This window comes from Telmatherina bonti, assembly GCF_933228915.1.
Source record: "Telmatherina bonti genome assembly, chromosome: 21".
In the NCBI taxonomy this organism is placed as follows: domain Eukaryota; kingdom Metazoa; phylum Chordata; class Actinopteri; order Atheriniformes; family Telmatherinidae; genus Telmatherina; species Telmatherina bonti.
Window position 1 is genome coordinate 20,635,122 of NC_136630.1, and position 144,179 is coordinate 20,779,300.

The 144,179-nt window shown below is 39.1% G+C and overlaps 5 protein-coding genes across 5 annotated transcripts; 3 read left to right on the plus strand and 2 right to left on the minus strand.

Annotated features, from left to right (window-relative positions):
• Positions 1–10,988: 10,988 nt before the first annotated feature.
• On the plus strand, positions 10,989–63,988 carry fam20cb (FAM20C golgi associated secretory pathway kinase b; the record flags this gene model as incomplete). The annotated part of the gene is made up of 11 exons (XM_079260395.1): positions 10,989–11,509; positions 11,702–11,877; positions 16,054–16,132; positions 54,335–54,427; positions 58,580–58,695; positions 59,282–59,462; positions 59,571–59,680; positions 59,808–59,889; positions 62,455–62,514; positions 62,651–62,801; positions 63,872–63,988. The coding sequence occupies exons 1-11, from the start codon at positions 11,004–11,006 to the stop codon at positions 63,986–63,988; spliced, it is 1,671 nt and encodes a 556-aa protein (XP_079116521.1). The 5' UTR covers positions 10,989–11,003.
• Positions 63,989–73,335: 9,347 nt separating this feature from the next.
• On the plus strand, positions 73,336–75,121 carry foxl3 (forkhead box L3; the record flags this gene model as incomplete). The annotated part of the gene is made up of 3 exons (XM_079261064.1): positions 73,336–73,490; positions 74,226–74,394; positions 74,648–75,121. 3 exons carry the CDS (start codon positions 73,336–73,338, stop codon positions 75,119–75,121), a joined length of 798 nt encoding a protein of 265 aa, XP_079117190.1.
• Positions 75,122–82,020: 6,899 nt separating this feature from the next.
• Positions 82,021–99,790, minus strand: tom1l2b (target of myb1 like 2 membrane trafficking protein b). Its single transcript, XM_079261010.1, has 15 exons — positions 99,664–99,790; positions 99,157–99,241; positions 97,619–97,697; positions 97,177–97,326; positions 96,025–96,159; positions 95,744–95,890; positions 91,501–91,617; positions 91,236–91,369; positions 90,682–90,733; positions 88,323–88,491; positions 86,375–86,501; positions 86,166–86,241; positions 85,483–85,542; positions 84,527–84,563; positions 82,021–84,428 (listed from the first exon to the last, which is right to left on the minus strand). Exons 1-15 carry the CDS (start codon positions 99,713–99,715, stop codon positions 84,280–84,282), a joined length of 1,569 nt encoding a protein of 522 aa, XP_079117136.1. The 5' UTR covers positions 99,716–99,790; the 3' UTR covers positions 82,021–84,279.
• A 208-nt stretch (positions 99,791–99,998) lies between these two features.
• atpaf2 (ATP synthase mitochondrial F1 complex assembly factor 2) lies at positions 99,999–107,102 on the minus strand. The gene is made up of 8 exons (XM_079260513.1): positions 106,756–107,102; positions 106,623–106,667; positions 106,311–106,459; positions 105,840–105,937; positions 101,808–101,888; positions 101,566–101,678; positions 101,256–101,371; positions 99,999–100,951 (listed from the first exon to the last, which is right to left on the minus strand). Exons 1-8 carry the CDS (start codon positions 106,868–106,870, stop codon positions 100,814–100,816), a joined length of 855 nt encoding a protein of 284 aa, XP_079116639.1. The 5' UTR covers positions 106,871–107,102; the 3' UTR covers positions 99,999–100,813.
• Positions 107,103–107,312: 210 nt separating this feature from the next.
• LOC306771214 (glucose-induced degradation protein 4 homolog) lies at positions 107,313–112,848 on the plus strand. Its single transcript, XM_079260326.1, has 6 exons — positions 107,313–107,682; positions 108,244–108,303; positions 109,144–109,251; positions 109,339–109,440; positions 109,522–109,652; positions 111,465–112,848. Exons 1-6 carry the CDS (start codon positions 107,491–107,493, stop codon positions 111,526–111,528), a joined length of 657 nt encoding a protein of 218 aa, XP_079116452.1. The 5' UTR covers positions 107,313–107,490; the 3' UTR covers positions 111,529–112,848.
• Positions 112,849–144,179: the final 31,331 nt, after the last annotated feature.

Here is a 144,179-nt window from a genome sequence, read left to right on the forward strand (position 1 = left end):
TGTGCCTTGCTCACAATCCACCACAAGAAAAGATCCTATATGGGATAGGTTCATATATCATGCTCCTAATGGAGTTGGCCCTGAGTCAAATCTTTAAGCTATCTCTTTCTTTCTCATTTTGACCTAATGACGACAGGATCCGTCTCCATTTAGCACTATTTTAGCTCCGCTGTCATAACTGTTTAAATTTCCTGCAGAGCTCTTGTGCTCCCGCCGCATTTAGCAACCCAATCATGTCTCCACTGGGCAGACGGTCGGATTAATAGTGAGATTTTAGTCTTTCCAAGCCATCAGATTGTTTATATCCTTCTCAGGTCCCAACATAAGGCTTTGCACTTGGAGCACACCTTTGTCTGAAGAAGCCCATCTGCATTCAACTGAAAATGCTCCCATGTGATGTGAGATGGTATCTGTAAAGGAGGTCATGTAAAAGCATGCAGGGAGCAAAAGATTTGTTTACCAAAAAGAATGCACCCTAAGATAAAAATGTTTTTGTTTCACTAAACACCATTTAGTGGTTAGAGTCATGTTTGCATGAACTGAATTGCATATGTGACCATGTGGGGAAATAACAGTGACAGGTACAGACATGGAAGTGAGGAGAGTATTAAGTGGGTCATAAAAAGTACTGAAGCTGAGAAAATATTGTAGCACTATCTGCTGAAACTTTAAATTGAATTCGACATTAAAAATAAGCTGAACATGGGGCAGATCCAGAGCCAGTATAAGTAAAGAAAGCAAGAAAGAAAGCAAAACCATTTTTACATCAAATTTACTATAAATATGTGTAAAAAGGTTGTGAAATGTGGTGTCAAAAATGCTTGTAACAGTGGAGTCTCTCTTTAAATTCCCTTTATCAGCAGAAATTTTATCTTTACGAAGGTTAGATAAAGATGATTTCACTTATAATAAATCATAATATTTTAAATATTTACAATTTAAACAACTCAAGATGACAGTCAATATAAAATTTGCTACAGATAAATTGCTACTATATTTTAACTAAAAATGAGACGAATAAGATTTAAATGAAATTGCATGTGAATTCTGCTATATCTGGACCTGAGCAGTGAACTCATGCTGGGGAGGGTGGCAGTCAAAAGAGCCACACTCTAAAATAAACACGCGGTTTTACTGAAATGATCCAAAAAGGAACACTAATCCATCCGAGCCAGCGTTCATTAAAGTGGTCCACCCAAGCTCTAATTATAGGATTAGAGGGCAGCCAGCAGGACTCAACAAGGGCCTCTGGTTGGCTGCAGCAGCCCCAAAACACACTGATCACTGTACCTTATGACCCAGGTATCCACCCACCAGCACACACACACTCCTGCCTTAACCTCAAACATTCATTTGCACAGTGGCCATTTTTGTCTCCAACTTCACTGGATGCTGTACACAGTTCCCAGTGTGCACTCACACAAACTAAACACGATACACACCTGGGTAAGTATAGTGCTGACCGTGAGCCTCTGCAGCAGACTTAAAAATAATCCTTAGGTGGAGCACAAGGGAGAGTCAAGCCCAGTGCGTGATAGCAGAGGGAGTGCAGGGTCAGGAGAACTCCTCTCACTAACATCTTATTATAGGCACAGACAGTCTGGGCTTTTAAGATGTTTTAAGTGATGACCCTGGAGAGGCTGGATACCACCACTCAAGGGAGGAAAACATCCTTCCTTTTTTTTTCCCCTTCCAGGCTTTCCATGTAATTGGCTGAAGGAGCTCAGTTATGTCTTGTTTTTCTGGTCATTCATTCATCCCTCAGGGGTTGGATAAGTAAACGAGCTTGATAGTGGTTATTATGACTCAAGCTGAGCTCAAGATGTTGCAGAAGACGCAAAAAATCTCTTGAAATTAGGAAAAAGATCCATTAGCAGTTTTTTTTTTTTTTTAGACCCACTGGTTTTATTGGTCAAGAGTGTGGCTGCAATAACCAATCCAACATCCAAACGGTGATCATTTACATGATGTGTTTGATAAAAATCATGAGGAATTGTCTCCATTTGCTTTCTTCTAACAAGCAAAATGTTTTATTTAGCTTGAAGAAAAAAAGTTCATTTCAAACTGTTAAAGTCAGATTTTAGCAGCTTCGTTATGATACCTAAAGTCTAAAAACTATTCAGTTTGAGAATCTAAATAGGAGCTCAGTTGACAGCCAGTAAGTAGGATACAGTTAAAACTGCATCCTACTTACTGGCTGCTGAATTTGATTAAATTAAAATCATATTGTGGCAGAATTCACAATATCAGCAGCCGCTGAATCATCATTCAATGAATCAATATAAGAGATTACTGCAATCATTATACTAGTGAAAAGATGGTAGGTTAGTCAGTGGTCATACACACCTAACCCATTTAATAAGTAATATTTACGTTTTAAGCACAGATGATCCATTCCTTTATTCTTTACTGTGATACAAAATACTGTTGATTATTACAACAGAAAATAATAGTAATAGTAATAACAATAATAGTAATAATAATAATAATAATAATAATAATAATAATAATAATAATTATTATTATTATTATTATTATTATTATTATTATTATTATTATTATTATTATTATTATTATTATTATAACAATTATAATTTCTATCTATAAAGTTTTTTCCATCCAAGTGCTGTTTCCAAGCAAAAAGGAAAAAAAGTATTAATCAGGAAAAAAGTTCATGATCAGAAATCCCCTCAACCCAACCTCCGTTTATGAAATGTCATCAGATGCACTTCTTTTAGTTTTACTCATTTTTAAATTTATTGTAAAAATCTACACTAAACTGTTAGTAAACCTGAGATGAAAGCCTTACAAAACTTTGTTTTTTTGTTTTTTTTTTAAGATGTTTCCCACAGCTATGTCATATCTACAGTATCAGAAAGTAAATATTATCTAAGTTGAATAAGTTTGTGTTGAGAGGCGTTTTTATGTGTGGAGTGAACAATGTTTACATGGTGCAATGCTGTTCAGAAGTCTCACGCCACCTTTGATTTCTTCATATCGCAAAAGAAAAACATTTCGATTTGCTGCCATCTATTAAAACATGCCAACATAAATGGAAATACAGTCAGAAAAAAATGATGGTTTGTCAAATTCAAGTATTCAGGAAGAGTTTTTCTCCTCAACACAATCTAATCCACAGACAAGCTGTTTTGTCATTTCTACTTCTTCTGGAACAGTTCTGTTTCGAGTCTACACGACCCACACTGCTTCAGTAATGTTCAGTCCAGCTCTCGTGTCACTTGGCACACAGTACCTCAGCTTTTTCTCTCTGTATCTCTTCTCTATGAATGGCTTCTCGACATCTTTCCTTCTATAAAGGCACCACTTTTGGATTCTGATCTGCTCTTTTAGATCATTTTCATTCCTGCCACTTCTGTTTTTCTCCCCTTTTCCAGTTTCTTCAGGCTTTTAGAGACACATGACAAATAATAATGAGATATGGAAGGTTTTTGGCGAACTCCTCTTTGGAATCACCCTGTTGGGAGGAAAAAAAAATCAGATGTTATGTGAGTCAGACTGGGTTGTCTTTCAAAGCTGCAACATCAGATATGGACCAATTATACTCCAATTTCTTAGTTTCTAAATGACAGAGTATTGAAAGCAAATTTCCTCAAGATTAATTTTATAATGAGTTCTTTACTATGTTGTCAGTCATGTGTAAAACCCAACACTGGTTCAGTCTTTGTAGAAGATGTCTTTTTCATGCCTGAATAAATCATAGGTTAATGTAAAGTGACTTAAGAAATAATAATAATAATAATTTAAAAAAGCACATCCCTCTGAAGGTGCAGGTAAAAGGAATAAAAATGAGTTCAAAAGCAGCCAAAGCCCAAAGAAAAACCAACAAAGATCTTCAGAAAGCCAGGTGAACTATTGTTGGAGACCACTCTAAAAGATGAGAGGAAAGTTGCTGCAAGCAAAATGAAAAGAAATGAGGGGTGGCTTTAGACTTTTTTATGGTGGTATAGCTGCTTAAAATATAATGTACCAGTACTTTTGGCCTCACTTTACCTATTTGTACAAGAAAAAAAATAAATGAAACACTTGACTTGAATTTGTCATAATTATTCATTCTGCGGAATTTCTTTTATATTTGCAGATACTTTAATACCCATGTGGAGCTTCAGATTAGTCGAACGCTGCCAAGATGTGCTTTCTTAAGCCCTCAGGCATCATCTTAAGGAACAATGAGTTGCTTCTGCATATTTCATTTCTTCCAAATGAGATGCCAATTCCTTTTTATCAGCAACTTCCATCCCTCCGTATGTAAGTACAAAGTGTTCACAAAGAGAGCGCACGTCTTTCTCATCCATGCCTAATATGCAATCAAACAGAATGTCAAGCTTGATTTGTGCTGACACACACACACAAGTGCTCGTTGCGTAAACAAAAGGCACAATTTTCATTCGAATATCATAAGGAAACAGATGAAAAGGGATAACGAAAGAAAACAAGCAGTAACAATCACCGTGGTGAATTAATACTGAAAGAAACGAGCCATCTCTGAAGACAACTCACAAATCAGTCTGGTGGGGGGCCTCTTGTGGGGCTGCTTAAAACCTGTTTGCATTCACACATCTGGTTCCTAAACTGTACAGCTGTGAGCAGAGGTGAGGAGGAGCTGTGAGGAGGAGGGATGAGGAGACAGAGGAGTGGGAAGAATGCCACGAGGCTTATTGGGGGCAACGGAGGCCATTGTTATCTGTAATATCCATTCAAATGCGCCGTATCAGATGCAGTGAGTGCGGTGCTGTTCAGGGATGGAAATTAGTCTTGTTCTCCCACTCAGGCCCGGTCACACCGAGGGCAGATTCAGACAAATGAATTTACGCCGACAATGCATATGGAAACCTCATGAACAAGGAGATGTATGAATGGCAGAAAGAAAGCAGAGAGCGTGTAAGGATGCCTTCCGACCGGCTCTCAGTACAATAAACCACTGTCAGCATTTTATTTCCATGCAGCTTCAGGGTGACTTTCACATTTTATTTTAACATGGCTCATTTAAAGCCCTTTACGGTGTGTACGATGCTGCCATGGTTCCACCTGACACTAAAACAACCAGTAACCATCGATCTAACAGCTGAAACTAATGTGATAACAGAACTGACCCACTACAAACTGTTTAAACACACAAAAGCTCTGATGCTGCTCTGACAATACTTTGGTTTGTTGCTGGACAGTGGTGAGTCATAATCTAACAGGTTTATTCAGGACATCTTTCCAGTACCAGTTTGGAGCCACTTTTCCCTTCAGAATGCCTTTAATTCTTCATGGCATGAATTCAACAAGGTGTTGGGAAATTTCCTCAAAGATTTTTAGTTATATTTAGGTGAAAGCGTGCTACAGTTGCTGCAGATTTGTCCGCTGAACATCCACGATGAGAATCTCTCATTGCACCACGTCTCAAAGCTGCTCTGTTGGATCGAGATCTGCTGACTGTGGAGGGCTCTGGAGTACACTGATTTCATTGTCATGTTCACAAAACCAGTTGGAGATGATTTGAGCTTTGTGATGTGGTGCATTATCCTGCTGGAAGTAGCTGTCAGAAGATGTTACACTGTGGTGATAAAGGGGATGGACATGGTCAGCAACAACACTCTGGTAGGTTGTGGTGGTTTTTTTTTCTGTCTGCCCAAATCCCTTCTCTTTTTTAAACTACACTACATCTCTCTATAGAGCTACCTGCAGAAATACCGACTAAATATGACATATAAATAAATTACTGTTTAAAGGAGGAGTATGTAAGATTTTCAATATTTTCAAATTAAATGAACTAATAAAATAACTACAATCATAATTAGAAAGGTTTTTGAACATGTAGGTTCCAGTCTGTTCATATTTGATGCGTGATGACAAATGACAAAAAGCACATTTTTTTTTTACTGGTAGGCAAACATTTAAGAAGGGTCTTTGTCATTAAATAAACTTGTAATTCAATAACACATCAAATATGGACAGACTGGAACCTGCATGTTTAAAAAAAAAAAAAACTATCTAATAATGATTTTAGTTATTTTTTAGTTAATTTTTTTTTTTTTAAATATTGAAAATCTTACATACTCCACCTTTAAAGATGGTATTCTCTTTATCTTGTAACCATTGTAACCAGTGTAACCAGTGTTTATTTGAGTTACTGTTGCATTTCTATCATCTCCAACCAGTCTGCTCCTTCTTGTCTGACCTTTGACATCAATACAACATTTTGGTCCAGACAACTGCTGCTCATTGGATATTCTTTCTTTTTCAGACCATTCCCTCTAAGCCCTGGAGATGGTTGTAAAGTGAAAATCCCAGTAGCTCAGCAGTGTCTGAAACACTCAGACCAACCCATCTGGTACCATCAACTCTGAATCTCCTTTCTCCCTTCATTCTGACTCCCAGTTTGAACTACAGCGAGTCATGCTGGCCACGTCTACATGGCTATATGCATTTAGTTGCTGCCATGTGATTGGCTGATTAGGTATTTGAACGTGTGTACCTAATAAAGTGGCCGGTGAACACCTACTTCACTGTTAGATGAAGGTAACATCACAGTATCAGCAAACAGAATCAAAATGTAATTTCAACTCGAATCTCCTTTCACCCTAATCTCTTTGGCAGACTTTGTACAGTAGCTGACCCCACCCTTCACTGTCACAGTGCAGATAGGAACCCTGCGCTCGCTATCATCTGTCCTATCTCACTGTAAAAGGAGAGGACATAAATCTTGTGTATGTATGACCTGAGCTTAACTCAGCTATCTGTTAGGATCCGCTGCCCTGTTGCTCCTCCTCCTCTCGTCTGTGTAAAGTCCAGGTGCTTCTGATACTGTTGCTCAATCACTCTTTCTATTGCAAAAGCTTGGAAAGTGTGACTGTTCAGGACAAAGGCTGAAATTTGACACTGGAAATCCCAGAGCTGGGCTCCTTTGTCCGTGGATTTCATGTTTTTCTCCAGTTGTGCTTCGCAGCCATCGCTATCACTTCATCCCTGCGGCGCGATTTACTGTTGGAAAACAGTGCAATAATTTAGTGTTGCAAATTGTCACCTCAAAACAGTCCACTTCTATTAGCACAGCTGACCCGCTCATGTCATTTGACGGCATGAGAAAGAAGTAAAACGATATATTGGCATATCAGCACAACAGCGAAACAGGGAGAATCAAGCGCTCCTCTTGAAAAGCTCAGCTACAATTGCACAAGACAGGCCTTGTGGGGAGGCACTGACCCATCGACTGCTGTGATCCATGTCTGACTGACATCAATACACATTCATCTCAGCTTGTTTCACCTCAGGCTAGTAGGCCACAGGCTACAGTAGTTGGCATGAAATCTGGAGAGACAACAAGCATCGCTGTGTCTTCCACCCTTACGCTATCGCTGATATCAAACACCAGAGGTGGTGATCCGATGGACCTTTTTGCTTTGTTGTGAATTAGTCACTGTTAAAAAGCCCCAATATGTCAATGTTCAGAATGTGATGTATGAAAACTCTCCATCACACACTCGTTTAGAGGAATCCTTCCTCCACTGGAAATACTGTAAAGCTCTACTCTGCCTTTATGCTTCTTTTTAATTCATCTTTGAAAAATCCATTACTGAACACCAATTTCCTCTCTTACCTTTGTGGTGTATACACACAGAATTTAGAAACTTAGATATACAAAGACCACCATGCTGATGTTTTCATTTTAGCCTCCATGGGAGCTTCATTAATGGATTTGTGGCTAATGTTTTGTTCCACTGGGTAAATCCCAGCACAGCATCTGAAACCAGCTTCACTTTTCTTTCTTATAAATCTGTGTTTGTACAACAGCAACCGCCATCTCTCTCCTCCTTTTTCTCTCTTTAATTACAAACTAATCTGGAGAGGTAATCACAGACAGTTTTATCAGCTCCTCACAGACATTTATAGCCCACAAAGCAATGTGAAAATAAATTAAAACTTTATGTATCTGGACCTTAAAAAAAAACAAACAAAAAAACAAAAAACAAAAAACAACACACCTAGTCATTACCAGGTCTTATGCTTTGGTAAACATAGCCTTGGGTAAACAACATTACATGGCATTTTACAGGTGTTTTATTTATTCTACTAAATCTATAGTGAAAGCAGCAACTAGCATTATTGCACAGAGAGGTGTAGGACCATATTCAACAGGAATAACTTAAAGTAAATATTTTCTGCATGAGTTATCTGACATTTTGTGAATGAATGCTGCAGCTGCTAAAACAGCCAGAATCATCCACTTTCCACCACCATGCTTGACAGTTAGTGTGACAAAGTGGAGATGTTCAGTCCTGAGACACTCATGAAAACCAGACATATCCTATTAGCACTAATACTTCCGACTTACTGTCAAGCATGGTGGTGGAGGGCTGATAATTTGGGCTTGTTTGCAAACATAACTGTGCTGCTTGGCTGCACTTGTTCAGTTTTTTTCTAATCATGAACTTGAACATTTAATCAGCTGAGACCTGCAGTCTGAGAAGTTGCTCTGTTGTATGTATGTATATGTATATATATATATATATATATATATATATATATATATATTATATATATATATATATATATATATATATATATATATATATATATATATATATATATATATACATATATATATATATATATATATATATATATATATATATATATATATATATATATATATATATATATATATATATATATATATATATATATATATATATATATATATATATTTGTGATAGTTGTTGACTTTCGCAGGAGTGCTCTTCACCTCAAGATCTGGCCATGCCATGAATATATATATAAATGTATTTATATATATATATATATATATATACATATATATATATATATATATATATATATATATATATATATATATATATATATATATATATATATATATATATATATATATATATATATATATATATGTATATATATATATATATATATATATATATATATATATATATATATATATATATATATATATATATATATATATATATATATATATATATATATATATATATATATATAAATGGCATGGCCAGATCTTGAGGTGAAGATCACTCCTGCGAAAGTCAACAACTATCACAAAATATTTTTTACTTTAGGAACATGTTCTCACTTTGTATTGATGAACTCCAGAAATACCCATAAACCCCATCTCAGGTTGAGGAGCAGCAACAGTCAATTCCTGAAGATCAATGCTGATGTCTGTCCTCCTAGGCATTGTATTAACACACACCGAAATGCTTCACATGAACAAACTTCCAAAACCCCTGTTTTTATGGAGATGCTCACACTCGTTAGCATTCCTTACCCTCTTTGTTCTCTCATACACTGTAGCAGCACCTCCGCTTAGTTTTGCTAAATAAATAATGACAGTGTAATATTTAATGCACTTTTCATCTGGGGCTGCATTAAGATGTTTGGGTTTTTGTTTTTTTTTTTTTTATATATATATCTTTATATTGAACAACTTAGACCTAAAAGAGGTTTCAGCTGTTCTTTCACTGTATATGAAATATAAAAAGATTTCTTTTATGACATATTCTTATTTACAGCCTCTAGGAAACCTGAATGAGGCCATGATACTTTAGGCAAAAGAAACATTCGTCCACTAAGTGGAGTTTTTTATGTGGCTCCTTCTGCAGCTTCTGTTGTGATGTGCTGTACTGAAAGTCCGAAGTCCGATTATTTCTCCATCCAGCTGAAGTCACGTCTGCTTTCAGAAAGCAGCGCTGAAAGGTGCTTTGTGGTTTTCATTTCATGCAGCCTTTGAACATTATTGAAGATGCAATTGCTGCTGAGTGGCAGCAGCGCAGGATGGAACTGGATCCTCAGACTGATGAGCGCTCTAATAGGCCTGTCTAATGTATCATCGATGGATTGACTGCCAACTCGGAGGAGACATTTCAGAGGGATTCCAGCAGATGGATTTCAGGGGGGTAGAAAACCCGCTTAGCTGCTGCGTGTGAGCCAGACTGGATATTGGCCAGGAGAAAGACGCCCTCTTCTTGCGCCGCCCGGATGTGCAAGAATGATTTATTCCAAGAGGAACACAGACATGCAGTTGTGCGCTTCACATGCTCACTGTGTCTCACTATCTCTCTCTCTCTCTCTCTCTCTCTCTCTCTCTCTCTCTCTCTCTCTCTCTCCTCTCAGCCAATCTGCGCACGGTGACGCTGTGCAAAGGCAGGATCCAGTCTTGACTTCATCATCATATTTAACACACCCACCCAGTTTCCACATGCTACAAGGGGCTCATTCTCTTCTCTAGCAGTACTCCTAGAGGCTGGCTGTCCCCTTTTTACCTGTGCAGATTACTCCTGTTGGCACGCCTAGGGTGATTTATCCGGACTCGGTGTGACGGAACAACTCGCTCTGGATCCTGCTGTGAACGAGAACACACACTTCCTGGGGATTTTCCCTAGAAAACACTGAAATGTGACGCGCTGCACTTCTCGTGTGTGTGTCTGTTTTGTTTTTTGTTTTTTGTTTTTGTCAGGCCAACTCGGGCTGATCTTCCCCGCACAGGATCCAGGCTGGACGCTGAGACCGATGCGCGCGGACAGACCTCCTGGGAACGCATTCTCCCACATCTGTCCTCTGGATCCACTTCTCTGCTCAGCTTATAGTTTGCGCTCTGTCACAGATACTTCCACCAGGAAGGGTAAAGGTGCCAATGTGAAGAGGATGAGGCTTGCGCATTTCGCCCGCTGGTCCGAACCGACTCGACCCGGTCTACCTGGACTCTTGCGGATGATTTTGCGCCTCTGAAAATCTCGCCTGAAAACACTTCGCGAGCCACGCAGGACTCTTGATGTTGAAAACACACCGTTTGAACGCTGAATCCTTTACTCAAGACGGCAAGCGAGGATGGCTCCTACTTGTTTAATGTTTATTTCATTAGATTGGCGTCCAGTCTAATAAACATCATCAGTGATGTAGTCAGCCTGTTCATCTGCGTGCTCATCATTTGCAGTAAATACTCACATCTGCTTAAAAGGGAGACCATGAAGATGATCCTCCTGCGCAAATTCCGGGTTCTGATCCTCATGGTGTTCCTTATTGCATGCTCCATGCACATAATGATAGACTTGCTCCCCAAGCTGGAGAGGCACGGCAGCAGCGGCTGCTCCTGCTCCCACACACCGAGCGAGCAGCCTCAGAGCTGGGGGAAGCAGGGCTGGCCTAACAAGCACACTCTGCGGATCCTCCAGGACTTCAGCAACGAGCCCAGCTCGAATGTTTCCTCCCACTCCCTGGAAAGGATCCCAGTTCCAGGCGACAAAGCGCAGGTTCTGGGTAGGCTTGGTCAGCAAAGCGCTGACAGGAAGAGACAGTTCATCCAGGACGCTGCTTTGACTAAACACATGCCTGTGAGGGGTTCAAGGTTGGCGGCTCTCTTTGACGAACCTTTATATAAAAGATCCCTGCCACCTCTGACAGATGAGGATACCTTGTTCAACGTCAACACAGACATCAGATTTGACCCCAAAGCAGCAGAGGATCAGGCATGGTAAAGTGTTTTTGCTCCTTGAAAGCAAACCTAAATGAATTCAGTGTCCAGTTCAGTGCATCAGAAGAACGGTTTTGTCTTTTGCCATCATATTTAATGTCAGCCTTCATCTGCTGTCATGTTATGTCCCTGCAAAACCTGAAATCCCCCCTCTCTTTTTGTTCTTCTCTCCTACTTCCTCCTCTCATCCAGGAACGGGGAGGGCAACGTGGAGGAGTTCAGTCCCACAGGGGAGCTGACGGCCGATTCCTACCCCAACTGGCTCCGCTTTCACATTGGGATTAATCGATATGAGCTGTACTCTAGACACAACCCAGTCATTGATGCTCTGCTGAAGGACCTGCTGACCCAGAGGATCACCAGCGTCGGTGAGTCAGAAGTCAACAGGAGAGGTGGTCTAGATGGTAACTTATGGCAACCTGGTAGGAGGGTTACATTTAAGGTTATACACATGTATGTATAAGTTTTATTGGTCACAGTGATGAATAGTGAATGTAAACTTCCAGGAAGCTTTTATAACTGACTGCAACTAATGGAAATCCTTTAAAAACAAAGCAAAAAAAAACAACAAAAAACCCTGATTTGACATTAGTTTTCAGTATTTGTTGCTGGGTCCATTCACTGCAAGGTAAACGGCTGGTTTGATTCTGTCTGAAAATATTTCAGCAGCTGAAACATCAAATAATGCAATAATAATACAAATTTGACCTAAATGCTCAGATAAATAGCTCAATCTGGCAACGGTGAGCAGTAAGCCAAAGGGGAATCTGTCCGCCAACATTCATTCTGTTGGTTAGAGGTGAGAGGAGAGGAAGAGCTGTAAAATGTGCAAACAAGTTGGAGCTGAAACACCACCATAAACAAACACACGAGTATGCTGGAGGATGTGAGCAAGCTGCAGGCCGTCATACAACCTAATCTGATCAGCCTGCACACTCCTGCCTTTACAAGGCTGACTGAATAATGAAAACACCCCGGCTCTTTGTCATGCATTTCCTCAAAAGCGTCACAGAAGGATACATCAAGCTGGAGAGAACACCTGGTCCCGATGCAAATCACACTGCGGTTTGAATCAAATCAAACGCTGGGGCTCTGGATCTGATAGACAGCCACTGTAAATCTGGCTCTCAACGATGTATGCTAAAGAGTCAAACACCAGACTGAGGTGATGGTCCATGCAAGCTGGGGTTGTATTGAACCTATTTCTGCTTCTTTTTAATCTGGAGGGGATTGTATTCCCTGTCCAGCTCACACATTCCAAGAGTGCCTGTCGACTCAAGGTCGCTCATCTTTGGCTTGCTGTATGAAAGTATTTCAGACTTCAGGTTTATCCTCCTACGACAAAAATGTAGCTGCCCTATAGCAGAGATTAAATGCTTACCAAGGAGAAGGATTAGCTGTTCATAAGCTTGCTGCCTTGCTTGGTTAGATGGGAGGGATATGTTTCTTTCTTTTCTGTCTGCTTGGTCAAGAAGTTGGATTTTCTCCATCTTGCTTTTTAGCCTGGGTGGATAGGAGTTTGTAGTTCTCAGCATCTCTTTCCAGCTAAATACATAGTGGCTGAGTAATTACAGAGTCTTAACACAGGCCCGAGGCAGAATACCAATAGAAGCCAACAGCAGTTGTCTATTATCTTTAGGATAGGAATGCTTGGACACGTTATAGACTATAACCTCGTGTCAGCAACCTTCATGAAAGCAGACACAGCGTGCATAAGCAGCTGATCGGAACAGTCCGTCACTTTGATGGTCAGAGAGCGTGAACGGAGTGGAGGTAGGAGGAGAACACTTCTGCAACAACAGATCTTGAAAACTAACTGTGGTTCACTGTATGTGGGTTAAAACGAGACATTATATCCATGCCCCCCCTGCATGCATGAGTTCCTAGCAATTACAGTTACAGTTGCCTTTATTTAAAACCTCCTCATGAACATGCAAAACTTTACCCAGCCGCATCTGAGGCCAGATATTGATTTTTTTTTTGCACGATTTTTTTTTTTTCTCTGTACACGGTTTGCTTGTTTGTATTATTCCCATATGTAAAAATAAATGAAAACATTGACTGAGAGGCTGTTCCATGTCAAAATGCCTCCAAAACACAGCAGCCAATCGATCAGTGTAGAAATAACTGGTGCAAAGGCTGCTTTGCTTTCTCTGTGAAATTCAGCATTTTAGTCTCTGTACCAGGCCTTGTCCCAGGAGTACCTTTAGACTACATTATCATGTTCAAAAAGGGAGAAAATATGGGTGGTAGAAGGATGAATAAAAACACAATGAGATGGAAGGGGAGAAAGAGAGATAGACCCTCCAGAGAGCAGACAGAGAGAGTAAACGACAGTGTGTTAGACGAGTGACGACTGTCCTTCACTGAACCCTCACTATCATTTCTCATCAAACAAACACTGTGACATTAGATCTCAGACTTTTCAGAGCTCAAGCAAACACACACACACACACACACTGGTGTACAAAGACGCTTAGGCTACATGAGCAAACTGACTTCAACAATGTGTAGCTCTAATACAATGAGGAAACTGATGTTTGGCTGCGTCATGAAACTTTAGTCACATTGAAATCAAATTAGCAGATGAAAGATGAGTAATATAAGCTAAATATACTGTTTGTATTTTGTAAAAAGAGCATTTATAGATAAATACTATCCATGTTTCTGTTGACACATGTTAACAGTAAAAGCAAAATATGAAAATAACTTTTGATACAGATCCATGTGCATGAATTTGATTAAATAAGCTAAATATTGTAATCAACTTGGTCGTATTTAAAATGCAATTAAAAACATTAAGATTAATGGTGAAATAATTGCCCTGTGAGTGTCCTTGCTATTCCATTTTTTCATAAATTAATGAGAATAAAAATGTTGTTGTGATGTTAAATCCACTTCATGGCAGTTAACTTATGATAATAAAGTAAGAGTTTCTGCTCATTTGGACAAATTTAATGATGGTAAAAATCCTGTCAGACATTTTTCTATTCTATTCTATTCTATTCTATTCTATTCTATTCTATTCTATTCTATTCTATTCTATTCTGCAGTCATTTAGCAGATATCTTCTCCAAAGCAACTTACTTCTGAGAGTCAGAACAACACAAGCAAGAAATCAATCATGTGTTCAAACTGCAATCTTGGGTTAAAAAGTAGGAAACATGTTTTATTTTTTAATTCAGCGTTGCAGCCTTCTTAGTTTAGGAAGAAAATGAAATTTTTGGTGGTGTTAATTGAGGTGTTAATTCATGGCTAATTATGTGTGAAAGAAACAATAAGAACAGAAGTTTTTCCTAATCTGGAAATCTAAAGAATCACTCAACTCAATATCCAAGGTGGTGCTGACTTGTCAGAGCTGGGCAGTGGGAACAAGGTTTATCTAACAGTATCATTTAGCAGAATCTTATTATCCGTGTAATAATGTCAATTCAAAGGCTCATCTGTTTGAAATGGTTTATTAAATTTCGGTGCAAGAACATCTATTGCTGCTTTGCAGCTCCCTTTTGCCTCTATTTGTTATACGTTGGCCATTTCTTTTACACACTCTGCAAAGCTCTCTTGTGAGATGTGTGTGCATGTTTTTCCCAGTGACACATGCAGTGTGTGTCACAGAATTGAACACAGCAGAAGAAAGGAAGCGAAGTGAAAACATTTCCTAATGATAACTCATAATTTAAATAAATTCCCAAAAAAAGCTTCCACACAAATGTCATCTGGAAACCAGTCCTCTCTCTGCATTTCACACGGATTCTTCCAAATGCTGGAAAACCAAGTGGCACTTTATGTCACTGTGTTGTTTTGAAACTTATATTAAGGCCGAAGCCATTTAGTCTCAGTTCGTAATCACACGTATGAACAGACAAACAGGTCCAGCAGAGTTCCACAGGGTTTTGATCTGGTGTCTCCTCTTTTTAACAAAGACATGCCTCCACTCAAATTATGCAGAACTACATACTGTCAGAGTGACACACACATTACACAAACATATCAGGAACATATTCCTTTGCACTCATTAACATTTTGACAGTTTGGCTGGGAGAATGCATACAAAACTGTCTGTTGAAGCCACAAAGACAAAAAAGTGGGTGTCGCTGTCACTGTGGACTCAGCCTTAACTTTAAACCCCCACGTCAAGAATTGTAAGAACATTTCAGGGACTGAAAGAATGATGTCTCAGACTGAAACAGCTGCTCTATGTTTGTGTTTCTGAACTACATTGCAGTGTTTTACTTTTCTAAAAGACTGAACAGATAGCTGCCGTGAATTCATGTCAGTTCAGTTCTGCAATGGTTATTCTCACTTCACGTGTTTTACAAATTGTTTTTTTTTTTTTAACTGCTGCTAGCTTTTGCTGTCTGTAAAAATACATCACAGATCTTTTGTCACAGGTTATGAATCTTCCAGACAGCCTGTAGCAACCACGACAATTGTGCTTCGAGTTCAAACTAAACCCTTCAGTTTTTGTTCATTGTACAGTACAACAATAACCTCTGTCAGCTTATATAAAGGTAATTATTGTGGTCTCTGTTTAACCCCAACAGCAATGAAGTCTGGAGGCACTCAGCTGAAGCTCATCATGACTTTCCAGAACTACGGCCAGGCGCTGTTCAAACCCATGAAGTAAGCTGTTCTGCTTTTCAACACAACTGCGTAATGTGTGGCGTCTGTGGGAAAAATATTTCTTCCAGATTTCACTTTTCTTGTGACAAAATACACATTTTCTCCTGCTCCACCATATAGAAAGTTAAGTTTCGTCTCCATTCTGTTTAAGAAAAAGCCATCATTGTGTGCCGTCTCATCATGAAACACCAGCTTTGGGTCTTGACCGACTTCCTTTTTGCATCCCACCGCCTACTTATTCTCCTCACAACATCAATCTCATTTCCTCATTCGCCTCTATGGCGATATCAAATTGCTTTCATTTCAGCACAACCTTGGTTGGATTGAAGGCCAGCATCGTTCTGCTGTGTCAGAGCCAAATGTTGAATAGGCATTTCACCTCATGTGGCTTTCAGGTGACACGTCGCATTTTTTAGTGGCTGCGCTGGAGGTCCTCTGCCTTCAGGCGTCGCTTATCCAGACAGATTTATCCAGGCAGATATTTGATTTGATCTTCTTATTCTAGTTAAGAGATTTTTCCTGAAGCTGATTTGAGTTGTTGTTAGTATTTGTTTATAAAATTGATTAAATGCTAACTGCTTGTCGGTGCTGTTTTTTCTTTATTTTTTTACTTTAAGGTGGGCTTACAGCATGGCTTTGCTATCTCTTTTGGTGCAGGGGAAGAAAAAGGCAAGGAGTAAGGGAACTTTAAGGATATCTACTGTACCCAGGGGTTTAGTTCTAATGACTGAAGTGATCTGTGGACTTATCATATTGAGCCAAGTGGATGTCAGAAATGTTCATTTAGTCACTGAAATTTCTCAACATATAATAAATGAATTGGAACATTCAGAAGGCCCAGAGGTGAAATCTTGATCACTCTGATGATTACACGACTTTCCCTCTTGGATCACATTGACTGTTAAATATTAGATGAACTGCAATGAATTTGCCACAGATATTTGTGTCTTTTAAAGATGAGCTGAAACCACTTTGGACATTTGAGTGCCTTCTTTAGATAAAAAATGTATTTGCCCCTAAGGTTTGTTCACAATCAATATCAGCAAAACTGATATCCTTCCAAGTTTACTTCTGTTAATGCTCTGACTTTTCTCTCTGAGTTCTCGCCAGCCAGTAAAAACCAGTCCAATGTCGACTCGTTTCCCAGTTCTGCCACTTCCTCTTTATTTTTCCACTGAATGACACTTGGTGGACGTCATAGAACGTTGATATCCAGTCGATGACAGTTGCAAAACGCAGCCGTCACGTGATGCTCTGCGGTGGAAGCATAAAGGTTGTAGGAGTTTTTGGCATATTCAGCCAGCAAACAGCTCTGTGAATCTGCATGCTGAAGGTCTCTATGCCGTTAAAATGAGTCTGAAGCACAAATTCTTATGGCTGGAAACTTGTGTAGCCTTCTTTTACGTAATCTCTGTTTTGAGTAATTTCTGCCTCCTAGAGAAACAGTTCGTAACCTAATCATACTTATAACCTCTTGCTGTTCAGTGTCGATGCAGACCATTGATTTGACTCTTCCAAAACACAGTTACATCTTTTCCACTTCCATAAGACACATCCTCTGGCTTGTTTGTTTTAGGAGTGGTTAAATAACCATCGGAAAAGGATAAATCACTGCAACGCTTTTCTGTAAGAGGCTCTTACCTGGATGATTGCTCAAATCAAGGTGGTAACATTTCTTTTACTCAGGCAGTCTACTCTGCCATTATTTTTTATTAGCAATCATCTACCGTGCTGCAATACATGATTATAGAAGGCTTCAGAATTTTAACTGCAAAGCTCCCAAGAATCAATTAACTATGATGCACATATCATCTATGACATGCACAGAAAGGTAGACTTACAAAGGTCAACAAGTGTGTGTCCTTTTCAACTAATGTCTATAATGCAGCCTTGGCTTGAGGATATACGTCTATCCAGCAGTGAACACACCCCACCGCTGGATTCCGTGAAGTATTTGATTAATTCACATTTCCTTTGTGCATGCTGTCATATTTAGACGATAACGCACCCCCAGAGAAGTGCTCTTTGCTCCTAATCCCACCTCGATTGGTGGATTTAAATGTCAGCCATCTTTTGTTATGGTGATTGTAATTTAATTGTGGGTTAATGGTTCTTTACACGGGCTGTTTTCCATCCTCTGCATGTCAGCTCGGAGAGAGAGGTTAAGCCTGTGGATGATAGGTAGGAGGCAGGGCAGAGAAGCTATTCACAGACTTTGTAATTACTGTTTCAGTTGTACCACACTAAGTCAGGCCATATGCAACAAGCCTAAAATCATCCTGACAGGCTGGGAAGAGCTGAGATGAGGATGAGGTGAGAGGAGGGAAGAAATGGCAGAGAGAAGTCAGGAGAGGCGAGGGGGAAGGATTGGGAAGGACACGGGGTAAGGAGTGGAGATAGTTGTAAATGCACATTCAGTGTGCGAGTCCACAGATTATCACAGCTTCAGACGTTGAACCAGGGCAGAGATGAGAAACGACATTTTCCGAGAAACGCACTGAACAGTAGTGTTGGATGTAAATCTGCTATTTGACAGTTGTAGTTGTCAGAGCTGTAGTGATGCTTGATAATCCTGAAACAAATGTCAAAAGCTAGAATACACTTGGACTTTAACAAAATAGGACAAGCATCGCTCACATGTGCGAGTGTTGACAGCAGTTAAAAGTTTTGACAGATTTGCACAGCCAGTTCCGCTACTTGTCTCTTTTACCCCTTGCATGACACACACATGCCAGCATTCACACAAACTCTGCATTCATTTAACGCACAACATCATCTCTTTCCTCGAATCTGCTGGTGTCTTTCCACATGGTGCATCAAAGAGACGGAGGCTGGGAGATCAAAGACTTCTCTGCCTGTGCTCCCATGTTCAGCTCCACTCAGCGCTAATGCAAATGCGCGCTGGGCAATCAGGACACGGCATGCATGCCTGCCCCGCCGTGTCTCGGTAACGATCGACCCTCCAGCCATCAACATTCGTAGAAACCTACATTTGGTTATCAGCTTCTCTGTCTCTTTCTCATTCTTAGTCTTCCCTATCATTTTGACGCTGCAGGCATTCAGTATTGATCCTTGGAGTATACTTGCCTTTCATTTTTGCTCAGAGAGGGAAAAAAAAAAAGATCAGATACCATAGTCAGTAAGTTCTTTTTGCGTAGGCACCCTTCTTCTTTATGTGTTGCACAAACAAACTGCAACTGAGATGCCACAAAATAGCCTATGGTGCCTGCCCACTGTGATGCAACAGAGATGAATCACGTTGACTTGTTCCATCCTTCCAGACATGGAGGTTTGTCTTGGAATATTTGTTAAGACTGCAAGCTTTGCAGGATTGGAAAGACTTTAAGGGATGAAAATGAAAATCCCAAATGATGCCCACCCGGGTGTTACTTAAGCTCACTGATGACTAAGCTCAGTTATTTTCTTCACCATTTTCTACACCCAGTTGTGATGTGGTCGTGACATAAAAAAAGCATGAAATACAGTGTTTTCATACTGTCTGCCTTTTTGCATGCATTTACCTATCTAGCAGGATAGGGATGTATATCGATAAACATAAGGTCTCAAGCATGTAGACCTTTTGTTTGTTGAAGAAGAACTGTACACACTTCCTTAAATGACTCAAGTGTCTTTTATACAATGAGAACAAGAGAAAAATGGTCCCAAATGCCACAAACTTACATGTTGTGTTAAATTACATCAGAACTAAACAATATTGTGGGATAAATTGTTCTTGTGATTTAACATAAGGACTATTGCAAATAAATGAAAAAAAAAAGCACTGCCTCTGGACCACATGGCAGCTCCTGTGTCCGACTCGCAGCAGTCTGACTAGCACTTAAATATGATTTCTTGCTTGTGTTGCTCTCACTCTCAAATGTAAGTCGCTTTGTAAAAAAGCATCTGCTAAATGACTGTAGAATAGAATAGAATAGAATAGAACTAGGATTTTACTGCACGAAACTTGGGGGATGTGCTTTCTGACCAAGTTTTTATTAGTTGTATGCTCACATGGTGTTTGGGTGGATTTGTGTGTATGATTTCTACAAATGACACTACAGTAAAAGAAACTAGTCTACACCTTTTTTCTGCACAAGGCAGTTAAGTTGTATATGATGTGGGGTGGGACTGAACTTCCCAGTCAATCCCCCCGCCCCTCCGATGCATCCCTTCTGAACGGACTAAAAGTTTTATAGAGTGGCTATGATGCCAAATCAGGTGGATGGCAGAAACAAATACAAACAAAATAATTCTTTCCCCTTTGTCAAATTTGCTACTCATCTCCAGACTGCAGCGATTTCTTCAATTAGTTTATTGACAGCCAAACTGATAGTAGCGTTCCAGAAACGCTACTATCATTTTACTGTAGTAAAATATTTGAAAGAGCACGAAAGAATGAAACAAACATCCTCGGACAAACACACTTTAACAGTTGTAATGATTTTAATTTATTATAATCTATAATAAAACTTTTACTATATAATAAAGCTTTTATAAAAGTGGCAAATCTTATAAAGCAACCAGATGTGGCCCTCATTTCAGTATTAACAATTATGACAAACAGTTATTCATCAAAATTCAATATTTAAAGTGTTGAACTTCTTGCAGCCTCTGTTTGTTTTCCTATTAAACTTCAAAGTAAAGTACTTTTTTTGTTGTTCTTAAAAAAAATAAGACCAATCTGCTTATCTTCCTTTGTGAAAGTAGTCAAGTGTTGCCTTCTGTCTTTGGTGTGAGGGGGAAATTGAACTGGCATCTGTATGACCCCCCCTCTATAAAAGTAGCCCGTTGCTTTACATAAAACAGCAGAAAAACACAAGAAGACATTGAATTATGAATAACATAAAGACTACAGGAAAGCATAAAATATACACAAAAGCATGCATTGAATATAAGAGAAACCTCAAAGAAGCATGAAAAAACACTTGACTGTGAAGGAAATACTCAAAGAGCATTGCACCGTGCTGTTTACGCACTGATCTTTAGCAGCGAGGTTCAGCAGCTTAATGGAGATTGAAACAAACAATAGCTTCAAGTGGTTTATTTCGCACTTTGGCAGACTCAGTGTTTTTCCTGGTGGAGGTTCATATTCAGTCTTTGTTGCTTTTTTTTTGTGGCTTCATAATTACACCCTAGGTAGGGGTTCAGACTGTCATGACTAAGCTAACAATTCATTTCCATGTAAAATGAGGTTTCTTTAAGTGTTTGTTTGATAAAACTTCAGCGTGAGATGATTACTCACTGCATGCAGCCTGAGCCGTCTCTCAGTGACTGATGTCCAGTAATGAAGGTTGTCTATATGGACAGCTAAGTACATATACAAGGACAACTGAGTCATTATCCAGTTATGATGACCACTGGCTCATGGTCAATCACTTTCAGAGGGTCAAAGACTATGGCATTCAATGTGGGATGGGTAATGTCACAGTACTTGATGGAGGTGTCAGTCACAGACAGGCTCAGTGTCCGTATGTAGTGTCCTCAGATTCACAGTAGCAAGGGTCACCAGTTACATTTGTTCTGGTCAGAAGCTGACAATGGCTGCTGTCTGAGGCCGTACTGGTAGTCCACAGCAGCAAAATGTTAAAAATGGCTCAGTAAAAAGTAGGGGTGGGAAAATCGAATAAAAAATCTAGATTTTTTTTTGCAATATTTTATTCTAAAATCATTTTTTTGGTTTTTTTTTTCCAAACAAATAAAAATAATCTATTATAAAATGTAGACGCTAAAGCTAAGCGTTAAAAAGGGGAGGAGCTCATTTGTCTTTTTCTGGTAGAAATCTCCATTTTCCTGGCAGTGAAATAAAAATGTATGCAAGTAATATAACAAGAACTACAAATACCTGCATATATAAGTAAATGTGTCCTTTGTGATGTGTTTGTGTTGTACCTCATAGTGTTTTATACCTGACCATCAGTATGTTGAAAACAGCCCTGTTCTCTCCTTCCCCCTGTGTTTTTTTTTCCTCCTTCTGTCATCCTGACTTTGTGCTGGTCTAGATATCAGTCTGAAAGCACACAAAACCAATTAGATGATGAGCAGAAATGATCAACGAAGGGAGGCGTGGGAAGGCCTGGTGATTGATATAATGATGGTTGTCGGTTCCTTCTTGCTTCAGCTTAATTGTATCGCTTGTCAATCAGTCGACAGTTAGCTCAGTGACAAGCAAATCAATTTGAGCATTCCTAGAAGAGATCTCTGCTCCATTTTCCTCCGCCTCTCCTCACCGCGTGATCTATATCAGCGTTGATCCGGTCCATGAGAAATTTTTGACTGGCGTGCCATGCAGACAAGAGACACAAGCCTCATAATGTCACCTTGTTTGAGTCAATAACATATTGACAGCGGGACAAACAACAGCCTGGAGGAAATGTCTGTGTTAGATATGAAATATTAGTGGGAAATTGGCAAGATGTGAGAGCTGATGTTCGCTCATCAAGCCGTGGGAGGTGAAAGAATAAGATGGGAAGAGCTTCATCTGAAGTATTCTGATGGCATGGCTGAAGTAAGAAGACATTATTATCCAACCTCAGATGTGGCCAGATTTAAACTTCATTGAGACAAAAGATTAATAATAATAAATAATAATAAAAATAATAAAAAAAATCAGGCCAGTTTAAAACTTGTTCTTGCATATCCAAGCTGTCAAACGAAACACCAATACGCTCTTTTGCCAACCTCCTTTTTTTTTTTTTTTTTTTTTACAACACAGTTAGCTTTGCTTGTTTATTTGCAAATGTGTGTATTTGATTTTGTTTCGTGTCACACTCCATTCAAAGGTCTCTTGTATCTCTGCATTGACTTTGAGTCAGGAAATACAGGGATGAACCGCCTCAGGACAAGTCATTCAGAGCACAGATGATGTGCTGCAGCTCTGTTTGGAAATAGAGGAAATTCAGAGCAGCGATGTCAGAGCTGGGGAGGGGTCAGAAAGTACCACATTAACCCAAAAACTGCTGACCTACTTATCTTATATGGTACAAAAGACACTTTGTATGCAGCGAACCAAGACATAAAGCATTTAAACTCCATCAGGAGAATAATTGGATCTATGCAGGATATAATTGAACTCAAATCTGTCCGTGCTTGAGGCATACGGCATATCAAACCAGTAAAGGCTACTATGGAAGTACTATGTTTATACAATCATCTCTAAAGGCTTAAACAAACAATAACAATAATAATAATAATAATAATAATGATAATGATAATAATAATAATAATAATAATAATAATAATAATAATAATAATAATAATAATAATGAAAAGCATGAAAGCAAGTTGGCACAGACTGAAGAAATGATTTAAGTCATTGCATCTTAGTGATGATCAAACTGAAATCAGGGCAAGCCTTCCTGGTGTTTAAATGCAACACAGCATGCACATCATAAACAGTGAATCATAATTGTTTGTAAATGTGCTGATTAATACTCACAAAATATCTGAATTGTCTTCTTTTGTGCTGTACTGCCTGTTCTGCTTAGTGGCGGAATAATTAATCTGAAATTAAAGCCACTGTGAGATGTGTGATTTAGCAGCACTTAAGGCCTCGCGCTGCTCTCCGACTAATGTTTTCTTTGCGTTATAATTGTTTTGCCGGGATATTGTTGTTCGCTCTGCAATTTTGGCCGAAGCAGAAAACGAAAGTGGGGAACAGAAAAACGTGTGTATACGCGCTCCATTCAGAGAAATAATCACAGCAGCAGATTAAGTGCAACACACACAAACCAATCTTCATATGTGCTGTAGGTAGAATTAGCAGTAGCTGAGCACATTTTCTCTGAGTGCAGCCGAGCGATACATATGATCAAATGGAGCCCGCAGGCTTAGTAATCTGACCCCCTTACTGCCTTCCCTGCAAAGACTGTGACACACTGACGGCGGTTGGTGCACCAGGATCATGCAGAGCACAGCTTCACAGCATTTTTCTCTGTATGCGTTAGCTTGTCTGTTGCCACATGTAGCGAGATGATGGTGGGAGGAAGAATGACTGCATCCCCCTCATGATTCCTGACCCCGTTTATCTGGTAAACACATACATATTCGTCACAGTATTCACCCCTGATTAATGAATGAATGGCAGAAAAACTTGAGTTAAGTATAGATAGATTTTCCAGGTTTAGATGATTGTAAATGTGCTGTAAAATGTGAAACATTGTCTTTTTTTTTTTTCTTTCTTTTTAAACTCAATTGACTTACTACAGAAAGTTGCACAACTTAAGCAATCCGTATCAGGCCAGGTAGAGCTTTGTTCCAGCATTGCTCTGTTTTTCCAGCTATAACACTAAAAAAAAAAAAAAAAAAACATGTAGAATTTCCTTTAATAGTGTTTTTATTTTAGTGCAAACATAAATTTTATGGCTTAAAGTGCACAACGGCGAAGCAGCAGCTTTCATAGAAGAACTGCAAGATTACCACGGTGTGTTTATTACCAAACTCTGTGGCGTGGTACCTGTTAACCAAGCGGATGCAGCTGTGAAAAACCCTGTAATTAAAACTAAAGAGTAAGCTGACCCTGTCAGATATTTATCTCTACATGTGGGGCAGGCGTTGTCATGGGCAGTAATGTAATGGACAACAAGCAGAGCAGACTTATGGTCTGCTGCACTATAGAAAATCATGCCATGAGCATTCAGTAAAAGAAGCTTACGCAACTAATCTATGGTCTAGTAGGGATGGTTGAGGGGTGGGGGGGTTGGGGGGGCTGCCCATATCCCACTGTAATAATCTGTTAATGTACCGCTGGCATGCTGCCATCTACAGTTATCAGCCATCATGATTTATGTAGAATGTAGTTATTAGTAAGCCAGGGATGTTTTCCTCTGTAATGTATTCTCGCACGGGGTGTCGCTTTTAATTAGTGTGGCTGATTAACATATTTGTTAAGTTTGACATGTCTGGCTGATGTAAGCATACACTTTTTTTTTTTTTTTTTTTTTTTGGCTTTTTCAAGCACTTTTTAAAAAAAAATTTTTTTATTGAATCATCCCCGTTCATTCATTCTTCTCATGACTTCCTCACCATGTCGCTGCAGCTGAAATCACAATGTGCGCGCGTGTCATCGGGTGACCGCCACCTCTAATGACTTTGGACAAGCAGTGTCCTAGCTGTCGCAGTACTCACAGTATAGTTGCCCAGGAGATGAGGAAGAAGAGGAGGAGTACAGAGTAGTCACATTTCTTTGGGGGTTTTTTTTTTCTCCACTTTGTGTGTTTTTGTGTGTGCCAACAACACAAGTGTCACTCTGCAGTCATACAGTTGCAACAAATTCCACACAGCTCTTGCTGATGCCTTGCAGAAGTACGAATGTCTTGATGATATGATCAGTCACTTGCCCCCTTCAGGTTAATGTTATCAGCTCTAATGTTGTGCTGAAGGAACGATAACACAGTGTTACAGCCAGCAGAAATGACAAGCCAGCATCCTATCTGCATATCAAAGCCTCGGCCAAATTCCTCCGCCATCTGTGTGCCTGCATGTGTGTGTGTGTGTGTGTCTTCACATGCTCCACAGAGCTGCCCACGTTCATACACAGACATACTTGCATGCATTTTAATGCGCTACCGTCTCCCTGCAGTTTCAGAGGCAAACATGTTCGTGGTCTGTCACTGACACAGTTCATCCCCGACAGGTTTGTTGTTTCTTAGAAATTCTGAGGAGAAGCTTAATTACTGATCCGGAATCATTTCAGAAAAACCTGATCCAGGTCTACATTTCGGTGGGAAGGCGGGCTTTGATGCCATCTGTCAGCTTGTCCCTTGGCTTTGAAGGAGCTGTCAGTCAAAGCCAGGCTCCTCTCCGTCCCTCTGTGGCCGCAGAACACCTCCAGCAGCTGATGTTACAACAGCAGCTGACACTGATTCATCTGGTCTGAGACCGACCCACCGCAGCGGAGTCCTCTCTGAGGACCAGATGCTGAAATGAGAGGTGCAGGGTGTGTTTCATGACTGGAAATGAGCCTTTAATGTCTTCCCAGAGTCACCGAACGAAAGGAAATGTGTGTGACAGTGCCGTATGCCCGGAATGTGAGCTCAGATTGCAAAGAGACTAGAAACGAGGCTTTAACAAAACATGTTAAAGCCAGAGTGGTTCTTTTGCTCTCGTCATTTCAGATGGTGTTGTAGGAGTTGTAAAGAAATGTCGCATTGACTCAACTGTGAAGTTGGATCTTTTTTCTTTTTTTTTTTTTTTGTTGCAGGGTGAATATAAATAAATCTAACTTGAGTTTCTTTATCTTGAGTCAGGAATCATGTACCGTACTCGTCAGTTCTCTTTGCTCACGTAGCATGTTTGGAGCGTGTGAAAGAAGTTGCCGAGTTTGACCATCAACTCTGATCATGGGTTGTTCTTCTGCGGCTGCCAGAGATCTCCTGTTCACGTTTATCCATGTGTGTTCCTCAAAACTTGCAGATTTGGGCTGATGTCAGTTGTTGTTCTGAATATTTGATCACTTCTTTAGGGAGCAGCTCCGTGTTTTTCCTCTCATGAAGACTTTTTAACTGTTGGCTCTGTTGTGTGTGTCCAGACTGGCTGGTGTGTGTGTGTGATGCTAGTGCTTCCAAAAGAGTTGTTAGTGATAATGAGGTGTGAAACAGCAACACCGGACAGTATGCAGCAGTGAAACCCAAAGCACAAGAAAAAAATAAGGTTTTATTAGAAAAAGAAGAAGAAGAAAAATTCCCCCCAAAAAATTCCCAATAGAAAATTTTTAATACATTCAGTTTTGTTGTGTTTACTGGATGTAGTTGTGATGATTTTTGCTGACATTGTGTAAAACGTTGCATCTTCTGTTTTTTTAAATCAGTAAAATATGTTTTGTTTTGTGTTGAACTGCTGTTTTCCTTTTTGTATTTTTGTTATTTCTGAAATAATGATGAGGGTTTTTTTTAATGCTTTTCAAAACCAAAAACGACAGCATTAAAAATACCAATGGTCAATGACTCTTCAGAAAAACATCATTTGTTTAATAGGAATACTTATGAAAAACAAAAAACAACGACGTTTTCATTTTCATGGTTGCTGTGTTTGTGCTCATGTGCTTGACATAAATATCTTTTTTTCTTGTTTTGTCATTTTGTTAAAGAAATTTCCTAAAAGGTTTTTGTGTTTCATTGTATTTTCAGTCCCATCATGCTTTTTGTTTTCATATTTCTCTTCAGCTTTTACTTATTTTGTGTTTTGCAGCAAAGTGGGCCATTAGACATTTCAAAACTCAGTGTCACACTGCTCCTTAAAACCAATAAAAACAACAAGAGACAGTGAGGAATTAATTGAATAATTAAAAAAAAAAACTGAAAGTGATAGAAAGGAGTAAATTGAGGTGCATAATCAAATAAAAATAAAATGAATAAAGAGTTTGAAGGCTACAGGAAGGAATGATTTCCTGTATCTTCTGTATGACAGTGTTTTGCCTTCAGGCTGAGCTTGTCCAGCACCTCGCTGAGGGTATGATGGGTGGTCTATAGTCCTTAACCTGGACGTCACCTTCCTCTCTGAGATCACTGTCAAAGTCCAGCTCCACACCTACAAAAAGACTGGCTTCACAGATCCGTTTGTTGAGGCTGTTGGTGTCAGCCACCTTCAGCCTGCTGCTGCAGCACACAGCAGCATGAAGAAAAACACACACACTCATAAAACACCTCAACCTTCTCAGAAAAAAGAGATGGCTGTAGCCCTTCTTGTAGATGGACAATTCCAGCTTACTGTCAATAAACCAATATAAACAACAAAATATACATTCTAATGAGTGAGAAAAATAAGAATTACAACATGTTATGAATGTGACCCGGGACTTTTCAGCACTTTGGAGTCTTTCAGGGCCCCAGTCTGCCTTCCAGCAGAGCTTGAGGTTTCTCCTCTAATCTTCTCTCCTCCATGATTTCACCTTCACTGACTAATGAAGCAGCTTTTTTTCTTCGTATTGTCCCGGCAGCAGAAAGCGTTTCTCTCCTATAAGCTGCAGTTTGCATCAGGGAAAACACCTGAGGGCGATCATTAGGCTGTAACGAAGCAGGAGGTAAAATACCACCTTCACCCATCACTCTCCAACATTCCTGATTGTCAGGTGTAATTATAGCACTGCAAAGTCTTCCTCTATTTCTTTGTTTCTTTTACTGCATTTATTTCATTTCTTTAACTCAGCCTCTTCGTTTTAGCACAGGAGCGCTTAGGGTAATGAGGCTTTTCCAATTCTTTTCTGAGCGAGGCGTCCAGGAACATGGCGTTATGATGACATGTTGTGGTATCTAATTAGCACATGGCATAGTGGCGACTAAGGTCAAAGAGGGACCAAGGTTGTCTGAACCACATCTGTCAGCGGCCTGCCGATGGTATAGATGCAGATTAAACATCTGTTCCGCTCTGCTGAACGCATCAGGCTGATTAAAGTAGAAAGCTGAAACTCCTGCAGTTCTTCTTCTGCATCCCCCAATCTAGTCGTGTCACTGATGTCTTTTTTAAAGGAAAAGAAGGAGTCTAAACAAGTGAGGCAACCATCCACTGATGGGAAGATTAAAGAAAAAAGGAAAAAAAAACACACACATAACACCCAAGTCTCAACATGAATTGTTCGCACATGAAACAGGACGACAGAACTGTTGGACGTACTTCGCTGTGTGTTTGTTGACTCAAACAGCACCGGTTGCTTTAGAAATGAACATAATTTAAAAGTCACGACAGCGTGTAATTTGTTTCACCCGAGATGTACAGATGAAGCGGCAGAATAACACACACTGTCAGGTTGCTGGTGTTTTTATATGTTGTGTTATGGATTACCTGGCTAATACACGTTCAGTCAGTTGGGAAGTTTTTGGGTCTTTAGCTGCTAATTGCTCGACTATTTTCTACATCTGTGTTTGCAAGGAGCAGGCTGTGTATGTATGAAAGGTCTTTACAACAGCCTGCCAGCAATATTGTTGATAAACACAGAGCTGAAAAATGCTGTTAAGTTAAACAGTTCAAAACCTTTTGAATTGAAATTTTTCCATTATTTTTTTTATAAAAAAAAAAAACAACAAAAAAAAACCCTCTGGATTCAAAGTCAGATACTGCTCCCCAACATTATCGTTTACATTAACAGTTACATCAATCCATCTGTGTTAACCGGCATGTCGGCTTCAGCCGAAAGAAAACAAAAAAAGAGCGATTATTTGAATGTTAGGAATGCTTCTGGGCATTTCCCATCTTCCCCGTCCAGCAGATTATTAATGCCAGTGGGGTGTGGATCAAGAAAGGATAAAGAAAAGACCATATGCTAGGACTCAACAAAGGATTATGATTTGATGTTGTTTTGCTGAAAAAAAAAATGAAAAAGAAAAAGAACAGAAGGGAGGAAAAGTGACTTCAGCATTGTTAGGCGCTGCGAGGAGAAAGCAGCTTGGCAAAATGGCATGGATTAGTGTGTTGTGTGAGAGTGTGTTTCCTTCCAACTGTGATGCTGTGTGTTCAGTCAACTCAACACAGAACTGGGGAGGAGGGGGGGAGGGGAGGGAGGTGGCTAGTGGGTAAGTGCATGGAAGGGAGGGTAGGGCAACCGGGGGGGCATTTATCTTGTTTGCACAGCGCTTACTCAAATATGAGCTTTGGAGTCTCAGTTCATGACAAAGCCTGAGTCGGCTGCATGAAGGGGGGGGGGCGTGGTTGACTCATCATTCAGAGTAACGATCCGTTAAAATCTCAGCCTGAAGTGTAACACAGGGCTTTTACCGTTAAATCCACGTGTACTCCCCCAAATTCACAGCTCAAACACGCCGCATACTCTGCCCCAAACACTCCATGTGCGAAACAGCAGAGTGAAACTCATAATTTATCCATCTAAAACACAAGATTTCACATCTGCCCTACCATGAAAGAAAACGGTAAAAGCAGTTTGCTGGAGACCTCAGCCAGTGGTCAGGATTCGAAAAGCTGCTATCAAGTTTAACAGACGCAGGAACAGGCTATGCATATTTAACATCCCCTCCTTTTTTTTTGCGATATATTTTTTCTTTAAATTAAATGTGCATTAGGTGCTGAAGTGAACTGCGGTTCAAGCCGTTTTTTTCTCCCTTTCTCTCATGTTAGGCGAGAAATTGGCATGTTATTTGAAGATTTCCTGCTTGAGTTTCTTGTTAGAAAAAGTGTGACGGCACAGAAGTAACTAAACTGCAGTTTATGTTTCTGCATTTCCAGTTGGCTGCTGCATTTCTCTCCCTCTTGTACTTGCACAGTCTTCACTAATGTTTGCATCCAGCCGACTGCACGCCGCTGCTGACAAAGCTGGTAAACATTTTCCCTCTGAAGAACGTCCAGGGTGTCTTTTTTTTTTTTTTTCTCTGATCGGATCACTTTTTTTTTTTTTTTTTTAGGTCTGTTTCAATCCACTACTCATGTTCACATGTTTCATTTCTAGCTGCCGTGCTTCTAACTCCTGTCCATACTGCCCATGAGTTGATCCTTTACTAATAGGATTCCAGTGTGAGAAATGGTGGATGAAATCCACATCCCTGCCTCTGTGTAGGATGCCTTCTGAGGTTCAACCGAAGCTAATATGAGGCTTGAGTTTAAGTCCTTTAAGTTACAGCCTTGGACCTATGCCAGTGGCTTCTCTTAAGGGATGGCAAAGTCAAGAACTGTGGGTAACTCCTGCCACTACCTGTGGTTCCAGCTGTTTTCGGACATTTTTAGCTTATAGCCATAAGTAAGCAGTCGTACAGAGATTTACTAAACATGCACATGTGGTTTAATCTATGATTTAATGTAGTTTGTGTGGGTAATTTGTCCATATGATGTACATCTCCAGCAGACACTGAAGTCTAATCAGCACCTTTTAGGCTCTTCTCTTTTGTATCCCCCCCCTTTTTTTTCTTCCAGCTTTTTACCATTTTATTTCCTCATTCACCTCTCTGCCTCTTTTGTAACTCTCTCTAGGCTATTTCCTGTTTTTGTCAGTCCCTTCTCTCCCCCCGTCACTTCTTTTAACCCTCACTCCGTTTTTCTCCAGCCCCACCCATCAATCTCTGGTCTGGGGAGAAATGAAAGCAAGAGGAGAGCCGTGCGCTTCCTCCCCGCAACAACACCTTCGTCCTCTCATTTTCTCCCCGATACAATGCAAGCAATTCAGCAGAGAGAAGGAGGTGCACATGTGCACTCTGCTTTTGTCCTCCTCTCCTCCTGCTATATTCTTGCCTCTGGTTGCTTTAACAGTGCTGGAAAATCTGAATCGGCCGGTTATTGTTCCACATCTTGCAAAACTTGTTTTTCTTTGCTCGTAAAGCCTCCCAGACACTTCTTATAAATGCCTTACAAGGTCGGTTTTGTACTGTTCATTCCAGCAGCTTCCGTCCTATCACTTTCCTCTTTGTTTTTTAGAGGGTTATAATGCTAATAAAACCTGTTTGGTTATTTGGAGACCAAAAGCACAAGATTCACCCTTCCCCTTTGGTTTGAAGTCTTATTACATATTATATTACTTAGACCCCGATACAGCTTTTTCTGGTTAATGTAAAAGTTAAATTGCCAGGAAAATGTTCTAATTGAAGCTTACCTGTACTTTTTCCAACTCTTAGACATGCTCGTTTTTTTCAAAATCTTTATTCTTGTTTTTCACTGAATATTTTTGCAGTGCTGTGGCTTTTCTTCTGTATGCATTTAATTTGCATTTATCAGCTCTGAGTACTATTTTCTGTGTGCTTATCAACAGTTACCACATACCCCACCCACCAATTTACCAAACACACATCCCTCAGACTTCATGACACCATGAGGCCCCACGTACAGTCAGAAACGCTCCTTCTTTCATTTAACCGTGCCCACATCTAGATATATTTTTCCTCCTTGTCATTCATCGTTTTTTCTCTTTTCTTCTTCTGTTCTGTTAGTCTCAGCATCCTCACCATGTGCTACTGCAGCTTGGACATGTGCGCTGCCATCTTGTAGACAAGTGTGAAAGAAATCTAGATTTTTTTTTTTTTTTTTTTTTGGTCGCTCAATTGCCAGGTCGCCCCCGTTGTGTTTTTTTTTCCTTTCTTTTTTTTTATGATTTTGTAACAGCATATCAGTCAAAACATGGTGAAACACACCGGCACAAGTTGGATCCTGTCAAAAGAGGCATGTAAACCACTAATTCTCAACCAGGCAGCAGCAGATGTAATTAGACTAATTGTCTGAGCAATAAATTTCAATCCAGACATGAAAGAATTCGAATGGGGTTGCATTACTAATTACTCACACAGTTTGTAGCCCATGCTCCGAGTGGCAGGACAAAAGACATAGGTTTAAATGCCGGGGAGTGGCACAGTGGTGGATGGTGGGTAATTTTAAGCTAGAATTGATTAAAGCAACTCACAAGTTGAGGCACAGTTAAATTAAATTGCACACAGCAGGCAGAAGATAAAAAAAAAAATAAAATCCTTGGTTGTTTGTAGTGCACCGTTTGACTTGCAAATAGAAAACGTTAGAGGGAGGGGAAATAGCTTAGGGGTCAGACAGGGTGAATGTTTTGTCTTTGCATGTTGAATTCAGTTCCTCTCTGTCCTGACTGTCAGTCATTTAGAACGAGGAGAGGCGCCACAGGTGAGTAAGAGGGGGGATCATAACACCCTTATGACATATAAGTTCAATATAGTCACAGGCTAATGGAGGAATTTGCATTCAAGCTTTGTGGCGGTATTTTCATAAAGAAGCTTTCATAACAGTAAAAAGTTAAAAAAAAAAAATCTCAGTCCAGAGTTATGTAAATAGTGTTATAGCTGTTATTCTAAAAGTGTTACACAGAAACTTAACATAATTATTCCCTTTGCAAGGAGTTATATAAGAATATTCAAGCATTTCTTGTGTGAAGGCTCAATATGAGGCGAGATCCAGGAGCTCTGAGACTAAACAGTGTGTGTGTGTGTGTGTGTGTGCAGTAAACCAAAATGTGATCTCAATAACTGTGGTTTTGCAGGCAATAGTGTGGTGTAACTTTGACTTTATTTTCTCATAATAACCGATTCCCAGATCTTGATCATGATGGTTGACAACAAAACAAAGCCCCACAAATACAGGTAAGGTATGCAAGTAGCTGCCTCCCGTATCACGTGCATGCCAGTGTAAACTTTAATATGACATAATGATAAATCCAACTATATATAATTTATTGTGCCATTATGCACCTTTGTTTAAACAAAAGCTTTCTAATAATTTTGACTGTCAGAGTTTATAGTGTGTCAACTGGCATAATGGTGGTATTTTATTCAGTTATTCCAGGGTTTCCACCCATATAAGACATTTTTTTTTCACACAGTAGCATGAAGCATTGAGTTTGTAGCAAATTTAAAGGCAACCATCTGCTATGGTTTAATGGCCATGTCTGCAGAAGCAACGTATTTATGAACTTCCTTCTTGGTGCTTTACGAAAAGGACAATGAAAAATCTATTGCTTGAATTCAGAATAATATAAACAGAAATAATAAGCTAAATTATTATTGTTTTGTTTTAGTGTGTGTGGAAACCCTGAATTTATCTCCTGTACCTAATGGGTTATATTGGCTGCTTTCCTCCAGTTTAGTCTCTAATATTATTACTTAAATTCCTTCTGTAATCTCTGCCTCACCTTTATACCAATTTACTACAATAAGCATGTGTGTCTGAAAAATCCCAGACTCACCAAACTGTTCAAATCTGGATTTCGCTGCTTTAAAGAAGACAGAAAATATTATTGTACTGGTTTCCCAGGTTGCATGGTATTGTCGCCTAACACACAGCAGACAGGTGAGAAGGCTTGACATTACTTTTAATCCAGTTTTCATTTCACTAATTGTCTTACATCACCAAAAGAGTGCTACATCTGCCAGTCCAACCCATGCAGTAGGGATGGTTTGTGAAGAACATACAGGTTATACGGTCAAGTGCTGAAGGTAACAACAAAAGGTTTTATGTCTGAGTCCAACCTGGTTCATTTTCAAAAACCTAAACCAGAAATCTTTGATGGGTTTGTAGCATAAAAAGGGTTCCTGAGGAAAAAAAGAGAAGAACAGAAGAGACTGTGAGAGGCAGAATGCAATGCAATATGAGACATACTAAAACTCTCCTGATGGTCTATAAGGCTGGTTTGTCCTTGCTGGATATTTCCAACATGCTTACTCTGTACAGCATGACTCAATTAGGTTGCTTAAGATATCTGATGCAGGCTTTCCTTCACAGTTAGTGAAGTCTGATCAGGATGTGTTCAGGTACAACGTCCAGCTCTCTGGAATTAGCTTCCTGCTCGTCTGAGGTCAGTCGCAGCTATATCCACATCTGAAAAGACTTACTGGTTTGTATTTTGGTGTGAAACTGATCCAGTTTATGTATAATATATTGTACTGTGGTGGTTATCACTGTCAGCAAACAGCAACAGAATTACTATATCTGGTTGTTTATCTCATTTATCCCTCTCATTAACTGGCAGCTTGTCCAGAAGCCGCCCTACTTCTCCTCCAGTGGCAACTGGAATTGGCTCTAGCCCACCAGTAACTCTGAACTGTATTAATTGGGTGCAGAAAGGAGATGAAATGAAATGACCCTTTCCAATAACTCTCCTCTCTAACTTGTGTCCTCTGGATGTCTGCATGCAGTTTTCTCTTTACAACAGGGAAACAGGAGTGGACGTGCAGGGAAGGTGGAGGGAAATTAGATGTAAAATCAACACACCCCCCTCTAAATAAATGCCTGTAATCATCTGCAATGGAGACTTTGGTTGCTATTAAATTGAATTTTATCTTAGGTTTAGTCATATATTTGGACAGAGACAATCTTCTTAAAATACTCGTGCAAAGTTCCGCTATGCTAAACTAACTCAAGGCATCATGCTTCTTATTTAATTATGAGTTTCCAGTTCATGAAGCAGAAAAATACATCGCCTTGGTTTATTCATACTCTTATTTTCGAGCAAACCACAGATGCTTCAGGATCAAAAAGAGGGATCCAATAAGAAAACCAGTCTTCTATCTATTAATTTGCACTATTAACAAGTCATTTCTCTTACCATCATTATAACATCCGAGATTTTTTTTTTTTTTTTGTCTTCCTTTCAACTCCAAAGCCACAGGAAATGAGGAAAATCCATTAGCTGGGTGGTTTCAGCCATTTTCCCCCTCCTCTGCAGCCCACTGGAAACACAGTCTTGCCCTGTGGGTCTGCATGACAAGGGCAGAGGAAATGGCCAAGCATTAATGGCAGCTTTGATTACTCTCCTGTCACTAATGTAGCAAACATGAAAGACAAGAAGAAGAAAAGGATGACTTTAGCCCCAATCAGATGCAATATGATGGCATCTACATGTAGCCAGGCCATCCTTCTGGTGCCATTTGGAGCACATGTAAAGACTCTTTTTTTTTTTTTTTTTTTTTTTTGTAAAGACTCTGAGTATGTGTGTGTGTGTGTGTGTGTGTGTGTGTGTGTGTGTGGGGGGGGGGGGGGGGGGGGGGGGCTTATCCCTATCACAGAGTGAATGGCTCTGTGATAGGGAGGCTTCCTGACCTTTGCTCTCACCTTTGTCCTCCTGCTAAAACGTCGGGAGTACAGTCACTGTTTGAAGTGCAGAGATGCATGGTGCAATGCTGACACAATGGGAGGGCCAGCAAGTAATCCAACCTGATCTGAGACATGATGCAATCTTGTGTGCTTTGCGTCAATTGTCTGAGTAAATAACGCTTATTTATGTGACTGTGCGCTCCCTCTTTCTGTGGTCCACACACATTTAGCAAACATAACACATAGACGTACTGCAAACAGTAGCAGGAAAATATCCGGATTATTTTTGGCTTTACAGTAGTGGAATTGCTATTTACTGGTTCTGATGTTATGAATGAATAAAAAATTTAAAAAAAAGTGATCAACACCTAAATTAGGTGTTTCTGCAATTTTGACTTCGAGATGCTGATGTCATTTATCAGTTCAGAAAATATGGACACTTTGATTGTCCTCACTGAGGACCTCAGCCAATCAAATTAGCTCTGCCTTCACAGAAGCTTTGGCTCCTTGAAATATTCAGATAACTAAATTTCCAATTTGCCATATGCATGTCCCCAAGGTGTGTCATAGAAAACCTGATCACGTGTGCAAAGCAGAGACACTTGGTTATCTTTTCTGTTCACAAATGCAGTTGTGGTCTTAGAGCCATGATTACTTTTACCTGGACGTAAAACCACAACTGTTGCATAGTGAAAGACTGTCCCGTTAATGGATTTTAAATTCTTGCACATTATTATTGTGCAAAAAAAGAAAATACAAGTTTGTCTCAGGAGATTCTCTTGAACGTGTTTGATTTGTTAAGCTGGAGCGGCAGAAAACACAACTACACTTTTTTAAGCACTATAAGTTCTTCGAATGCCTTTTAAATTGCTTCATACACTTTATTACAAAGTTAATAACATGAGACAGGACCCAAGTGCCTTACGAGCTATTGAAGCATATTGCGTCACGCTGCTGATCCGATTCGCTTCGGCGTGAGCCTCTATGCTGTGTTCTGCCGATGATCGGCCGCGTCTAGCTGTTTCCAGACCGTCACACCGCTCTGGCCTCGGTCTCTCCGCCGGGGATGCACACACTTTTCATTTGCATGGCTACACACCTATCAGGATGAAGATGTTTGTGTGTGGAAGACAGTACATACTGTGCAACTATAAATTCTGTTTTTCCACCTGCTTACTTGGCCTAAACTGGAAACAGCACAACCTGCGGTTCTCCCCCTTCTTCCTCTGTGTTGCCTGCTTTCCAACCAGAGATGATCATTTCCATCGTATTGGTCTTTTTTACTCTGTGCCTGAAAGTTCATTCAGTGTCATCCATGGCCTTGTTGACTGGACCCTTTACAGTAGCTATAACATATGTCCGTGTCCGTGTTGCTGCTTTTGGAAATGAATCCACTCTCAACAGAAACATCTCCGCCATTCTCCGCTCCTTTCATTCTCTCCTCATAATTCTATTAGTGCGTCCTATTCAGGAATGGCCCGATAAGTCTGCAGCACAATAAACGGCGTGATAGAGCGAATCTTCGGGGGTTTGGATGGGACTGGCCTGCGCTATTTTGCATAGAGCCATACTATTGTTCTGAGTAGTGTAGCCTCTAGCAGCAGATGCCGCTGCCAATGGAAGCTCGCGTCTATCAACTTCGAGAGGCACTTGATGAGCTTAGGAAAGGGCCGTGTCTTTGCCGGGGCTTTCATGCTCTATTTCTGATGCCACAACTGGCACAATTTATGACATCTTTTGTAAGTGTGTGTCACTGGAATATGACTGCACACATATAATTGAACCAACCCAAAGCCTGACAGTATGCAAATGGAAAATCACAGCCATGCATTTTTTTTTTTTTTTTGCACATGCACGCTCTGGAGCATTCCTAATCGCAATGACTCGTCTCTGCTACTGCAGGGAATGCTGCATGATGCTTAAACATTTTTATACGCATGTCTCTATGATGGGACTGCTCTCTCAAAGGACGATTGAGGCTAGCCGTGCCCATCTGCAGTGTGTGTTTGCTCCATTAAGCTGAGTCAGACAAGTGTGTGTAATTGGGAGCGGACAGTCTGTGGTGTGAAGACATACAGACTTGGTCAATATTAGTGTGTCTGGGTTTGGAAAAAACAGCTCACCAACACGTTGTTGTGGCTTTTGTGTGTGATGTCAGGCACAGTCACCAGGAAGAGCAAGAAGCAGATGGAGGCAGATGTTTTGAGGGGTTTGATGAAGGAATTTTCCATCAGATAAAAAAACAAGCAATGAAAAACATGAAATACACAATACAAGCCACATAACGTCAGTTTAATGCAACTGTGTGTCTTGCTGGGCATTTAGATTATTTCAAGAGTCTTTTAAAGAAGTTACTTTATCAAATATTCATCTCTTTGGTTCTCTTTTGTCCTCACCTCCCTCTAGTTCCCTGCATTGGGTCAATCAGGATGTGAGCATGACAACACCAGGACATCCTGGTAATACCTTTTGATAAATTCATTGCACACTGTGTGAGAGGATGGGGGGATGGTGTGTGCTCCTGTGCTTTTCATTTTTCATGCTCTTTTTCCTTTACATCGCAGTTTCTCCGTCTTCATTTCACCAATCCCATCAGACATGGCAACACCCCGACTTCCTTATGTGTCTCTTTTTACCTACAGAGATGTAAAAAGGGAGGTAGAAAAGGAGAAGAATGGCCTGAGAAGTGAACGAGTGGATTTGCCCCCAGTGCCAAGAGCAAAAGATTGGGAGCGCACAGAGGCTGATAATTAGCAGTAATTGTTGTTCAGGGAGGAAGAAAGGTGAACACTTTGACGTTCTGCTTTAAGTGTTTCTTTGTTTTTATCTTTATAAAAATTTGGAGAGTTTCCTTCATTTGTTTTTTTTGTTTGTTTTTTTTTGCTGCATTTGTTTTAAACAGTTTCAGGTTATTCTTAATGTGATTCCAGCACCACAAAACAAAACATTTTAATTTTAAAGTCGGGAGTGCAGACTGTTGAATACCTAAATTAATAATTTAGTAGAGCCAGAAGAATAAAGAAGAATAAAGTGATATGTACAGCTGCTCTCACACAGAGAACTACATCGAGTAAATATAACCCAAGATGTGCCTTAACCACAACTGTTGGCGGCCTTGTTCGCATCGAGGCGCTTCTTGCCCTTTCTAAGCATTCAAAACAGCACAGAGATCAAAACTCATTTCTACCAGGTAGAAATGCTTGATTTTTTTCTTTGCAGTTATATGAGTCCTGTGTCTCTTGTGTTAAGGTTTGTTTATGTTTCCTTTACTGACATAAATCGGTGCATCTATGTGGAATTTTGTCTAACATCACTGCTGTTGTGTGTTCTTTATGTTGCCGTGGTTGTGAGGCCATACATGGGAGATTCGATGTGAGTCTCTGACAGCGGCGCACATGGTGACAGTGGACAAAATCATGATAATCTACATTCTTTGATGGAGGCAAAACTGTTCGGTAGACGGTGGCGGTCTGCATGGCCATTAAAGCCATCGCTGCGTCTTTGTTCTTTTTGCTGATCACTTGTGAGCTACGCTGTGCAACACGACATTTGCAGTTTCTCTGATAACAGACTGAAATAGGGACACGATTAATGCCAAAGTCATGCAGAATTTTCTGTTTGTATTTAATGTAGAGGACAAATGAGGCTTTAGAAACAACAAAGCACAACCATGGCATAAAATCTACCATGTTTCAGTGTGTTCTCATACTTCTTAATAATTCTTCACCCACGAACAGACTGGTTTTTTTTTTTTATGTTCATACAGTTAGCTATGCAGGTTTTTGTAATCAGTGATCATTCTTGTGGATCTCTACATGGTTCACTGAGCAGCTCGTTTTACAGGTTAAACCTCGTCTCCAGCACTTATCTCATTCAGAGCTCTCTAATCTCATTTTTAGCTTGCACCCTGCTAGTAGAAGTAAAAGATTTAAATAAATGGTTTTGTGGCCTTTGAAATATTTATATTTTCTGATAATATCACAATGCTTCCAGGTATCTCGTCCTTACTTCACAGTGAAAAAGAAACAGCTATGCTGTTTTATGCAGCAGAGCTATTCTGTAGAGGTTGTGTGAACATTAAAAATTAGGCATGAATGAGTCCTGCTTGACTTAGCTTGAGAAGGTCCTTTAAATTCATCATGAAGATACCAGCATTTGTGTACAAATATCTAAACACGGTGCACTGAGATGATGTTAGAAAGTGCAAAGTTGATTGCACAAACATCACGGAATGAACTAATGTATTTATCCAATACAAAGCTCACTTACATGTGTTATCCGCTGAAGATTTGAATTTGCATTTGCATGTCAGGTTAGATGGACATGATCAAAGCAGTGGTAGAAAATAACGCATAGAGACATAATGCAACCTGAGCAAACAGGTGTGCAGCACGCTGAGCTGTGGCTTTGACACATATGCACCGTAAACACAGAGCTCCAAATGCCGGCTTTACCCAGCACACTTGACCGCCTTGGATAAGGGTGAAATGCAGACATAAAGCAATAAAGAGCAGTAGCAACAGAGCTGCAAAGGAGCGGCTCTGTGTGTAGTTACACAGAAGCGTTTGTTTCTTCACACTGCAGAGGCAAACTCGGCATAGGTGAGCGAGCTTACAGACGGCGGAGAAAATTGCAGTTGAGTGTTGAGCAAGGAAGATCACTTACAAAGAGTCCGAGAGGCTTACAGAAACACTTGAAACTTAAGAAAATGATTCCCCCTCCTTTTGGGATTATACTCTCTTCAGTCCCTCCTCAGTTATTCATAACAGTTGGGGTTTTTTTTTTTTGCCAGATGTGAGCAGCAGCTCTCCTCCTTGTGAATATTGTTCTCCTCTGTAACTGTCCTTTATCCCCAAGGCATCAAGCTGCATCTCATTACTGCAGACAAGAGCAGCCGCTTTCCTAGCCCTACCTACCGAGCTGCACAGTTACATGGATGAGCTGCTCAATTCCAATTACACTGTGGTGATTGCATCGTTGTCACAAATGCCTACAAAAGCTGCTCAATGGCACACTCACCCCCACTGGAGGAGCAGGACTGGCTGGCTATTGTTGACGCAAGGAGAATTTAGAGAGGTTGCATCAATCTTGTCATCAAGAATCAACATGCTTGTTAGTCTAAGTCTGTGTGCTTGTGCGTACGTGCACATGCTTGGTTGGGCTTTTGTGTGTGTGGCTGCTGGTGTGTGTTTTTGTGTGTGTGATTCACCTTTTGGTCCGAGTGAGGTTTTACTGGACTGGAGGTCGATAGATCAATGCTGAGTGGAAGGCACACACTCAGCAGAGCCAGAATAGCTCTTGAAAGGCCACGGTAATCAGTCTAAGCCAAGCCTGTCCCCTAATCATCCAGAAGAGATTTTTATTGTGAATAGAAGTGATTTTTTTTTTTTTCCTTTTTTTAAGTCGGCACTTGAGCACTTCCATTGAAATTAAATATGCAGCCATTACAGATATGGATAATTGAAATTGATTCGCAGTTTTAAACTGTTACTGTGTATTGTGTTTTAAAGCCGTTTGATATTTACCACTTAGAAAGTATAAAAAGAATGAATGTTATGGGAGCTTGTAACACTTTAAGCTAACAATACCGACTGGAAGAGAGCAGCAAATGTAATTTCAACACTTTAAATTGAACAGCTTGTACTTCGTCACTTCCATTGAGTTTTAACTCATTTAATCAAATCATTTCTGCCTCTGAGAAAAGCTTGTTTTTAACTAAAGATCTGCATTGCAGGCATGTCTTTATGCAGTTTGGTTTCAGCTTGAAAAACATAAACCTGTCATTTTTCTTATAGAAGCTGCTGTTAACTTTTAGACATGGATTGTTGGATGCACTTTGTGTACATATATTGTTTTACTTCATCTGGTTTATAGCCTAGCTTGTTACATAACTGGATAGATATCAGTGTCAAATGGTCTGTTGTATGGGTTGATCAGCTTCTCCTCCACTTTAGTTAAACCAGCTCATCGCTTGCTAGAGGAGAGCTGCACTCAGCTAATGTTGAACATAAAAGCTAATTTGTTCATTCATTTTACTTAAAATAATGTGTTGTTTTGCTGTTTTTAGTCTAGTTTGCAGCTGAATGGCCTGGATGTCAAACAGGATGTTGTGTGTGATTGTCCAATGCTAATCAGTTAGCCAGTGCCAATTATGGGGGAAAAAACCCACTATGGTCACATGGCTATTAGTTGAAACTTGCTAAATATTTACCACTATTAATGTTCTGTTTGTCTAACAAATACTTAAACTGTATTTATCAAATTTGCATCATATTAATAGCTGTAACCATCATTATCTATCAGCCCAACTGTTCCCATGTGTCCATGCTCATATGTCCCAGTTCAGTACTTTTCCACATATATTAAGCCTTTGTGATGTATTCAGGTAAATTCTAACCTGCCAGCTGTCCTGCCCTTTCAGTGGGGTAGTCTTTCATAAGTGGTGCCTGTTTAGAGTTTAACCAATCAGTAAATGGTCAAACCACTTTTCAAACTGCTACTTAAAACATCCAATGGTTGGTCTTTTTAGTATATTCATTATTATTATTATTATTATTATTATTATTATTATTAGTAGTAGTAGTAGTAGTAGTAGTAGTAGTAGTAGTAGTAGTAGTAGTAGTATAGTATTAGTAGTATTAGTAGTATTATTAGTATTATTTTCATCTATATTTCCTCAGCAAAGAGCCCTCAAAGAAGTCCCAGGAGGGTAGTCCAACAACACTCACAATGAAGCCAGTTCCAGCATTATAATGGCTTATTATGTGCCGTATAAATCAAGAACCCTGGGAATGAAATAAAACAGCTCTCTGTAAACTAGTTTAAATCTAGGTGAGATGGGACTCACAACTCTTTTATTCAACGACTCATTAATTAAAAGTCTTGACCTGCAGATTCAAAAATGGATAAAAATCTTTGAAAGCTAATAAATGTCCCAACCTGTAGTATAACAGTATTACATTGAAAGGGTAAAAAAAGAAATGAACTGGGTTTACAGTTACCGTGCGTGTGATTGAGCAGCATAATGTGCAGCTCTGAGTGAGCTGACTGATGGTGGCAGTGCTTCTGTGATATTGTCTGAACACTGAATGAATGGCACAGATTAGGGATCATCCTTTATGCCGTACAGGGAAATTCATCATCTCCCCTTCCCACTTACAGAGACACACACATGTAATCCAAAACTGCTTCATAAAGAGAGATTAGAAAACACTTCAGTTGTCCTCTTTTGCAGCTTCTCCCGGAATTCAGTGATGCATGTTTGCCTTTCCGTGAAGGGAATCAATTTAAATCTCCTCCAGAAAGAATTTGTGTTTTATGTATCGGTTTGATGCATGGAAAATTAGATTACATCTATCCATCTATCTATCTATCTATCTATCTATCTATCTATCTATCTATCTATCTATCTATCTATCTATCTATCTATCTATCTATCTATCTATCTATCTATCTATCTATCTATCTATCTATCTATCTATCTATCTATCTATCGATCTATCTATCGATCTATCTACTCCTACCTACCTGTCTGTCTGTCTGTCTGTGTCCACATGTCCATCCGTCTCTAAAGGTAAAGAAACGACATGAAGCATTTTGCTTTCCATAATTGCACTTTAAAGCTCCATTTTTAGAATCAAAGAGAATTTAATTAAATTTGGAGCCCTTCCCAAATTCCTGTTGACTTTGATGCATTTGAAACGAAATAATAAATGACTTTACATTTCCCCGGAATATTCCAGTGCCCGGGGGGCCAGGGTGGGTGAGGAGGGTGGGGGGAGACCACTGCTGTACAGTGTCCCTGGTTGTTTTCTTTCAAAAGCTTCACTTCTCTGTGATTAGTTATACTTCATACAGTAACTATCTTTTCCAAGAAGTAGGTGACAGGTAGAGGTAGCAGTAATCTTACAAAGATAGACTTACATAGACAGAAAGAAAGAAAGAAAGAAAGGGAGATAGACGTGCTGTGATAAGAGGAGGTGCTGTATTAGGATATGTGCTGCTGGAAGGAGGCATCCTACACAGATAAGGACACGCTGCCTGCTGTCGGAGGGAGAGGTATATCTGTCTCAGATTATGTCGAGATGATGGCTTCATCTTTATGGTTGGTTTATCTGTCCAGGAAATTTACAGGTTGACATAACAGCATCTCACGCAGCAGGGGAGGTAGAGGAGGCACGGTAGCTGGTATCACTTTGTGCTCTCGCTCTGTGTGTCTTCATGCTTGCTGGCATGCAGGCGTCTGCATGAAGGACTGATGCAAAGATAATGAGAACACAAATGTTTGAACTAATGAGCCACAGATTTTGTCCCATGTCCATTGCCATCACCTGAGAAGCATCTCAAAGCCAATTTAGTTGGACATCCTTCCTCCTGCATTTCCCTCCTCCTCCTCCGAACACTCTTCACGGTGTCTTACCACGCGCCAGACCTCTAATAGCTGTGTTTTGCTCTGTGATTTTCATTTAGGACTATTCTTTGCGAAAGCAAAAACCTCTTTGAAGTGGCTCCAGTTTGTGGAAGAAAGCCGTCTGTTGCGTTCTGAAGGTGTTGGCTATTTATTCAGGGTGGTTGTATTTACACGGTGCTGAAGCCCTCAGGCCACAGAAGCTGAACATGAAGAGGGATTCATTTCTGTTTGCAATCCCTCCCGATTGCATAATTCATGCTAGTGACATTATCTTTATTCATAAACACTGTGATGCATTCAAGTCGTGGCAACAGTTATGAATTGGTCTGAAAATGATGGCTCATTTAACTTGATTACATACTATAGCTGCTTTTCATGAGAATAACACATTTCCAGAAGGGAGTAAATGGCTGTTTTTGTTTTTGTGTGAGCTGCTGTAATTGTCATAGCGGTTTGTGTGTGGGTGTGCGACTCCTTCTTTGCAGCCTTTTTATAACTCTTGCCTGTTTTGCATGTCTATCTAAACTTGCTACTGAGAAAATTTATGCACGCCCTTACCTATATTTCTGTGTGTGTGTGTGTTTGTGTGTGTGTGTGTGTGTGCCATGCAGAGTGAGAGAAGGAAGCTGTGTGTCTCTGGACAGCTGTCTCTGGATGTCAGACCCGGGATCTGACAGCATGGGGATGACGTGGAGCGCTGTAATGCATGGGGAACTTTGGCGGCAATCACTTCTAGAAACTGCAGCACACACAACCAAAGCCACACACACAACAAAACGCACACACACACACACCTGGATCACACTATGAAGGTTATTTAGAGAGCCTATGGGTGTTTGTGGTGCGCTAGTTAAAAATCTATGGGTGAAACTTTTACTACTTGAACTCATTATGCTTGCTCACACTACGTTCCGACTTAATGGGGTTTTAAAGGCAGATGTTGGTGTTTTCAAGCTAAAATCAGGATGTGTTCAAAATGAACTTTTTCTAAAGTTGTGTCTTTGTCAGTGTGGCGAAAACAATCTGTATTTCACAGTTCTTACTCAGCAAGAACAGAACATTCTGCTAACGTTGGCGGGTGGATCCCATGAGGTTATATTGACCAGAACCATAAAGAGAGTACGTTTGCATGAGGTTAGGACGTCGCAGAAGGTCCCTGGAATGTTGCACATATCACAGTGCTTATTGTATATATTTCACATATCCTCTCATCATACACATGAATTATCACCTCCACGTAGCGGCTACACTTATATAAAATAACCTATCACTGCCTCCCGCTCAAAATCCTGCACGTAGACATGAGATTGTAGCAGAGACCAGTAAACAGAAACACACACAGCCGAATGCAAACATTAAGGTACGTCTGTCTCATATGCTGGTAAAAACCTTTTTGTTTTTTTTTTCAATTTATCAAATGTCATGGCTTGAAAGGTCAGTATTCGCATGTGTTGAGCTTGAGATAAAACGCTGCACCACCTCCTCTCATCTCCGGTCTCCCTGTGATTGTTTTTTTTATTGACCCATAAATGGGTTTTGCTGTCATACCCTCAAATGTATTTGAAGCTTACCTGCATGCCGCGCTGTATGTGGCTCTACATCTCCCTCTTGAGGTTTAGAAAACTCTTTTACGTCGTTAGCTCCTTTTTTTTTTTGCATAGGAGCGTGCAGGCGTATACAATACAGTATGAATCTGAGTGTGCAGTGTGTAGTTTTAGTGCACGCCTCACTTTGCCATGCCCGTGGGTTTGATGGATGATGTGTGACAAGTGTGTGGAGTCAGCCCTTTGGTGGGAACCCACTGGGGCTGGAGGATGCCCTTGTCCTTTTAGATTTTACAGCATATCTTTTTCTTCTTGCGCTCTGTAGATCGGCTGTGTTTTGGCCTAGGATCATAGCTAAAGGCTCATGGTGATCGATCGGCCGTTTGACTTTGAAACCACATAAAACATCCTTTATGTGCCGCATCCAAATGCATCATGACACTTGAATGAGATATTCTCTTTTATTGTCAAATGATATGAAACAATTTTTTGATTCTGTTTTGTTTCCATAATTCAATTCAGCTCCAGATGAAAGGGAAGCTGGGAGCGCGAGCAGCGCTTGTTCCAAAGTGAGCGGTCAGAACGTGGGAAAAAAAAAAACGAAAGGAGAAAGATAGAGCACGGATAATGAGATGTGTGGATGGGATTCACTGGGAAAGGCTTCACGCATAATTTCGACTGTCACAACTTTTGAATGCTTCTCCATAATAAAAGATTTTACGCCACTGTGGTGTTATGCTGACACAGGGAATATGGATTTGAGATGTGAGCTCCCAGTTCATCTGGATAAACAACCATTTAAAGCGAGGACACATTTTGTCTACAACCCCAATTCCAAGAAACTAGAAATAAAAACAGAATGCAGTCATTTGAAACTCTGGTAAAGCCATATTTTAGTCCCAATGGATGACATATCAGATTGGTTTTTTTTTAGCTCATTTTGAATTAGGCAGCAATAGATCTTTTAAAAGTTGGAACAGGTTGATGTTTTTACAATATGTAGCTTCTCCTCTTCTCTGAGCATCTGTAAACATCTGGAAAGTAAGAAGAGTTTCAGGAAAGAAATGTCCCGTTCTGTTCTGGTTCAGGACTTTAGCTGCTCAACAGTCCTGGATCTTTGTTGCCTGATTTTTATTTTCTTTTGTTTATTTGTTTCATGACTCTCCAAATGTTTTCTGTTGGTGAAAGCTCTGGACTACAGGCAGGCTGGTTCTGCACCCAGTCCCTTCTGCTGCACAGCCATGATGTTTTGATTGATGCAGCGTGTGGTTTAGCATTGTCTTGGGAGCAGATGTGTCTCTATAACATCTATGTGCTTTTCAGTATTGATGGAGCTTCACAGATGTGGAAGCTGCCCACGCCATAGCCACTTATGTATCCCCATACCATCAGAAACGTGGCTTTTGAACTGTCCTCTGATAGGAAACCTGGTGGGTTTTCCCCTCTTTAGTGGCATCACATTTCACAATTTGATACATCAAACCACAAAAAAGTTTTTCTACTTTACCTCAGAAAATATGATTTATCTTTGGCCCAGAGAAGATGGCAGAATTTCCCTGCAGTTATTTCCTGTAGAGAAACGTATCTGTATGTTTTAATTACTCCAAGATCACGATCATACGGTTTGGACTTTTCAAACTTTTCCTGAATAGACAGTCCATCAGATGCTCTGAATGTTTGGATAATATTATACTCTGCAGATGGGGGGGATCTTCGAAGTCTACACAATTTTTTCTTTGAGGAAGATTTTACTGAAATTGTTCAACAATTATTCGGTTGTGGCTCTGCCTCTCATGCTGCTTTCACAGTTTTCTCACTGACCTGCTGCCAGTTAACCTAACTAGTCCTTAAAGGCTCTTTGTGTTCTACTGAAAATAAAATGCGCCTTTAGGAGACTAGAAAATCATTGCATTTCATTCTGTTTATCACACAGCATCCTGAAACCTTTTGGAGTTGGGGTTGTAAATGTGAATTGTGAATAAATTTAGAGGATTTTCTAGAATAGAAACAAGTATAAAAGGTAAATATGCAGATAAATTGACCAAATTTATGACTTTCATACATTACTAAATTGGGCTGATATGAGTTTCAGAGATTAACACAACTTTAAGCAAAAAATAGCTCCGTTTCATGGTATTGCAATTACATCATCTCATTTCTAGATAAAAAACTACTATTTTTTCCATTTACCTAAATTTATTTTATTTTTGAATAACTTATATATCATTTGGCTTATTAGTAAATGTGTGTGACTACTACCGGATGAAACAGCTACTAATAATAATCCAGCAATGTTGTCATAATAATTCTACTTCTTTAGTTTTAACATTCTTTGCAAACTGGCATCTTCATTTTTACATTCATTTTTTTTCACAATGGGAAGAAAAGTTTAATTAACTTTCTTGTGGTGTCATTCACAGTTATTGCTCATGCCATCTGCCCACTGAAGGGCGTAATTATTAAACTTGTACTGCACATAATATCATATTTTCCAGCTATTTCTTTAGCAAGTCATAAAAAAACAGATGTAGCGATATGATAAGGAAATTTTTAACTTAAACAGCCATAAAGGTGTGGGATACTCTCCAACCAGAAACCAACCCATGCCCAGTGATGCTGCTGGTGGTATTCTGTGTTTTTGATAAAAAAGTGAGAGCTTGACAATTGCCAATATATGTCAAAACGTCAGTGTTCCTTGTGTGTGGATTGCTACAGGAGGCCTGCTGAAGCAGTTCAGTTCACTCTGTGCCTTTAAGTCTGTATTACAAACTGGGTCATGGAGTTTGAAAGCCACTGGTGTTTACAAGGCAGAGGACATCAGGGAAAACATGCTATTCAGTTTTTTGGAAATGTAGGTTAAGTTCTTTTTTGACCACTGAGACTTTTTTTTAACACATGAAGGGAGAACTAATATTTGGCTTTCTGTGCTAAACTAATCCTTTGTGTCTATTTATTGCATCAGCTGATCTTTTTAAGCAGCAGATTGACCTATACACCTCTTTTCCAGCTTGCTTTTAGGCGAAGGGAAGAAGGAAATGTCTCTTTCAGAAATACACTCTTCTTTATTTGAGCTGGTATAGCAGAGGTTACATGGCTACTGTGTGCACAGGTACATTTTCCAGATGCTGCTCTTCCATTCACCTCTGTTTTTCCCACTACTGTGTGTTTGCTGATAGACCCTCGCTGCCCCAGTGGCTGCCGAGGGCCCCTCGGAGCGGAGAGCCAAGCCAAGAAACTGTCTGGCCACCCGGTGTAAACTATGTGTTTACAGCAAGGCCAGGGTCACACTGGGCATGCTCGACCCACCTGCCTCAGATGATAAAGGAGCTGATGTCAGGTGTAGACAGGCAGCTATAGAGACCGCCACCAAATCCCACTCCTTGCCTTCTTGAGGAGGAGGAAGAGGAGGAGGTGAAAATCAGGCTTCTTCTGGCAGCTTTGTGTGAGATATCCACTTTTCATTCAGCGTAAATCCGCTGTGGATTTGTAAATATTTTAAAGATGAAGCTCAACCTGGCAGCCTGAAGCGAGGGGGCCGAGTTGCTCCCCCTGCCCTCCTCCGTGGCTCCTCTTAGCTCAGTGCATACTGTGTATTCAAACATTTATAGACTTTATAGGGTGGCCGTGCATTTATGTATGTTTTTTTCGGCCCTCGTACGAGCACAACCCAAATGGTTTGCTGGATCAAAACACACTCTGATTTTCCAGAACACAGGTGCTTCTGTTTGAGGATTGAAACAGAATGTTTCATAATGCATGACAGCTGAATATTTGTTAGTTCAAAGGAAACCGTACTTTCAGATTGTGTTTTGTCCTCTACACCGGCCCCGTTTATCTGGGCATTTAACCTCACAAAGCTGTTTTTCCAGTCTATCCAGTTTACTTGTGTACCTCTCATTCTCGTCACTGTTATTTCCTGCCCCCTCCTAGTCAGCGGGGGGGCATACAGCCATGCTTTAAATAACTTAAGTGACATTTGAATTGGCTGTGGATGGTGGTAATTATCCAGTCTTCCTGTTTTTGGCTGGCACTCGCTGAGAGGAAGGCTACAGTGCACGGCCAGTTCAAATCGGTCCACAAGCAGAGAAATATCTGTCAAATGTAAACACATACTCCCATAGTCCGGATAGCTCACATTCAGATAGGAAATCAGTGTTCACCTAGCACATAAAGCAGCTTACTGTGGTAGATCCCCCCCCCCCCAAAAAAAACACAAAGATAGCGAGGTAGTTGGACTATGTGAAGTATTCTTGTGGGCTTCTTTAAGGCCGAGTGACTGTGAATCATTGCACTACAATGTTTGCACACTCTTATCCTCCAAGAAAATCTCCATGACTACACTCCTGTATGGTCATAAAGGTCATGAAATACCTACAAGTTAGAAATCCACTATCCTTTATTTTGCCTGTGAGACTACTTATCTTTGTTCTTATGACTAGAGATCACCTTTATTTTACTGCATAAGGTCACAGCAAAATATGGAGGGTATCTGCTTTCTTTAATTTCATACCAGGCGTTTTTACAAATGTCATGACATATTCTTCTCCATGCTGTACAAGTATGTTCAAAAGTCTGCATAGCAAATGTCAGTTCTTTGATCTGGTCTTTATGTGCTTTTTGGTGTGAAAAGGGTCCTTACGAAGGCATTTTTCATAATGATATACACATTTGTGTTAATGCTTTTTCAAAAGTTTATCATCAAACATAAGATAGTACCAGACTTTGTATGTAAGGTGTCTAACAAGCATACGCGCTACCTATCTGGGTAGCGCGTATGCGAGGCTCCTACATGTTCAAAATGACGCAGTGTCATTTGGCTTTACTAATCCTGGTAATTGAGATAGCATTTTATTAGAGCTGCAATGATATGCTTTTGCCCCGACCCAATTTGATTCCAATTTTTTTTGGGTGCCGATTCGATTTAAATTGCGAGTCCCACAATTCCTCAATATTGCTGATTTTGTGGATTAAAAACAAAATAAATGTATAAAACTTTTTTTTTTTTTTGCTCATCATTTTTCTTGATTTCAATGAGGAAAAAACAACACAGTAGCCAGATCATCATTCTGCTGCTATTACACCCAAGAAGACAAGTAAAAAGATCAATAAAAACAATAAAAATGACAAAAATTTTATAATGGATTATTTTTATTTGTTTGAAAAATAATTCTTTTTTTTTTTTTTTTTAACAAAAAATCAATTTTAAAATTGTGAAGCAAAAAAATTCCGATTTTCGATTTTTCCATTCGATTTTCCCACTCCTACATTTAATAGAGTCCGTATTTCTCTGGATGTGTCAACATTCATTTTTCAATGCATGGAGTTACCATGGTGATGATCCCATAATAAAGTGAGCTAGCTTTTTGATACTAACAAGAGTAGAACCTAAAGTTTTTTCATTTCGCTTTTACATGTTATTGAGTTTTGCATCCAATTAGGAGGCAGTCTCATAGGTATTGTCATCAGTCTTTTTGTCCTGGTGTTGAAAAGACAGATGTTAAAATGGACTATAATTGACTATGGGGTGGAGTGAAACTAAGTGTTTTAGGAGGACGATTGCACAGTGTAGCTGTGCAGTTTGTGTTTTTTACCTGTGCGTCATCCCTATTTATGGTTTTTGATATTTCTACCTGGGCTGGACGGTGGAATAGTGGTTAGCGCAGCAAGAGTGGTTGTTTGTCTCTGTGTGGCCCTGCGATGGACTGTCCAGGCTGCCTTTCGCCCAACGACTGCTGGGATTTGCTCCAGCTTCCCCGCGACCCTTCAGCAGACGAAGCAGTTAGGATAATGGATGGACATTTCAACCTCAGATGCCCAAACTAACTTTTAATCAATCAGCATTTGACCAATATGTAGTCATCGCTCTACCCTGTGCTCTGTTAGCTTTTAGTGGCAGGACGCATCTGTAAGTCTGCATTGAGAAAATGGTTTTCAGCAGGGACAACCATCAGACCCAGAATTAGTTTGTTCCTACATAGGATTTTCTTTTGCTTTTACTTTTTATTCTGAAAGAAAATCAAAAGTATAAAAAAAAATGTAAAATATAAAACTTTTTTAAAAAAGTCACAGAGCCGAGAGCCAGAGAAAAAGCCTGTTTAACAATAGGAAGAGAAGGAGGCTTGTCTTCTGTTTAAAATAAACTTATTCTAACGTTTAGGAGCTGCTGCTGCAATCGCCTGATCGCCTCTGAGCTTAGCCTTATAACAGGGACCGCCAAAACCAGCAGTTCAGCTGGAAGCGAGAAGGAGCGTAAGGCTGAAGCAGGTCAGAGAGGTAAGACAGGCTGTTTAGGCATTTATAAGCTTGAAGGAGAGTCTTAAAATAAATTCTGCATCACACAGGTGGGTATTGAAGGGAGGAAAGAATCAGGGAAATGTGCTCACGTTCAAATGGTATTCTGGACAATCTGCAGGCAGAAAGAGGAAGCCTGACTAACCCCAACATAAAGAGCGTTGCAGTAGCCCCGGTGGGTTGTGATAAAAGCATGAACTATTCTTTAAAACTCCTTCCTTGCCAGAACAGGCTTTTGCATAGCTATAAATCTGAACTAAAAGACACTTTTTGTACCACAGAAGTGACTTAATTGTCAAGTTTAAAATCACGGCCCACATAACCTCAAGTTAGTGATGGTACTTTTCATGTAGGACTCTCAGGAACTGGAAGAGGAGGCAGCATATAAGTGTCACTGGAACCAAACAAAATTCAATTAACTTTTAAGAAATTTGTGAAGAAAGAGTTTAATATTCTTAAGACATTTTAATTAGGATTCACAGGGATTTGTAATATTTTGCTGTTGGGGTGCTCAGATCTGACAGTGAAAAAAGACTCAATAACAAATCCCAAAGGAAACAGATGAAAAGAACAAATAAGTTGCCCAAGAATCAAAACTTGTGGCGCCCCACATGAGAGAGACGATGCAGAGGGCAGAACAGAAATGTGCACAGAAAAAAAAACTAAAAGAAAAGAATGTTTAGAAGTGTTTGTGCTGAAAGTGTGGACAGCCAGGCTGCTGATTCTTTACTGTATCGGTTTTTTCTTTCCTTTTTACTGTTTATTACTTTAAAAAATCTTTGTTTCTTCCATCTCTTATTCACCTCCATTATGTCAAAGTGTCTACCCTTTACTTTATGTACTGTAACTATCGTCTCCGTTGAGTTTTTCGACCTCGAATAAAACAGTTGTAGTTGATTCATTTGTTGATATAAATGAGATTTCGTTGCCAGGCTTTGCAGTATTGGTTGTAAATAGACACTTGCTTTATGCTTTTAAAGTCTGTAACGTGTCTTCTTTCTTGAAGAGTGAGAACTGTGTCCCTGAAGCAAAGCTATCCAGAGGAAGAGATACAATCAACAGACAGCTTTTGGCCTTTAATGGCTGAGCCTCAGTGTAGAAAGTGAGAGTGAGAAATGAAAAAAAAAAAACAGAAAGATTACTGTGACCTAGCACTGTTGGAGAGTTTTGATGCTTGTCATAGAAGCCAGGGCCAAAAACACAGACACACCGAGCTGATTAAATCCCAAATTTACCATCAAACTTTTCTGCTTGCTTTTCCCGAACTTGGCCGCCCATCAAATGTTTGCAGAGAGACTGAGGGACGGGGCGAATTAGAAAAAGACAGGGGAAGAAAACTTTTTAAAAGAGGAGGAAATTGAGGAATTTTTTGGCGGATGAGTGAGTTTTCAGAGCTTCATGTTGGCTTTGTTAATGACTGGTGCATATGTCAGCTGTGCAGCTGTGGACGCACAATCAGCCAGCCAGCTGAGGAGGACGGATGGAAGAGGAAGAGAGAGGAAAAGAGGAAGATGCAGACAGATATAAAGTATTAAGCCTTGGATGCACACGCATACACAAAAAAAAAAGTGGGAAAATAGTCCTTAGTGAAGGAGAGCAGCGAAGCAGAGGAGGTGAGAAAGAGGATTTTGAGCAAAAAATAAACGGAGAGAGAGAGAGAGTGAGAAGTAGAGGGAGAGAAGAATCCAGAGGGAACAAAAAAAGAAAGAGAATTTGCCAAGATAGTTTCCATTCTTCTCATCCTCCCTCAGCTAGCTGAAGTAGAAATGGTGGACTGCAGTCCAAATCATTACACTCGGCTGCCTTCCTGGAAAGTATTTACTGTTGTCAATAAAAGAGCAAAGAGTAGGCAGTGTGTAGAAAAGGAGAAATAGCTGAGATAGGTGGCTCCTCTGTTGGGAGACTGCAAGTTGATTATGGATATTAGATATTAGCATATTTTCGATTCCTTCCCTGGGTTCCTTTCCACATCTATTTCCTTTGACTTTGCCATTTTACCCTCGCCATCCTGTCCACCCTGCCCCTATCCTGGCTTCTCTGCCATCAGCTCAGGGGATTTAAGCCTTTATGAGCCTCTTTTCCCTCCAATAAGAGCTTTAAGGTAGAAAGTGTGTGGAAAGCAGTTTTTTGGGGAAGGATCAAAGATGGACAGAAATAGGAACAGGCCGAGAACAGGAGCAGACGCTCCAGGAAAAAGGTTTTGACCTTGGATTGTTCATCTCTTTCTGCTGCCCAACAAAACAGCCACAGTACCTGTGATAAGGGCCCTTATGTGCTGCAAGGATACAAGTTCATTGTGTCTTGGTTATTGCTAACAAATGCTGTTTGCAGTATGAGGCAAAGAGGTGTAAAGTTGGATAGTTTTACCACTGGCTGCGCTTATTCAAGCATCCTTATTATTTTGAACCACATGTCATCTTGCAGTTTGCATGATTGTTACATTTGCATGTCGGCTAACTAAACCCCTTCTGCGTGCCCCTGCAGGCAGACCCGGGAGCAGGAAACCCCGCCAGACTTCTTCTATTTCTCTGACTTTGAAAGACACAACGCTGAGATTGCAGCTTTTCATCTGGACAAGTAGGTGAAACCCACTGTTCCTCGTCCTCACATTTAAGAGGCTTTTGGTGTATTTGGAGAATAAGATTCTGTCATCTCTTCTTGTTTGTATGACTTAAAATCCAGATTTTACATATTAAAGATAATCCTGGTCTGCATAAAACCTAATGCATGGATGTGATTTTTGATACTTTGTGGGAAGCATTATCAGGTCCCCACAGGTTCTCAAATATGCACCAGTCCGATGGTAGGCCTGAGCTTGCTACAAATATACAGTCATTCACTAACTAAACTGAGGAGCAAAGGCTTCAGAATCCTTTATAGGACACCCTGTTAGACTCCAAAGCCATAGTATCTGTTGCCAATGTCAGCATTGCAGGGGTACACTACAATGCTGACATTGGCACTGATATTTTCCAAAAAAAAAAAAAAAAAAAAAAAAAGAATTATCTTTATATTATGGCAAAAAAAAAGAAAAATGTGTGATTACACAACATGATCCTTGTGTTTAGTACTACTATATCTGCATTCCTGTTAAACAACTGATTTGATACTTGTGTAGAGTTTATGGTTGTTATTTTTGAGAGGTAATCCCATATGTTTATAGTTTTGAACATTGGGAAACATCACTTTTCTCATATGTGCATTTCTGCAGCAGCTTGTGTCTGAAATGCTCTCATCTAGCATTTGTAGCTTTAAGGCAGAATTGATCAAACTGGGGGACGTGGGATTTGGAAAAATGTAGCAGAAGAACTGATGTTTTGACAACTTGGACTCTTGGGAATGTTTATTTCTCCAAACGAAGGGGTAGGAAAACTTTGAGAACCACTGCTTTGAGGCTTTGTTTTGAACAGTCACTGTAATTCCTTTTAATGGTCAGCATTGGTGAAATGTGAGGCAGCTGCTCATCCTTTGTTTGAGGTTTGCCAAACTGGCAACTCACCATCACAGAGATGGTAACAGAAGAAACGTCTGAACAGCCAGCGGCGTTTGAGGCTGTTCTACAGCAGTCTTGTTTCAGAAGACTCCCTTTTCCCATTTTGCCACGTTTATACTGGAAATTCCCAGCCAGCCAGTTTGATTTGGTGGCTGTTTCTGCTGGAAATGCCGTCGCTTGGGTGGAAATATGAGAAGAGTTCTGAAAGAGCGGCTTTAATGCACACATGATAAAGAAATTGCACTCTGGAAATTATTGTTTTTAATAATCAGAAATTCAGAGGAGCAGATTCTCCTTTCTTATGCTACGAGTTCTGCATATCCATTCATCCTAAATAGCAGGAATTAAGTGGAAAACAGCGTACAGCTTGACGGAAAGGACAAACTTTTACTTGAATGCAAACATGGCCTCTTTAGAACTAGGAAGAGATGCTAAAGATATTTAATTCCAACTAAGAAAAACAGAAATATCTCTAAAAACATCCTAATAATCTAAACAGAAATGTAGCTTCTTGCTCTTTGGGGTCAAAATTCACCCCTTTCACTTTAAACAAAAAAGCTGGTGTTCTTGCCTCTACAGTGAAGACCGAAATGCTTTTTCTGCCTCCTTCAGGGCCAACGTCCTGCAGCTTTTTGTTCCTCCCTGATTGCTAATTTGCCCGTCCCTGCGTTGGCTCATTAACCACCTAGGAGGAGCACAGATTGTAAAGAGAACATCAAAGCAGGTTACCACTGTCTTGCTGGAAAGCTTTAAGACGTGTTTGTCTTCATACTGTCCGTATCTCCCGTGAAGTATTGCTGATTCATGCACACACACTTTAATAACCGCCTATGTAGCATTTTAGAGGAAAAAATATGAACGTGTTTATATTCACTAGGTTTTTTTTTGTTGTTGTTGTTGTTGTTGTTGTTGTTTTTCTTTTGAGGTTAAAATGCGTAAAAAAAAATTCTCCCCAATTGGCATTCACATTAGTCATAGTCCCTCCAGGACGCCTGTGTCTGCAGCCATACTCATTTCCTTTCTATGTGTTCTGTTCTTATTAGTAGATTTTCTTCACCCCTCTGCCAGTTCTCAGCCACAGAATCTCATCTTTTTTTCATTGAGGGGTGTGAAGGGTGTTAGCGCGGCCCGTGTAGTAAAGGCTGCAAGCTCCAGGAGGCCATGAGTCACACAGAACGAATTCTGCCCTCCTGCAGCTAGCATCTGACTGAGCCCCCCTTTGCTTAGCTAACCACCACGCTCTCTGACTTTGCTGCCTTTACAAGGCTAACACTTTATGGCCCGCCTGCCTGCCAGCCCGCTGGAGAGACTTTAATGAAAAGAGAAAACCCTCAGAAGGCTCTGTGATCGACGAGAGCGGGCAGGGAGTTTTGGAGTCAGTGTTGCTATTAAAGTCAAGCTGATGTCACTGTGGCTGAGTGTTATTATGAGCAGAGGGGTTGTGTTGTGGATGCGGGTGTTTCTCTGTACTGACACAAGATGATACGGGAGGTCACACACACTCACACAATGGAGGGTTTTGATGCTGTTGAATCCCCTTTTTCCTTCAGGCACAATGACACATTTCATCAGCAGTTGCATTTGCAGTGACGTTCCTCACCAGTCTGCTACACATCTGGTCCTCTTCTGCACACATGCACGCATACTTCAGCGTGTGTGTGGGTTAAGAGGAAGAGGAGGAAACCAAAGGCATGAAAAGGCCCTGTGCCCATACTATTTATAAGCCAGGCAGCGTTTGCCAAAAGCAGCGTTTTATTTCTCTTTTTTATTTAAAAAAAAAAAAAAAAAAAAATTCCCTTATTTTGTCTGTTCTAAATTAGAGCTTGTCCAGAGAGCTGCTGCTGCTGCTGCTGCTGCTGCTGGTGCAGAGGCCGAGGCTGCACTGCCTCCCAGGGGACCCACAGACACAGACAGCCTCTTTTAAATGTTCATGCAGACACAAAAAGGCACCATCTCCTCCTATGTAGGCTACACAGCTTTAAGCATCATTAATTATATGATTGGATTTAACTAGGAGGTGCATTTGCTGCATTAGGCAGCGCATGATATGACAAACAGGGGTTGATATGACCTCAGAATATTAAGTCATATACCTCTTGTACATTTTTAAATGAAAATAGATAAATATATCTCTGATGGTCAATGCACAGCTCTGAATCCTATTCTCTGTGGGACAAAGGGGGCAAAGATGGAAGAAAAACTGTTGTGACAGAGGAAACTAAACCCAACTCCAGCTGTTCTCTTTAGCCCAGTAGCAGGTCCAGCAGGCCAGACTGTGCTGCACGCTGCTCCATCCTCCACCCCATCTGTGTGTTTGACAGTAAAGAGGAACTTACCTGCTTCAGTCCGCATGCCAACAAAATCACAGTCTGTCTTCCTGCGTCTCGCTCTGCCTGCAGGACTTGGCCATTAGGTGTTGTCAGGCGTATCAATTTTTAAAGAGCCGTGCTGATGTTGTAGTTGGGTGGTATTGAGGGCAGAGACTGCACATGAATAAAACAGGCAAGGCACCACAGCTATCTCTCACAGAGACATACAGCTATATTTAATCTTTCTCTCCTCCTTTCATGCATACATATCAATACTGGTGCTACTTTCCTGGCAAACTGGGCAGAAAACAAAACTTTAAGCAGCCTCACAAAACTGAATCTAAAAGATGAAAGTTTCTACAATGTACCTGAAGCCTTATCTCCAAATATACTTTTTTTTTTTTTTTTTTTAAAGGAAGAAAAATAAAAGCAGCACAGAAGTGAGAAAAAAAATGTGTTTGATGCAGAATCACAGGCACACAAAACTACAAGGGAGGTTTACCACCATGTGGTGGAGATGTCAGACGCTTGCTAATGCCACAGTGCCCCCTTCTGGCTATGATGTTAAATTACATGTTGCTTCAGAAGGGCTGCAGTGTCTCATTTAGGTTGGAGGGTTCTCCAGTCTGATGTGAAAGATATCCTCCCATTCCAGGTGCAGCCAGTTATTTGTCTCTTATGCAGCTTTTAAGGTGGACATGTGTCTTCAATAGATGCACATATGTGTGAATCTGAGAAGAATTCTTCTGCATGAAACTGTTGTTGACACAAGCTTCAGTAAGTGGACATTGTTTCCATCCAGAAGGGTTAACTACAATAGCAATTTGCCGTTGTTCTCAGAGCGCATTCTGCTCATACACTTTAAGTCTTTCCTTTAAAATGTGAGCTTTGTCATCTGAACCTTACACCTTTGTCTTTACTCAACAGGATCCTGGACTTCCGTCGTGTCCCTCCTGTCGCCGGCAGGCTGGTCAACATGACTAAGGAGATCCGAGATGTCACGCGGGACAAAAAGCTCTGGAGAACCTTCTTCATTTCACCAGGTACACGGATGCTGCAATCAGAATACTTTACTGTAAAACACAAATAAAATGAGACGCAAGGGAAGAGATTTGCTTCATGAAAATATACATCAGTTGTTCTCTTTATTTTTTCATTTCTAGTACAAAATCACAAACAGGGAGTTGGATTCTTATGCCAATCTTAGAGAGAAAAACTCTGCATAACTCAACAAAGTGAAAGCCAAGCAAAAATTTACACTTTCCTTTCTCATGGCGTATAGCTGAGCTTGTGGCCTGAATTACTTGGGTATTCATTTGCATGAGATTAGTACTATCAGGGGACTTTACCTCGTGCCAAAGCGCTACAATTAATTTGCAAAGCGACTTTACATATTATAGGAAATTCTCCCAGGATTAAAATCATGAGCAATCTCAGCAATTAATACAGGTCAGTGAATGTCCCCAGGTAATTTTAATCATGTGCAACGGGAGCTTTGACTTTATGTAGAGTGAATGACAAAAGGGTAAAGAAAAAGAAGGTGCAGCCACAAGGTGGCAACGTAGCTGAAGGGAAAGTTATTCTGTTGTCAACCACTGTGTAAAGAAGCTGTGTTCTTCTGATTGTCAGCCAACAATGTGTGTTTCTATGGAGAGTGTTCATACTACTGTTCCACCGAGCACGCTCTGTGTGGCAAACCGGACCAGATAGAGGGATCGCTGGCTGCCTTTCTCCCAGATCTGGCACTTGCCAAACGCAAGACCTGGAGGAACCCTTGGAGACGGTCCTACCACAAACGCAAAAAGGCAGAGTAAGAGATAGATCTGCATTCACTGCAGCTCACTAAAAACGTTTATATTACCATTGCAATGTTCTGACTTGGATTCATATATTCTCAAAACAATGATAAACCCTGCAGGTGGGAGGTGGACCCAGACTACTGTGAGGAGGTAAAGCAGACGCCACCATATGACAGCGGCACGCGACTACTGGACGTCATGGACATGACCATCTTTGACTTCCTCATGGGTAAGTTCAGCACCCGTAAAGCGGTGGATTGCTTGATAGATCGCTTGAGTTTTATCACCGGATGGACAGCACTGCAGTGCATACACCGGACAGGCAGACTCACCGGCCGCCTCACGTTTCTTCACAGGAAACATGGACCGCCACCATTACGAGACTTTTGAAAAATTTGGAAATGAGACCTTCATCATCCACCTGGACAATGGTCGAGGGTGAGTAGAGCGATACACACTCTAGTTGTCATTTCTAACTGTACTAATTGATCAAAGTTGTACCAAAAAAAACAAGGGAATATATAGAATGTATAACATACAAAGACTAACTCAACTCAACTCAACTTTATTTGTATAGCACCACTTCACAACAATGTTGTCACAGGGCACTTTACGTACACGAATCAACATACACATCATTTCAAGCCAATTCATACATGTCCTATAATATAAACCAACTGAATGCATTGAGTCATGACTTTAATCCAATCCCCCATCCTGAGCATGCATGCGGCGACAGTGGGAAGGAAAAACTCACCTTTAACAGGAAGAAAACCTCTGGCAGAACCCGGCTCAGGGAGGGCAGCCATCTGCCTCGACTGGTTGGGGTGGAGAGGACAGGAAAGACAGAACAACATGTACAATAAAATATACTACCAGTCAAAGGTTTAGACACACTTTCCCAGGGTTAAATGGGAAATTGTGTCTGATCCAAACCTTCCGGCCTCCACAATAAAGCAACTATGTCTCTGTGACCTTGCTTTACAGAAGACACATGTTTGCATTGTGTTTCTTAAAACAGTCTGACTCCACAGCAGCCATAAACAGAAGACTCTACAGTAATGTTCTGTCATCATCATTGTACACTCCTTCAGGTCTGTGTCGACTTGTTTTTCTGCAATTTGATAACAAACGTGTAGCATAGATTGGTGTGCATTATGCTCTCTACGAAGAGAATTTCACTTTTTAACATATTTAACAATATAGCTGCTGTCATACAATATTAGATCTGTAATGTTTAACGATTCATCCTGAAGAGACGTGCAGTATCAGTCTTTTAACATGTTGGAGGACTTTTAGTGCACTCTGTTGCTCCAGTGTATTCTGTAGCTGTCTTTAAAGGGGTCCTATTGTGGTATTTCGAGTTTTCTGAGCTTTCTACAGTGTTGCTGTGTTGAATCCTCATCAGACATGTGAACGACACTGTTTTTTATCACCTAAACGCATGTTTGAGTTTGCGTTCCAGCACTCTCTCCGTTCGGTTTCCATGGCGATGAAAAACGCATCGTTTTAGAGTTTTTTCTACTTCGAAATCCTTGTGACGTCCCATGGGGATAAGGTTCGGTGATTGGTTACCTTCTACTGGTTAACAAGGGCTTTTTTTTTTTATTGAGTTCATATGAGCCTAATCCTTCTGTTTATGAGATGTTACAATGACGGCGAAAGCAGTTGCGGTGCACGCTCCTGATGTAGTGCAGTGGCGGGAGGCGGGGCTTAATGCGGAAGAGTCTCAATCCACTCGTTTTGCCCACAGGCTGATCTGACAGCCTACAGAGAGGGTCGGAATGAAGTAAATAAAGCGATTTGTGACAATAACTCAATCAATCCCAGCCCTTAATAAAAATAAATTAGCCTGAAATGCGCATAATAGTTCCACTTTAATGTCTTACTGCAACATTTTGATTGGGTAGAGATCTGCACTTTGGGTTATTGCAGCACCTTGATTCTTTTCTTCTTCAGGTGTTCTGTTGTAGACTTCTGCTTTGGATCAGTGTCTTCTAGCATAAGTCAGTTTCAGCCTGCATTTCACTGACAGACCATTGACTTCACATTTAACACCAGAACTATTTTATATACTTTTATATACAGTTTGTGGTTGACTTAATGTCTAAAAGGTGTTCAGGTCCTTTGGCTGCAGAACAGGCACAAATAAGCAGTCCTCCACCACTGTGCTTGACAGTTGGTATGAGGTGTTGGAGCTGATTTTTGCAGATTTTCTCCATTAATTTGGTTTACCTAAAACATAGTGTTGATTATTATATTTAAACATCTCCACTTTAGTCTCACAGTCCCAAATAACATTGTTCCAGAAGTTGTGTGCATGCTGTTGCAGATTTACAAACCTAATATGTTCTGCAATGTCCCTTTTTTCAAAGAAAAAATCTTTTTCCTTGCAAACCTTGCAAACAAGCCATACCATTTAAGCCTTTGTCTAATCGTACTGTCATAAACTTGGACATTAAACATGCTAACTGAGACTTGTAGAGTCTGCGGTGTATCTGTTGGGTTTTTTTGCAGTTTCTCTGAGCATTGCACAGTCTAATCTTGGGTTGAATTGCTGGGACACTACTGAGAAAATCAGCAGCTGTCTTGAATGTTTTGAGCAGAGTGTATACGAGCGATGAAGCATATTAATGTTCAGTTAATCACTTGTATTTGATAGGAAACACTTGGCTGCTACTAACACCTAATTTAAATGAAAGCTTTATTTAAAACAAAACTTTTTTGCTATGTCTTTTTTTTAAGTTATTTTTTATTAACTGAATAATGAAACATTGCAATGAGTCATGTGTTGTTGTTTTCATTTATGCTTGTATTTAATTCATTTTAACACCGATCCGATCATTTCCTAACAATGTGAAAGCTTAAAAAAAAGTTGACTTTTTTTTTTTTTACAACTGCATATTTTATATCACATTTCACTCGATAAATATGTAACGTGCACCTGTCACATATCTGCAGGAAGGAAAACTGAACCATCATGCTTTTCTTTTTTCTCCCTAGCTTTGGAAAGCATTCCCATGATGAGATGTCCATTTTGGTTCCACTGACCCAGTGCTGCAGGTAAGGCCTCCTTTCTGGTAGTTGTATGTAGTTTAAAAAAAAAACCTCATGATTTCTGTGGAGAAACTTCCAAAGGCAGCAGCTTTCTCCCAGGTTTGCACATGATTAGCAGCTTTTTCTTTCTTTTTTTTTCCAGGGTAAGGAAATCTACCCACCTGCGTCTGCAGCTGCTGGCAAAGGAAGAGTTCAAGCTTTCCACACTCATGGCAGAGTCCCTAGTGAGGGACAGGCTCGCCCCCATCCTCATCCAACCCCATCTGGATGCCATGGACCGACGACTGCGTCTGGTTAGTGCTTCATACTCGTACACAGCCTGTCTTGTACTTTGACTTTTATGTGTATTTATCTGAAATGAATAAAGTCAAGCTGTTGTTGCTTCGAATCTGAAAATGCAGAACTGGAAAGACGAGTCATCGCTATTAATTTTGGAAAAAATCAGGTAACTGTTGGCATGATTTCACCCTTGATTGTCTGAGTCAGCTGAGCAAATTCACCCGCTTCATCCTGCTTTAAACACAGACTGTAATGTGCTGTTTATGATGTCACTTGATCTGTTAGGGAAAAAAAAGATGTGAGAGACCAAACTGTGATGATTAGCCGAAATTTAGAATCCTATCAGACCCCTTCATCAACACACCATCCACTTCAGGGAGGACAGTGAGATCTTTTTTCCGCAATGCCAAAAACATTTTGCCCTTCACAGCTTCAGACAATCAGAAAATCTGAAGATTGTTCAGAAATTATTTTTCTACTTTGGTTTTATTTCCAATTCTTTAGGTTTCACTGTAAATCATGACATATCTCTGTTCAATAATGAGACGAAATGAGACGCTTGATGACATGAGTTTGACTTCTATTTGTTTTTAATTTAACATGTAATGTAAACACTTCCTACCTCCCAATTCAAGGAAAAGTATGCAGATCCTGGATCTATGTTCTATCTTTCCATCAAATCCAGACAGTACTGAAAACACATGAAACCCTTCTCCACTCAGCTCCCACCTTAGTGGAGAAGACTTACTTTAAAGAAGCATTTGAACATTTTTGGAAATGCTTACTTTCTTGCTTTGGCTTTGCTTAAAAGATGAATTCTACTCTTACATGAGATGAGATGCTGCCAGCTGATGTCTGTCCAAGATTGGATTCCAGACTCCGTCCACTACATTCCTGTCTGTTTCCACACAAAGTGAAGCTGCCTGCTTGTTGAAACCTCAGTTTTAAGTCGAGACATGAGATCTTTATTCTCATAAGGCTTCTCTTAAAAAATGAAAAAAATATTTAGTATTTGAAATAATTGTTTTGACCTCAGATTGAGACGTTGGAGAATAAAACAGTGTGTTTCTGTGTTCTGCTGCAGGTGCTAAACGCTGTCTCTGAATGCATTGAAAAGGAGGGTTACAGCTACGTTGTGGAGGACGACCTCCAGGGGGACCAAGGGACAGATCACGCCCACATTGGCCCGAGACGAAGGTAGCTGCCAGGGGGCGCTGCAGGGGGTGGGGGGGTGGATCGGACTGCCTCCCTGGTGATCCAAAACTGAACTGATTCAGTCTTTTCCTTAAACCGAACTTTCATCCTGAAACACAGACGAGCTCTGTCTGTGTTGAATTTCTCTGTACATCACAGAAGCCCTCCTGCCAGAGCTGAAACTGGCTAGGATTAGACTTCGATGAACCGTGCAATGTCTTTGGCTGCGCTGATGTTTCAGCTGGACAGGTCTGAGGCTGGACACGACCGAACCACCCCATATCACCTCACTCCTTAAAACGTACAACCCTGACTGTAGTGTAGGATAGAATCATCAAAGATGACCCAAACGCCTGTCAACCCGCCGCAACAACTGTTCAAGTCTTGCAACACACAGCTTCTCTCTGTCTGCTTAAGGACCCTCTTTGTTTGAATTCAGTGAATTCTGAGGGCCGAATTGCCCCACTCTGACCCAGCTCTATGTGTTTCTACCTATTGTGAACAATATGTTTTGACAGAAGCAAGAGAGGAGGTGGAGTTGGACAAAATTATGTTTTATTGGGTTCTTTTTTTTTTCTTTTTTTTTTTTTTTTTTGCTAAATGTTTTGTTGCACTTTTTTGCATCTTGTTTTGATTCGTTGTTTATTTTTATTTTTAATATTATTATTATTATTTCTGCTGAGCTATCTCAGCATCTTATCATTGGGATTCCAGATAGAGATATTTGATTGGAGTGCAGGTTTACTCCTGGATACTTTTATTTCCCCCAAACTTTTATGTGTCCTTAAAAGAGTATTTATTAAAATTTCATATTTATTGTTTGAAACAAGTGCTGAGACCTAATAATACCACTCATCCGTTAAAGTAAATTAAGTTACAATGGTGCACTTCCTCATTTGTCCACAAGAGGGCAAACTGAACATGTGCAAAAGTGTTCACCCATTGCAATTGTCCAACCTGTTTGAAAATGGTTTATTACCACCATAAATCTTCACTTGTGTTTACTACATGCAGTCATTTCCCACCTGGTGGTTTTATTTCTCACAGTGCAACAGATATGAGGTCAGATTTATGCTACCAAAAGCCAAATGTGACACTAATACTTTTCTATTATTGTTTCTTTGTAATGTATTTGATGTCCAGATGTTGCTGTTGTGCAGAGATTATTTTTCAGGATGTATATTTCGTTTATCGACCGACAGATGATAGCGTAACTGTTGGTTTCAACGATTCAGTCTCTGGCTGAAAGTTAATATATTCAATAGGAAAATCTAGTGCCTGTGCAATGATAGAAATACTTGAATGTCTGGTTTCATAGTGGAAAGGGTACAAGCTATAGACAAGATGCAGAGGTCTTCATTTGTGTATGTGCTAATGCCATCTGTTTCATAATGGTTTTATTATTCAGATTTAGGTTTCCATAGTCCTGTCTGTGTCAGGGCAGTGCAGCGTGCATGGATATGTATGTGGATCCATGGGAAACCTTAGCTGGTGTTGTTGAGGTAAAAATGCTTCTTTTTTTGTTTTTATTTGACTTTTTGTTTCTGTGGATTTCATTTTTTACATTTCTTTGCATCATGGTAAAAGTGCAATAAAACAAGATAAGCATAACTGACTGGTGTGTTTGTGCTTCTCATTAAAGCAGACAGGAAACTGGATGTGAAGGACGTAAATGCTTCAGTAGGGCTTGACGGAAGGGCTACGTTGCTCTTTGTAACATTATGATTTTTGGCATTATTTTAAAAAGTACAGAACTTTTGCTTTATTAATACAGGTAGATCATATCACATCGGATTTTTGTTAGAACACACACGAGATCAGTCCTGGACTGTGTCTTTAAAGCGAAGACGTAAAACAAGCAGGGCTTTTAAAACATGCCATTTGTTTTAATGAAGATCAGTAGCATCAACGACTGGCATATTGAATTCATAACAAGGACACAGTGGATTTAATCTCACAAACATTTATTTACAAAAGAGTTGCATAAAGACTGTTAATGCAGATAATCAAGGTCTAAGGGAACATTCACGTCAGCCTTTTTGATTCGAATCCGAGTCCGTTTGCTCGGAAAGTCCACTTCGTTTGGAGAGCTGTGAATGCGCCAAACAAATTCTGATTTGGACCAAAGAAGCGGACTTGGTCCACCTACAAACACTTAGCCATAGACGGTATAGAGTCTCAGATCATTTCAAGCAAACCAAATACAGAAAGTGGACTAAAAGAAAGTCACTTCCTGCATTTTACCTGCGTTGCATTGCATTGCGGGTAAATACACAGCGATCGCATTAAAAGTCCTCTGCCTCGTCTGTTGTTCATACTGTGTCCATTGTTGCAGTGTATTTCTGTAGTATACATTCATAAGACAAAATAAAAAACCCAAACCGAGTCTAGCGGACCAACTTGATGTGAATGCTGACCTAAAACTTGGTCCAACAGTCCTAATATCAGGAACATATCTATACGTAGTACGTAAAGCCAAAAATTTGCTCAAAATAGCACATTAGATTATTATTATTCTACTCAGCATTTTACAAAAAAGCTATATTTTTATCAATAAACTTTCTAAAAATCCTGAAACTGTAATTATAGGTACTCATCCTAAACTAACAGGAATATCATTAAACTCCAACAACACCACAGAGCACTTTTCTTTCCAATGCAGACTCCTGTACACAGTATTATGCTTTACAACTCAGAGGCCTACAGAAATACTCCAACCACTTCAATGCATTCGTTAAATATCTTCTTTTAAGTGTGTGTTTAAAAACTTTACAGTTATCTGTTGGGATAGATCATTCCTATCCATTGCAGTAACCATTTCTTTTAGTATTCAATATGAACTACAACTATTTCATTCCCCTTTGGAAACTTTCAAATCAAATTTCAATTAGCACCAAATATGTTGAATAAAAGAAACACAGTGGATAAAGGGAATGTTAGGAAAGTCATGCAGGCAAGTCATCTTAAGTGGAATGAACCAGCTGCATAAATATTACTCTCCAGAGGTTTGGCTACCATACTCATAATTGTTAAAAATCTTGGCTTAAGCTGCCATAAACCAGAACCTGGTAAACATGGATTGCATGAGAACAACAGATACAGCGTAACAAGTGAGGATGAGAAAAACAGTCACTTAGTGCACCGGATTTTCTTGTTGTTAAAAATGGCCAATTAACATGCATTAAGGCAGTGGTTTTCAAACTGGGGGTCAGGGCCCCCAGGGGGTTCACAAGATCATTTTAGGGGGTTGCCAGAATTTTATAAAAGATATATAGACCATTTATATGTACCCATAAATTTGGAATTTTAACCAGTGTTGGCAAAATTAAACCAAGTGGAGATAAATCTATTTAGCGCCTTATATATTTTTTAACACATTAATACATAAACAACAACATTAGCACACGTCATAGTAAAAGTCTGAATTTTGCATTATCTCTACAAGAGAAGCTAATTTTGGTCACGTAGGTGTCTTGTTACATTGGTGAACCCAATCCACCAAAAACCACTTTATCCTCCTTATTTCTGAAGATTACGACAGCTTTCCAGCTTTCCAACCACATGGAAGTTGTGTGTTCAGAAGCAGATGGGCTGCAGCAGTGCAATACCACACAGGGTGCTGCTCCGGACAGCGTACAACAGGAAACTGATGCTACAATTCACACAATAGGAATGATTTTTTTTTTACCAATATTATGACAGATCTCCATGCAAACTTTTAGCTTAATGGTGGAAAAACTGCAGTAGGAATTCAAAGATTTCTCAACAGTTTGGTAAATTAGCAACTTATCCCTAATACTGCTAGTTTAACAAAAGCTTCCTGCCTTTGTTACCCTACAGGCTAATTACATGTCAGAATTACTCTGGAAGCTACTCACTTCCACAAAATATTTGTTACAAATGTAGTTCAAATAAAATGTAAAAACAGCATGTGAATAAAAAGTTGATAGCTTTAATCTGATTCTGGTTGGAACCAGCACACTAGCTTAGCACACTAGCTTAGCACACTAGCTTAGCTTAAAGCAACTCCGAACAAGTGTGAACCTGGAACGTGCAGGTTTCTGTCTCATGTTGAAGTACAGTTACAATTGTTTTGCACATTATCAGACTTAGAACTGGCCTGGAGCAACTCAGGAGTCAAGACAACACCTTTCACACTTTTGGATTTTCAGCCCGTTATGTCTCATTGCAAGACACACCGTCCTAAAAACACACTGGCCACAAGAAGAGTCCTGAGTCTATGGATGAAATTAGGAAAAAGAGATAAAGTGAATGAGCAAGAAACATGGAAAAAGTAACAGAAGTAAAGAAAAAAAGAACAAAAGAGCAGAGAACTGAAGAGTTAGCTTTTCTGCCACTGTATTAATAACTGACGGTTGTGTAGTTTTCTGCCACACTTGTTTTTCTTAGATATGTAAAGTTATTGATGCTTAGATGCATAACAGGAGATCGAAGCCGTAGCTGATTCCTGTATTACAACTAATAAATCATGCTTTTTTTTTACTCCACATATTCACTTCGGCGCTTTCCCTTGTGGTAAATAATCAGCAGCGTCTTCAGAGATCATATGGAGGAGAATTAGCCAATTAAGACAAAGATGCACATAAGTTCTTTGTGTCAAAAAGTTTACTCATTTTTTGGCCATTTCAGTCTAATCTTCAAATCTTCTTGCCTTATCAAAGCCTTTTCAAACATGACACTGTAATAGTTACAATATGAATTACATGTCCTGCATATTTATTTCATACATTTGCCAAATTCAAATGTTTCCCAAAAGTCCAAAAAACAAAAGAAAAAAAGGACAAAAAAATCTAACAAACTAGGATATTTAACATCTTTGGGAAACTTTATCCAGAGTTCAGTCAAATATTTATAAACATCACCAAACAATTCACCAACAAACTTCCATTCAAGATATCTGAGATATATTCCCAAAATATCAACTCTACAAGACACCCAGAAACCCTTCAGATGAAATCAAACCCCTGCATGATGAACATGTTTCGTAGATATATTGGATTTTGTATTTATACTACTTTGTATTTTGTGAGAGAATAAATGCCCAGAAGTGTTTAAGCTGCTTCTGGAAGCCTGACTACAAATCCAAACACAGACTTCTTGTGGAAGTCTTATCTGCAGAACCAAACATAACCCAGTGCAATTTGACATTGAATGGTGGCAGTGAGGATGGCTACACAGTACAGTGCAAAGGAAAATGGCCCTCAGCCCCCTGATCTGTGCACAAGCATGTTTACCATTCTCAGTGCTCTGTTGTGTTTTGATAACCTTTCCTCAAAGTACAGCCCCCGGAAAAGCTCCTTGGCTGGTTTACATAAATGCATGCACACACACACACACACACACACACACACACACACACACACACACACACACACACACACACACAGGCAGACAGAGAAATGGATGGAGGAAGTGGCGTCTGAGACAACCATCAGAGGGACAGAGTGACCAGAGAACTAAGGGTTGTAATCACTGCGGCCTGCTGCAGACAGGACTCCAGAGGAAGCTTCGTCATGGGAGTGAGCCACAAGGGGTTTATCAGATCTCACTTCATACCAACCTGATTCTGTGACCTCTTCTTTTCCTCTGTTAGTCCTGTTTGCAGATTTGCACGAATCAATCTGTTTTTACTGTCTGGAGACTGGCTAGTTCATCTGCATGGGCTCAACCATTCATGCAAAAACATCAGAGGAGACCATTCAGTCGACTGGGGGAATGTTAAAGCCCCGACTGGATAGGTTTTTTTTTGAGTGGAGTAGCTGACATAAACTACTAATAGAAGGTCAGCCCTGTAAGGTTAATCCTTATTTAAATCAGGCCCCTTACTTGTTCTGTAAAACTTGTCCTGAATAATTAAATTCTCAATGAATGAAAACAGCTGGATCCATCAGTAGGAAGATGCTTTAGATGCAACGTTTACTCTCACTAAAATTGAAAACAGGTTGATCTTTTGTTGCGTCCTTTACACTGAGGTACACATATAGGTGACTGTAGCACCAGCAGGGCCACACACAGAGGCCCAGCAGACCTCAGGCTGTTTTCCCGGCCACTGTGTCCTCATGGGAAACTACCAATTGCCCCGTTAAGAGCCCTTGAAAATACACATCCCCCCTATTTTATAGACACGGAAACAATTTGTGGCCATTATAGATCATTTTAGATAGCATCTACAAAACTTCCCGTTGTTGACTAAACGTCTGCCTGAGTGGACACACACGCACACAGACACACCCCCCCAAAGAGTTAACGGAGAGGAAAAGAAAACAAAGATGCAAAGGATCTTGTTTGTTGATTTGAAGTTAGCTGAGAGACAGATTAGGCTATATAAAGCAGCAAAATAAAACATGAAGGCAGCCTAAGAGAGCTCAGTGGACCACCCAGAATCCCGCTGGATGGAGGTGGACGAATGAACCTTTCTGTGTATACTTCCTCTGGGTCCTGATAAGCAACTTGCTACAGCGAGACAGCTTATTAAACCGAGCTTCATTCATTCTACGTGTCTCTTTTGCTCACATTGCTGCTCTTCACATCTTCTTTGCTTCTGGAGGGTGTTTGGTCAGATCTGGGAAATTTGAAAATCAGATAAGTTTCACTGATTTATAAAGCTTGAGAAGAATATAGTACAAACCTTCCACAAGTAAAAGGTTTTTTTTTTTCTCTACATAAAAAAATATTCACTGCAAGTAGAAAATAAATAAATTCATATAGTTGTAGAATTCTTATGTCTTGTATTACCTCTTCAGCTTTCTAACCTGTTTTAAGACAAGCTGTAGCCACCAGTGGGGTGTTATACTCTCAAAGTTCACACCAAAAGAAGTTTTTTTCTTTTATAAAGGACTTTTCTTCCAAACCGTATCAGCACTTCATATTTTTTCAGTCTTCTTCTTCATATAACATTTTTGTATAGTCTCCCAGATCCTAAAGTTGGCAGTAGGTGTGCTTCTTGTCCCTCCCTGGCACACAAATCATGTGGCAGCAACAACATGTGATGATGGAAGTGTTTACCTGTTTGCTAGTGATACTTTTAAAGCAGTACTACATAGCTTTCTGATCATGGCACGGAGGCACAATCCTGAAGTGGTATCTGCCTGGCAGCATCCCAAGGCTGGGAAACTCTGCTTCATTATTTCTTTTTCCATCCGGGTGGGTCACTTTACAGCCACATTGTGTAACAGCTACATGACATATTCTAGCAACTGGATATCAACACAGACAACAACTGTATGGCTGTTTTGAATGTGGCTTATTGAGTAAAGTAAACCAAGCACACATTGTTGTAGGAAGAGAGGAACAGAAAAACAAAGGTACACAGAACAAGAGTGGATGTAAGACTAACTTTCGCTCACGGGAGAGTGCTCAGGGAAGAGACAGGAAGCAAGATGGATACTGACTTAGCCAACGATAGGGGGGGGGGTGCCTTAGTCAGTTATGGGGCTTAAAATATGCATACTCATTAATCAGTGGAAAGATAAACATGTTGGGAAGTTTTATGGTTAATGTGCCAATGTCAATTACTTTTTTTCATTCATTCAAAAAAAAAAAAAAAAAACCTTGTTTATTGCCACAAAAACAGACTTATTGTGTTTTTGGTTTTTTTTTGTTGTTTTTTTTAACAGCATTTTACTGTTGCATTTGTATCTGTTTACATAGCTTCCAGTGCCTGGAGAGAAATGGATTCTTTTAATGTTTGTTTTTTTCTTTAATGCAAACAGATGGATGTACATTCTTTGAAATAAGCCGAAAGATCAAAAACCACCAACATATACAAAGAGTAAGTGACGAATTTCAAGCGTTTCCCTATTGTGAGCGCTGCTCTCATGTAGCAGTGGAAAGCCAAAACAAATGCATGCACATTTGCAAGCACTGTAAGCGTCATATCAACTACAGCAAGGTCCAAGTCCAGTTCTCGAGATCTACTAGCTTGCAACTTTTAGATGCATTTAAACACATCTGAATGAAATTACTGAAATCCTTTGTCCACATCATGCAGCTCTGCAGAGGTCTGATAATGAGACATACATTTGGTTCAGGTGGAGAAGAAACACATCAAAAGTTGCAGGATAGAAGCTCTCCAGGACCGGACTTGAGCACCACGGACATAGAGTTACAACATGCTCAGCCTCTGATGGTGCATTTCGATACTTTCCTCATCGGATGAGAATGGGAGTCAGGATGTATGTAGTCTTATTTTGAATTCTTCAAAATTAGCATTTCCCATTCTCATGTTTGTCATTCTGGATGTTAAAGTAACTTTTTCAAAAAGCTCAGAGCTGCCAAAATCAGAGTGACTTGTGGGAAAATTTGGTTGTCCTAAATAGAAGAGATATTCTAAGGAAAGTTTATTTTTGAATGACAGTCATAATGAACACATAAACAAAAATTTGGAGTATTTGGGCTTTTGGTTTTGCTTCAGATTAAACAGCACACAGCAACATCCTTCATTTACTTTCCTTAGAGGTAGTTACTTTTGAAATGTCATGCAAATTGCATCTTTTTTTTTTTTAATCTGTAGATTTTTTTAGGCATGAAAACAATTTCTAGCAATTCCCTGAACAGAATTATGAATCTATAATGAACCATACAACCTCTTTAGCATGTTTTTGTTCCTGTCTTCACATTGGATATTGTGTATCTACCATGGATGACTGCAAATAATTTTACTTTTTAAATGACTGATTCAGAGCCCAAGTTGGTAACAGACCAAAAGTGTAAGTATTTGCCAGGAAAACAGGCTGTAATAAAAGACACACGTTATTGGAAAGAATGTAGAAACTGGTATCTGTTGGCTCATTGTAGAATTTAATGAGTGTATTTGCATTAGATTGACTCACTTAATTTTCTTTTAAGCTTCATTATTGTTCAGATAATTTGAGCCTTTAGAAATATTCAAATTTGAAGTCTGTCAATAAACTCTGATGGAGGCAGGTCCATTAAAGCTCCCACTTCCAGTTTCCAGTATGTCTTCCACCACTTTTAAAATGTAAAATGTTTTTCACAACGATGAGACATTTGCTTGGCTTCAGTATTTAGTTCAAAATGGGTCCCAGCTGCAATGAAAACAAAACAAGCAGGCAGAGAAAGCATGTTGATTAGAAATATATGATTCAAAGTGGACTTTAGCAATGTGACAGAAGTTCAAAGACTTCTGAGAGGTGTCCTGAGACCTTCATCATTCATGGAGAGCAGCTGGGATGAGGAGGAGGAGGAGGGGGGTGGGAGGTAGCCGTCGTCACGGAAAGCTCAGAGTGAATGTCAGCTGGCTGAACAGAGCATGGTGGCAGAGCGGAGCAGCAGGACGGGGTGTTGATGCTGGGATTCAGCCAAGACACTCAGATGAGCCAGACAGTTCGGACTGCGCATCTGACCCCTCAAAGTGCAGATATGTTTGATAACTCTCACTACCCCTTCAACTGTTTCAACTACGACGGGGACGGATATCCTTCCTCTAGCACTGATGAAGAGAAAAAGATATGCAGACCTGCTTATAGGTATGTCAGACTTCTTTTTATTCATTTTAATGTAAATTCTTTTTCTTCCTCCTCTGCTGTTATTTTATCATTTGTTGAGGGAAAGTTTCTTACTTTTTCCTCACAACAGTGTAACTAATGTACAAGCAGTCAACTAGTTCTTAAAATAAAAAAAAAGACCTTTTTAGGAATATACATCATTCCTGAATTATTTAGACATGATGAAAATAGTTGGGACAAAAAAAAGCAGTCTTCTTCTTTTTTTCCTTTTTCCTCTTCTTTATTATTATTATTATTATTATTATTATTATTATTATTATTATTATTATTATTATTATTATTATTTATTTATTTATTTATTTATTTATTTATTTATTTATTTATTTTAGTTTTGGTTTTTGTTGTTGTTGTTTTTATTGACTAATTGGGTCCAGAGAACTTCAATATGCTTTTTCAAAAATTATTATAAAACATACCTCCTTTTATTTATTTATGTATTTATTTATTTATTTATTTATGTCTTGCTTCTGTTGTGTTGTTACATATTTTTCTAAAGGTCTTTAAATCTTTAGAAAATGTACCTTTCCAGTCTCTGGAAATGTAATGAAATAAAGTAAAATTTAAAACATCTGGACTGCAAGCAGGTTTAATGTTTATCTTTGTCACCTAAAGTGTGTATGTATGTGTGTGTGTGTGTGTGTGTGTGTGTGTGTGTGTGTGTGTGTGTGTGTGTGTGTGTGTGTGTGTGTGTGTCAGCTACATAGCTCTGATAGCCATGGCCATCCAGCAGAGCCCCGAGCAGCGAGTCACTCTGTCAGGCATCTACGAGTTCATCATGAAGCGGTTCCCTTACTACCGGTCCAACCAGAGAGCCTGGCAGAACTCCATCAGACACAACCTGTCTCTGAACAGTTGCTTCATCAAGGTAAAGACAGTTCTGAAGACAGGATGAGGAATATGTGAACGCAATTCAACGTCTGTGTTGCCTTGTGTCTTTTTTTAAATAAATAAAACACCCATTTTTTCCTAGTCAGTTTTAGTTTAATTTATTATTTAAAGACCACAGTAGTTGGAGCAGGAGGAGTTTTTTTCTTTTACATTGTATTGTTATTGCACTTTGTTTGAGATGTTATCAAAAGCATACTGCAGGTAAATCAGCTCGTTCTTGTTTTTGACAGGTTCCTCGGACCGAGGGCAATGAGAAGGGAAAGGGAAACTACTGGACTTTTGCTACTGGTTGTGAATCCATGCTTGATCTGTTTGAAAATGGCAACTTTCGACGTCGCAGACGCCGGAGGAACATGAAAATTGGACTCCGTGATTCTGCAGAGACCCCTTTCCACCCCATGGAGAGCCATGGTAATCAGCACGCTCCCTCTGTTCGTCGTCCTGACTTCAGTTCCACCCTCTGTCCTCTGAACCCTGAGAGGCCGAAGACTGGTTCCCAACAAAACCACCTCATTCCCAACCCCAACCAGCTGGAGAAACCGGAGTCAGAGATTAAGTTCAGCATTGACTACATCCTTTCTACTCCGGATCCACCTCAGTCTCAGTTCAGGTCCTCTCAGGGCCCTGTACATCTGGTGTCTACAGGGCCATCTGTTCATGTTCTGGAGCCCCAGCACCTGAACCTGCACTTCTGGACTCTTTAAAACAACAGAGAAAAGACTGACTTTATTCCTTCATAATAGTCTGGGTCCAAAACTGGGAACTAAAAGGACATCTAAAGACAAGAACTCCACCAGAGGGATTTTAATAAACTTGTAAAATGTAAATGTGGAAACACAGAGGTACAGTGGTGTATACTGCTTGAAAAGAAAGCATCTGTACATTAAGAAAAGACAACCAAAACACAAAAAGTCAGTAAACAATCCAGATATTGTTCTGTTTGTGGGCTCTCCAGTGCTGACATAGAGTAGATTTACAGTCTCCTCTATATGTATTTACTCACAAACTGTGTGAGCACAACGGTGATGTTCAGTTCAGTCAATGATGTGTTCTTAAAATGCTTTAGAAATAACACAATGCAACGCAGACATTGGCTGGAATTATTTAATTGTCCTGGCACAGGAAGTAGGAATTGCTTTGTCATAAAATAGAAAATGAATTTCCTAAATTCCCACTGATTTCTATTATTGTTACTGTATTTTCACCATAATATGACTGAATTCATGCAAGTCAGTTTAAAGATAACAAAACATTTTCATGGCCAGTCAATGAAAATCCCTAAATCTATGAAAATGAAATAGTTTAAAATGATAAGTTTACCATCGCAACACATCTTAAACTTTACTAAAAAGTCAGAATTTGTATTTTTGTTGTCTACATTTTACTTGTCAAACTTACTTTGATTTACTAAAAGCCTTTTGGGTTTAATTTGATATAAATTATAATATAAAATGGTAATAAAAGAAAATTCTCTCTCATTTAACATTTCTGACTAAATGTTCATTATGTATGTATGTATATATATGTATGTATATGTATATATATGTATATATATATATATATATATATATATATATATATATATATATATATATATATATATATATATATATATATATATATATGTATATGTATATATATATATATATATATATATATATATATATATATATATATATATATATATATACATATATATACACACACATATACATATATACATATATATATATACACACACACATATACATATATATATATATATATATATATATATATATATATATATATATATACATATACATATGCATATACATACATATATATACATGCATATACATACATACATATACATACATACATATGCATATACATACATATATATACATACATATGCATATACATACATATATATACATACATATGCATATACATATACATATATATATATATATATGTATATATAAATATATGTGTGTGTGTGTGTGTATGTTTATGTATACACACACAATTTGTGTTTTTCTACTCCATTCTTTGTTGGATTTTGAAATATCCAGAGTTTTTATTTTTCAGCACAGTACCCGCTCAATCAGGACTCAGGACTATATTTAACCTCTTTTTTGTGATAGTACAAAGAGATAACAGATGTATCATCCCTAAATGATCCATTTGATCATTTTAACTGATACTAATACTGGAATATATTAAGGCATCAATATAAAAAGTGTACAGAATTTAAGCATTACAGACAAGCAGACTAAATAAATGTTTTCTGAAGCACAAACTGAACTAAAATATATGTGCAAAAACATCAACTGTAGTAGTTCAGTCAAGGAGCCCTGTGACTGTATTTGTGTGTTCATTAGCATGCGACTGAGGTATACATTTTCTGCAAAACATGTTGTATGAAGCGTAAACAGATGGTGCCCAACAGTGTGTTGTGTATTTATTTTGCTTTTTGTCCTCCTGACTGAACGTAATCGGGAAGATGGCAGCACAGAGATGATACAGGGCCATAGTAGTCACTGATGACACGGCAATGATTAGCTTATCAACATGCTAAAGGTTTAGCTGGAATAAACACACTAAAACCCAAATGCTTGTAATTATTTCCATTAGTGGTCACATTTCAAACTGAAAATTGCTAATGCTGTTAGCAACATCTGTGCTTCAGCCACTTTGACTAAAGACTAGCATGAAATAGGACTCTTCTGCTAAAATTCAAACGTATTCATGCCAACTTCAGTCCACCTTTTGCTAATTTTTATTAACTGACCTTTTGAGAACCAGATTGACAGACACTTACATTCTAATCCAGTCACTACTCATTACAGCGTCTTGCATTTACTCACTTAAAATAGGCCAAACAAAACAAAAATATGGCTCACATTTTTTTTCCCCCCTGTACAAGGGATATCAATCATGGCGTGTTCCTTGTGCTTTTGAAGGGACATTTTTCAATTTAACCTTTATATTATGTCTTGACTACATCGGAGAAGGGTTTCAACACACTTAACATGAGTGGCATTTAATATAGCATAACACTTGCAAGGTGAGGCCTAGAAGTGACCCTATTTAAATACCGGGGCCCCACTCCCAAGCTTTAAACAGTGACACCTCCCCCCAACCAACACACGCACACCCACGAACCCCTGACGCAGTTATAATTAAACACACCTTATGCCTCCCTTGCAAATGCCCCTCATCGATCTGCAGGATTTTAACATTCACGTGCGAGCTGCCCCCCAGCAAACGTCTGCGGCGGCGCAAACGTTTATGGATCAGCAAGTTTCCATTAAAAAAGTTGTTGATGTTGAGGAGCAGGGGTGGGGGGTGTCTGCTGCTGCCATGATGCCGCGGATATATTTGGGTAAATTAACTTAGCATAAAGTGCTTCAAGGCTACGAGAGTCTTTGGAGGCGGCTAAAGAGAAAGCAGGGCACCAGTCAGGCCCGAAAAGTCAATGAACATATTACAATTGCCAGTAAATATAGAAAAGTCTTGCTACTGGCAGTGTGTCCCAATAAATGGCCTCTATTAAGTAACTTTTCTAAAGCCACCCTTTTTGTTTCACCCCTGCTTGATTTTTTTAATATTTTTTAGATGGTGTCATAATTACTTCCACAGTGTTTCTCATCTACAGATATACAAGCCATTCCTTTGTTTGAGACTTTATTATGTGCACGCCGCCAGGTAAAATTAGCAGCTGAGGGCAAGAAACTATGGAATAGCAGGTACATGAAATTGGGAACCTACTGATGTGCAACATTAATAACACACGACATCGTAAACACAAATACTGTAGGTCGTTTTAACTTGAGGTTTTGTTTGGGGATTGGATTTTACTGAGGCCATTTTGGGGAATGTGGAGACGTATAAATATTAGTGTACTGTTTAGTTTGAATGGGAATGTATCTGTTTTGTATCATTTGCCTTCATCCAACCCATAAACCTGGGCTGAGGAAAGTGGTGAAGTATGAATGAGCCTGGCAGCTCTAGACTGACTGGCTGCCAGCTAATGAAGATGTGTGAAATAGCCCGAGGTCCCTGACATACACACATCTCTGCCCTTTGCCATTTTATGGTTGCTGGAGGTACAACCTGTATACACTATTCAAGCAGAAATATGCTATTATTTTTAAATGCGAGTGTGTATCAGCAATGAGAAAATCAGAAATGCTTGTCAATCAATGGCTGTTGGGAGACATGTTTACATTTCAGCTGTTAGAAGGATGTCCCTGATAGGAATATAATGAAAGTAGTTGACCTGGGGTCACCAGAGGGGTTTTGGTTTAGTAAAAAGGAAATGGAGAAAATGGAATTTAATAAAGAGAAAGGTTTGACATTCAAATGAAAATGTAACTCGAGAATCTGCCAGAAATCTGTTTAAATTTGTCAGTTCTTGTGCTGTAAACATGCCAGCCTTAGTGACAGGTGTTAAAGGTTTTATAAAAAGCACAAATAAGCAAAATCGCAAAAAGATATTGTACAGCGCAGCAGCATGAAGAGGTTTGGTCACATTTCAGTCACTATTAATTAATTAAACAATCAATCACCTTCTTCTCATTATTTTAAGCAATACGGTTAGTTTTCATTTTTTGCTTAAATTTACCGTGGGAACAAGGAGCACAATGTAGAGTTTTTATATATTCTCACTCCTCTAACAGAAGCACTAAGTTTGTAGGACATGCCTGGGATGAAACTGAAGGATTAATATTTACAAGAAGTTTCCTTTTTTTCTGTCAATTCAATCATTTCAAATTTCCTCCAATAAGACAAGAACAGCAATAACAAAAAAAGCAAAACAAATGTTGGTGTCAATAACAGAATTCTCTTAAACACAAGTAATTGCTCTTTATATTTTATGTATTACGTACATCTTTTTTTTTATTTTTCTCATTAGATTTAAGCAAAACAAACAGCAAAGAAAAATCAAGAATGAAGAATGAACTCTAAGACAAAAACAAATGTTTCAATCAGTGACATATATCTTGTTTCATTAAAGCTGCTCTAAAAGTTTACTCCTCTAACACATTTACAGCTTTGTTTCTATTATTAGGAGCAACATATCATGACTATTTAATTTAAATATCCGTAGTTTTTGGCAACAATGTAATGGCTTAAGACATTGTGTAACTTTTTAATAAATAGTAACATGCTGGTAAAAACCACATGAAATCAGCATTTTTTTCATATCAGCAGCTGCTGTAATTCTAAAAAAATAAACATACTTAAGTTTCTGCTTCCAGTATTGTATAGTTGTTTTACTGTTTTTGTATTGTAGCTGCTTCCTCGGTAATGTAGTTAAGAAGTTATAATTGGCAGGAATGATGAAGGTCAAGTTAAGGTCTGGAAGGCAAGAAAACCTGGGAGAACAGCTTGCAAGACTTGTGGGAAAGCTCTGCAGTTGCGCTTTGCTCAAATTTTTCCTACAGGAAAGAGATCTTTTTTTTCTTAACCTTAAATTTCAGCATGTTTCTACAAGTGTGCATCTATGCAGGGCATTTTGGAAGCTGTTCCTGGAAACTCATTAAAGAAAACATTACAGCTGATGATCAGAGGATTGTTTCTGGATAACTGGAAAACAAAAACCCAAAATCCACAATAGCAAAACCTCCAGTAGTACTTACTACTTCTGCAATAAATTCTGAAGCAAGTAAACATCATGAAAAATCTTTAAACTGGGTGTCAGAGGGAAGATAATGGAAAAAATCACCCAGTATCTTGAAGAACTAAATGTATTTTGTAGGGAAATTCCCTAAAGTAACAGCATAGAGGCGTTTACCATAACCAGTTATAATACTTTTAACAGAGAGGTGGGAGGCAAAATCAGCAACCCCCCCCCCCCCCCCCCCCCCCATGCATGCGCAGCACGAACAGGCCAGGAAGCAGAGCAAGCATTTAGTTAGGTCTGCAAATGTTTTCGTGCATGCTCTACCACCTATGGCCAGCAGAGGTCACTATAATTGGGTCTTCAATGACCACTATCCTGCAGGTTTCAGCTGTTTCCCTTCACCAGCACGCCTGACTGAAACTAAGAGATCATGAAGAGTTGTGCAAAACTTGACAGGCAGTTAGGGATGTCCATTTCATCTGATTTTGGAGTTGAAGCTGGGAAACAGCTTTAACAAAAAAAAAAAAAAAAAAACCCAAAAAAACCCTGAAGGATGGATCTACATGGAAACTGAACATCCCAGCAAAAGACCAAAGATAAAGTACCTCATGTCATATTTGATAAAATTAACATACAATTACCAGCCTCCCACTTTTGTGGAAGATGCTAAAATATGCCCCCCCCCCCCAATGAGAAAAATAAATAAAGTCTAAATGAGGTTACATCAATCTATTATCTCAAATTAACACGTTATGTTTAGGATTTTTATTTTTCAGTTATTCAACATGTTCAATTAACACAAACTTTCACCATGGTGCAGGTGAGCTTGGAAGTGCTGGACGGATGCTTATTCTAAGATGACATGTACAGCAGGTGAACAGCTGATTGGGGTTTTCTTGCTCTGTTTACTGTCATATTAGAGTTGCCTTTCAACCTAGATCTACGCTGCAAAGCAGATCCATTGCACTGTGCCGTCAAAACATGCAATGCAACTACAATGCACCACAGCTCTGGTCAGCATCTCTCTCATACTGGAACCAGTAGGCAGATGATGAATCCAGGAAGGATGCGTAGTTTGTGGTGTTTATACAGCCACAAAGCTGTATAAACACCACAAACTATAACTTGACCCCTGACATGCATCACCAGGCTCTATGTTGCAGCCACCAGGGAGCGCCAACTACTTCCAGAGCAACCAGCCTTGGCAAATGAATCCAAAAAAATGTGGATGTTTTTGCCAAGTTTGTACATCCAGATACCTGAAACACAAACAGACAGAAATGTCTATGATTAATGTGCAACCTGTATATGAAGGGGTTAACAGTAGTTTAACAGTATGTTGCAACACAAATAGTAACATCCCTCCATGCATCACGTGGTTTTGAAAACACACAACTCTCTATTGATTAGTTCTTCAACAAAACTCATTTCTACAGTCACATTTCATTTAAACAGTTTCTCCTATTTTACAAACGTAAAAAAACAAAAGCATCCGTTTACCTTTCAGAGATGAATCCACCAGCAGATCTGTTGTGTGGAAGGACTGCAATTACAATATGAAGTCGGTGTGAGACTCAGACAGGGATCCTGTCTATTCCAGTCTACTGTCGGATAGACACACCCCTCTTTCTTGACCGGGACTACGCTCCAGTGACTGGGGGCAGATCGTGAGGGGCCATGTTGCGAGATGAGGCGATTCCTGATGACCAATGGGGGAAGCCCCTGTTGTGGGGCCCACTGGCCTCTGGGGAGAGGTGGGGGGGGGGTGAGGAAAATGAGAAGTGTTTACTACAGATCAGTTACCATGAGAAGAGGAAGCCATGCCAAGGAGTGGTGAGAGGATGTCACTGTGGGAAAAAAGAATAAAGACAAAAACACGTGATTTGATTCACACACTGCTAATCTTTATTGAGATTTCATGCAGAAGTCAAACAACACAAAGAGAAATGAGAGATGAGGCAACTCAGAAGAGTCAGCAGTCACCCAGCACAGCCTCTCTTTACAGCATCTTTTTTTTAGTTTTATTATAATCCACAGATTTATAAAGACTTCTTCTGCAAAAAAAACACGGCAATGAGTGTTCTTTAGAAACTCATTGAGAAGCTTTCTATTCCAGTCAACGGAGATCAGAAATCTCTGCATTACAGAACACACGTTCAACACCAAAAACAAGACAACAGAAGAAGAAAGGAGATTTCCCTTTTTAAAAATGTGCAATGTGGATGCTTTGTCAAAAAGTGTCCTGAAAAAGTTACACGCTGGGTCATGTTAATGTGCCGCTCTGCCTAATAAGATCATCGTTTAAAATACGCAATCCTTCATGAGATGGACAAGACTGTGAGACAGTCTTTTACAGTTTTTGTGAACTGTTCTTAGATGGCATGTTTGCAGGTTCACGGTATGCACATTTTCAACCAACAAGAATAGCCACATAACCAATAAACATAACTATGACAAGGAAAAGTCAATTAACCAGCAGCAATGTATAAAAAGGAATATTTGAAGCATAAACAAAAGCCAAAAAAAAAAAAAACCCTCACTAAAATACACATTGACAAGCTCATTCTGCTCATAAATGGTTGATTTCACTATCACTAATTTAAAATAATACAACAATTTAAATACTGATTAGAATGAAAAAAATAGTGTTGAATAAATAATTTGTACACTTCTGGTTAAACGGTTTTCATTACTTACAGCTGGCAAAGTGTTAGCTGACTTATAGTACGTGCAGATGTCAAAGTGCACACCTTTTTAAGCTTGTTGTGATTGTGTAACATGTTGCATTTGCTGTTAAGAGTTAAATGTCTCATTTGTAGCACTTTGTCTGCAGCAAGCTCATTTCTGGAAACAAATGTCATGCTGAAAGGTCAGGCCTTCAAGATGTCAGTGGAAAAGAAAAATAAACCCCTTAAAAAAAAAAAAAAAAAAAAAATGTGCAAACTGCTTCTGTAGTGTGACGTTAAATTTGCTGACATACTCAAATAACAAAGGTGTGAATTTCCAAATCAAAGTAACAACCTCATGCAGAATTATCCTTTCACATCCCACACAAAAAAAAGAAAACTTACATTTGGTCCTTTAAGCTCGATTTCAGGACAAAACCCACAGCGTTGCCTACTAAAAGTGATGGGACCTCATCACCAAGTCAAGCATCTGCCTCTTCACAGCTGCTGCAAAGAGCTTCTCAACTAATGACCCTGTTAAGAGCTCCTCTGACTGAAATCCATGACAACCTGTGCTCAGCATACAATTAATCACACAAATGAAAATAACTAGACAGCATTGCTCAGCTGATGGAATTATAACCAACTTTAGCAGCTTCGGGGTAGCTTCCACAAAAATAATCTCAATAAATCTGAAGCGAGCAGCAAACCATCAGCAACGCTGCATTAAGATCTATCAGATGATTCCACGACAAGGCAGAGCCAGCTGCTGGCTCCATACCACTGTTGTCGGTGCACTGTGCAACAAATGCCAATCACAAAACCTAAATTCCCTTTATAGTTTTTCTTTTAAATATCTTCTTTAGGATAGTGTTCACAAGTCTTTACATGTCCCTTCCCTTAAGAACGCCGATCCCCCAGTGAAGTACATCCCTATTGTCAAAGCAAGTGGAGCATAAACTCTTTCCAAAACTCTACGTTAAATGACCATCTCTTTCATATATACGTAGCTTAAATATACACACGACTGATAAACTTGACATTTTGCCATTTACAGATTTACAAATCAACTCAGACGGGATTGCAAAGAAAGACAGATGGACACCAAAACAAGACCCTTGTAGGTATGATCAGAGCTTCTACTGATTATGGTCTGCCGCTGCAAAGAGAGAAATCTGTTTGTCTTTTTAACAGAAAAAAAAGAAACTAAAATAAAGACAAGTGTGATGTCAACTTGAGGAAATTATTACATGAACCCCTTTTGTTTCCTTTGTTATAAAATGAAACTACTTGTTTAGCTGCAACGTGAAGCTCTGCAGTCCACAACAGGCCAAAGGGGGCTTTTATTTCACCCCCATGAAGAAGAAAGCAGGGCACCTCACTGCCTCCATCACTGCTGGCGTAACAAAATAAGCCATCTGGTTTTCCCTTACTGATGAGATGTTAAGTTTTCTCTGTTTTAAAGGAAGCGGATGTACAAAACTGTGTAATGTAGTGGTGTGAGGAGGTCGGTCTGTCCTCAGGTCGTGCTGCTCAGCTGGTCAGGTCTAAGGCTGGGGATCAGAGGTCAAAGGTGGGAAGTCTACATGGCAAACAAAGTGTCCTCAGGTCTGTCCGGCTTCTTCCGACTCGGGGTTCCCTGCGCTGCCCCAGGGTTGCCACTGGGGGGTGATGGTAGACTGGGGACCGTCTCTGCAGCTTTGGCTCTTTCTTCAAGGAATTTATCAAACTCTGGATGAATCCGAGAAAGAAAGAGAATGAAAATCTAAAATATGTCTGGAAACACTGAGGACAAATGGAAAAACACCAACAGATTTTTGTTACATTACCTTCACTGGTGACCCCTTCTTCCCCTTCATCTCCTTTCTATAAAAAAAGAAGAAGAAAAGAATTCCAAAAAGTCATATCTCTGAACTGATTGTACCAAACCTGCTGCAAATCACCAGAAACCAAATTCATATCGGCCCAAACCATCAATTTAAAGAAAAAAAATGAAAAAAGTAAGGAAACGTGTGATTGGTGGACTATTTTCCTCCTTCAATAATACCTGCTAGTGTTGTGTTGAATGCTGTTGGAAAGCCCAATGTGCTACCTTTATAAGGTGTAAGGAACATACTTCCGTGGTATGAGCATCTCAGCTATACATGCGAGTGGTAGGACACCAATTAGTATTATTAAAAGGAAGAAATAATCAACCAAACATTCATTTAATTCCGTTTTAGGCTAATTTTACTTACCTGTCAAAAGAAGACACACAAAGTCGTGACAGTAATTTGTAAAAATTGCTTCCCAAACCAAAACAGAAAACATCACCAGTTTGACAAATTTTACAAAATGAGCATGAAGTCTTCAGATGTTTTAGCATTCATATTAAGCCAGGAGTGCAGACGTTTCTCTCTTAGCTGCATTAACAAAAATCAGCTCAGGCAAGTCAGACGTTATGGTTATGGTTTAGTATAATTACAAAGCAGTACACAGACACACATGAAACCATCCAGATTGTTTATCATTTCTCAGTACTTACATCACATCCAATCATTGAAGTATTCATGCTCATTTCCCCACCATCTTTAAGTGTTATGCTCCCACAATATTCTTGGCAAACTTAGGAAATTAAGTGGGGAATTAAGATGCGACTGACCACAGAGTAATGAAATGTGACACAAGATTAATTTGTTATTTGTTATTCTCAAACTTCAGACACCATTAAAATGAGATGAAAGGAAGCAACAGAGCATAAAAAGGAAAGAAAAGCAAGCTAAAATAAAAATCATGATTGGCTCACCACATCAGTACACAGCCACTCCTCTATGTCATCCATGACAGAGGACTGACCTCCGACACCCTAAGTGCGCCACGGGTGGCCAGAAAACAAAACAAAAACCCGCCGCAAACACAACAGAAAATATGACTTAAAACATGAAACAATCTTTAAAGTCAACTCAAACTAAAATCAACTTAAATAACTGAGTGAGTAAAAGCAAACACAATATGATCAAAACTTAGAGAAACCAATGTTTATGGATGATGTGACACAAATGATCCATATATTGAAACACCAGAGGTTTAGCTCAGATATAAGAAAACTCCATCTGGTTTGAAAACTTCATCCATCCTGCATTTGGGTTTTTTTTTCCCCCCTTGTTTCCTATTTTTATTTTTTCTTTAAAAAGAACAGAAAATAAAAAGCCATGGTAAATATTAAAGCAGGAACAGTTCTGATCATTTTTTAAATAAGTCTATTGGATGAGTGTTATTATTCATTAAAAATGATTTAAATATATTCTGTACCATCTGGATAATCAAATTATTACCATAAAAGTGTCAAATCTAAAAATTAAATAAATAAAGATGACCAAACTTATTTTGACGTCCTGCAGGATCAATAAAAAGATTTGATGGGGTCTTTACACATAAAGAGGTTTTATGAAAGCAGAGTTTACTGCCCAACACATCGCACAGACTCACCCCTCCTGCTGCTGGCTGTTGGACATCCAGAGTGGGCGGAGGGCCGCCAGCTGTTTGCCTGTCTTCAGCTGTAGACCTGAGACAAAACGGATTTGAGATTTTAATATCAGCTGGGCACAACTTTATCCTCCTCTCCTTATTTGTTTGTTGGTTTAAAAATCAACCAATGTTTGTATAAAATCAAAAAGACAACTCGGGTGTAGTCTTACGTCTTCTGTGGTTCAGACATGGCTCCGGTCCTGGTTTGAGCAAAGACATCAAAGTCATCTTGGGCAGGTGGCGGCTTACAGCTGGAGAGAGAGCTCAGGGTACTGCTCACACTGTCTGCACCCATGTCTTTAAAGGACAAAAATACACCTTAGTGTGACATTATAAAGCTTATTTCCAGCAAAAGAAGCCGTTTCCATACAGGTGACTTAACACTAAAAGCACAACTCAGATTGTGGATCTCCCGCAGAAAGTTGCTGAATTATTAATAATCAGGATTACATTGCAATGAATTCTGGTCAGACACAGCTGGCTAAGCCAGTGCATTCATCTGCTCAGCTCTTTCCACACCAGCAGAAAACCAGAGCCCAGAAAAATCAGTTGTGTTTTAATATGATACAATGTAGATACCACTGAAAGACAGGAGGTGGAGACAAATAATAAGGAAGGGAAAACAAGTACTATCATGTATCTGTCAAAGAACAATGTTTCTGATATTGTTGGATTATTATTATTTAAAATGAAACATAAGAACCCACATTTCATGCTTGCATCCAGAGTAGGAAAACATAAAGAAAAAAGCATAGTGAAACATTTACAAACTGTTACAACTTTTATTTGTATCCATGTGCAGTCTAAGAAACAGATTCTGAGCTGCTTTCTGGAGCTGAGATACGACCTCCCAACATGAGGATATTTAACAGATACAGTGGTCCTGACACTTCAGAACGAGACAGTGTTGTCTACCTCATCTTCATGGAAACTTATGTCATCCTGACTGCACATTTTATTGCAGATAATTGGCAGACCGCTCCAAACATGAAGGAGTAAAAATTACGCAGCCTGCTGTAAATAAGTGACGATTAGAATTTTACTATTTTTGTGCAGATCTCTCTTCCTTTTAGTTGACTTTTTTTTTTTTTTTTAAATGTCATGAGTAATGTGGACAGGACCTTCTGGTTTCACATCTCTTCTATTTGTTATGTCAATAAAATAACATAATTTAATACTTGAGGTACTATGGTAAAAGAGTTTCGACTTTATAATTTCTCATATATTATACATATATACATATATACATATATATATATATACATATATATATATATATATATATATACATATATATATATACATATATATATGTATACATATATATATATATATATACATATATATATACATATATATATGTATACATATATATATATATATACATATATATATACATATATATATATATATATACATATATATACATATATACATATATATATATATATATATACATATATATATACATATACATATATATATACATATACATATATATATATATACATATACACATATACATATACACATATGCATATACACATATACATATACATATATACATATACATATATACATATACATATATACATATACATATATACATATACATATATATATATATATACATATATACATATACATATATATATACATATATACATATACATATATATATACATATATACATATACATATATATATACATATATACATATACATATATATATATATATATATACATATACATATATATATATATATACATATATACATATACATATACATATATACATATACATATACATTTATACATATACACATATACATATACACATATACACATATACATATACACATATACATATATATATATATATATATATATATATATATATGTGTGTTTACATAAATTCAAGAATCATGTGAAAAAAAAGCACAAGGATGTTGCGTTTGGTTTTGTTTTTCCTGACAGTAATCAAGCAAAGAATCTCACGTATGGAGCCCTGACACATAGCCTTATAAGATATTGTTAATTAGATCAAGAATTTGGACAGTAAATATGAACATGTTTGAGAATATTTAGGTGAACATATTGGTTTTTAACATGCATACCAAGACCAGCCAGACGGGAGGCCAGGGTGGCTGGAGAGGAGGGACTTCCTTCAGGGGCTGTGAGGGTCGGGGGCAAGCTGGTAGGAGCTGCATTCTGCATGTTACTGACCACCGCAGGGGAGCCTGGCCCGAGGTCTATGAGGTTGTCTTCAGTGGCCTCGCTGAGGACCTGATGAGTAAGTAAATAATAATTAGACAACGTGGCTCTTGTAGGAAATGTCCGGTAGAAATAATAAAAGAAAAAAAGAGAGAGAGGGATTTGGGAGTTTCTGCAAAACAAATCCTTCTGTAGGAGGCCAAGGAAAAGCAGCGTTTTCCAGTATTAATTTCCTTGATTTTATTTGGAAAAAAATATATATTGTGGGATAAAATTTAAAAAAACATAAGTGTGATAAATAACAAGCATCTTGCTTAGTCTTGAAAAACTTGTTGATTAGCTTCAGTAACTTATGAGAATGTTTTCTACTGAGGATTGAAGCCAATTAAATCACTTTCTGGGAAGCTTTTTCTTAAGGGGGTGCCAAAGAAATGTCTTCGTTTTAAAGACAAACAGGTTTTAAAAGGGACTGGCTTGCAGAAATAGACAAACTGATCATGAAATCTTGATATGTTTTGAGCAATGGTAGATACTTCACTGTTAGTTATCCAACAGCATAAAGCGATCCCCTTAAGAAGGCAGAAACAGCAGGGAGGGAGGAAGGAAGGCTAAATCTTTGCAATGATGCAAACATAACATGACAGTGACTCTAGGCACATATTTACTTTGCACATTTGAAGGAACTGTCACTGCCATTTACATCCAGGTTCCTCATATCACTGACTGCTGGGGTCTGCTGAGTTAAAACATGCCATATGGGTGGGTGAGGGGGGGTAATATTTGTGGGAGAATTAGCCCATATCATTTAGCCATGTTTCAACAGTTGCTATGAGGTGGTACTGCTCGTTTAGGACAATATTTCCATACTTGCCTGTCTCAGCTAGCCACAGAAACAGAAGATCAGAAAAGAACAGAAAGGAAGAGACGGTGAATACCATTAGCATGCCAGTGCAGAGACACTATGTAATGGCATGACAACAATGGATGATGCACCGTGCCTAAACAACTGGAAGAAGAAGCAATGATGTTCTAATATCATTGTTTTTTGGGTTTTTTTTATTAGATATGCAGAAGAAGCACGAAGAAACCAACACATGCATTGAGGCATCAAGAGCTTCACAGTACACATCTGTTGGTTTGTAATGTACAGCACATTTATAGTATCTGTTTATGCAGCAGCACTAAACAGATATGCATTAAAAAAAAAAAAAAGGACATTTTTGGATTCACTGCAAAGCAGATATTAAGATTTCACAAAGTTCAACACATAAAAGCTGCTCAGACAAGTAAGGAGTGTAGCTCCTGCTAGTCAGTCTGGCTTTGTTCATGGATGGATGAATGCACTCGCTTCCCTGAATGAACTGAATTTACTCTGAATCCACAGTCAACATGTCCCCCTACTGGATGAAACGTTGCTGCATTGTAAATACATTAATCCATGGAGATAAAAACAATAAGTTATAAATTAATGACAAAATGGATTTTCGTTGGGTGTCCGTTTAATTAGGCACACTGTGCACATGGCAAACAGCGAATCAACATATAGTGCAAAAATATGAAAGTAGAGGTAGACAGATTAATCCATATTTAGGCTTGTTTTTGCCTTTTTTTTTTTTTTTTTTTTTTTTTTTAAATAGCTGGAAACAGCTAACATACAAAACAAATAAAGGCAGCCGCTCCTATGGAGAGCACAGTGTTATGTTTGCAGAAAAAAACCCCAAAATATTGTGGAGCCTGCATCAAGTCCATTTTGAACTATAGCTATTGTTCTGTTTGTTTTGCTCTTGGCACACTATTTGCTCCAAATAAATAAAAATAAAATTTCTCCTTAAAAGTTGGCTTATTTTTTACACTGAAATAAGAAAGAAGGCATGATTGATTTTTTTTCTCTTTTTAATCAAAACTGATTTATTTTTACTTTTTGTGCATATCATGCTAATTAATCTTGTACGTAATGCCGTTGTGGTGATTAAAAACCTTAAATCACCCATCAGCTGCCAAGGTTTCTAAAGATAAGCATCATTAATGTAAACCTCACATCAATTGACCTCTACATGAAATACACTGTCAACCACTGAGTGATAATATGACATGCAAGTTAACAACCTACGATGCAACATGGTGAGTGCACACAATGTGAAACAAAAGCAGACAAGGGGGGAAAAAGATCAAGACACAGCTGAGAAGATTCCAAGAGGTAGTTAAGGAATTTTTAGTGTGATGCGAGTGCAGAGTACCTCCCAGCACTAAACGCTGACTCACCCCATTGTTGACACTCTGAGCTGAGGACCTCCCAGACCTAAACCTCTCATACCTGAAGCAACAAAGAAATGACATGAAAGAAGCAAATAAAAACTCTGCAATCACACAACGCTGATGTGTGTAAATATGATGTGTCCAGTCTACCAAAGAAAAAGGTTCTGTCTGCATTTGTAGAATAAAACAGTTTAACGAATAAACTCCAGGAACAACCGGAGTTTCTCTTTCACCAAACAGTTCATGTCTGTGTGAAGCAGCTTCATTAAGCATGCAGGGGAGTAGCAAGGATTCCTTTACCGCACATTGCTGATGGAAAGTTAACTTATAGCATTTATATCAAATTACATTTGAACCCACTGGGACTATTAAGGAAGTGAGAAAACAATACAGATGCAAGCAGAAAAACAGTATGAAGCATTAATGTGGATTTTTCTGAAAAATGACATAATTCATTTACTCATTCAGACATTATTCATGCTTAATACTAATAAGGTGGTACACACACATAATATTTCTAAAACCTAAGCTTTCAATGAGTTTTTCCACTGTTCTCCAACCTTTCAAAACGTAGGAAAATATTGTTGAGGTCGTCGTTGACGTGCAGCAGCTCCTCGGTCACCGCCTCATTCGAAACGCAGGAGATGAGCTCCACTATCCTCTGCTGCATGGCTCTACAAGTCCTGTTCAGCTCCTACGCGACACAAACCCAAACAATACAAAATCAAGTAACCTTCTCTTTGATTTTCTGTCTTCAGGGTAAGTACAGGTACTTGTATTCCAGTCCTTCATATTTGTTCACAGGCTCAAACCAGCATTTCTGACCTGGAGCAGCTCATAGTCTGAAGGGTCTTCCTGTCCTGGCACCATCTCCGTCAGCATCTCTGACATCACCTTTGTGTTTCCACGAACAATGTCCAACTCACTGCGTAGCCGGCAAATCTGGGTGACAAAGGTAAATTAATTTACAGTTAATTCATATTTAGGAAAAATGGACCGAAATTATCTCAGCAGCACTAACAGGACAGTAATTACCAAATCCAAATAACTGAGCTAGAATTACCAACAATTTGATTCTGCTCTCAATTAATAAAATAAAAAAATAAATAAAAAAATACAAGCAGATGAGTTAAATATATATACTAACTAGATAAATAGATTAAACCAATAAAATAAATGACTAAACAATTACAATGATTTAATAGTTAATAGGGTTGCCACCTTTCACAAATTAAAATAAGGGACGCCCACCACAACCCCAGTCCACATTTCATTGTCCTAATGTCTTAAGTAAAGGAATCCTCAAGTAATCAATTAATCAAACTTTAAGATTGAAATGCTTTAATGAATACATTCTTATGCAACATTGTTGGATATAAGTGATGCTAGTTAGGCTTTATAAAGCTGTGATTACATGGATCTCTACTAACATATGAGGAAAAATACAATAAAGTGCCATATGCACAATATTCAGCTATTGTGTAATTAATTAACCTAGTTCATACTGTGTGATGAATCACATGGCAACAGCACTAGTGGCACTTAAAGGAAGGTTTCTGTGTGTAAAGTGTGCAACATTGAACTTTTAACCCTTTCATGCATAGTGGCCCTGTAGTGAACACCTATTTACAAGCTTTTTTCTTGCACATTCATGAATAAGGATGGTATTTGTGTAAATAAACCACTTCAGTGGATGTGAGTGAGTCATCCAGTACGTTTCCACTTAGTGGAGAATAAATAAATGTAATTGAACATAATTTGATTACACAAGTTAGCCTTTGCGATAGGAAAAGAAAATGATCCTGCTAAATTTGATAGAAGATTTACTTAATATAATTACAATTACATTTTATTTTATTTTTAAAATAATCATAGAATGCATTAAAATAAATCATAAATAAATTCTAAATATCACTAATAAATAAAAAAGTATCATTGCATATGTCTGTAGAGGTAAAATACTGTATTTAAAAAATTGTTGCATTGTTTTTTTTTATTAATTAATGCATGAAAGGGTTAACAAATAACACGTGTCATTTAACCTGCGGTAACAGAGGCGAGGAGCAGGATGACAAATGCTTTATATAATTTATGCCATGGTCGCTAATAATTCGGCAAGTTAAAATACTGTTAAATCATTCTATTGGGCATTTCCATAGCAACGCATTGCCATAGTGTCATGCCGTGAAATGCATGGCTCCTTATTGTTTAATATACATATTGAACAGTATTTGTTTGCTGCCTGTCTCATGATTTGAAAGGAAGTCATGCCATAATTTAACAATACGAATAAAATAGTTCAATACGGATTTCTAGAAAATTACACAAAATACATAAAGCTCTAAACATTTTAATGTAGGAAATGCATAGCCTGTATTTTAATAATAAAAGTTTCCCTATACATTTATTGATATGTGTGTTTATTAACTTTTCATTCATTAAAAATATGTTTTTAATGGCCATTTATACTGGCTAATACAGCATATAAATAAATGATCAACCTCTCCTGATGAGTGCTATTAGATGTCAGACAGTCCACTGTGAACGTGACTGGACAGTCAGTGAAACGTTTTACACTTTGCTTTGTAAACATCATCACTGACGCTGCAGCCAAGAGCACAACTCTTCCCATTCACATCTGTTTAGCAGTGCTTTGATTTAGAGGACGTAGAATACCAGGTGGCCTACAGTACAGTAGGCCTACCAGGTACAGTAGACATATCAAAAGGCGCAGGTCTTCTGAGGAGCGCAGCTGAGTAAAATCTGATGTGACTTCCTAAAACGCAGGCGAAGAGGGGAGGGGGCAGGTACCTGCACAGATTTCATCCTCAAAAACATTTTTGCTGGCTGTTGTATTTTCTGTGTTGAAATGTGTTCATTATTTTTAGACTGAGTGTTGATGTGTGTGACCGACATGTCTAGGTTGTTGGAAAGTTATGAAAACACGGAACAAAGTTCGTTCCATATTGGTTCAATCCAGGACAGTCAATTAAAGGACGATTCCGTATTTTACGGGCTGGGTGGCAACCCTACTAGTTAACAATCAAGAAGGCGTAACAGTGAAAAACTGAAAATGTCTAGCTCTATTTACTACAAGCAGATAATTACCACATTTCACACATTTATGTCTTTAATGCCAACTCCTTTGTAATAGAAAGAGCAAGTAAACAAAAGAATTGGGGGATCGACAAAAGTGTGCTTCCACTGTGAGATTATGCACTGGGAAAAAATGCTTAATGACAAAAATGCAGCAATTTCTGCATTTGTGCATTTTCTGACACAAATCAAATTGACGCTTTTTCATAAATCTGACCTGCTAAATTAGACTGTCTTTCTAAAAACTAGACATTTGTGAATCTGATAATATGAAACGTGAATAAATATTTTACATTTGAATGTTTCTTTCTGCATACTTAAATGAATCTATTTAAGGGTCCTTTGAATAAATAAATCAATCTATAAATAAAAGCATTTTTCCACAGCAAATATGCCGACTATGCTGCTTGTACTGCACATAACTTAGTGCTCTTTTTTGGGGTTTTTTTTTTTTAGAGTGTTAATTGTTATAATAAAAATGGCTGGGTCAGCTAACAATCAGTTAGTAACCAGTGTATAAATCATTAATAATAAGAACTATAACATGAAAACATAAATATTTCTGACAATGTCCACAGCATGTTCACAAAGCCCTTATAGTTACATTACAGTCTTAAATAACTGCAGCCACTCCAGCACCTTCATGTCAGTCAAACAGTTGTGAAATATCAAAATCTTCATATAAAATCCAGGACAAAATTATTGGCTTATTGGCTGGCTCTGCTTTTTTCTACTCTGGCTTTACTTAAGGGTTAAGGGTCCAAACTTCACAGTTTGCCTGACTGAATGTTTTTGTTCCCAAAATTTTAATTATTATTATTCTTTTTGTAATGTGCTGATTTCTTTGTTTATTTTAAAAGTGTGGGACACTGTTGTTAAATAACTAAGCCAACAAAGAGTCAGATTCTGTAGGAATCTACATTTAACACCACTGGCTTGTTAATTCAGTTTAATAAATGTTGCAAAACTCTTTTTATTTGCAAATATATTGTCTCAGTCCAAAAACAGAGTGTAATGTGCAGGGATGTGGGGAATGGAAGTGTATCAGGGGTCAGTAACGCAGTCCAACATGTCTACTATCCTGTTTGTTTTGTCCACATACCATTTAACATTACAAATTTAATTTTTCTCAATTTGGTTGCTTTTTGTTACCTTTTTCATAAAGGTTGACCATTCTGACCTATTTTTTCCAAAATCTACAAGCATTAACAAAGCAGCCAATCGTTAAAAAATGTCTCAATCATCATTTGCACCCTCACATGACGAGCACAGATAGTCTCATTCATTCGTTTTTCTGCACATTACTTTACAACTTCAGAGAAAAAGAGAGTCATGCATCAAAAGTCAAACATCTACAAGAACCAAAAGGTCCAGATGCCTTTTCTTCAAGCATGAAGAACGGCCATGGCCAGGATAAAGGAGAATCTGCGTGTTTTATTTTGAGTTACAGCATCAAAGATGTTTTGTGTGTGAACTCAGGTGAAGAATTACCACAGCAACAGCGGCTAAGCATGCGATGCTGTAATGTTTCAGTCTGTATCACAGTACACATGGCTTGGACTGTCCTGCACCTCAGCATAGATTCAAATGAATCTGAAACAGCTCAGCTGGTCATTGGGTTATAGATGACCACCAACAGATCAATCAGTGTTTTCAGATCACTAATTTCTTAAAAACCTGAAATGCTAACTGGTGCCTGATGTGGAGAAGAACCGACACAAAATGACGATGTTCCACATTCAGTGTGTGTCACCTTCAAACCAGAATCTTATCACAACCCACAGAGCTCACAAACTGTCTAAACAAAGATGTTTTCAAGACAAAACAGAGCCGAGCAGGCTTTTGTATCTTTACAGCCTTGACTGAGAAAGACAAAGAACAACTGCTTATTTCACCCTGATCAGCATGAAGCCTCTACTTTCCCCATACAAAGAACAAACAAAGTGTGGTATTTATGATTGTATAACTGTACCTGTTCAGGTGTAGGATTGATGGATCCAGAGGCATGAATGTTAGGGACCTGAGGGGCGGTATATGCTGGTGGAACAGAGTGCTGTTTGGGTTGAGTGGTGGCGCTGTATTTATGTAGTGTGGAGTCGCCTTCTGGAGCAGATGCTGCCTACAAGCAACAAACAGGGATGTATTAAACATAACAGAATGTGACAAATCAGCCAAGGTGACAATCAGACTTTACTTGGCTTTTACACCAACATGTCAGCTCACAAATGGACTTTTTGGCATGATGCCTCCTACCCGCTGAGGTGTGTGTATAGGTGATAGGGTCTCCAAGTCTGACATGGGAAACTCGATGCCTTTCCTCTTGAGCTCTTCATAAATTTGGACCACACCTGTGAGATCAGGACTGCTCCTAAATGCATCAGCCCATGCCTGCAAAATGCAGGACCAGAGATGGGTTAAAAGAACAGGAAGAATAAACAGAATGGGTGGAGGGAGGGACAACAAACCAAACAAAGCAGGTGTTGTGGGGAAAGTGAAAGAAGCCTGTTTTCAGAACATTTCTGTTTGTCTGCTTTGAATTTATTCAGTCAGCGAATCGCTTTCCACTTAAAAAAGTTCAAACAGACAATGAAATGGCAGATAAAAAATTCACAGGGATTTTGAAAGAAGTCTTATTATAAGAACTTCACTTAAGTTACTTTAAATATGGGTGTTTGTTTGCAAATTCATTTTTTCACGATAGTTCACTTCCTTTGGGTTATATTACAGTAAAAGCAACATAAAGCCTGCAAATACTCCATAGCTGCAAAAAAAGAAAAAATCTTCAAATTTTAATGTGGTAAGGACCTTTTACACATGTTAACATCTAAGACATGATACAAGTAATAAAAGAAGTGCACAACCCAGCCGGTCTGTTCCCCTGCTGACAAAATGCCATCTACAAACCATCTGCTGTGTGATAACTGTGACTGCATATATTTTACCACACCACTTTCCCAGCTGGCATTTCGTCCACAAATTTGTTTGCTTATATAATATACAGTATATACTACATAAACAAATTAAGATGCTCCCTCCCAGCTGCAGCATGCCCCTTCTGAATGCATGCTTTATGGTGACCTCACACAGTGTCCCTGGTGGAAATAAGAGCAGCCCACGTGAACATTGCAGGGTCACCTGAGCTGGAACAGGTAATGAGAGCTGCGGCTGGCTGAAGCCTTGGGGACTCTGCTTTACCTGAGGCTCTGCCTGGGGATGATAGGCCTGTAATAAACACCTTTGCTGCAAATAAGCCTCACCTCTCACTAAATGGCTCAATCAGCAAAACTTATACAGCATTATACAGAATACACATATCCAGCGCAGTAATCCATAAAGCTTTTTGATATGCAGCAACTGTGTAAACCTGATGACCTAGATTGCATTCAATTGAACTGTTAATCTTACCTGGATCAGGGCAAGGACTTTATCTTGAACGATAGTAGGCGGGTTGTTTTTTGGAGAGATAATTTTAACGAGCACGCCATCGACAAAGTCCCTGCTGGTCACTAAAGCATGAAAGCGATGGCCGCAGTTCTTCACACATGTTTCTAGAACCTGAGGGACGCAGAAGATGAAATGTCTTTTAGCACATGCTAATGACTATTATGTAACACAGTTACACATCTCAAAGTGGGTTGCTCGAGTAAAGCCAAAATTGTGTGAAAAATTTGGAAAAAATACTGAATTTCACAATGTAATACATATATGTATATATATATATATATATATATATATATATATATATATATATATATATATATATATGTAGCATTAAGAAATATGGCTATAAAATGATATTAAATATAATGCAACAAGGCCTGCACTCCTGTTTCCTAATCTAACTCACCGTTAAAGTCAGCATTACTTCCCTGTAGTTCCTGTTCCCATTAAGTCTCTTCTTGACAGCTCTGATAGCATCTTTTGGCCTGCACACAAATAAGGACACACATACACAGAAACATGAAGATAACATGCTCATTGGAAAGCTATAAGCAAACAAAACAAGAAGAACAAAGACTTCATCAAGAAGAGGATAGCTTACATCTGTAAACGGATTAAACAACAGGGCTGCAAACTTTAATTTACAGTAGTGCTTCTTCCAATCAAATCACACCCGTTCTTTCGAATATAATCTAATGCTGGCTGTGTCCCCTGTAAAGATGCCCGGGTGGATTTTGTCCTGGAGGCATGGTCATAGTCTCGCCTGTCCCACTGTTTCTGTCAGTAACACACTAAGCTGCACTCATTTATAATTTTCTCCTCACTTGTCAATTTTAATGCTTAGTTTTCAAAGAGCAAGCCACTGCTATTCGTAGGGGCTTCTTGGATAAACAGAGGCTACATTCCAAAGAGTAGTGTTTGCATAACAGCCCGACGTGCACTCTTTTCCTTCCCTATGTCTTGCTGCCCAAAAAGGCTGCAGTCTACCTTGAAATACCAGGAATATGAGCTAACCTTATTTATGTCCACTTTCTGTGCGAGATTGTTCCTCTACGTTTCACTGGAGTTTAGTGAGAAGAGGAGGAACAGCATGTCATTTTATTTTCATTGATTAATTGAAAGATCACTAATATAAAATAGTTATGATAATTCGAGTATATGAAAAAAGTTCAGGAGAAAGCAAGTAAAATATAGAATGGTGAGTATACTTTTGAATGGTTGAAAATAATCATTTCATGTACATGGTGTTACACTATATGTGTGGCCATAATTGAAACATTTACCTCAACTCATACATAAAAACATATCGTAAATCACCTTCCAGCCTTAAAAATGTGAGTATTTGAATTTTGGTTCATATCCGTCAGCAGTCACACATATCTGATAAAGACCTGTTCTCCAGGTGTGTCACAAATTTGTCAGATACACCTGCACAAATTTGTGCGACTTTGTGAGGCAGAAATGTTAAATGAAATAGCCTCATGTTATTGATTTTCACCATTTCTACACTGGCTCAGAGATAATTAACTGCTTTTGACCATTTTTAGCTGATTCAATCTGTACTATAGCAGTGTGAGCAGAGTGAGTGAGTGTGTCTGTGTGGTGTTCCTTTCATTCCCTGCAGACAATAAACTGGTCATACCACAGTTAATAATACTGCTTTTTTAAGGTGTGTACGGCTTGGCTCGTCTAAGCCAGTTTACAACTCACTAATCAAACAAGACCTGGACTTCACACTTAACACTCCAGCTTTAAACATACAGCACAAGGTTATTGGTGCAATGAGATAAGCAGTGAGGCCTTACATGCATCCACCTCACATAATCGGAGCCAGACTTAGGCAGTTAATAGTGGATTAAATGTTGCCTTGAAAGAATGAATAATGTTAACACATGATAGGAATAATGACACCATATGCAGTCTATGACCGAGATGACTACTCACCCATCCTCTGTTTCGTTGATGATGTCACATATTTCCATGTTAAGGGTCCAGTCTTCACTTTGCAGGGAGCCATCAGTGGCTCTTTCTGAAACACACAATCAGTTGATTTAAGAAAAAAAGAATACGCCTTCATAAAATATAGCAAGCCAAATGTATGACGATGACTGATCATTAGCTCCTAGCTAACTCAGCTAGAGTAAGTCTTTCAAAAGGTATTGTTGGGTAGATATATCCGTGGCCTTACATTACCCTTTAACCTAATGGTGTTAATAACAACAAAAAAACAATTATTTTACTAAAAGTGGTGCTCGTAGAAACAGCATAGGTACCGTAACTGCGAGTTTGGAAGGCGGCTAACGGTGGCTCTCCACTGCACAAACTCGTTCAGGGACATTAGCAAGCTAAAGTAGCAAACCCTTACAAGACTGTCTCCACAAAATGGACACGCTTCCAAGACACACACACCCATACGTTCGTGTTTCCATTGCCAAAATTTTAATAACTTACCAATGCAATGCCCCACAGGGGTGCTGAAAGGATTTCCCAAAAGGAACTCCATCTTGCTCGACAATAAACAAGTCAGTCCATTGGATGAGAACGATGAGAACGATACATGAGGAAACCTTCATTAAGGCCCGCCCACGCTGCAGCATGATTGGCTCAAAAATCCTGACCCGTGTCATAATTGGGCAGCTCTCATGTCAAACATAAAGGCTGAGAGATAGTAAATAAAAGCAAGCAAAGGTTGCATAGAAAGAACCATAAAGCAATGGTTTACGGTCAGTTTTGCGAACAGAGGCCACGGATAATCATGATAAATGTCTTTGAAAATATTTGGACTCGTTTGGGTTTTATTTAACAATAAACTTTAGTGGCACACAGAAATTCACATTATATAAATGAAAATAGCAAACTTTAACAGAGTGAGGTAAAGCTACTCATTTGTTCCTTCGAGCCATTCAATTGTAATTGCATCAAAAACTTGTGTTTTGTGCATGTTATTAAATATTGTGGTCTACTTTTAGTACAGATTACAGAAAACATGTGAAAAGGCTTTCAATTTTTACTTTTCACCACACCAAAAAATACCATGACAATTCAAATTTGAGTAATTAATCATTTACTTTAGCATGTATGATTTTGTGAATGTTTCTGACATGCAGCAGGCCTCTACCAAACAAACAGCACATTTAGCTTGAATAGGATTCTTATGCTGCTGCGTATGCGATCTGCAGAATTCAATATTTTTGCTTACAGGAAAACCCAGGCACATTAACATTCCATCTCTAAACAGACAATATCATCATTCACTCTTCTTAGGACATGTGCCAGTGTCCAGAATGTCACGGATGATTGAGAACCGGCTAGAAACCATGTGAAGAGAGTCACACTTGGCAGCTGCCACATATACAACACTGGGAGGAAAAAAAAGATAAAAAGACAGCAAATGTGATTTACTGGAGTGAAATGACTATTACAGCTCAGTGACAAAACAGATGTCACTGCTAAATAGAACAGTCTGGACACGGGGTGTTGGGTATGGCTGGATATAGAAACATTCATAAAACAAATGGTTGGGGTGTTTTAGGGCTGATTCACTGCATGTACTCTAAGTCTTCTCTGTTGATCCATGAGACAGTGGGCGATCCCAGCCTTGTCAGTCCTGCATAAGTTTGCGTTTGACAGTTGAAGTCTCAGATGAGAGTTGAACAAAAAGTGCTCCTGCAGCAGTCCGTGCCCTTAACTCGTACATATCGTAGTCATGAGCCCATTCCACATTTCCCCACCGTTGAATCTGTAAAGGAAAAACAACATAAAGTAAAAAAAAAGACAATAACTGCAGAATTTTTGAGAAAAGCACCAAGCATCAGATATGTGTAGAATTTCTGCATTGCAAGTAAGCTAACCTTATGCGCTTCTACAGTTTTCTACATCATGTGCTGCCAGACTAAATGTAGTCAGAGCTCTTGTCACACTTCACTTCAATAAAACTAACACAAGTCATAAAGAAGCAAAGATTCACTTTGGAAAACTAAACATCGAAAATCAACAAGCTAAAATCATCGGAAAATTCTGGTTACTCTGCAGTACTTCCCTACCTGGTATTCCTCCTCCAGCCTGGACAGCAGCACAGCCTGCTCCACACTCAGGTGTCTGTCAATCATTCCCAGTGACAGCACAACAGATTTCAGCTGGGTGATCACAAACTCAAGCCCTGCACAAGAGCAACCACACATCACATGCAAAAGTCAATACTGCACCAACTTCAGTATTAACTATTACAACAATTCCAAACATCTACTATTCATTATACTATTTACCGTTATCAATTAAACTAAAGTTTAGCATTTTTAAAACCAAGATCCTCTTCATTAAAACATCTTGTTGTGAGGGTTTGGGCTGCTTTACCTGTCAGGGACCAGAGGCTGTATGAACTAAGATGTTGTCGGAACTTGTCTTTGGTTGCCTCTGGAATATCAGGACCCAAAATACTAGAAGAGGAGCCAATTGTGACGTTGTACCTGCAATTCAGTTGTGTGAGGATAAAGATAAGAAAGATAGGAAAATTTATTCCAGCATCATTAGCATGTTTGGTTTGTAATGACAGCTGATGAGCTGTGACTGCAAAAAAAATCCAGTGGCGTTATTACCTGCTTTCGATCCAGTGCAACACAGGATCCCATTCGTTCTTCTGTAACTCAACCAAAGCAGGAGGGTCCTCTACTCTGTAACTGCAAAAACACAGTCTTGGGGGATTTTTTTTTTCTGTGATTGAAGTCACAACCAGCTGAAAACACAACTGTGGCAGTTTTTAAGGGCCACCTTGGTTTGAAAAATATCAATTAGTGAGTGTTCAGATTTGCAGTAGATTTGTTTTGCACAGATTCCACCTCAGGAGGAGTTGGATCCCCAAACTCTGCCCACAGATTATGTAGGTGGGCTTAGATCTGGGCAGAGTTGAGTGATTTACTTGTAGACCACAGATAGACATACTTGGCTGACAGTGGAATTATCCACCTCCACATCTTTATCTCCACCCAGGTTTAACTGCAAATCCTGTTGCATTCACTGTACTTTCAAACCAGTTAAAACTGGTTTGTTCTTGCTTTTGTATCCATATTACATTTTAGCTGCATTACTTTGGTTATTATTGTTAACTTCTAAAAATATTATATACACTATATTGGACAAAAGTAAATAAAAACAAAAATTACTGCTTTCAAGTTTTGATTTCATTATGTGCTGGCCTCCTCTGTAATGGGGACGAGTAGGCCTACAGGAGTGATACAGGACCATCTGGTCTCCTGGTGCACCATGATCAACCTGAAGCTCCAGACAGTAGAGATCATAATGAACTTCAGGAAGGATCCAGACCTGTTCTCCATCAACATCTGTACCTGGCCACCACCATTCCCCGGGAGCTCAAATGGGAGCAGAACATAAACTCCCTCATCAAGAAGACTCAACAAGATGCTGTACTTTCTTTGACAGCTGAAGAAGTTTCACCTCCCAGTGAAGCTGATGATGAACTTCTACACAGCCATCATTGAATCCATCCTCACAGCCTCTTTAAGAGTCTGGTTAGCTGCAGCTATTGCCAGAGACAAGGCCAGAACAGCTTTTTCCCTGCAGCTTGTCAGTCAGCCTGGTGAACAATGTCCCTATCCTACCGCCCGAGTAACCTGCACTCGATATCTCACATTGATTTTTGGCTCCTGGATTGAATCAAAACTTTATCATAACAGAATGTATGATAAAAATAAATAAATAAATACTGACTCAATGCCCACTGAACTGATATAATATATATTATTCCATATTCCACATTTTTTCATGTGGGTATCAGAGGTCCAACAACATTATTTTTTATGTGTATTACCCATAATTGGGCCCAAGTCCTTCATTTCAGCGATTGCAAAAGTAGCTCTAGTGTGTTCTACTGAGAACAGCCTGTTTCTGTGTCTGAATCTTTTAAATGTTCATGAGCAGAGCCAGTCCACATCCCTCTAATGCGGAGGACACGACTTTTACTGGTGCTCGCTGTGATTTCAGAGGGCAGGCTCAGCTAGTCGGAGGAGGGTGTCAAAGTAGAAAACAGAATGAAATTACTATTATTATTTCTAATGTCCTTATATCCTATGTCCTAATGACAACATGAAAAACATTGAAACTGAGAATCTTATCTAACTCTATTTAGCTGTTTTATAATATGCTCGTTCAGAATTAGATGGTAGCAAATATACATTTTATGAAAATAAATGCAAAAACACTTTGGACTTCTTAGGTAAAGATGTGAGAAAAGAGGAATCTTATATTATGTCAACTAGAAATGGAATTTAATCAAAATAAAGCATAATTTCTCAGAAGAAAGAGCAAATAGTTAAACAATTTAGGGATCATTTTTCTCAATGTAATGAAAAATAAAAATTAATTCCAAAGGTTCCAGGTAACACTTGGTACATTAGGAAAGGCTATAATGTTGAAAAAATAGAAAAATTCAGGAGGCAAGTCATTCAGTGATTACAGCTAGACTTGATTCTCTAAAGAAAATCTGGGGCACATATTTACACACTGTGACTGAACACACCTTGTATGTGCATACAAAACTGAAACTAGGAAGCAGTTCTATCTTTTTTTTTTCCCTTCACTGTGCAATTACTCTGTGCTTTCAAAGCCACGTTTTTGTAGCAGTTAATAATTAATTTACCTTGAATTCTTTTTAAGAACAAAAAACCCTGAAATGATGGGACCCGTTACATGGAAGTTTACAACTGGCAGCATGTTTAATGCTATTTTAAAAAACTCAGCTGGATGAAAACAGTGTATGTGTGAAGTTGTATTCTTCTAGTACTTAATACAGACATTAACGTAATATTCTGAAACACAGATTAAAAACAGCTTAATTATCACCAACAATCTCCTGTTATGTGATTTTATCAGCATATTATCTCATTCACCGCTCCCATCTGAAGAGCAGGAAAATCTACCCATGAATCATCTCTGATAAAAATGCATCGTTACTGGGACACAAGATTCCACGGTGATGGCACACAGATCAAATGTGGGGGCTAAAGATCCTGTTGTCTAAAAATTAAACGACTCTGATTTTGGTCATTGTAAAACTTAGATCAATGTATAAATATAATATCATTAAAAGGCGATGCCGAATATAAGTGCCAAATTAAACATGAAGTAGGGCTGGGCGATATATCGAATATACTCGATATATCGTGGCTAGTCCCCTGTGCGAATATAGAAAATGTCTATATTTGTCATATTCGAGTATCCTGTTGTCACGCAGTTGTTTTTAGCTGTGGGCGGGGTTTTCTCACTCCTCCTCGACTCTGCACCGCTTTGCACAGAGAGTTAAAGCAAGCGCACCTAGTTACGTACATAACGTGAGCTACATGCTACGTCATGAGAGGCAGCGTGTAGCCACTTTCTCGCTAAATTTGGTGACTTTTTGTGAAAAGCGACTAGCGACAAATTCAGCAACTTTTACAGGATTTATTGGAGACTTTCCTGGTGTTTTGGCGACTGACTTTAAAGCACGTATTGTAAAGTTATTGTCAGAACGAGAGTCTCTCCCCGTCCTAAAGCACTCAGTCGCTCCGGCTGCAGCTGCATTCAGTCAGAGGAGCAGAGAGGACACCTGCACGACTCCACCTACAGTCACAATGAACAGCCAAATCCGCCACTGATCCCACTCTGGATTACAGAGTGGGATGTAAATTGCAAAGTTTTTCACGTCACGCAAAAATAATTAAATCTATTTGATTACATTCACAGCCTCTGTCACTTACTCACCTCATCCACTGTGTGTGTGACACAAGCATATTTATCTAGCTCGTCATGTCTCTAGAAAGTACAGAAAGGAGTGGGAATCAAATCCTGAATTAAAAGATGGCTGAAGCCGTTTATTGGAGACGATACGAGGACATTCTGCCGGTATAAGACTAATTTCTACACTAAACTCTGCGATTAAAAAAAATACACGACAACTCAAAAACATATCCATAAAGTAAAGCCTTATAATAGTTCATCATTTGAAAAGTCACCCCCTAGAGCACCTATTTTCATACGTTGTATTTATTACATCATGCAAAGGCACTTTATTTTGTTTTAAAATGACATGTTTGTGCCACTGCTTTAACTGTTCAATAAATACAGTTTTGATCAGTTTGCTTCGTTACAATTTCATCCTTTTGGCATGAATGTTTAAAATCAGCATATCTTAATGCAGTATGAACAGATATGTTTTAATGGAGACACAAAATCATCTTACTGATGTGATTGTATGCACCAAAGCATTAATTCAAGGCTAAGGTAAATATCGAGATATATATCATATATCGTGACATGGCATAAAAATATCGGGATATTACTAAAAGGTCATATTGCCCAGCCCTAACATGAAGCCCCACAAATTTTCAGAAAAGGCTTGAAAATGCTTGATGCAGTGAGATTATGGATATTTAAAATCCATGTTGTCAACAGCCTTTGCTGCAGTTTTTTTTTTTTTTAAATCGCTGATGTGTAAACATCAATCAGTGTTTAATATTTGTAAATCTCTGATGAAGTATATATTGATAGAAATCGGTTTTGGCAATCAAACGATTCATGGAATGCTGACTAAATTATAATACTTTATTAACAGAAATAAATGTAAATTAGAGGCTTACCAGATGGTGTCTGTCTCCAGAAACTTCAGGGCTGCATTGATCATTTGGTCTTTGTTGCGCTGAGTGGGATTGTCCAACGCTGTGTTGCACAGAGTGGTCTGTAGAAAGAGTTTACCCACAATTTAGGTCAGTCCAATTTTGAGTCATTATTCCCTTTACTTAAACAAATGCAAACATGAACAGCATGGTAGAACCTTTTGTATTCAATAAGTGTCAATTTGAAGTTCTGGAATAAACCTCTGTCAAGTTATGGATAATCTGCACTTTTTAGAACTACAATTAGTTTTCTAGCCACATTTAAAGAATGATATGTAGGAGTTTCTAGAGTTTAGATGTCCAATTTTGTATTTCAATTGCATATATGTGTAACTGAAAATACATTACAACTTATGAGTAGCACACAAATAGGCATACAACTTTAAATGCATTGAGACTACTAGTATACCAGGGCTTCAGACTGCCAGGACATACCAGATGCATGGTGTAGAACTTGAGTGTGTCTCTTTGAGCATCCCATTCGGTTGCCACGGCAATGGCCAGGGCTTCATTTGGTACTGTGAACAGCTTCCCTCCTGGAGTTTTCAGTTTCCTCCGGTCAAGGTTTATCTCAAACAAACCACCTATATTAAACATATTTTTTAAAATTACATAAAGTCGTTTATCAGAGGAACAGCGCAGGTATAGAAGACAGAAAGGAAATCAAATACCTTTGAGGTAATATTTACTAAATATCTGATTGTCACAAATCCTGACTTGATTACTAATACTTTACTTAGCGCTTACCTTCACCTTGGGATATGCTTACATCTTGATAAAATCTCTTCCTTTCTGGTAAACAGCATAACATCACATCAGTTTATTTAATGTATAAATAATCTCCAAAAGCACTGGTTTATCTCAACATTATTTATCTTACCTACTGAGGCTGTGGAGTATTTTGACGTACACCTGACTAGCTGTCTTGGGCACATTTTACAAATAGAAATGGCATTTCCAAACTGCCTTTGGAGCGTAACTATATTTCTAAACATACCGCAATTTAGATTAAGATGGGAGGCTACTGTAGCTGAAAATAGAGACGACTGCAAAACTAGCAAATTTATACGTTTCTTTCACTTCCTCACTAAATAAGACACAACATTATACCAGTGATATCTTTATCGTACTGTATAACCCTGTTAAGTCGCCTCTATTACGAGTTTTTCATTAGTTTCCCGTATATTAAGCAGAAGCTTCTGCATTTAAAACCACGCGTTTGACCTTCGCTAATTGACGGCGTCGTAAACGTAGTTTAGGGAAATGTAGTTTTCTGAGTGCATCAAACGTATCATTACACAACATTGAAGAAACTACATACAAAGATTCACGTAAAACCTTCCGCACGTTAAGCCAATGAGCTTTTAGGAACTTGTAAGGTGAACTCATTTGACCAATGAGAAAGCTGGATACTGCTGATCACAGAGCAGCGTCGAAGTCCACTTAGTTCTTTGGCAGCTCGGTGTTTGGTAAACTGAAGCGAAGCGGAATAAAGTAGAAATTGAATGTTGGCGAACCTTTTCAGGACTTCTGTAGCTGTTCGTAGAAGCCGACGGAGTCCCTTGCCCGCACGGCCATTGAGTGCAGTTGGTGCCCAGCCAGCGAAGCGGGAGCCATGCCTGTCCCCGCTGGATACCTCAGCGACTCCCCCGCCGCGGCCTTTTCATCCTCGGCCTCACTTATACCGCCACCGCCGATAAACACTCATCAGCCCGGTGTTGTCACCTCGCTCCTGTACAGCGGCTCCAAGTTCAGGGGCCACCAGAAAAGCAAAGGGAACTCTTACGATGTGGAGGTTGTTTTGCAGGTGGGGCTGTGAAGTCGATATTTCATAATTCAGTTGAGATGTCAGAGGTACTTGGTGATGTGTCAGACTGGCGGTGCGATGACTGACAGCTGAAAAATAAGTCCTGGCCTGTCCTAGAGTCCTGTCCTAGCTGTGGTTGTATACAGACAACGCCTACTAATCATAAACAGGCCATATTATTAATGTGTTAAATGTCATTTAACTAATGTAGAGACACAAGATACTGTTTTAAATGTTAGACTATTAACTAAAGTAGCTGTGTGAAGACCACCTTAAACGTACTCTGCTTTTACAGGTTTAGCAGAACTTAAGCTCCACATGATCCATGATGTAGTTATCATTTGAATGTAGAAAAGGGACTAATTCTTAAGTCTTCGAGGGCCACAAGGTTTTCACTGTTTTTCTGGTCCAACACACCTGATTGAAATGAATTGGTCATTGTGATGAAGTTGACAAGAACCTATTTGGTTTGAAACAACGAAAAGCTGGAGTTTGATTTGAGTTTGAGAACCTGGTACAGGCTTAGAGTGAATGACATAAGATCTTTTTTTTCTGTTAAAGCATGTCACAATGGAGGATTCTTACTTATGTGGCTACTTGAAGATTAAAGGACTAACAGAGGTGAGTTTTATCTCCTTATAGAAAGGCTCATGATTGCCTTGCATACATTTTCAATCAGTCTCAATGCATATTTTCCAATCTGTCCACTTCTCCTAAAGCTACCACAACCCCACACAAACCTTTCTAACCTGGATTCTTACACACCCTTTGAATAACTTGCAATGCATTGATGGATTTGTTGTTGCATTAAGGATCATGACTCTGTTGAAAGGTTCTTTTTTTTATTTAAGCTTGTCTTTGCAAGAGATTGCTAGCAGATTGATCGACTGTATACTACCCAGTCCCAGAGACAGCATGTAATTGCCAAACCATTATATTTCCACTGCTGTGCTTCACAGTTGTTATGAAGTTCTTCAGAAAATGTATTTCTCTGCACAAAACTTCTCTGCTGCAATCTCTGTTTTTGTGTTCTGTCCCTTCCTTCAAAAGGCATGCACTGTGCTAGTAGGTTTATTGACAAACATTTTTGTTCTCTTTTGTTTTAGTTCTTTTTTCCCCTCACAGTCAATGCTTTTTTTTTTTTAAATGGCTTTTAGGATCCCATGAATGTTGAGGTTTACTTATTTTTGGGAAATACTTTTTTTAATTTAAATGTAATCTGCTCACTTAAATTCTGACTCTGATTAAGGTTTAGTAGTGTGTCACTTTTTTCTTTTGCTGGAGACCACAAATGGTTTCTCCTGCTATCTTTCTTCTTTCTGTCAATAACAATGGAACGCAAAGTGCTTGAATAGTGAAGAGTGTTGGTTTTTCTTGTTCTCCCAGAGTATAGGGGAAAAAAAATAAATAAATTTTTTGGGCAAAAAAAAAATCAAAGCGGTGCTTGCTTTTTGCTTATAGGAGTATCCAACGTTGACCACATTTTTCGCTGGAGAGATCATCAGCAGGAAGCGGCCATTTCTCACTCGGAAGTGGGATGCAGACGAGGATGTGGATCGTAAGCACTGGGTAAGGTGAAACCTTTTCCCCCAGTCTGCACACTGCCTCCATGCTAGACTGGCTGAGTAACGTTATCTGTTTACTTTTCGCATCAAGGGCAAGTTTCAGGCCTTCTACCAGTATGCAAAGACGTTCAACTCTGATGAGTTTGACTATGAGGATCTGAAGAGCTCTGACTATATTTTCATGAGGTGGAAGGTAAGCCCCCTCCTCCTGACTTTTACTTGTCTGTACAGTCATTTGTCTGTTTTCCTTTCTCACTATCCTCTCCCCTCGCAGGAGCAGTTTCTTGTCCCTGACCACACAATCAAAGACATCAGCGGAGCTTCCTTTGCGGGATTTTACTACATCTGCTTTCAGAAATCTACAGCAACAATTGAGGGCTACTACTATCACAGAAGCTCTGAATGGTAAATGCAAAATAAGTTATTTTAATATGACCCTGAGTGATGACAGGAATATTAACCAGCAGCCTCGCAGCTAACGGGTTCCTGGATCTAATCTCAGAGCAGCTGAAGGTAAAGTCTTTGGGAAACAAATGGCCCTTTTCCATTAGTATCAGCTTATCTCAACTTAACTCGCCTCGGCTCGGTTTGTAGGGTTTTCAACTCTGCTTTTGTACCCATTTACCGGTACTGTTTTTTGCAACTCCTCAGCAACATTAAGGTGGAGACATTTCTCTGCTTGGTAGCTGAGGAAAGGATAGAGGGAACTAGATGGAGGGACACGAAATGAAAAAAATCTATCAAGAGCTTTCTGACTCAATGGCTACGACTAGCAACAGGGTTTTCAGCAGTGTCGAGAGAAGCCGAAGAAGCTCAAAAGTGACTATCGGCAGGTCAAGGACCACAATGGTCAGAGTGTATAAAACAGAGACTGGAAGTGGTTCCAACAAATGGATAAAATTTATGGTCAACGACCGGCAAGCCGCAGACCAAGTAGCAGATTGTCTCTAGGTCCTGTGTTGTTATAGAGTTTGTCGTGACACTGACGTCACAGCAATTTCACACAAACCCGCCCATTTTAGACCCGGTACTAAATTGTAATAGAAAAGAAACAGGACCAAGCTGAGACGAGTTGAGTCGAGCTGATACCAATGGAAAAGAGGCAATAGTGTTCAACCAACCACTAACTTATATGAAGTTGGCTCAAATTCTGCCTTCCTACATGTGATCCCTTTGGTAATTACACATTAGTGAGGCTTTTTACAGTCAGTTCAGGTTCAAATGTGCAGCTTGATGTGACGTTTGTTGTATTGGACTAATACAGTCATTCGTTGAGGTTATACACAAACTTTGACATGGTTGTTCTCTGTCTTTAGTGTTTTCTTCTTTTTTTTTGGCATTTCTTTGGCTTGTCATTGTTTGGGGGGGAAAAAAAAATCCTGAACTTTCTCTCCCTTTCCTTATGTTTAAAAGTTTTTCTTTTGAGACAAAATCCTGCTGTAACTTAAGATTTAATTTTGAAACAACACACAACAACACCAGATATCGCATTTCCTTCTTCTCTGCACTAGTCTTTCATCATTTAAATGTTGCAAGGATGACGAAGCAGCAGCGGGAAGTCCCATAAGAATCAGTAGTAACCTCATACAGCTGTGAAACAAGTGATTAATTATTGTGCACAGCGCAGCCGCATTGTTTTCCTGTAGATATCTTGTTGTGAAGGCGGTGTAACCAGTACAACATCTCTGTTATTGACCCCTCAAATGACACATTATGTTAAATGGATGTATTGTATAACTAAAACAAGTTCAACAAAACCCTTGTTATTATCTGAACGTAATTTCAGCTCATGAAAAATAGTTTTTGGAAATGCATTTTTTATTGTCTTTCAGGACATTGTGTAGAATAAAAGCAACATCCCCACATATCCTGTAGATACTATGTCAGATTAGTGCTTCTTAAGTCAATGAGCTCATGATCATGCATGAGATTATGCAAGATGGAAGTTATTCAGCTGTTTGGGGTGCAAAAGCTGCATTTGAAATGAAATCTACAGTTATGCTACTAATCAAAAGTTTGACTGGTAGTGGAACTTTCTCATTGGGTTTAACGGGAAAGCGTGTCCAAACTTTTGACTGATAGTGTACATTTAGAAAAAAGTACAGGAGGGTAAGCAGTCAGACTCAGTATTGTTGGAGGAGGAGGAGATGGCTTTTGGATGAGCTGCATGTCATGAAGTTAGTAGATATGAACATGTACTGTGTGTTTCCACTGCAGGTACCAATCTCTAAACCTCACCCACGTTCCCGAGCACAGTGCAGCCATCTACGAGTTCCGGTGACCCCTGCCAGCATTGTGGATTGTTGTCCCTTTTCTTTTTCTTTTTTTCTTCCTTTTTTTTGGGGATTCAGCGACTTGAGGCAAAGCAGAGGTCTGCAGATGCCACTGAGAAAGAAAAGACCGCTGGCCTGGGAGGATAATTTGCGCTTTCGAGAAGTACAGACTCTTAAAGTGGATGAGCAGCTGAGGATGGGCACGCAGGACATGGGACAGATGAATGTATGTTATGAGGTCAAAACAAAGGAGGAGCCCGCAGTCGTGCTCCCTGGATGGAGCTTGTCAAGTGAGAACCAGCCGCAGAGACTAAGAATGGTTTTTATAGACAATCCCCTTCTTCATTTGTTTTGATGTCTGGTTTTAAAACTACTTGGCACAGTATATTGAGACACTTTATGAGCCTTATTGGGAATTTCCCATTTTTGGTTCGCGAATAGGAACGTTTCCAGCTTTTATCCAGCTGAAGTGGACTGGGCAGTGTAAATGGAATAACCTGCTGTTGGACAAGGACTCCTCTGAGGAGTCTGCTCTTGTAAACACAACCTCTAAGTGAGTAAATCACCAAGTCTGTACGGAGGCGAAAGCAAGAGAAATGTAAGGGGTCATTATTACAGAAAAACGAGAGCTTTTAATGAGCCCAAAAGCTAGAAAGACAGTATTTTTAAGCTAAGCTGACTTGTGGTTTGCCTGTTGAGAGTATATTTTCTTATTTCACTGTTAATAATGGACGACGAGTGGCACTTTTAAAGGTTACAAGCCGAGAGACACACAGCAAGCCCCCCCCTTCTATGCTCATGCTTTGGAGATTATTGTCACATAGGATTGCTGCGGATTTTCTTCTGTTGAGTTACATTTGCACAGACTGTATGTCATTAAAATACTAACAGAAAGGATTTTACACATCACAGTACATGAGCATCATGGTCAAGCAGTTTGTGCAGTTTTATTGCATGGAGGGTTTAGGGCCAAACAATCTCTTGGAGGTATTCGATAGAGTATTTTCTACCCCTCAATCTGCATTAAACAATGCTCTTTAACCCTTTTTTGTTTTTTTTAGTTTGGTTTCCCACCACCTTGTGTTTATGTTCCCTCAACTATGCAAGTCTACAGAGAGAGCACTGTCCAAACATAGGACCCTGAGGGTTCAGGGCAAAAAAAATTCTATTCAGTCCTTAAAATATATTTAAAAAAAGAAAGATCTATCTTCATTAAAATATTTTTGTTAAATTGTCTATGATAACGCTCTTCCCCAATCATGTTTCTCTTCCATGTGATAGTGCCATGTTTTTAAAGCTTGCCAGAGTTGTAATATAACAGATTTGAAAGCGTGTTTGTGAATAAGCCTGGATCTGATCAATGGTGTGACTGTAAAGAGTGGATTGTGGATTTAAGAAAAAAAAATCATACCAAACCACCCTCCACTGTGTCTTGTCTTGTTTTTGACCATCAGACTTATGTACAATTAATTGTTTATATACGCCAACATGATTAATAATTTAATTCAATGTGTTTATGCTACAAGAGGAATATTGGAAACTGAGTGTGTGACGGCACAGAAAGTAGTCTGAATAATCCTGCACTGCCATCTGGTGGAGATATGACTTCAATTTTATGAAACGCTAAATATGTACTGACAGCTTACAGGCTTGTGAGGCACGCTTTGTTTCAACAGACAGTTGAAGAGCACAGAGTTTCCTGCAAAAAAGAAAAACTTAAAAAGAACTATGTTGGGAAGAAAACACAGGATTATTACTGGCATAATAAGAGCTTAACCTCGATACCAGAAACATCTAAATGTCTGCGTGAAATTTAATCGAAACACGTAAATCAGTATCTATCCATGTAAGTGTCCGTGAAGTTAAGCATCCGCTTGCCGACAGATGAAAATCTTCACTCTTCAGTCATAAAAGCTGCAACCTTTTGGTGGATTGGCTCTTTAAATGACCAAGAACAAATATTTGGAAGGAAAAATATTGAGTGAGGTATACATATAGGTATACACATCCCCAGTTCCAAAATAAAATAACTGGGTCACTGTAAATGTACTTGCATATCAAAAAATTTAAAAATAAAACAACTGTTACTCTTCATCAAGTCATATTTCATTACCAAAGAAACATAAATGCATCAGGTGTTGAGACATTTTGGAAAACAAGCTCATTTTAAATTTAATGGCAGCAAATTATCTCTAAAAAGTTGGATCAGAATGATATTCCTCACAAAATGTCAAAATCTTCAAAGCTAACACCATTCACAGTCTATGTCAAAAGACTGAATCAGGAGGAATATCTGCACTTGTAAGGTTGAAGATCAAAAGCAGACGCTCATGATGATGTTAGGGGGAGCTGGAGATGCTGCATTAACCTTATAAAGCCAAACATATATTTGATCCATACATTTTCTGAGACATTTTGCATCACATTATGCTAAATACTTTACTCAAAACATCATAGAATACTGATCTCCTGGTGGTGGAGACCAGAAACCAGAAGATTACACTACAATTATTTTGACCTATCACACAGTAATAAATGGTGAAAATGCCAAAAAAAAATAGTTTTTTTAAGAAAAAAAAAAAAAAAAAAGCTAATTTTGTTTAAGGGCCAAATAAAGAATTCACCTTTAAAAAATTGGACTTTTCTGCCCAGTGGTTCTGAGGTTGGGCTTTAAAGGGTTAAAAAAAAAAAAAAAGGCATAAATCTATACTGAACATCACTGTAATGACTCAGGAACGCTTTCAGAAATCATTGTAAAGACTTTTAACCTCTATTCCTCAAATGCAGGTTAAAGCTTGATCACATCAAAAAGAAGAAAGAGGCCACGTGTGAACATGTAAAAAAAAAAATGCTGATGTCTTGCTTGTACAAAAGCTCATTTAAAATAATCTGAAGCAAACTCTTTTTGGAAGCCATGCATATTGTGTCATGTGGGATAAAGATGAGAAGGAACATCCAGCTTTTTTTTTTAAAATCCATTTTCATTCAACACTGCATCTCTGATTATATGAGGTTTCATTAGTGCTGATGGGATGGTCAGCTCACACATCTGTAGTCACCAACAATGCTGACAAGTTCAAATAGGTTTCAGAGCAACATCAGCCCTCATCAAGACAGTCAGGCAAGGCTTTGCATATTTCAGCAAGACTGTGCTCAGCCATACTCTGCATCCATTACAATGTCCTGGTTTCACAGGCGAACTGGGCTGCTGAACTGGCCTGCCTACAATCCAGACCTTTCACCAGTAGAACACATTGGCCACATGTGCTATATGCACTTCTACTTTTATAACCATGTCATTATTAGCATAACCTTGTCATCTTTCTTTCAACTACGCCCACATTCACATGTTCATTGTTGCAGGTTAACTTTCTGGGCTTTGATTGGCAGGTCTGTTGCGCAACTACAAACCTGTATCAGACAAAAAATGGGACAACATTCCTCTCCTAAAACTCCAGCAATTAGTCTCCTCACTTTTCAAGATGTTCACAGAGAATTGTTTTTTTTTTTTTTTTTTTTTAAAAAACAAAAAAAACAGAGTGAGGATCCCAAGCTGTAGAAATCATCTGATGAGAAATGAATCTAGAAATCAACTGAGTTCTGTTCAGTTTATTGACAAAGTACAGAAGTAGCAAGTGAGAGGTCTCGAGAGCTCTGCCTCCTGATCAGGGTGTTGCAGCTTTCTTCTAGGCATCCACAAACAACCATCGCCTGGCAACACTTGTCAAAACAACTGCTAGCTAAAGATGATAATAGACACTGCTGAAACAGGCCTTGATACAGAACATTCATTTTGCATAAACTCACAAAGGCAAGTTTTCTGAACTACTTTAAACTATGCAGTATACATTTTGTACTGCATAAAAGAACTTTAATACACAAACACATTAAAATATGCTATGTGTCTAATTTCATTAGGATCAACACAAGAGAACAGAAGTATAAAAGGCTAACTACTCAAAAAGACACAGGAACACAGAAAACATCAGAATGATCATACCTGCTGGGGTTTGAGAGCATTTGTTATAAAAACAACCTGGAAGAAAAACACTCACATGTCAGTCTCAGATTTATTACAGCTGTCATCATCAGAAAACAAGGAAAAAGGATCAGAGGGGGGAGGAGGTCCGAAGCGGGAAGAGGGTCATAAAAAAGCTGAGGAATGCGATAACCTAAGGCCTAACCAACATGGTTGGTTAGGCTGATTGATACTGTTTAGTATCAAACAACATGGTTGCTGCAGCATTCTGCTCTGTGCAGAATGCTGCAGCAACCACATAAAACCAGAAGTGCAGCAAAGACTGCAATGGAAGTCAGAAAAGATGCAGCGAAGGCCTCGTATTTACCAAACCCATCAAGCCAGCCATTCCAAAAAGGGGTATCAACACTTGAGTGCTCAGGTATCTTGTTTCTAAGTGTCCTAAGGCCATCTACAGCACTAATGAGTTCCCCCATAGGAGCAGAGTTATTAGGGATGTAAGTGCAACACTGGTCACCTAAAAGGGAACATACCCAACCATGCTCAGCCAAAAGCATGTCTAAAGACATCTTGTTCTGAAAAGCTATCAGGGAGGTTGTTCTGAGCTGCTCATTGACCGCTTGCAGACCATCACGAGTGTAATTAGCCAATCCCTGAACATTGTGATGAGTTAATTCTGTCTACATTCATATTAACTGTGCACCATCAACAAAGGGATGATTCAAACCCTGCCACAATTTGCTTTACCAACTTGTACTGATCAGGAACTGATTTTTTAAAAAAAATTTAAAGTATAAAAACAAAAGTAATGCAAGTGTGAATAATACCATTAAAAACAATGTTTAAACTGTGGCATCGGAGCCTACAGTGCACACCCCAACATAACATTTTTCTAGAAGTTATGACTATAATGTTATATCAGAATGTATATCAGAACGATACATTTTCAGCCACATAGATACTGATGAAAAATTATTACATTTGAGTCCAATGCAAATATCTTAAAGAACCATGTATGAGCATCAAGATGTGTTTCATGGCCTGGATGATATGACTGTAAGCATTGTCATGTTGCAAATAGTCCAACTTCCAAAACCTAAATTAGAATAATTAAAAATTAGCTAATATTTCTCATTAAACGCTAAAATGTCTCACTTTTAACATCTGATGTAGAGATGGGCAACTCCGGTCCTCGAGGTCCGCAGTCCTGCAAGTGTTAGGAGTTTCCCTGTTGCAACACCTACTGATAGGTATCAGGTATCAGAAGTAGTAGACTTATGCAGAACTTGACATCAAGCTCTGATCTGACATGTTGTTTGTATTCTAATGCAGGTAAAATATGGTTTCATGAGCTGTAAATCATTACATTAGATCCTGTCATCCTTATATTAGTATAAGTAGTATAATAGTTTATTGATATTTACTACTTTTATTTTAACAGTTTGGTAAAGCTGTTTTGGCGCTTTTTATTTCCTTAATTCTTTAAAACATGAATAGAATAAGAGAACAATGAGCAAATAAACGTAAAATGACAAGATTGGTTTTTCAGTATCACTGAAAAATAAGTAACGAGCAGATGGAAGAGGTCGGACCAAGCTCAGTTTTGAGAATAATGGAACTAAACAAACATGGATTCAGAACAGAGAGACCAGACAAAAAAAAATCTAGTATCTTAAGCAACTCAAACATTGTTAGCAGTTCAAGTAGCTGCTACTCGATGTGAATTTTATACCACTAAAATTTTCATCAAAATCTGTTGATAACTTTTTGAGTTCTGTTGCTAACTAAAGACAAATGATGAATACATGGCCTCCAGCTTAGTAAGAAATGAAACCACATTCAAAACCACATTGTTTGTCAGTAGAAACTTGGGTTGGTATATAGTTACATAACATAGTATAATAGCAAAGAGTGTTGGTGAGAGGAAACAATCCAACACAGAAGATGGAAAACAGGTTTCTAATTGTTCGGCATACAGTACAACCCACCCTAAGTTTGGCATGAGAGGACATTTTTGTTAATAAAAAAAAAGTCTTGTCAACATCTCCAGACTAAATCTGTCTGGCAGATTCTGCTTGTATGATGAAAATGAATGAAGACGATGTTGACATGGAGTATTCGAATCATGCTGTCACAGTTAAATTGTGTGTCACTAAGTAGTACAGAACAGTCTGTCCATGATCAATGCTTATTCAATAGATTAACCAAACATCTGTTTTAGATTCCATTAACACTTTGAATGGATGAATAAATGTAGAATTTTATTTTTTTGCAAACAAGTAGTTAAAGTTTTGACTCAGCTATAACAGCAAAACAAAAGAGGGAAACAGAATTAAAAAAGACCACAACACAGAGAAAAGAAAGTTTGAGACAGTTCTCAAATGAAAACAATTACTGATCCCTTAAACATTTGTTTAAAAATAAAACCCCAAAGAACTCAGGGCTGTGTTTAATAGTGAAAATAAGACCATTTTATTAAAGATTCAAGATTCAAAATCTTTGTTTATATGTCATGTACATGTTCAACCCAAGGTCAACAATGCAATGAAATGTTTTGGATGAGTAGAACCGTTCCACTCGCTATAATAAGTACTATTAGTGTGCAATAATAGTACACGGTGAGAAAAAAGTCAAAATAAGTAAACAATGTAAGTAAGTAAACAATGTAAGTAAACAATATAATAAAATAAAATATAATAAGGATGCAAGGTGCAGGTTGGATTAAATAATGTGTGTTTCACAGGTGGTAAAATTCACATACAATAAGAAGGGGACTGAAGGGATCGAGACTTAACATCTGTGTAACCATAAGAAAAGCACTTGGGCTAAATGGGATAGCAAAAAGAATAAACTCTGGAGCAATGGTAGAAGGTCATCTGGTTATATGAGTCCAGAATTTCCCTGTTCCTTCAAGGTAAGAAGACAAAGTGATGCACCCATCAAACAAAATAAAACACATAAGTGTGTGACCTTTTTGTCTTTTTCATGTGCAGTGTCGGTCAAAACGAACTATTTAAATTTATATTTTTAAATGTTGCATTTCTATAAAGCAGCATTTTAAGATTTCTTCCCTCATTCAATTATTCATTCACTGAAAACCCCGACAGGCATGTGTAAATGTATGTCAATGGTTGTGGTTGAAAGGAAGCTTTGATTCTGGTGACACGGTTATGAAAGTTGACATGTATCTGAAACACAATTCCTCTTGTCAGCTGACACAAAAGCTCTACTCACAGTGTTAGAGTTGGCCTGGAGATACTGGTTCCTTGTCAGAAGTATCACTAACAATACACTAAGATGAAGAGGAAGAAAAAACAAACTTATTGTAAAAAGAAACCATTCATGGAATGTTGTGCAGCTTACCAAATGGTGGAAACCACACCATCAATCAGATGTCAGCATCTGCACACACACACACACACACACACACACACACACACACACACACACACACACACACACACACACACACACACACACACACACACACACACACACACACACACACACAACTCAGATGCATAGGCTCCAAGGCTCCATCCAGCCAGCCTGGTGAACTGATAGACATTGGTGATACTCTGTTCTTTAGATTTGCTTAACCTGATAAATTGGGCTCTACTTTTTATTCTTCGTTTCTCGTTCTATAGCCAGATTTGGGCCCTAATAAAGAAAGATGAAAAAAGGATGTTTTAAAATTAGGCTTTGACTTGTAAAAAGATGTTATCTTCACTGTTTTTCCTATCAATTGCTTTTAATCTGCCTGTTATCTATGACTCACAGTAAAAAATATATATTCTCAAACAAGATTGTGGGTTTTTTTCTGCATCTACTTCCTTTTCTCTTCCTTCTTGTTTTTTTTTTTTTTTTTTTTTTTTTTTTACTACTGGTACACCGAAAATGACATTTTTAATATTCCTTCCTGCACACATGAGGTTAGGTTACTATAAATTCTACATGTCTGGTTTGACTGGTTCGGTTAGTTTTTACATATTTTTTTTATGCCCCTAAGTTGTTTCACACATACTTTAAACACTTGTTGTCTTTGCAAGTGCTTTATCTATTGAAACCAGCACCTAGGTCTTAAATAACATCAGTCACTGATGAGGACGTGGATATGTGCTAAACATGTTACTTGATAATTTTCAGATTATGGAATGATTTTGATCTATTTGGTTAATTGAGTAGTGATGGCAGCAAAGCAACCCCATAGCATGATAGATCATCCACCATGTTTCAGAGCGGGCTCTTTCTTTCTTTCTCTAAGAGACTTACCAACGCTATCAGCTTGGATCTATTTATCCAGTGGATTTATTGGGTGTGTCCAAACTTTTGACCAGAGCTTTACATCCTCTTTTCAACAAAGTAATACACTGCATATTTACAGAGCTTAGTCTATAAATCAGTGTCACAGACACTGATTTATAGACTAAGCTATAAATCAGAATGTGACTAAGCCAGAATGTGACTAAGCCATGAGTACTTCTCATGAGTACTGATCTTGCCTTTGAGGTTGTTGTAGAAATCAGTGTGCAACATGACTTTCTCTTAAAGTACTAGCTGAAACCAACTCTCCAGACTTCTCCAGAAACTGCAGTTGACTTGCAGCTTGTTTGTTTTTGCTGCTATTGTTTTGTGTGTGTGTGTGTGTGTGTGTTTTTTTTTATTGGGAGCTTTAGTGACAGTAGCATTGGAATTACAGGTTTGATAAGTATCTTACTATCTGTCATTCATTCTGCTCCTGGGATTGCTTGAGAGAGACATTGAAAATAACAAATGTTAAAATTAGCCAATGTCGCTAATAAAAGGAGACATTTATGCACTTGAGTGCCACATGCCTTGGACACTTGGGTGAAGAGGGGGGCGGAGCTGTCAACTGATCACCACCTGGTGGTGAGCTGGCTCAGATGGTGGGGGAGGAAACCAGTCAGATCTGGCAGGCCCAAACGTGTTGTGAGGGTCTGCTGGGAACGTCTGGCTGAGCCCCCCCATCAGAGCAAACTTCATCTACCACCTACAGCAGAGCTTCAGCCTTGTCCCAAGTGAGGCGGGGGACATTAAGTCTGAATGGGCTGTGTTCCGTGCTTCTATTATTGAGGTTGCCAGCCGTAGCTGTGGCCGTAAGGTTGTTGGTGCCTGTCGTGGCGGTAATCCCAGGACTCGTTGGTGGACACCAGTAGTGAGGGATGGAATTAAGCTGAAGAAGGAGTCCTATCGGGCCTTCTTGGTCTGTGGGACTCAGGAGGCAGCCAATAAGTACCGACAGGCTAAGCGGCATGTAGCTTCGGCTGTCGCTAAGGCAAAAACTCGGGCATGGGAGGAGTTTGGCGAGGCCATGGAGAAAGACTTCCGGACGGCTTCGAGGCGATTCTGGTCCATTCGGTGGATCAGGAGGGGGAAGCAGCGCTCCGTCAACACTGTGTACAGTGGAGATGGGGAGCTGCTGACCTCAACTCGGGACGTTGTGGGTTGGTGGAGGGAGTACTTCGAAGACCTCCTCAATCCTACCAACACATCTTCCAATGAAGAAGCAGAGCTGGGGGACTCAGGGGTGGACTCTCCTATCTCTGGGGTTTGAAGTCCCTGAGGTGGTTAAAAAGCTCCTCGGCGGCAAGGCCCCGGGGGTGGATGAGATCCGTCTCGAGTTCCTTGAGGCTCTGGATGCTGTGGGGATGTCTTGGCTGACATGCCTCTGCACCATTGCATGGACATCGGGGACAGTGCCGCTGGATTGGCAGACTGGAGTGGTGGTCCCCCTTTTTTAAGAAAAAGGGGGACCACCACCACCAGCGTGTCCGGGGAAGACCCGCTGGAGGGATTATATCTTTCGGCTGGCCTGGGAACGCCTCGAGATCACCCCGCAGAATTGGCAAATGTGGATGAGGAGAGGTGGTGGAGAATGGATTTATGCATGTTTTGGCTATTACAAGCCTTTTTTCTGCCTGTTCTGTTTGTTATTTATATAGCTATAATTACAAGCTTCATATATCTTTAGGTTGTTAAAATCGAGTCACTCAGACAAATTTAAAGTAAATCTGCAATAAGTCTGATAAATCTATGAGCATGTGACTGTGACATTGTCCAAATAAACCTCACATCAGTAATGGATAGGTTTTAACCACAAAAGAGTCTACAGTCAGATGTATACTGTAAGTATGCGTCACTCCCAACAAATTTGATCTCAGGTCCTGTGTACGTGTGTTTGTTATCTGATTTCCAGGCAGTAGTAGTAGTTTATTCACTTGTGGGAAACTTCCTTCTGCCTGGGATTGCAATGGTTTTGCAGGTGTCATCTGTTGACTCCTCCTCGGGTGTAGTCGAGACTTCTGGAAAAGCCTCTCAAACATATTTACAGGGGATCGGCCTCTGTGAATTCTATCTGGATTACACTTTCTGCAAAGGCTAATGGCAACTTTTCCATTATTTCACAATTTTTGTGTTAAACTGACATCTGTAATTGCCATTTGGAGTTTAGCAATAACAGAAATCCCAGCTGTTGATCTTACAAACACACACACACACACACACACACACACACACTCATCTAACTGCTACTTATCATCAATCATTGACATTTTAGTCTGAGGATCATAAACATTATTACACCTTTTCAAGCAAAGCCTTTCCACTCTGAAATACAGAATTTTTTTTTGGTTGGCTACAGCTGCAAATTGTGTTTACTTCACATCCTCACCGATGAGTTTTCTTCGAAAAGTTTAAGTGCTGCCATAAAAGCCAGCACAGCAATTCTGTTTATGATTAAACAATACAGAGAGGACTTCTTTCCTTCTTACCAGAACAGATGTGTTTCTGTTAGCATAGAGGAAAAAGAAAACCAATGAACCGTGTCACCTGGGCGGTTTTTCTATTGTCAGTTTCATAGTGACTGAAACAAAGAGGTGATTGTGTGGTCAGTCTAAAACAATGCTGTGTGGTGCAACATGGAAAACTTTGGTGAATCAGTGCCATCAGATACATATTTTGGCAGTTTGCAGTGATTCAAAGCAATGCTAAACTATTGTCTATTTCTCATAAATGTTACCTTGAAAATGACCACCATGTGTCCCTGATGCCAAGTGGACGTCCCCAAACAGTGTACTTGGTGGCATTTAAAATAATCAACAAGAATTATTTAATTAAACAAGCAAAAATATGTCAAATCTATAAAAATGTTAAAAATAAATTAAATAGAAGAGACTAAAATAAAATCTAATAAAACTCAGCTAAGCTAAAAAAGATAGTTCTTGAGCCTCTTTTTAAAAACAAAAACAGTCTCTGCAGCCCTGAGGTCTCTTGCAGGCTATTCTACAGTCGGCAGTAGTTCTGGTGGAACCATAAATCACCATAAATTTTGGTTCTCACTTTGGGAACAACTAAAAGACCAGTACCAGAGGACCTTAAGGTGTGCGATGGCTCATAATTTACAAGCAGGTCAGAAAAAAAAGAAAGCCCAAGTTCATAAAGATATTTACAAACCACTAAAATAATCTTGAAGGTTCTCAAAGAATTTGGTAAAATGATCTCTCCTGTCTTTATGACTGATGGTTATGTGTAAGATTTGAAAACTACTAGAAATTTCATAAATGAGGAAGTGTTTGTAATGGATTTGTTTCAATGCACCAACATGCCCCAAAGAAGCTTTTCGTGCAAAGACAATGCCATGTTCAGGTCTTTAATATGGCATGTATATATGGTATACATGCTTTTATCCTCAGAGGAAGAAATAACCAAAATAGACAGAAAAAGGTCAAACTGTATGGTGATATTCTGAAAATGACCAAAGTAACCAGCGAGAATTAAACAGACTGCATTTAAGACAGTTAAAGGACAGGTTGCAGTAGCTAAATAAGTTTACAAGGTGAAAGGAAAGCAAGCACAAACTGAGAATCTGAAAACAGACTTAACAAAGCAACATGAAGAAGATCTAATGAGAACTAAACTAAATAATTATAAAAATAAAAATAATATTACATACAAAGCAATGCAACCAGAATACACATGAGCAAGGCAGGGCCAGATGAGTGACCTGGGTGGACATTGGTCTTAAGAATTTACTGGCCCCCAAGCAACACCCCAAGAATTGACAATCAAATTGAAACAAATAATTAGAGTAAATGACATTTCATTATTTAAACTGCAGATGCTTGTGTGCAAGTGAATGGATTAAGTAATGCATAGCCAAGTGTTCGTTTCAGGTAGATTTTCTCAAGTTAGTCATGCTATTAACCCTTTATAGGGTACTCATTGAAATACCTTGAAATTAGAAACTTTAACCTAAAATTGTCCCCTTCTGGTTTGTAACAAGACCTCCATTGTGTTGTTACATTAACAAAAAAAAATAGTTTCATGCTGAATAGGAGAAAACAAAGTGATCAAAAATAGTCATTTGCCCCATAAAGGGTTAAGAAACAGCAATTAACAGGAAGTCAAGAGGAATCAAGTTTTCATCTTGAAGACAAAGATCATGTTCAGTAAGGATTACTCAGAGGACTATATTACAGGAAATAAAAAACAAAAGCTTCAGCAGGATTTAGCACAGGTTAAACAGCTGTTACACCATTCTGCTTTGCAGCCACACCTATTAAAAAATGACCAACCTGGAAGAGTGAAACATCACTTAAAATTTCAGCATTTGGACACAATCATCTTAATACGATGCATTTTGGAAGTACATCTTTTGGATGCTCTGTTTGGTTAAGGACAGGCTTTTTCATGGTTGGCTTGTTTCACAGACAGCTTCAGGGGGAACAATTTGCATTAGCATTAGCATTAGCAACAAATTCTGGAAACAAACTCACATCACATGTTGAATGATGACAAGATGATGATGCTCATATGATAAATACAATCATATTACAAAAACAAACAGAAATAATTATATAAATATTAAAAAAAAATAAGAATAGTTTGCAATCATTAACTTTATATGTTTTGGAAATTATACTTATCAAAAGTAATTCCTTAATGCAAACCAGACCATGGCTGTTCTTTATGCTATGCCAGTGCTTACTATATGTAGAAATGTATGCATATCCATTCAGTTTTGCTTTCTTATTTGTATAGAATGAAACTCACAGAACACTTACCCTACAGCTTTTTTTTTTTTTTTTTTGCGTGTTTTAATCTTATAAGTTTCTCATGTAGGCTACATTTTGGTGATAGATATACATAGTATTATTGCATATAAATGCTCCTTGTCTTTATTTGTTCTGGTTTATTTTCCTTCTAATTATTTTGTACATTCCTTTCATGCACAAATGCTTTTTTATAAATATTAACTAACTAATAAAGCTCATTCTGACTTAAGAGCCCCTCATATCTGTGTGTTTTTAGTGAGTGCTTTGCAGTTACAGTGTTTTTCAAGAGCAGATGTCCAAAAATTCTGAGTCATGGTACTCATGGCTGGTCCCTGTTGGAATCTCATCCTGCTTTACACTCAGGTGTTGACATCTTTTCGGGTCATGCACAAAGCTGGACAGTCCTGACCTTTTAGGGCATGGCACGTGTTTTGTGTAGCTGTGTTTGTATGTCTGTGTAATAAAATGCTGGCGTTACTTCATAAAGGGACTCCACACCTCCATTCATCTGATAAGCAGCTGGGATAACCCCTTGAGAGTCTCTGGCCCTTTCATGCAATCCTTACTTTGAAGAAACACCTGTTCCACAAAACACACACACACACACACACACACACACAATCACACACACACACACTTAGTCTGTCTCAACAGACACAGACAGAAAGCTCTCTGGCTCCTTTCTGATAAGTGATATTGCAATCAGATGACAAATGTGAAGTTATGGCACGTGCAAAAAAATTTAATTATGGCTGTTGAGGATGCAGTGGATACCGGGAAGAAATGAGACAAACAGGAGTGGAGCAGCTGATAGAATGATAAACCTTCTTAATAAATTCTTGCTTTGGAGACAGAGATTTGAGTAAGAAAAAAACCCCGTATCGATCAGAAATTATTTCGAATAATGAAGTGAGATTAAATGAATAAAGATGAAAATAAAACATGAAATTCAATTAAACGAACAAATTATGTAATAAGTGCATCGTGGATTTTCATTCTAAAAATAGAAGAAAACGGTAACGGAACAAAACAAAACATAGAAATTGAAATGTGCACAGTAAGCCACAATAGATAAATAGAATATAGATGCACAATATAGATGCAATGCAGGGTATCATTAAATATGACTAAAGATAAAAAAAGAAGAAAAAAAAGATTTTTATGCCTGGTTCTCCTAACTGACGAGACAAATTGTGTCACATAATAACAAAACACGATTTTACAGTAAATATCTTTGTGTGGATGTGTGTGTTTGTGTATGTAACATCTGTCTTGGAAACAACAGCTTGTCTGTGTGTACTATTGCTGTTCACGTCCACACGGACAAGCTGTTGTTTCCAAGACAGATGTCATGAACAAGTTTCGCTGCATTCTTTCCCATAATCCCTGTGACGTAAGCAACAGCTCCTCGCTCCACAGTGTGGGACGTCAGCATCCTTTTCCTAATGATGAGGACTCCGCCTCTTTTTGGCAGCATGTTTAAAGGAGCTGACTCCTCCGACCAGATAGAGCTGAGCTGAGGAGGCAGCACAACGATAAGCAGCGATTCATCCCGCGATAGGAAGCCCAAAGCAGAGCACCATGACTGGGGATCAGCGCTGCGTTATCAGTGCCCGCGTTGTTGGAGGCGTCCGCAGGGACAAACCAAAGCTCAAAGTGAGTTTACACCTTGCATATATTCTTTCTTTTATACCATAGCCGATTATTAGAAACTCTTTTAACCACTGTTTTATTATCTTACAGATGTTCATGTTATCCGTCTTATGGTCTGATGAGACTGAAGTCATCATCTACAGATCCTTCCAGGATTTTAAGAAATTTCATGTAGGTCAAAGTCTATTAAATTCTTATCAACAGGTCTAATTGTTGAAGCTACCTTACAGATTCTTATCTTTAGTCCTTATCTATGTGGCATGTTTTATTTCCAAACAGAGGCTGCTGAAAAAGAAGTTCCCTAATTTGAAACCTTTTCGGAAAAACGACAGAGTGATCCCCAAATTTAGTGGTAAGTCTGTACAGGCTCAGATAATTTAGTCCATAATGCACCAAATAACCAATCACTTTGATATCTCCAAACCTATTAATATAGTGTTTTTTCTCTTAAAGAGCCATATTATAATGTTTCCTGTTCTCTTTCCAGGAAAAGCCAGGAGAAACAACCTGCAGCAGAAGGGATCCAAGAAGTCTGTCAGGCAGATGAAGTTCCTGGAGAGCTACTGTGACAAACTGCTGAAGTGTGATCAAACTGTGACCCAGAGCCCAGAGGTTACACGGTTCTTTACACCCAAGGAGCACGACCTGCAGCCAGACTTCACCAAGAATACGTAGGTCCTCCACTTAGCACAACCTTATGTAAAAAGTCAGATCCTGGCTGTCAGGTGTCTAATTTATTTCTCACACACAGCGTCATGTTCCTGATGTCTGATGATCTGCCAGATGGCAGAGGAGGAGAGGGGACTGCCCACCACAATGTAGGCAACGTCACCCACCCTTTTGTGACCCAGACTTACCGTTGCGTGGCAGCTTATGAGACAAAGGACACCAAGAACCGACCATTTAAGGTTGTTGTGGATGAGAAGTTGGATGTTCTGATCAAAGACCCTGCAGGTCAGTGCTCCAGCTTTCAGTCAGCTGCTTATTTTGCAATAACATGGACATACATTTTCAGAGCTCTAAGCGACCTCAAAGCTAAATCATGTTCTTTCTTCGGCAGGTTGGTGGCTGGTGGAGAATGAGCATAAGCGCCTGGCTTGGTTTCCTGCTCCCTACCTGGAGTTACTGGATGGAGAGGAAGAGGATGAAGCTGGACCCCTGGGAGGTGTGATATTTACATGTGGCTCCATTTACATTTTAACTGAATATATTTTTTAAAAAGAAAACTACAATTTACTATGCTGGAGAAAAAAGGTCCAGGTGGACACAATGTACACACACGCATATATATATATATATATATATATATATATATATATATATATATATATATATATATATATATATATATATATATATATATATATATATATATGCCCAGTTAACAGTCTGCTTCCTTCAGCTAAAACTGTTTAACACAGAGGTGCTTGAATGCTTGTTAATAGCATCTTATCTTGCCAACAGGTGCTTTGTACTGTGCCAAGAGGAGTTACTCATCCAAGAAGGATGATGAGGTGTCTGTGCCCCTTGGCTCCGTGGTCGAGGTGCTGAGAAAGTCTGACGATGGCTGGTGGTTCATCAGGTAAACCTTTATACCATCGAAAGCTTAGACCAAAACTAAGCCATTGTGTTTGCATGTAATCATAATAAACATACCAATGTCTGGCTGGAGAGCAAAGAGGCAACATTGTGTTTAAACAACTTGGGTTTTTTTTATGCTTTTTCTCCTTAGATTCAATGGCAAAGCTGGTTACATCCCTTCCATGTATCTGCAGCCATACAACAACCCACGGGCTGGCTTTTACGGCCTGCACAGAAAGCTGCATAGCTCCTCTCTGAATCTGGCAACCAGCAGGGATCTTCAGACTTCTTTTCCAACCAGAACCAGTGTCAAAAACAGCTCAGGACAGAGTACTGCAGGCCACTCCAGAAATGAGCCTGATGTCCCTGCACACCTCCACAAGGCCCAGTCCCTGGATGTTCTCTCTGATTCCTGGTTGCAGACACAGACAGAGAAAGACGCTTCGTCCTCAGACAGCTGCAGCAGAACCGAGTCCATTTTCTCCGACATGTCCTCCAGCAGTGACTCCTGCTCAGGTCTGAAAGAGGAGGCAGAGAGCCAGATGGAGGATATCGACAGCAGTGCAAGCAGCAGCACCAATCCCAGCCAGTCCAGTCACCGCAGCTCCAACATCAGCTCTGGCAGCTCTGCATCCCCCAGCTCAAACGCCAGTGACCCTGGTGCTCCCAGGGTGCCCCCCAGACCTAAAGCTGAGGAGATCCTGACTCGTTGCACAACCATGACCCGTAAGGCAGCCCTGGCAACCAAGACCCGTCTTCAGATTCAACCAGATTCCATTCATAGCCGCTAAGGACACAAGTGAGCTTTACAACATCCTGAACTGAGTTTTAGTCTATCAAGCTCTCTTTCTTCTTTAAATGTTCATTCTTCAGTATTGATGGAGACACTTTATGATATAAGACATGTAACCTCTTGAGTCACACAATGTAATGGGTTTGGGTCGGTGATGTTCATTGTCTTGTTTAAAAATAGAGGAGATAGGTACCTGGACAGAACAGAAATATGCTGATCACTGTCAACTTCTGTCTAAATATTCCATTTATTATTAATGAAGCCCGACGTCTATTTGCTAATGTAGCTTCAGTGAAGCATTAGAAAGCAGCATGACCAAAGAAATGAATGACATACAGTCATAAATCTACACAAGAAAATACATTTTCTTTGGGTGTAAAAGTGATTTAGAGGACATTTAGTTTGGTTGTTGAGGTTAATGATGTCTTCAGATTTTTTAAAATTTCCATTGCTGTCATTATTACGGTTGCATTTATTATTAAAAATTGTAATATATATATATATATATATATATATATATATATATATATATATATATATATATATATATATATACATATATATATATATATATATCTGTCTTGAAATCGTACATTGTATACTGTGTTTAAACAGCTGATCATGAGATTAAAGAATGAAATCACATGTGAGCATGCTAAATGTCAAATGAGGGCCAATACATTAATGAGGTGCCAACAGATAGATGATTTACATGTGCCCTACTGGTTTTCTGATTTAATTCTATTTGTCAGTTTTATTCTATGAATATCTTTTGTCTTCCCTCTGAATGTTTACTGAACTATGACCTGGAAGAATTTACAGTGCAACTTTATAAGATATAAAAACAGGTCAATAAAATCTAATTTGCACTGAAGTGATGAGTGGGTGTATAATTTGGCGCATGTAACTTTTCAGGTATATCAAATGTAAAAAAGGATGCACTTAAGTGAAATGTTTTAATATCTCAGTATATATATATATATATATATATATATGTATATATATATATATACATATATATATATATATATATATGTATATATAGCATTGTGCATCTGTGTTTGGGAAAAAAAAACGTTCCTTAGTGTGGAAAACGAGTTTTCACACATAGCTGTGGCGGCCCCACATGTCAGGGAAAGTTTTAATGCAGTTAGGACCACAGGCATAGTTTCCAAAACACTGGAATAGGCTGAAAGAAGTTGTCCGTTGATGTTTCAGCACTCTGGACGGCATACCTACTACCAAAAAACTGACGTGCAGCAATAAACTCTGAATCATTCATTTCAGTCTATGTTAAGTCCAGTAATGGTTTAACTTTTCCAGCGTCCAAATAGGTCCCGATGCCAGGTTCCAGTGCTTCAAAAGCTTCAACATACTTGTAATTCTGTTAATTGAAACGAACAAACATCTCTCCAAGAACACAGTCAAGAATCCTGAAAAACAGCCTCCTGGCGTCCTGTTCAGTATCCCGTTCTTGATGACCAAGTGTTTCCTCCACCACATCCTGCTGCAATGATGCAGGTGCTTGATGTTGTCTTTTGGGGGGAAATGGGGTACATGGTTTGGTCAAACTGTCACCCCAAAGTGACCGCAGATTTTCAGTGCAAACGGATGTGCTTTCGATGAGCTGAACTGCAGTGATGAGGTCGGTGTTTTCTTCTTGGAGCATTTTATTCGGTGAATCCATCAGTCCTAAAAGCTTGTGTATCACACAGGCTAGAAATCTGAACGTCGGCTCTGTTATGGCTTTGCGGAGTCCGACAGCCTCGATTTTCACGTCAGCACTCGTTCTCCGGGCCCTGATCTCGTTCAGAAAATGGACGAGAGTTGTGTTTGATTTCTGAATGACAGAAACTGTCTCAAAGTGTCCACTCCACCGTTGTAACACTAATCTTTTGAGTTTTTCTCCTTTACACTGAGCAGCTACAGCTGGCTTGTAGCTGATTACACGCGTCAAAAAAATCTTGAACCGTGTGCTCTGATGAAATGGCATGCACGACACCTGACGTGCACCTGATGATTAAAACAGTGTTTGAATGGGATTTCCTTCTGTAATTTGTTTTGAACAAGTTTCTGCATACCACCACTCTTCACAGACATGCTGGCACCATCGTAATACTGAACATTTTGTATGTGTTGAGACCAACGTTTGACAGCTCAGCAAGAACCAGATCAGTCAGCGACTGTGGCATCTCACTTGTCTGTAGTCAACAGTGACAGCAGTCGATCTTTCACAGCGCACATTTTATCCACATATCGAACAATGGAGATGTTTGCTTGGCCAGTCGGATCCTTAGTTCCATCCACTTTAATTGTAAACCAGGACTGTCCAACATCCTTCACTATTTCTTCTGTTATGATTGTGCTCATCAGGTCAATCAGCTGGTTTTGTATGTCATGGGAAGTGTATGTCGCGTTTTTGGGAATTGTGCTATAAGCCCGGGCAAGCTCCTCATTCTGTGTTAAAGTGAACTCAAACAGGGACAGGAAAAGTCCACTGCCGGCTTGATGTCTGTCATCCACTGAATCTATGGATCCCCTCAGTGGCAACTGGTTTGAAACAAGAAGTTCAATCATATCGATAATAGCTGGCACATACAGGCGTTTTCGAGAGAGCTGGTCAAAGTTAAGCAGTGTTGAAATTTCCTTTCCTCTTGAACACCGCAGATTTTTTTCTTTCCACAGAGTCATGCATGTCTGGTGCCCTTTACTATTAGCATGTCTGCTAAAACCCTTTGCTTTATCTGTGGCATCCTTCCAGTTGGTAAAGCCAGAAGTAGTAAATACAGTATCACTTTCTCCATACTTTCTGCACTGATAGCAAAAAGCAGAATCTGATTGAATGGAATACTTGAGCCAGTCTCTTCCACTGTACCAAGATGCTAAAAATGAGCAATTACAGTAATTTTTGTGCAGCTTTTTTTTTGGGAACTGGCGGAGCATTGGTTGGACTGGCGCCTCCTTACCAAGGTCATCTGGCTAAATGACCATGTCAGTGATGTGCCTGGGCTCTGTGTCGGTGGTAAGCTCTGTGGAGGATCCTGTCGTCTTTGTGTTGTCCAGAGCAGCTGGTTGGTCTAGCACAGAGCTTGAAGTTCCAAATCCACCTGACTCGTTTCCTTTTATCCACTTTCTGATGTCCATTTTATTTGAAATCACACAGATCTCAGCCAAAAGACTGAAAAAAAAGCTAGCTTTTGAACCAACTTCAACCGGTTCAGTGACGCAAAACTCAGTAGTTGGTCTGCACCAACCAATCAGTGAAAGTATTTGTGTGGTTTGAAATTTTTGCTTGACATTTGTACATATTTAATTATATTTCTTTAATTAGGTTTGGTTTTATTGTAAAATGTTGGAAGTGTTTGAAAATACAGACCATTTCCCTAATATTGAATAATATTCATTATTTTTTGGGGGGGGGGGGGAATGTATTTAGTATACTGTTTTATATATATATATATATATATATAAAAATAGTATAATAGCAAAGAGTATTGGTGAGAGGAAACAATCCCACACAGAAGATGGAATACAGGTTGAAAACTGGTTTGCTGTTTTCATATGCCTTCTAATTGTTCGGCATACAGTACAACCCATCCCAAGTTTGGCATGAGAGGACATTTTGTTACTAAAAACAAAGTCGATGTTGACATGGAGTATTCGAGTCACGCTGTCACAGTTGAATTGTGTGTCACTAAGTAGTACAGAACAGTCTGTCCATGATCAATGCTTATTCAATAGATTAACCAAACATCTGTTTTGGATCCTATGCTCATTTTGAATGAATGAATAAATATGTATTTGTTTTTTTTATTATTGCAAACAAGTAGTCAAAGTTTTGACTCAGATATAACAGCAAAAAAAAAAAAAATAGAATGAAAAGACCACAACACAAAAAAAAGAAAGTTTGAGACAGTTCTCAAATGAAGATAATCAGTGATCCCTTAAATTTTTGTTAAAAAAAAACATAGAACTCAGGGCTGTGTTTAATAGTGAAAAAAAGACAATTTTATTCAGATTCAAAATTGTTTATTTGTCATGTACATGTTCAACCCAAGGTCAACAATGCAATGAAATGTTGTGGATGAGTGGAACCGTTCCACTCGCTTCAATAATAACTAGTGCAATAATAGTACACGGTGAGAAAAAAGTCAACATAAGTAAACAATATAAGTAAGTAAACAATATAATTAAAAAATATAATCAAATAAAATATAATAAGGATACAAGGTGCAGGTTGGATTGAATTATGTGAGGAGTATTTCACAGGTGGTAAAATTCACATACAATAAGAAAGGTACTGAAGGCTGAATAGCTGTGTAACCATAAGAAAAGCACTTGGGCTAAGGTGTTCCCAGGCCAGCCGAGAGATATAATTCCTCCAACATGTCCTAGATCTTCCCTGGGGTCTCCTTTCAGAGGGATGTGCCTGGAACACCTCACCAGGGAGGTGTCCAGGAGGCATCCTGACCAGATGCCCGAGCCACCTCTACTGGTTCCTCATGATGCGTATACATATAATAATAAAGAGCTTACAAATAAAATATTTTTCTCTCTTGGTTCAACTATCAATTACATTTAAAGCAAAACATTATAAGGGAGAAACATTAACACTGTTTGTGTGACAGTGAAGTAAGTAATCAAATTTTAATGAAGCTTAAAAGATGCAGGTGGATGGATTATCAAACAAAAAGGATGGAAATTTGAGACAATCGCATCCACTTGAACAGCCTGGTGGAAATTCATCAAACTCTGAAATTCTTCACTAGAATCATGTAAATGTACCAAATGCAGCAAAGCTTATTGGATGACATGGTCACATGATGAACGCAGATGGTGTTTTTTATGATGGTAGAGATGAACAATGGACCATAAACATACTGCTAAAGCAATCCAGCAGTTTTTGAAGGCAAAGATGTGGAATATTCTGCCACAGCCAAGCCAGTTATCAGATCTTAACCAAACTGACAATGAATTTCACTTGATTAAAACATATCCTAAGACAGAAAGGCACAAAAAAGCAAGAACAGAAGTCAATTTAGTGAAGATCAGCCTAAATGAGAAAACCCAACGTCTGGAAATGTTCCTTTGTCAAGACTTAAGGCAGTCATTGTCTGCAAAGGATTCTCAACAAAATTCTAAAAAGAAACACTTTATTTCCAGAAATGTTCATTGTCTAATTACTCTAAAGGATGACAGTGGCTCAGGTAGTAGAGCCATTTGTCCTGTTACCTGCAGGTCACCACTTTGAGTCTATGCTGCGGGCCCAAAGGGGAAATAAGCACTCCCAAACCCAGATAAATGCAAAAAGTTGTGTCTGGAAAGGTTTGTTGGAAGCTGAAGATTTGCTGTGGCTATCCCTTCAGAGGGAAAGGCTGAAAGGTAAACAACAACAACCTTTGAGCCACTGAAATTACAAGACTTTGTGTAAAAATGTTCCTAAAGATGTCTTAAGAAACTATTTTTAAACATCCTGAATTAAACCTGAAATTCTGCACTTCAATTACATCTCAGTTATTTACTTTCAAACCTATTGTGGTGGCACAATTGTCGTGACTTCTCAACATTTCCTCATTCAAAAGGTGACCAACCCGGCCTTCCAGTGAAGTTTAATAGTAGCAAACACATCAGTATGCAGAGTAAATGTCAAAGAGAACACCTTTCCATTTGACACCTCTGAATCTGAAGGGTGTGGTTAACAAGCGGAGAATGTCCTAATTAAACAAATACTCTTTTAAAAAATTTGTCTAAAAATGTTGCTGTGGGACAATAAAAATCTGCAGATCCTCTATTTTTTTTTAATCTGACATGATGGTGTGGATGGTGGCTCTTGGTGATCTATGAGGCCAGGAGCTGCAAGTACATATACACAGAGAAGGTAAGATTATACTGTGCTTTCCTACTCGAGCAAGGTCCTCTAAATCTGCAGAAACTTCCTCAAAGTTACACTATTGTTCTGTGCTGTAGGCTCCTCCAGCTATGTAGCTGAACTAATTAAGCTGTGTTAATACGAGGCAGAGCCCAAAGCAGATTGGATGGATATGTTTGTGGCATGATCACATGAGAAACCTTAGCCCCAGTTGCATACCACAACTAGTTTACAGCCATTATTCCACTGCATACCAACACTACCTTGATATAACACAACTGACCCTGCTACACCTACAAGTTTGCAAAGAAAGATTACAAGTATTATTTGAAAGCAAACAAAGAGCCACAAATAAAAAGGTGCAGTCATATGTGAAAGGTAAAGCACTTAATCTAAATGAATGGCAGACTTGAAAACGCAACACACTTTTTAGAAGGCAAATAACTTGTCAATAAGAGCAAAAGGAGGCCAGAAGTTCACTTAATATGTGTCACTTCCTTTAATTACACCATTGTTAAGCCAAACAAAGTGGTTTGTATCCTGAATTAAAGATTTATGTTTCAGAGTTTATTCTGGAACAAAGTTTCCTGTGACATTTATATCTGCCGACTCTGGCAAATACACAGACGTAGTGTTGGTAGACCTCTCCACAGCTTTTCACACAGTCAGTCATAAGATACTGAAAAACTGAATGAGAGATCTCATTGACATGTTGGTTCTCTACATTCGCCAGGAGTTTCAGTGTACTTGTAACTACAACACAGTTGAAAACGTGACGAGTCTGTTAGAATAGACTGGGTACTAGCTGCCACCATGGACTGCTATGTTGCAACTCTGACAGTTTATACTTTTCTGGCCTTTAAGATGGAACAAACTGCAGTCCTAACTTCATAGTTATTAGAAATAGCTAAAACAAATGCAGTTGCATTCAAATACATACCGTGTTGGCAGGGTTTTCCTTCTGTTTCAAATATTTGAAAACAATTGTGGATGTTTTGAGAACACACAAAATCAGATGCACAGAAGCATTCAGGAAATTTCAAAGGAGGACTGGGTCCTTCGACATATGCTCAACTCAACTCAACTCAGCTCAGCTCAACTCACCTCAACTTTATTTATATAGCACTTTTACACGGTACCAGCTGCAACAAAGTGCTGAACAGTAAAGACATACAGTCAGATTATAACAATAGAAGTTACGGGAATAAAAGATAAAGCAATAAAAGCAATCAGAAGTAAAAGAAATTAAAACATTAAAACAAAAACAATAAAGCAGTACATAAGAGAGAATAGAAAAGCAAAGTGTCAAACTGGATAAAATGCAAGATCATAAAAATAGGTCTTTAGGCGTGTTTTAAAAGTTGGCAGCGCTGTGGCTTCTCGAATTTGTAGCGACAGAGAATTCCACAGTTTTGGAGCAGCAACTGCAAATGTTCTGTCCCCTCTGAGCCTCCGCCTAGACTTCGGTACCTCCAGGAGGAGCTGATCAGCTGAGCAGCTCAGAAAGGTACGGAGGGACCAGACCATGTAGGGACTTAAAAACAAATAAAAGAACTTTAAAATGAACTCTAAAATGTACAGGGAGCCAGTGAAGTGATGCTAAAATAGGTGGGTGTAATGTGTTCCCTCTTACGTGCTCCAATCAAGAGACGAGCGGCGGCATTTTGGACCAGTTGGAGACAAGAGAGAGACAACTGGCTGACCCCCAGATAAAGTGCATTACAGTAATCCAGCTGTGAAGTAATGAAAGCATGAATTACTGTCTCAAAATGTGAAGCGGTTATAAATTACTTTATCTTTGCGAGTTGACGAAGGTTAAAAAAGCTTGACTTTACCACTGATTTAATTTGTCTATCCAGTTTAAAATTACTGTCCAATTTAAAACCCAGGTCAGTGATGGCAGGTTTTAAAAAGCTGGACAAGGGACCCAGATCAACTGGAGAGGGGCCACTAGACCCAATTGGCCCAAACACCACAACTTCTGTCTTATTCTCATTAAGACTTAAGAAGCTCAAGTCTTAATGAGAAGACTTGACAACCTTGACACTGGACAACCTTTGGCAAAATTTGATGGTGTGGCATCCTCGAAATCCTTTTTGTTATTTGTTTAAAACTCTTTAAAGTTCCCTAAAAGCTAAGTTTCTGGCTCCTTCGATGGCATAATGACATTTCAGGAGCCGCTGCTGTCCAGCACCATTTTTCTGACTGTCTTTTGCTTGGTGGAGATGATCTCACAGTACAGGTAGGATGCACGATGGATACTGGCTTTGGCAACAATAGGGAGCGCATCACTGAGAAAATCTGCAAAAGTTCCTCAGTGTTCCTTTTTCTTGACTTCAAAAAGTACCTGAAGTCTCCTTGATCAATAAATGATTGGATGAGCAGAGGAAGTCGTTTTTGGATTTCTAAGAGGTGTCAGATTGGCAAAGATGAAAATATTGGACTACTGTTTCTGAGAGACTGAAATTTAAGTGCAACAAGCACTAATTTAAAGTATGACTAGTTTTGATGTTACGGTGAAGTTTATTATGTAGATTCTTAGGGTAAAGAAAGCTTTATTTATTTATACTCAAGCTCCATCTAAAAAGAAGGACAGACTGAACCAACTATGTTTTAAATGAAATGAAATGAAATGAAATGAAAAACACTTGATTAATCCCCAAAGGGAAATTCAATATTGTAGTATATAATTAATTTGAGGAGGTCTTGTTCTGGAGGCTGCTGGCTGCTGGTAGGAATGATCTTCTGTATCTTTCAGTCTTACAGCAGACCTGAAGTAGCCTCTCACTGAACACACTTTGTTGTTTCATCACTGTGTTGTGGAGAGGGCGTGAAGAATCCTCCATCATCTTCATCAGCTTGAGCAGCATTCTTCTTTGGACAATCAGCTCCAGCGGCTCCAGAGTTACTCCAAGCACACAACCAGCTTTCTTGATCAGTTTGTTGATTCTCTTCAAGTGTCTGGTTCTGATGCTACTACCCCAGCAGATGGCTGCAAAGCTGACTGCACTCTTCACAACAGACTTATAGAAGATGTGCAACATCTTGGTGCGGACGGTAAAAGATCTCAACTTCCTTAAGAAGTACAGTCTGCTCTGACCTTTCTTGTAGATGTATTCAGTGTTGCATTTCCAGTCCAGTTTGTTGTCCAGCTGAACTCCAAGGTACTTGTATTCCTCCACCACTTCCACCTCCTCTCCCAGGATGGAAACAGTGCTTTGTTTATTCTTGTTCCTCCTGAAGTCAACAATCATCCCTTATGTTTTGCTGCTATTTGATATAAGATGATTGTCACCGCACCATTTAACAAACTGACTGACCAGTTCTCTGTACTCTGCTTCTTGTCCATCCCTGATACACCCCACAACTGCAGAGTCATAAGAGTATTTCTGCAGATGACAGGACTCAGAGTTGTACTGGAAGTCGGAGGTGTACAGTGTGAAGAGGAATGGCCAGAGTACAGTTCCTTGTGGTGCACCAGTGCTGCTGACCTCCATCTCAGACACACAACCTTTCAGTCTCACAAACTGTGGTCTGTTTGTGAGGTAGTCATAGATCCAGGTGGTTGTGGAGGTATCCAGCTGGAATTTATGGAGCTTCTCACATAACAAAGCAGGCTGAATGGTATTAAAAGCACTTGAGAAATCAAAGAACATGACCCTCAGAGTGCTGCCTGAATAATCCAGATGAGAGTGTGCTCTGTGTATATAAATGTAGTCCATATAAGCACCATATTTAGGGCCTCCAGAGCACAGAGCTATACTTACTGCTACTCTGCTCAGGTCTTAAAAAAAACAAAGATAATTTCATTTTGTGAGTCTATGAGTCTCATTATAAATTTATAAACAGCATTTATTATCAGAGCATTTAATGTAGTTACATTATTCTGCACAAACAGCAGACTGGCATTGGTCCAGCGAATCCTTCAACAGGATTTTAAGAGCATCATTGTTGCCCAGTTGTATCCCTAGAATGAGGAACTGTATGTCATTATTTTTTCTCCCCTGGTGCATCACCTCATTGTGTGTTTCGCTCTATGGCAACACATCACACTCTAGCAAATGGAGATCAACACACGGGCCATTTTAAATGCATTGTTAGGCTGTTTCAACAAAGAAACTGAACAGACATTATCAGCAAGAAAAAGAAAGAGAAAGGGACAGAGGAAGAGAGGACAAACGTCTACATCAGACAAACTTTTACTGACTGAGGGGAGCTCGGAGAACATATAGGATGCAAATGTTTATTTGCCATTATGAGGGAATAACTAAATGAGAAATTCTGCCAAAGTTCAATTGTGAGAATTGATAATTCTCTGCTGTAGGATTTTAATATAACAGAGAAAACACATAACAAAAACTCTTTGTTTGTGATTTGTTGTTTTACATAAGCTCAAATCTACCTAAACTCAGATCAAAACCCCAGGCTGCACAGAAATATTCTGTGAGCAGTTTTTCCCTGATAGAACAAGGGGAATTCCTTCCCCACACTTGACTTCCCTCACTGAATCCATTTTCAAAGCTTGAACAACTTTTTTGATTATTAACATGCTGCACAACAAATGATAAGCTCAATGTTGGCTGTCTACAGCATAGCAAGTCAAATTTTAATTCCATGTTGCATCTTCCAATTTGGATTTCTTGCATGAGCTTTACCTTTAAAAAGTTTTGGCGGTTGAAACAATGCATGGCAATTACATTGCTGTTGCATGATATTTAATCAAAGACATCGTAGTAGGTTTTACCAAACATTTCCATATCACTCATGCCACCACAAGATAAAACTTTTTGTTCACCCTTGGATACAGTAATTTAATGCATGCCAGGTTGTTATAAAACAGTAGATTCACAGAGATTGGCTTCATGATAAACATATCTGCCTGAATGAAAAGCAAATTCCCAAAATGCAAGGAGAAAATAAAGAATTTGTAAACAGATGCGTCCACATTTTAGCTTTAAATGAATTTCACTTCAACCAAATTAATCAAACTTTGGATGTGGTATATTTAAATTCTATAAAGCTCTACATGCCATAAATCTCAAAGCAGAGAGTCAGAGTATGAAAAATATCCAAAATATCTCATTTAATTCAATCTAAACTTTATTTATAGAGCCCTTTTCAAATGCAAAAAGCATATCACAAAGGGGTTTACACATTTAGAAGCAGCCCAGTCCCCTCTCCATCTTGCCACCCTCCCACATACACACATACAGATACATTGTAAAAACACTTGTATAAAACTTGCGGCTGTATAGGAGACTGAACCAAGTACTGCTCACGACCTAAGGTCAGAACCCCTTTACCCAGACAGTCACCTTCCCACAGGTCAGTGAGAGACCTACAGCAGTGAAGTACTGCCACATACCCCCACCAGACCAAACCAATGCCCACCACAAGACATCCAGGACACAAGCAGTTACAGCATACAGCACAGGTAGCCTCTGTGGTGGAAAATACTCTGGTCTTGAGAAGTTGTAATACATCTAAGAGTCAACTGTCTTCTTACAATGAACATTTTATTATAAACTAATACAAGCACACGCTGGAGCTTGGAGAGAGAACTCTCTCTGCAGATGCTGAAGTAACACCCGATTATAAACCTTGCTTAACTCCTCCTAGTTGCTGGGCAGACCACAGAAAACAATCATTCTCTCCTCCGAAGCTAAACTGAGCTCACTAAGCATCAATCACTCACTATATTACTTTATTACCTTTAACCTTTAGACAACTGGTCAACCAAGCAGCTGACAAAAACAGATGCCCTGCAGGAAACTCTTCCTGTCTCAGACTTTGTCTGCACATTCCAGACAAGGATCATATGACTTAAAGAAAGCTTTGTGCATTGACACAAAACACAGCAGGATCACAGCAAATCAATGCATATATGTCTAATACTTAATACAAACCAAACTCATAACAATTTTCCCCAACACCTCTTTGGAAAACACTGGAAATATAAACATTAAAATACATAGGCTATGCACATAAAAATAATAAAATAAATCAGAATGAAATACAACACCAAAAAGAATGCCAAGTCTTTATTTAAAAAGTGAATTATATTGGTTATTATTAACTTCAATGCATTTACACAAAATTTAGCCCTGACATTCTTTATTCCCATGAACGGTACCTGATTACACAGACACTTCAGATGGATGGGCATCTAATAATTAGCTGAAATAGGTCCAGACCATATACAACTGTATATCACACACAATCTCAGAAACTACACAATTGTGTACCAATTAAATTTTCCTTCGGGAGTATTCTCACAAACGAGCTCCCCTTCTGCTGATACCATTTCCGTTCATGCCTGTATGACTGAGACCCTGTTTATGCTCATACCAGAATTTCATCTGATTTCTGGAGTATTCAGTTATCATACATTTTATTTGCTCTTTTACATTTGCAAATGCTTTATAGCAGATGCTCTGATACTTTCCTCTCAGGTATCTTTGCTGCATCAGTCACAGATCCCTTCCAAAATGATCGATGTGTTGATTTTCAGATGCTGGACAAGATGGATGGGCTAGACGCTCATGGGGACTGTGAGGGACCATTGGTCTGGCCATCACAGGGACCTTCATGATTAGGCTTAGTTTGGTACACTGGGCTTTAGGTCTGCAGTGAACTGGGTTGTGTGATCACAAGGCAAAAAGCAAGGATTGTTTTTTTGTTGTAGTTATCTGGGTAGTTATCTAGGCTGAAACAGTGTTTTTATATCAAGTTGACTTCAACTGCCTCCCATGTCTCTTGTCTATTCAGCAGGAGTGGCCCTGCATCTTTAATTTCCTGGGGTCCTATACCCCAGGCATTGTCTGGTGTAACTAAATAAAATATGAATTTTTATCTTTTGCGTTCTTGTTGTTGACTCCACCATTCACAATGCGGTTGCACTTTGCCACACAAAGTTAATGATTACAGTCAGAAGGAATGAATATGGTTAGATGTTCAAATATGATGATATAATTAGGATCAGAAAAATATTTGCATATCAGAATGTTGTCAAAACATGGCTTATAATTTCTGGTGAAACTAGACTTTGCAAAACTATGAGCATGGTTGAAATTTTGTTAAAGTGATGGGATAAAAACGCAGCTGTATCAGAGATCAAAATCCAATATGAAACATGAGTCACGTCTCAGTTCAAATGGCATAATGTTTGAAGAGTTGCAAAATGTCACCTGAGGTCAGGTTCTTCATTGATCAATAATTTTTATGAGCAATATCAGACATTAACGACATGCGTGATCGAGTTTAAGGTTTCACCCAGTTTTTTTTTTTGTGGTTTTTTTTGCACTTTCATCAGTGAAAAGCATCTAATATGTAAACACAGGAACAGGTAACTGTATGCATTAACATTCCCATTAATGCGACATCAATACCACCAGTTGCTCCTACAGTAAATCCCACACTAAGCAGGTTGTAAAAATACAGAAACTGATTATTCCAGTTCCTAAATTCAATATGGAACTTTTCCAATTTACCATAGCTGTCAAGTATACCGCTTTGGCCGGGAAACTCCTGTTTTTTACTTGTATTTCCTGCAACTTTCCAGGATTGTCATATTCCCATAAAACACAATTTTGTTGTTTCCCTTTCGGCTTGTCCCTTTGAAGGGTCGCCACAGTGAATCATCACCCGGGGCAATTGGCACGTTTTACAACAGATGCCTTTCCTCAGGGAACTCTGCATTTATCTGGATTTGGGATCAGCCTTCAGAGAACAATCCTCCTCACGACTGCAGCAGCATAGGAGAGAAGGACTCAAACCGCCGACCATCAGGTCACAAGACAAGTGGCCCTACCACCTGACCCACTGCCACCCCTAAATCTCCTGTATTATGATATAGGGAGAAAATACACCAATATGAGGAGACATACCCCTGGCCCCTGCAAAGAATAAACATGCAGCAACCCCCCACTGCCACTCTGGGCGGTCGCCAGAGAATATCCATTATTTTAAAATCCAGAACTTGACAGGTATGATACAGTTGCCTCATTAACATACATTTCATGGTGTCTTTGCTCATCAATTGTGCATACACAGGAAAACACAGGACTCAAAAAGTCACATATGTCAGTGTGTTTGCTACAGCCAGAAGGAAGCAGGTAAATGGGTAATTGACTTTTACGAGAAACACAGTACAAAGGCACAGTTATCGTCAAAAGCCAAATGCATGTCCTCAAAAAGATAAGGAAACCTGAAGTCAATAATTAGACAAGAGAGAGCCCCTGATGGGAAGATGCCCTGAAGGCACCTTTTTATTATCATCAAACCAGTTTGTTTGTTTTTTATGAAGCTGTGTGGGTAACAGTGTGTTTTATAAATAGTAACCAGACACCTGAAACAAGTGACATAAGTTTTGTTGGGGAATAATCTGTGGAGACCAAAGAATCTGTTGCAGTGCACAAAGATTACGCTACATGCTACCATAGTCATTATGTGCAGAATAACTGTTCAAAAGCAAAGCTACTGAAAAAGGTTTGCAACAGATTCAAACATCCATGGCTTTATGGCCTGATATAAAATAAAAGACATGCTTTTGAAAGATATTCTGTTTTTTTTTCCAAAGAAAAGGTTCAAAGGACAGTTCTGCTAGTTGCATTTGCTGTTATTATTAGGGTCCTCGCCATACGAAGTATGGCAGGGCCCTATTGTTGTTGAAATGTTTATTATTCTTCTTCTATATTATTCTCGTTCTAAGCACAACTCGCTCAATTTTGACCCCCTTAGCCCCCGTTAAAAGTTGCGAAATTTGGCACACACCTCACACCCGGCAAAAATAGCGATATTCTTGGGTCTGCACACACGCCAATGTGAAAATGCCTCGACGGCGCCCCCTAGAAACGCCAAAAATGGCCCCTAGAATGGGGTCAAAAAAGTTTAGTTTGACGTAGGACGACGAAATTCGGTACACATGTCTACCACCTCAAGACGAGTAGAAAAGTCAAAGAAACACATGTTGTCATGGCAACAGGCTGTCCGCCATCTTGGCGTTTACGACCATATTTTTGCCCGTTTTTGTCAATTTGGGCGGATTGTATTTGAACAAACTAGTCTGAGGCAATTCATGCTATTGGCTCCACATTCGCCATGGAGCTTCATGACAAGATGGGGACAAAAAGTTATTCAAATCTTCCTGATAGGAGACAGCGTGTTACCGTAGCAACCCATGGAAAAAAGCCTTCTTGCCATGAAACACGGTTCACTCATATCTTCGCAGAAATACCTCCGATCGGAACCAAAATTACACTAATTCATATCTGGTAGGTCCTTAACGCATTGTAATATGTATTGTGGGGGGGGCACATTTTGGAGGGGGCCCCTAGGGGCCCAATCGTCTACTTTGACCTAGGGCTACGAAATTCGGCACATATGTGTATCAACCCTAGACAAGCAAAAAACTTAATTAAGCACCCGTTACCATGGCAACAGGGTGTCCGCCATCTTTGAAAAAAATCCATCTCGCCATGAAACACAGTTTACTAATATCTGTGCAGAAATGCATCTGATCTGCACCAAAATGGAAAGCATTCATATCTGGTAGGTCCTTAACATATTTTAATATGTATTGTGGGGGAGGCACATTTTGGGGGGGGGGGGGGGGGGGGGGGCCCTAGGGGCCCGATCGTCTACTTTGACCTAGGGCTACGAAATTCGGAACACATGTGTAACATCCCAAGACGAGTTGAAAAGTCAATTAA

Coding starts and splice junctions, on each gene's coding strand:
- atpaf2 (XM_079260513.1), bottom strand. CDS start 106,870: ATGTTTAGAAATATAGTTACGCTCCAAAGGCAGTTTGGAAATGCCATT. Junction 106,460..106,622: donor AAGCATATCCCAAGGTGAAG/GTAAGCGCTAAG, acceptor TGTTTAATATAG/GTGGTTTGTTTGAGATAAAC. Junction 101,889..105,839: donor CTGGAGACAGACACCATCTG/GTAAGCCTCTAA, acceptor GTGTTTTTGCAG/TTACAGAGTAGAGGACCCTC.
- LOC306771214 (XM_079260326.1), top strand. CDS start 107,491: ATGCCTGTCCCCGCTGGATACCTCAGCGACTCCCCCGCCGCGGCCTTT. Junction 107,683..108,243: donor ATGTGGAGGTTGTTTTGCAG/GTGGGGCTGTGA, acceptor TTTCTGTTAAAG/CATGTCACAATGGAGGATTC. Junction 109,441..109,521: donor ATATTTTCATGAGGTGGAAG/GTAAGCCCCCTC, acceptor CTCCCCTCGCAG/GAGCAGTTTCTTGTCCCTGA.
- tom1l2b (XM_079261010.1), bottom strand. CDS start 99,715: ATGGAGTTCCTTTTGGGAAATCCTTTCAGCACCCCTGTGGGGCATTGC. Junction 88,492..90,681: donor CTCAGAGTGTCAACAATGGG/GTGAGTCAGCGT, acceptor CTTACTCATCAG/GTCCTCAGCGAGGCCACTGA. Junction 86,502..88,322: donor CTCCCGTCTGGCTGGTCTTG/GTATGCATGTTA, acceptor TGTCCTTTAAAG/ACATGGGTGCAGACAGTGTG.